At 49.1% G+C, this 137,050-nt stretch overlaps 8 protein-coding genes across 43 annotated transcripts in view; 3 read left to right on the top strand and 5 right to left on the bottom strand.

The window, feature by feature from the left end:
• Positions 1-505: 505 nt before the first annotated feature.
• Akt1s1 (AKT1 substrate 1) lies at positions 506-6,850 on the bottom strand. 8 transcript variants are annotated; one of them, NM_001106259.3, is made up of 5 exons: positions 6,729-6,839; positions 3,170-3,558; positions 2,269-2,346; positions 2,018-2,187; positions 506-1,339 (listed from the first exon to the last, which is right to left on the bottom strand). In NM_001106259.3, exons 2-5 carry the CDS (start codon positions 3,549-3,551, stop codon positions 1,196-1,198), a joined length of 774 nt encoding a protein of 257 aa, NP_001099729.2. In that variant the 5' UTR covers positions 3,552-3,558; positions 6,729-6,839; the 3' UTR covers positions 506-1,195. The 8 variants fall into 8 exon arrangements, with proteins under 8 accessions (NP_001099729.2, XP_087510875.1, XP_087510880.1 ...); XM_087654749.1 differs by lacking the exon at positions 6,729-6,839 and adding an exon at positions 6,097-6,160 and having other exon boundaries at positions 513-1,339; XM_087654754.1 differs by lacking the exon at positions 6,729-6,839 and adding an exon at positions 5,804-6,113 and having other exon boundaries at positions 513-1,339.
• Positions 6,851-7,184: 334 nt separating this feature from the next.
• Tbc1d17 (TBC1 domain family, member 17) lies at positions 7,185-15,409 on the top strand. Of its 3 annotated transcripts, none has more exons than XM_087654726.1 (17): positions 7,185-7,226; positions 7,539-7,637; positions 7,732-7,806; positions 9,378-9,505; positions 10,228-10,429; positions 10,932-11,043; positions 11,133-11,294; positions 11,982-12,110; positions 12,196-12,299; positions 12,876-12,970; positions 13,306-13,422; positions 13,505-13,605; positions 13,702-13,801; positions 14,156-14,253; positions 14,344-14,460; positions 14,806-14,892; positions 15,022-15,409. In XM_087654726.1, exons 3-17 carry the CDS (start codon positions 7,739-7,741, stop codon positions 15,211-15,213), a joined length of 1,812 nt encoding a protein of 603 aa, XP_087510852.1. In that variant the 5' UTR covers positions 7,185-7,226; positions 7,539-7,637; positions 7,732-7,738; the 3' UTR covers positions 15,214-15,409. The 3 variants fall into 3 exon arrangements, with proteins under 3 accessions (XP_087510852.1, XP_087510841.1, NP_001099728.1); NM_001106258.2 differs by having other exon boundaries at positions 7,186-7,226; positions 9,378-9,501; positions 10,222-10,429; XM_087654715.1 differs by lacking the exon at positions 14,344-14,460 and having other exon boundaries at positions 9,378-9,501; positions 10,222-10,429.
• Positions 15,410-15,620: 211 nt separating this feature from the next.
• On the bottom strand, positions 15,621-41,149 carry Il4i1 (interleukin 4 induced 1). Of its 8 annotated transcripts, NM_001432707.1 has the most exons (10): positions 40,589-40,676; positions 23,965-24,033; positions 22,302-22,452; positions 20,066-20,099; positions 19,739-19,974; positions 18,983-19,095; positions 18,272-18,473; positions 17,238-17,306; positions 17,010-17,146; positions 15,621-16,877 (listed from the first exon to the last, which is right to left on the bottom strand). In NM_001432707.1, exons 4-10 carry the CDS (start codon positions 20,076-20,078, stop codon positions 15,725-15,727), a joined length of 1,923 nt encoding a protein of 640 aa, NP_001419636.1. In that variant the 5' UTR covers positions 20,079-20,099; positions 22,302-22,452; positions 23,965-24,033; positions 40,589-40,676; the 3' UTR covers positions 15,621-15,724. The 8 variants fall into 8 exon arrangements, with proteins under 8 accessions (NP_001419636.1, NP_001419633.1, XP_087480025.1 ...); NM_001432704.1 differs by lacking the exons at positions 20,066-20,099; positions 40,589-40,676 and adding an exon at positions 41,004-41,149; XM_087623899.1 differs by lacking the exons at positions 22,302-22,452; positions 23,965-24,033; positions 40,589-40,676 and adding an exon at positions 20,319-20,395 and having other exon boundaries at positions 15,626-16,877.
• On the bottom strand, positions 25,285-40,647 carry Nup62 (nucleoporin 62). Of its 2 annotated transcripts, none has more exons than NM_023098.2 (2): positions 40,589-40,647; positions 25,285-27,595 (listed from the first exon to the last, which is right to left on the bottom strand). In NM_023098.2, exon 2 carries the CDS (start codon positions 27,517-27,519, stop codon positions 25,942-25,944), a length of 1,578 nt encoding a protein of 525 aa, NP_075586.1. In that variant the 5' UTR covers positions 27,520-27,595; positions 40,589-40,647; the 3' UTR covers positions 25,285-25,941. The 2 variants fall into 2 exon arrangements, with proteins under 2 accessions (NP_075586.1, XP_087443797.1); XM_087587671.1 differs by lacking the exon at positions 40,589-40,647 and adding an exon at positions 37,485-37,645.
• Positions 40,112-44,581, top strand: Atf5 (activating transcription factor 5). Of its 2 annotated transcripts, NM_001438245.1 has the most exons (4): positions 40,112-40,331; positions 40,496-40,670; positions 41,781-42,074; positions 43,327-44,581. In NM_001438245.1, exons 3-4 carry the CDS (start codon positions 41,897-41,899, stop codon positions 43,992-43,994), a joined length of 846 nt encoding a protein of 281 aa, NP_001425174.1. In that variant the 5' UTR covers positions 40,112-40,331; positions 40,496-40,670; positions 41,781-41,896; the 3' UTR covers positions 43,995-44,581. The 2 variants fall into 2 exon arrangements, with proteins under 2 accessions (NP_001425174.1, NP_758839.3); NM_172336.5 differs by lacking the exon at positions 40,112-40,331 and having other exon boundaries at positions 40,476-40,670.
• Positions 44,582-69,397: 24,816 nt separating this feature from the next.
• Vrk3 (VRK serine/threonine kinase 3) lies at positions 69,398-96,729 on the bottom strand. Of its 7 annotated transcripts, none has more exons than XR_015630113.1 (16): positions 96,259-96,724; positions 94,067-94,128; positions 90,293-90,432; positions 86,641-86,790; positions 84,634-84,828; positions 83,585-83,649; positions 81,731-81,797; positions 80,561-80,645; positions 79,886-79,991; positions 77,760-77,852; positions 76,504-76,636; positions 75,425-75,545; positions 71,893-71,951; positions 71,665-71,741; positions 70,995-71,560; positions 69,398-69,663 (listed from the first exon to the last, which is right to left on the bottom strand). XR_015630113.1 is itself a non-coding variant. In NM_001005561.2 (15 exons), exons 2-14 carry the CDS (start codon positions 94,090-94,092, stop codon positions 71,006-71,008), a joined length of 1,389 nt encoding a protein of 462 aa, NP_001005561.2. In that variant the 5' UTR covers positions 94,093-94,128; positions 96,698-96,729; the 3' UTR covers positions 69,398-69,663; positions 70,995-71,005. The 7 variants fall into 7 exon arrangements, 4 of the variants coding, with proteins under 4 accessions (NP_001005561.2, XP_087425328.1, XP_087425333.1 ...); XR_015630114.1 differs by having other exon boundaries at positions 96,557-96,724; XR_015630112.1 differs by having other exon boundaries at positions 96,698-96,724.
• Positions 96,590-117,766, top strand: Zfp473 (zinc finger protein 473). 5 transcript variants are annotated; one of them, XM_087654685.1, is made up of 5 exons: positions 96,590-96,983; positions 106,378-106,554; positions 108,803-108,935; positions 110,978-111,070; positions 113,346-117,766. In XM_087654685.1, the coding sequence occupies exons 2-5, from the start codon at positions 106,495-106,497 to the stop codon at positions 115,961-115,963; spliced, it is 2,904 nt and encodes a 967-aa protein (XP_087510811.1). In that variant the 5' UTR covers positions 96,590-96,983; positions 106,378-106,494; the 3' UTR covers positions 115,964-117,766. The 5 variants fall into 5 exon arrangements, with proteins under 5 accessions (XP_087510811.1, XP_087510813.1, XP_087510821.1 ...); NM_001427711.1 differs by lacking the exon at positions 96,590-96,983 and adding an exon at positions 97,031-97,412 and having other exon boundaries at positions 113,346-116,530; XM_087654687.1 differs by lacking the exons at positions 96,590-96,983; positions 106,378-106,554 and adding an exon at positions 96,995-97,412.
• A 13,218-nt stretch (positions 117,767-130,984) lies between these two features.
• The window catches only part of Izumo2 (IZUMO family member 2), a 12,738-nt gene continuing 6,672 nt past the window's right edge, over positions 130,985-137,050 (bottom strand). For all 8 annotated transcript variants that reach the window (NR_197284.1, NR_197289.1, NR_197286.1 and 5 more), the window contains 2 exons: positions 135,434-135,557; positions 130,985-131,194 (listed from right to left, as the gene is read on the bottom strand). Coding sequence is in view for 4 of the 8 variants with exons in the window: in NM_001432420.1 (NP_001419349.1) it covers positions 131,152-131,194; positions 135,434-135,557 (167 nt within the window). In the remaining 4 variants the exon portion in view is untranslated. The remainder of the gene's footprint in view (positions 131,195-135,433; positions 135,558-137,050) is intronic.

Genomic DNA, 137,050 nt, shown 5'->3' with positions numbered 1-137,050 from the left:
TATCTTGAACAAGTCTCTAAAACCCGAAAGAAAGGAGTCTAGATTAATTGACATTAGCTCCTGTGCCTCCTACACCCACCTCCCTGCTGATGGAATGGCAAATGTGTGCTTTCATCGCCATTCCTCTGCAGCAGCGCAAAGAAACCAGCATTTGTCCTTAGTATTCGAAGTGCATGGCACCACTATGATGCCAGTCACAGCAATAAAGTGGAGGAAATCGCCCCTATACCTGGCACAAATACGCTAAAGCTGGGTATGACGGGGCAGAGGGGAAATTCCAGCACTAAGACCGAAGAGACAGCCCAAAAGGCAAAATAACAAAAGGGAGGCGATCTATATTACTAGTTTGAAGATGACAGTCCTCTGTGCCCCTTCCTCAGCTTTGGATGTTGAAAGATGGAGATTGCCTGATCCAGCTTTCTACCTCTCCCTAAGACTGGGTCTCGTACCCTTAACTTCATTTCCGTGATGGCTTCATAGCATCACACCTACACACAACACGCACTCACCAGTCAGAGGTAAAACTTTAATCTCAGAGCGCCCTTCCCGATCCCCATCCCACTCTCCCGCACCCAAGTCCAGGGCCAGAAAATGAGGCCCCCTGGCCCCCCCACCTTGGGTGGGAGAGGGCCTTTTAAGGCACCTGTTAGGGTCGGGGGACAGGAAGCTGGTACTGTCCTGGGTACAGGACAAGTTTTGATGGACAGGCTGTCGTGCGGTGAAACCTATAGGGGCGTTAGACGCAGAGGAGGACTGGACTGTCCCCTAGGGGACCGGATGTCAGGACTCAGGCAAAGGAAAAAAGAAAAAAACAAAAACAAAAACAAAAAAAAGATTCATTAACAGCCCTAGTAGTGTAAGAAATATAAGGCCTCCGGCCAATTCTGGGTTAGGGAGGGCTTGGCCACACTCCCAGGAGGCCGGGACCAATCGGACAAGGGAACTCTGGAACGGAAGCTGGCAACTCTTCGGACACTGGCTGAGCAGAGCCAGCTCCCGCAGCTGGGCTCCGCCCTGGGGCCGCGAGTCAAGGCTGTGCGGGCAAAGCTTCTGTTGCTAGGCAAGAAACGGAGTTGACCCTCTGAGAGTTTAGAACTAGCCCCGCCCAATCGGAGCGAGCCAATCCCGTAAAGAATTGTTCTGTTGCTGGGCAGAGCAGACAGTGGCCTCGCGTGTGCCGAGGCATTCTGCACGCTTAATATTTTCGCTTCAGCTTCTGAAAGTCGCTGGTATTGAGCCGCGGCCGCGGAAGGTCCCCGAAGACCTGATTGTCCTCAGCCTCCCGCAGCACTAGCGCGCGCATGCTAGCCGCTATTCGGTCTAGGTCGGGCGAGGAGGGCTGTGGAAGAAGGAAACCGTCAGTGTGCAGGGGCCGCCTCCTAGAAGCCCTCCGTTCAGGACCATCCTGCAGGTTGTGAACCTACGGGTTCCGCACCCCACCTCCTTCTTTCTTCAAGACTCTAGCACTGCTAAAAAGCAGGGGCCCAGTGCAAGGTCCCTGGTCCGGCCACGCTCTTGCCAAGACAGCAGGCATCCCACCTGAATCTAGCAGGGCGCCAATGGAGAGTGACTATGAAAGGCGCTGGCCGGGTTGGGGATTTAGCTCAGTGGTAGAGCGCTTGCCTAGGAAGCGCAAGGCCCTGGGTTCAGTCCCCAGCTCCGGGGTGGGGGGGGGGAGAGGGGGGAGAGGGGGGAGAGGGGGGAGAGGGGGGAGAGGGGGGAGGCGCTGGCGCGGGGTGTGCATGTCACGTGATCACCCAATGCCTCGTTTTCCCCCTCTGCATCAGGGAGTTTTCTGTGAAGGGGAACCTGGTCTGGCCAGTAAGGCCCAAGAACACCATACATGGGATAGTATTGGAGAAATGAATCCTGGGAGATAATTTGACCCAGAGGTTCAGTTTCCCTGACTCCCTCCCAAACGATTTTAGACAGATGAGGGGCCTTTCTCTTAAACTGCAGTGGGACTCCCCACAGCAGACCACTCTGGGCCATCACACTTGTCTTGTTCCCTTCTCACCGGGCCATTCTCCTCATCTGACGATCGGGCTTCTGTCCTCTTCTCCTTGAAGGCCCACACTGGCACCGACACGGGCAGAGACTTGGCATACTGCTGGGTAGGCAGGGCTGTAGCCGGGAGTTTGGGGTAGGCTGGGGGACCGGCGGGTGTCTCCTCACTCAGGCTGCCGTCTATGATACAGGGAAGCTTCAGCTTCTGTCCCCCTACCCTCTGCCTGGCCTCCTAGAGCTTGGATAACCCAGCATCCTCACCATCTGTGCTTTCCGGGTCTGACTCGCAGAAGGGGGGAAGGTCCTGGAGGGTGGCATCCTCATCCATCATGAAGAGACCTGTGGGTGGGACAGGCCCTGCAATTGGTCCCTGTACCTCGACACTCTCTCATCTGCCTCTCTGGTCGCTTAGGCTCCCTCTACTACGAGGTACTACTAGATTCAACATGGTGCTTGGGACATGGCCCAAAAATAGCTCCAAAATAAAGATGGTCTGGTGGGGACAAATGAAAGACCCTAATACCATGTCACTTGCCCGAAGTTTTGAAGATCTGATACCAGCACACCTGGCTCCTGAGCCCATACCCTTCATGACGGGCAGGCTTCTTTGGGAAGGACGAGGTTGCCAGCCATAGGCAATGATGGCAAATGAGTAATTTCTATTCGTCCCTAAAAGTCCTGTGGTTACGAACTGTAACTGTAACTTTTCTCTGAGAAGCAGCCAACTTCCTTACTCTCTCCAAACAGCAGTCTCTAGATCCAGGTGCCCAAAGAAGGAGTGCATGGGACATGGAAAATGCTGTCTCTAGCCTCACATGCTATGTAAGGTGTACTTGTAACCACCTCTGGCTCTGGCCTCCTTAGCTGTAGCAATGTCCCACTCTTGGGAAACTTCTCCACCTCCCTTGGATGGGGTGACAGCCCCTAGCCCTAGCCAGAAACACTAGCACGTCTCACCAGTTCCTTGGCCAGACAAGAAGCCCTCAAGGAAATCTCTGAACTCTAGTGTGCTATGTTTGCTCAACATACTGTGTTATTACTCCCACCAAGTGGTTGGACCTTGAGGCTGGGCAGGAACGCTCTCCTAACGATCCACAGAACACCCTGGATAAGCGTCCAGTTAACCAGCAACCCCACTCCAGTGCCAGCCCTATTAGCTCACCTCCATTATCGCTACCGCCCAGCCGCTCTCCAGATGTCTCTGTTTCAGTGGGCTCGTCTTCATCTTCCTCATCTTCCTCCCTGGCCAAGGCTGGCCGAGGTGGTGAGCTAGGAGCGGGGCTGGGTGGCTGTGGTGCTGGTGGGGGACCAGGAGGTCGGGTGGCAGTGGCAGCCCTGTGTGCCTGGGCGATGTCGTGGAGGCAGCGGCGGGCGGCCTCTGCCAGGGCTCCTCGGCCATGGGCAGCATAGGCACAGGGCCCTGGGCGGGGCGGCGGCGGCGGTGCTGCTGTCAGTAACACCAACTCCGTGCCAGTGCGGGCCCGAAAGCGCTCGGCGGCACCCACAACGGCTTCCCACAGTTCCTCTGGCCGCCCAGACGCCATCCGAGCCCTGTGGGCCAGAGCAGGACAGAGGGGCTGAGGATACTGCTACCAACTCTGAAGGTCAACTACTGCAATGCGACTTCCCGCCATGGCATGCAACTGTCCCAGCTGAGCTTCCCCCAATTCCCAAACCTGTTTTTCCGGGGAAGGCCCAGCCCTAGCTTTCTTCTTGGCCCCATCCCGTTCCACAGGGGAGCTACCCCAAAGTCTTGGAGTCACCATCTCTTTTGGCCATGAACATTGGAGTCAAGTTGGTTGGTAGTTATTTAGTTTGGGTTCTTTATACTTTTGGAGACAGGATCAAGTACTCAAGTTGGCCCCAAACTTGTGTATAAAGGTAACTCCGGAGTCCTGATTCTCATGCATCCAATTCCTGAGGGCTCGGGTTACATATGCACACTACCACGCCTAGTTTATGTAGTGCTGGGGACCAAACCCAAGACTTGGTGAGTACCTGCAAGCACCAACTGGGCTGTGTAGGTTAAGACAGGGGTGATATAGCCTTAGCAACCAACCTTCCTCCACTACCCCAGTACCTGGAATTGGAGACGTGAAGCACCACACACCCCATGTAACGTAAGTCTTACACAGAAGACTTACATGAGTTTCATGTGCACCCCTCCCATGGTGTGCAGGATGTTAATACACATGAAACCAGGTATGGTGGCACACACCTGAAATCATGGTACTTAACAGACTAAAGCAAGAGTGTTATGGCTTTGAAGTCAGCCTGGGATACAAAGACCCAGACGTGCATGGCTTCTGTATCAGCAGCCTGGCCAGTGCTATCCCTTCCTCTTTCACTTGGTCCAGCAGGTCCTCTCCCACTGCAGTGAACTCTGCCCTTAGAGTGACCAAGACCAGGTGGAGTCCACACACCCAGCTCACTGGTTCTCAGGTCACTGCTAACTTTCCAGGTAACAGGAGAGGGGGATGCCACCTCCGCTGGGTCTCCCTGGGGCCAATCCTTTAGGAGAGAGATTAGCTCTGGATCGAAGGTGGGCACAGGAGGAGCCACAGCATGAGCTTCTACACCACCTCAGCAGGGCTCTGTGGTGCTTACAGAGTTGGTGACAGCTATTCTGTTGTCTGTCTCCCCATCAGACAGAACTGCAGCACAAGGCTCTGGGTCCCCATGACTGACCCAGCCTTTAGTGTGACCTTGGACTACTCACTGGCTCTCTACCTGTCTTCCCCATTAATCGGTGTGGGGACCACAGCTTCTAGGCAGCTGAGGGCTCTGAGAGGTAGTGAGCACCTCATCACCGGAGGGACTCAAGCCCACTGGGACCGTAGTGAAGAGAAACCGCAGTTTGCAAGCTCTTGTCACTCACGCCTGGAAGAGTCCGTCTGCTCACGGATTCCACACTGGTCCCCTTCACTGCCTCACCGAAGTGGAAACTACTTACATGCTGGACCAGAAGATGATCGCTGTTCCTAAGCAACCCCTCACTTCCTACATAAATCAGCTTCATCTCTGAACCCAGGAAGATGGGATCATGACTGTGACACTGGCAGAATTGACCACGGAGAAAGGCAGTCTTTGTCTAGAGCCTTCTGCCAATCCTGAGCTCCACCCTGCCTACTCAATAGACTATCCTGCCCATCCCATCTTTTCACTGTGGGGGAGAGAGCTGCGGTGGTTTGATACTGTCTGCTAGGCCTCAAAGTCCTACCCACAGCTTTAAAAGGCGCCCAGTGACTCCTACACACACCTTCCACCTTTCCTAGCTAATGGAGGAGGAGGCTGGAAATTTAGGGTTATGGCTAAGGGCAAGAAGGTGACTTGTCCAAGATGACACAGCTTCAGTTCTCACTTCCCTGAGAATATGTGAGGGCAAAGAATGGCAAGACCTAGCTCCTTGCATTAGCTCTCCTGGGTAGCCACAACAGCAGTGTGTTACCGGGTGAGTGGCTTGTGAAGTAGGCTAAAAGGAGGGCAACTTACTCAAACCTCTTAGGCCTGTGGCCTCCTACGAGGTGAGACTCAGGGGCAAACCAGAAAAGGGGAGCTGTCCAGCGGGGAGGTGCAGGCCTCCCAGGACAGGTGTGGAGGGAGATGGAAAAGAAAACGGCTGCAGTACGGGACACGGAGCGGGATGTCCAAGAAAGATCCTACCACCGAAGTAAGGCCGCCGACCGGGGCTACACCACGCCCGCAGCCCAGAGAGGCCCCTTCTCTAGGAAGAAAACAGGAAATCCCGCCCCCAGTGGGGATCAGGACCGGAAGTCCCGCCCGGGGCGCCCCTCACCCATCCGCGACCCCCAACACACACAGCCATATGGACATGGTTCACCGCCAGTGTGAGGGTTCCAGCCCGTCTGCACCCCCGGAGTGAAGCTCGTCTATGATTCGTCGCGAGTCAGACACATGGGGTTGAGCGTTAGCCATTTCAGCAGTCAGCCAAGGGTCGCAGGACGGTCACTGCCCCCTGACTTATGCAGATTGTACCCTTCCCATGGCGGCTCGCCCTCCCACTGCCCCTCAACCTTAGGAAGGCCAGACCCTTCCCAAACCCCAGCTCACAACGCCGCCTCCACTCACGTGCCCGTAGCCAGCATGGCCGGACAGGCGCCGTCGCCGCCCTCAAAAGGCATGGCGGCTTCTTGCGTCACTTCCGTGTGGTTGCCCCTCCTCCATTGTGTACACTCCGCCTCCCTTATGCTGGGCCTCAAATCAAAATAGCAACCAGAAGCTACGTCGGCAGGCGGTGAGCAATAGCAACAGCAAGAGTGCCCATGGATGGAAAATATGCTACTATTTCGAATTGCCTGCAACAAATATGACTGCATGCCTATGCTCACACAAGCAAAGGCAAGCGGTTTGACGTCCCTCGCCCGTAATAAACTTCTAACACAGAAGTGGAGGAAAAACTGCTCCCGTCGCGACGTGGCAGTCAGTATGGCTTCATATGCCTATAAAGCATATGGACTCTTCCTTCTGTCCAAACTATACCTCCTGCTCCAGGCCCTCGCTCGACCCCTTTAGCACAAAGCTGGCAAAGATGCAATATGGCAACATTTCTTGCTTCGGTTTGCCCAATTTCAAAATGGTGGTGTAGCCTTCTTTCCATGGTGACTCAGGAATTTGGGACGGGTTCGTTTCCAGGAACACTGACGGCTTCACCCTTTATCCCGACCCCCTTAGCGCCTCTGGTGCTATACACCTTCTCTCACCTTTTCCTTTCTCCGTTTCGCTTTTCCAACACCTCGCCGTCGTGCCCCGCAAAGAGATGATAGTGCCCCGCATTAACATGGCTCCCAACAAGCCTCTATGGTTTGTCCTCGAGGAAAACGGCATAGTATTGGCTTCGGTGCCAGTATAAAATATGGAGAGGGCCAAGGAGGCGTTCCCGAGGGATCACGAGTTGGGTTGAGAACATGGGTCCGCCTACTTGTTTACTTCGTGTCGAGAGTGGCGTACTGCGCCTGCGCTGTCCCGCTGACCCTTGCCAACTTTGTGGTCTACACCACGTGACCTAAATCTTAGGGTTTCAATTACCCTTTCCAAACAAATGGTTTCACCCACTGCAGCTTTACAACTTTAGGGACGCTACCACTATCTGGCCTGAAAGGGAGTGTTGTTTTCCGGATGTGACACCAAGTTGACCCGGAAAAGGAGGAGATCGGGGCAGTGAAACATCCTCGGCGGCAATGGAAGGATCCAGCTACAGGGTAAGACTTTGGAAATCATTCCCTCGCTTGTCTATAGGAGACGCCCCCCCACTGGTGGTCGGCTTCCACCTTCCGCTGTGCAGGGACTAGGCAGAGTCAACTTATCAAGCACCATTTTCTGGTAAAGATGCTGTCACTCTCTACAGTCCTTAGGGAGATTCTACCTTAGCTCCGCCCCTCGAGAAAACGCACGCCCATCCAGAGCGGGAGGCGGGGCTGTAAGCTTGCCACGCCCCATTTTAGCTTGTCAGTCTAGGCCTCTAGACCCCGCCCCTGGGGGAAACACCTCTCTAGACCATTGGCTTTCACCAGGTGGTGTTTGAAAAGGGAGGCGTGTACCTGCACACCAGCGCTCGGAAGCACCAGGATCCGGACTCACTTATCGCGGGCGTCTTACGAGTGGTGGAGAAGGTGGGCCGGGATGGAGGTGGCATGTATGGGAACTTCGAACTGAGGGTTGAGGGGCTTTCGCGTGACTCTACTAAGTCCTCTCCATGTCCCTCAGGACAACGATGTCCTCCTGCACTGGGCTCCGGTGGAGGAGGCTGGCGACCCAACGCAGATCTTCTTCTCTAAGAAGGTAGGCACCTCTCTCCTCTTCCTCACTCTAGTGGAAGGCAGGGAGTACTCCGGGACCTGTGAGCCTGTTTGCTTTGTGAAATTATCTAGTGCTAATTGGGCCCTGCTGGATGAAAGACTGGGTTCCCATTTCTTAAGGGGTGTGGCCTAGTTCTGGTCTGAGGTATCAACTGTTTGCTCTATGTTTATTTATTACACTTATTTACTATGTGTGTGCGTTCACATGCCGTGGTGTGGGTGTGTGGAGATCAGAGGATAACCTGCAGGTTCTCCTTCCACCGAGTGGGCCCTAGGGATTGAACTCGGGTTGTCGGTTTTGGCAGCAAGTGCTGAGCCATCTCTCTAAGCCCAGAGTTTGAGTTTGTATGGGGGTAGATGGAGGTGGTGTGAGTATGAGTGTGTGTGCGCACTACCCGTGAGAGCCTGCAGAAGACAGCAGACACATGCTGGAGCTTAGGATGTCACGTGGGATCTGAACTCTGGTCTCTGCAATTGTCCAGCAAGCCTTGTTCACCAGTAAACTCTTTCCGGCCTTATTTGTTCAGTTTTTTTTTTCTTTTTCTTTTTCTTTTTTTTTTTTTTGGATCTTTTTTTCGGAGCTGGGGACCGAACCCAATGCCTTGTGCTTCCTAGGCAAGCGCTCTACCACTGAACTAAATCCCCAACCCCCTTTTTTTTTTTTTTTCGGAGCTGGGGACCGAACCCAGGGCCTGGCGCTTGCTAGGCAAGCGATCTACCACTGACCTAAATCCCCAACCCCCTTATTTGAATTATTTGCTTATTCATGTGTGACTCGTGACACTTGGAGTTATCATTCATTTTTCCTTGTGGGTTCTGTGGCCTGAACTCAGGTCATCCGTCTTACACTGTCTGTCTGGCCCTGCTCAACAGTATCTCCTTTCTGTCCATCATCAGCGCCCCCTGCAGACTCAAAGCTAGTCACAATGACAATGGCCACCACTTTAAGCTCTTCACTCATGGTGAAAAGTCACAAAAGACACAAAGGAACTTTGACATGAACACAAAAAGGGCTGAGAGCAGGGGTGTAAGCATGTCCCTTTTCACTGAAGTCAGCACTGACCATTTATTGGTTTTGTGACCGCAGGTGGTCTCTGAGCAGTTAACTGTGTAGCAGTTGCCTCCTGAACCCTTGAGTGTAGGGTTCTGGCTCTCTGTCAGCCACCATGGCTGATGCTGCGCAAACCTCCTGCCCCTCCTGCCTCTTTCCCTCCTTCTGTTGTTGTTGTTGTTGTTGTTGTTCTTTTTCTTCTTCTTCTTCTTCTTTTAATTTTTTAAGATTTACTTTATTATTTTATGTATGTGAGTTCACAGTCACTGTCTTCAGACACACCGGAAGAGGGCATCAGATCCCATTACACATGGTTGTGAGCCACCATGTGGCTGCTGGGAATTGAACTCAGGACCTCTGGAAGAGCAGTTGGTGCTCTTAGCCGCTGAGCTGACTCTTCAGCCCTCCTTGTTCTGAAGCCTGCTTTCTCACTGGGGCTTGCAGGCTGCAAACTGAAAACTCCAGGGAGCACAGCTCTTCATTTCACTATTTCTTCTCCCAAGGACCCAAGTGGAGGTGAGCCCAGCACCTCAGAGGAGGAACCCACCTTTGACCCAGGCTATGAACCTGACTGGGCTGTCATTAGCACAGTGCGGCCACGGCCCCACCTGGCAGAGCCCAGGAGAGGTAGGTGGAATTGTTCCATGGTGGTCTAGGGGACCACATTTTGCCCTTCATGTTCATGGTTCCAATGGCTCTCTTGCCCATAGTCAAGGTGGCTTCCAGATGCTTCCTTTCTGACCTAGGAAAGAATGACTTGCCTCTGGGTGTTTCTAATGAGTTATCTTCCTAAAGGTTTCCAGGTTTGTGGGTTGTAGAAGGGCTGACAAGCAGCTAACCACAGGGAAATTTCCTTCTTTTTTCTTTTTTAAAAGCCATGGTCTCACTCTGTAGTCTCACTTAGTAGCCTTAGCTGGCCTTGAATTCAGAAACCTGCCTGCCTCTTCCTGCCAAGTACTGGGCTTAAAGGGTGTGGGTCACCATGCTCAGCTTCTAAAACCTTTTATTGTGGTTCAAGTAGGGACTTGGAGCAAAGAGGGCACTAGAGGTGAGACAGCCAGAGGACTAGGGGCAAATTTACCTTTGAATGCCAAGCAGAGGATTATAGTCTTCAAACAGAAGGTTCTGTAACATTCTGGAAAGGACACATGGCCCACCTGGCTTCTTTCCAATCTTAGGCAGTTTTACTTCTAAGGTAATTCTAAGTAGCCAAGAATCCTCAGAGGCCTGGAGGAGGGTAGCTTCCTGCAAGGCTTCAGAAGACAGGGCTGTTGAGAAAGCACACTGAGTTGACCTGCACACCCTTCCCCTCTCTCATTGAACCAACAGCTCTTTGCTTTTCCCCAGGTGCAGAGCCCAGTTCCCCCCGGAGCTCCTGGGCCTTCTCTGTGAGCCTAGGGGAGCTCAAGTCCATCCGCAGATCCAAGCCAGGCCTCAGCTGGGCCTACCTGGTTCTGGTGACCCAGGCTGGAGGCTCCCTGCCTGCCTTGCACTTCCACAGAGGGGGTACCCGAGCCCTGCTCCGAGTCCTTAGCCGCTACCTGCTGTTGGCCAGGTAAGCTTCTGCCTGAGCTGGACCTGTGAGCCAGCATGCTCTTCCACAACTGGGCTGGAGTCTCCGGACAACGGTGAAAGCACAGTTCTAGTCAGAAGTTGCTAAGCAGATCCAGGCGCAGCCCTTTGCAGTCCAGTGCTTGGAGGGCTGTGACGGGAGGGTTTTCAAGGTCAGTGTGGGCCACATGAGACTGAAAGTGAGGGCAGACGGGGAGGACCTGGCCCATCTTTATAGGACTTGAGTAGTAGGCTCCTGGTACACAGGAGTGTCTTTTCATCCTCACAAAGCCACTCATTGGTACCTCCCTGAGTCAGTCAACCTGGCCCAGAAGTGTAAAGGCCTCATTGGCCTCCAAGGTCCAGCTCTGATCTGGGGCCTTTTCATGCAGTAACATTTCTGTGATCAGGGAAGGGACTGCAGCACCTGGAGTAAGCATGGCCAGGCTAGCCTAGTACAACGGGGCCCTTCACCTGTAGCCACCTGTGTGCCACCTTCCCCCCAGCTCTCCACAGGACTCCCGCCTCTACTTGGTCTTCCCCCAGGACCCCTCTGCCCTCTCTGACTCCTTCCACCATCTTCAACTCTTTGACCAGGACAGCTCCAACGTGGTGTCTGTGAGTGTTCCTGGACCAGATGAGGGCGTGTGTGGGTGTGATGGGTGAGCTGCAGAGGAACAACTCTGATACCTGTTGCCTGTCCCCAGCGCTTCCTTCAGGATCCCTACTCTACCACCTTCAGTAGCTTCTCTCGAGTGACCAACTTCTTCCGGGGAGCCCTGCAGCCGCACCCTGAGGGCGCCTCTTCCCCTGATCTACCCCCGCTGCCAGATGATGAGCCAGAGCCTGGCTTTGAGGTCATCTCTTGCGTGAGTGTCAAGTGACCCTGTTTGGAACTTTCTATTGTGTTACACAGGCTTCAAGGCCTCAGTTTTCTCCTTGGTAACATGGAAACATTATCTGGAGCTCCTTAAGAAGTGACTTCACACAGGGCCGAGGTGGTGCATCCTTTAATCCCAGCACTTGTGAGGCAGAGGCATGTGGATCTCTGTGAGTTCGAGGCCGGCCTGGTCTACAGAGTGAGTTCCAGGACAGCCAGGGCACCACAGAGAAACCCTGTTTCCAAAACCAAAAACTCCAAAACAGAAGTCACTTCTATGTGCTGGGCCAGCTGCCTGGTGTGCCTGGTGGATGTTTGTCCTCGATGAAGATGTCCGACCCAGAGGCTCTTGCATGCTCGACGGATGCTGTGCTGCTAAGCCATACCACATCCTCAACCCCTGCACTGGTAATCCAGAGCAGCACTCCCTACTGAACTCGTTTCCCAGCCAGTTCTGGTCTCCTGGTCTCCTGGACTGGATGTCTCAGTCCCCACCTGGCCTTATACTGTGTGATCCATATATATATGCTCTTGCCTCAGGCCTGGCTGTGGCTCTCGGGCACCTTTCCTGGAAGCTTCCTGCTGGCCAGGGAAGATGGTGGTTATCTATCCTTGGTCTTTAGCATTCCTCTGTCGCCCAGGGGGGCCGAGGACTCACCCGCCATGTGTCCTGCAGGTGGAACTGGGCCAGCGTCCCACAGTGGAACGTGCTCCTCCAGTCACAGAGGAAGAATGGAACCGCCACGTGGGTCCTGAGGGTCGCCTGCAAAATGTCCCTGAGTTGAAAAGTCGGATCTTCTCAGGGGTGAGTGTCGGTGGGTGTAGGCTAGCATGGGTTGACGGATAGCTAGGAGGAAGCCCTTTGACCTGTTGCTCCATTGCATCCCCAGGGTCTCAGCCCTGGCCTTCGGCGGGAGGCTTGGAAGTTCCTTCTGGGGTACCTTAGCTGGGAGAGTTCAGCTGAGGAACACAAAGCCCACGTGCGGAAGAAAACGTGAGTGAGAACGTGTGGCTCCCACATCCTTTGGACATCTCTGCCCTAAGACTTGACCTCTCCCAGTCTTCACGATGGAGTCCTGCAGCCAGTACCAGCCCCCTACTGTTTTGTAGGACTAGTGTGAGATGTATTGGGACTTTTTTTTTTCAAATGCTGGTTTGGAGATGCTATATGTAGGGAACAGCCTCATCCCCCGTGTGGCTGCCTCTTGATAAGGTGTCCCCCTCACTCCAGTGCTGGATTGTTGCAGTTCTTACAGCCTTGCAGTGACTGTCGGCTCCTTCCTGTGGGTGCCATGCATCTGCTGTGTCTGGCGCCTTGTGAGGACCTTGAAGTGCCTTATGCTCCTTTAGATGCTTTCCCAACAGAGAGAGGGGTGGTGACATTACCAGAAGCCCACAGGGTGTTCTGTGGAGAGAAACATCAAGGGAGTGAAGAAAGGGAGAGACAGAGCAGGTGGCCTATGTGGGCAGAACAGGGCACGGGGAGTGATGGTGTGGGCAGGTGTTTTCCAGGTATCCCCTGGGTGCTGTGGTAGCCAGGGCCATAGCTTCCGTGTCCCTTCCCACTCAGGGATGAGTACTTCCGAATGAAGCTGCAGTGGAAGTCTGTGAGCGCTGAGCAGGAGCGGAGGAATTCACTGCTTCATGGCTACCGAAGCCTCATTGGTGGGTGGGTCAGGAAGCTCGTGGTGGGAGTTGGGGTGGCAGGGGTGAGCTGCAGTGGGCAGGGCAGGGGAAGAGGTCCTGGGGCTTGGTCAGCTCTCACTGGGAGATTAGGTGGCTTTACCTCTCAGTGCCTCTATTTCCTTCATTGCAGAGGGCATAACTAGAGTCTCATGGTGGGGGTGGCAGTAATAGGTTCTAGGGAAGCCCCATCCTCACCCTAGCATGAGCCCTGCAGGTGAGGACGGCCAGCCCACAGGGAAATAGCATGCTACCTCCGACTAGCTAGGAAGGCCTACTGACCTTTCTCAAGTTCCTACTACGTTGGACTCCCACAGAGAGAGATGTAAGCCGCACTGACAGGACTAACAAGTTCTATGAAGGGCCTGAGAACCCAGGGCTGGGCCTGCTCAACGACATCCTTCTTACCTACTGCATGTACCACTTCGACTTGGGTAAGCACTGCACTGATGGGAAGCGGGGCGAGTGCTCTCGGTGCTCAAGGTGTTGCAGCTGACCCTGTGTTTGTTTCCTCAGGCTATGTTCAGGGCATGAGTGACCTCCTGTCCCCGATCCTCTTCGTTGTTCAGAATGAAGTAGATGCCTTCTGGTGTTTCTGTGGCTTCATGGAACTTGTGGTGAGGTGCAGGCTGGGAGTGAGGGAGTGGGCGGGGACAGCCACTAAGGTGTCCGGCCTGCACTCCGCCCTCACATTTACCTCCTGCTTTCTGCAGCATGGGAACTTTGAAGAGAGTCAGGAGACTATGAAGCGGCAGCTTGGGCAGCTCCTGCTGCTTCTGCGGGTGCTGGATCAGCCACTCTGTGATTTCCTGGGTAGGTCCTGTGTGAGACCATCTGAATGAGAATAACATCCTGAGAAACTTGGCATTCAAAGCCTAGGGGATGGGGGAGCCTGTCCGCCCACTGTGGGCCAGGTGAGGTTTCTCTAAACCCTCAGCTAGGGCCACTGCATTCTCACTGGGTTCCTTGTTGCTTGTGTAATAGAAATGCTGAAGGGACTGCAGCTCAGTTGGTAGGGAGTGAATGGTGGAACTGCACACAGCAGCAGGGGAATTCATGTGTGTTGTCATGCCTGTCAGCTGCCTATCCCACTGCTCAGCACACTGTGATGGCTGTAGCTCGATCACTAGCTGTGGGCAAGGCTGACTGCCTGCGGTTCTCTTCTAGATTCTCAGGACTCGGGCTCGCTGTGCTTCTGCTTCCGGTGGCTGCTCATCTGGTTCAAGAGGGAATTCCCCTTTCCTGACGTCCTTCGGCTGTGGGAGGTAGGCAGCCAGTAGGGTGAGAGGGCTGCTGGAAGGGCTGGGAGGTTGAAGGTGGATGGGCAGGTCAGGATGGGGCTTTCGACACCCCAGGTGCTGTGGACTGGGCTTCCTGGCCCCAATCTGCACCTGCTGGTGGCCTGTGCCATCTTGGACATGGAACGGGACACCCTGATGCTGTCTGGCTTTGGCTCCAACGAGATCCTTAAGGTAAGGGTACTTCCCACCTTCTCCTCAGGGTTAGACGTGGAATCCACCTGCAACGTGTGGTGCTAGCCATGGGATTGATTGATCATTTTGTTTGCATGGGGTTGGAACTCTGTCTTCTTCCCCTCCAGGTTACTAGACCTGTACCTACAGAGCAGTGAGGTAGAGGAGCCTACCCCTCCCCAGGGAGGGCTCTTCCTGTTGTGCTAGCGGGGAATGCTATGGAAGATTGTGGCAGGCCAAGGAATCCTGAGGGCCTCCCCTAGCTGGGCCCTATACCCCCAGCACCAGTCTGCTTCTGTCCATCAGCACAGTGCAGGCATGGACCTGACCTTCCCCTTCCCACAGCACATCAATGAACTGACCATGAAGCTGAGCGTGGAGGATGTGCTGACACGGGCAGAGGCTCTGTACAGGCAGCTGACGGCCTGCCCAGTGAGTCTTTAGTTTTTGCCTGATTAAACCCCATGGCTCTGCAGCCAGGCTTTCCTCCTCCTCCTCTCACACCTATTGACTCTACCTTCACCCGTGTACCAGCCTCTTGGACCACCCCTTCCCCCACAGGAGCTGCCACACAACGTGCAGGAGATCCTGGGGCTGGCACAGCCAGAAGAGCCTAGTAGCCCATCTCCTCCGGTATCCCCAATGCCCTTGTCACCCACTCGAGCCCCGATGCCCCCGCCGCCGCCTGAGGAAGTGGCCCCGCAGCCTGACAGCAGTCTGGAGATTCTGCCTGAGGATGAAGATGGTGCTTGACTGCTAGCCCAGTTCCTCAGACCGGGTTCCTGAAGATTGACAGGTTCTGAGCTCCATGTCCGAAGCCTAGAGCGGAGGGAGACCCTGAGCCGGCCAATGAAATGGAGGAAGGTCCTCCTAGAGGTACGGGATTCCTCAGTGCCCGCCCACCAGCTGCTGCCAATTTGAGGCAATAAACCGTTCTCGTTTGACTGCACTGGCATCAGGACGCTTTGCTTTTTGATCTTGCCCATAGCTTAGGCTGGCCTTGAGGCTGCTGGTTGTTTTTAGTCAGGATCTGTCAGCACCCCAACCTCCAATGGCTTCTGATCTCCTCTTGACCATAGTGTAGTGTTCCTTCACCCAAGTGTCCCCCATTCAGGGCAGCTATATTCAGGAAACCAGAGCAGTGAGGAGGGAAGTGAGCCTCTGGTTTAACAAAAATAACTTTATTGTGGGCTATTACTGTAGGCGGTCTGTCTACCCTGAAAAGGGCTGGGTTAGGAGCTGGGTGCCCACTTCCCCTTTGCAATTACGAGTGGTCCACCTCTCCGTGCATATGCTGCAGAGTGCCAGATCCCACATGCCCGTGTTTCCTGTGTACATGCCCAGGCCCTTCGGGGATGACTTCCCCATGCACATGTCCGTGCTCTGAGGGATATATAATCTGGTGCTTGTGCCCCTTCTCCTGGGGGTTAGTCTTCATGAACACGTGTTCCAGCGGCTCAGGTATGTTCTCCACAAACACGTGTTGCTGCCCGTCTGGGCCGGTTTCCACCAACAAGTGCTTCTGCGAGAGATCCTGCCGGTCGGGGTTGACTTCTTCCTGTGCCTGCTGCTCCTCTGGCTGGTCCCCTTCCAGATACTGCTCCGCAAAGCTGGCCTCTGCGAGTGCATGCTCCAGCGTCTCGAGGTCGACCATCCCATACCCATAGTTACTATTGATCCTCAGCGCGGCCCGCAACCCAGACTTGACAGCAGTCTCTACCCAGCCATGCGGGAGAGCTGTATGCTCGCCTGCGAAGTAAATGCGGCCATAGGGGACTGACCAGTCATAGTCCTCGGTCCCTTGCCCAAACAATGGCGGCTGCACCACGAAGCCTCCCTGGCTATATGGGTCCTCCGCCCAGCGCTTGACCACACCCCTGCCGTCCCACAGCCGGTACACCACAGGCCCGTGGAGGGCCGCCAGGTCCTTGAGCACCAAATGCAGGGTCTGTTCAGTGCTCAGTCCAGCGAAGGGGGCTGCAGCGTCCGACCACGTATAGGAGGCCAGAAGCAGTGAGCCCTCGCCCGGTGCGGGATAGAATATGAGGCGCGATGGGCGGTCAGTGTTGGAGTGGCCGCCCATGATGTGCTCCTCGTGCCAGAAAGGCCGATGGAAACTCAGAAAAACCTTGCTGGCTGCCACGTAGTGAAGTGCGCGCAGTGCCTCCTGCCTCTTGCGAGTCAGAGGCGGCGAGAAGGAGATGCGCTGCAGAGCAGGCCCACTGGCAGTCAGCAGCACCACGTCTGCGGTCATCACCTCCAAGCTGTGAGACTGTAGTGAGGTGGTGAAGTGCACATGCACCTCGTGCCTCCCCTGAGAGATCGACACCACTGGCGCATTCAGCAGCACCGTCCCTGACAGCGAGCTCAGGAGCGCTCGCGGAAGCAGGTCCCAGCCACCCACGATGCGGCTGTACCTACAGAACGGGCAAAGAAGGGCGGGCACACTGACCACAGTCGAAACACAGCTCTTAAGGCCCTGCCCCCTCTGGCCCTGCCTCTCCCAGGATGCCCCGCCTTGTGGCTTGCCCTATCCGTTGTGCCCTCACCGGAGTCGGTCACTCAGGCAGGCGTGCGCGCGAAATGCTTCTGCAAGGCTGAGGTAGAAAAAGCCTTCCTTGGACATCACATCTCCCAGGAGCTGCACGGCCGGCTGGGACAGGTTGCCCTCCTTGAGGAGGTATTCCTATGCAGTGGGTAGGGGCACTCATCAGACCCTTCCTTCCTGCATCACAACTATCTCTTGTGACAGGAGAGGGAAACCTTGCCTCACTCACCAGGAGTGTATGCTCGCTGAACATATTCATGGCTTTCTTGCAGCCCAAGACCTTGACGTCTTTGATGGCCTGTGGGGACAATCAGAGAACCCTGGTTGCAGCAGGGACAGCAATTCACCTCATTCCAAGTCCCAGCCATTGGCTCATGATGCATGCTCCTCCTCTGAAGCTGGGAGTCTTCCAAATACTGGACTTCTGTTTGCCCACCCAGTCAATGTGTTTTTGTGCGGGCCAGTAGAGATGGAGTAATTGTGTCTAGACTGTTGTAGGCATAGGTAGGTGAGGGCCTCAACACCCCAAGAGGGTGTGTCTACTAGCAAAGCCTACTCTGCAGTGTCCCCCTTTCACCCACAGCTTTCCTTAGCTCCCCAGCCCCAGGAGGAAGCACTAGAGCACCACACCTACCCTCTGGCCCACAAGGACCAGTGGCCTCCATCAGCCTTTCTTGCACAAGGCAGTTGGTAGTTCTAAAGTGTGGAGAGCAGGGCCCCCTCTCCCACTGCATGCAGGCTCTCCTCCCTGGCATTTAGTGATCTTTGAGCTCCTTCCAAACATGGCCTCCAGCCTCTTTACCCTGGCCTCCTTGTCATGGGTAGGTAGAGACATGGAGGATACAGACTTAGGGGTGATGGATGAGGAAGGTTGGGTTCCAGAACAGAGGGTATGTATGCCTGGATCACCAAGTGGACTAAAGGGAGGGCAAGCTATTTGGTAGGTCTGGCCCATGAGCCTGAGAGGCACTGGGAAGCTACATGGAGTCATGGGCAGGGTCACCTGGGTGGAAAGATCCTTTTGGGACAGGAAAAAAGGGTGCTGTTTGACAGCATTGTCTGAGGCAACCAGATGGGGACACAGAGTAGCACTGTTGCTGGAGGGTCCTAGGAGTGCCAGGAGCTATAGTAGTGGGTGAGCTGGAAGAATGCAGAAAACACTAGCAGCCATCAGCAGACATGTGAAATAGATCTTAACAGGATAGTATTCGAGACAAGACTTTCAGGGGCAGGACTGAGCTCAGCAGGAAAGCTAGTGGCCACCTTGTTGAGTGCCATCTGGTAGATGTCCTCCGGGGAGTGGCCCCTTTCTCTGTGGTTCAGGTCGTAGCCCAGCTTCTCTGGCATCTTCTCCACCACATAGTTTCGCAGCTTCACGCCTTTCACCTCTGTCCATGCGTTCTCATCATACTGTGTGAACTGAGTCAGGTTGAGGCCCAGGCTCCTGCAGAGCTGGTGCAAGATCCTGGAAGTAGGAGGCTGCCTGAGAGAGGCCTGGCTTGGCACCATGGGAGGGGCCACTGGAGATGAGCATGAAAACTACTTACTGGGGACCCGAGAGCTGGCTCAGGAGCTGGGGTGGAGTAGGAGCAGAGCTCAGGCAGCCTGCAGGCTAGGGCACTGATCAGGAGGCCAGTGATCACCTCTGAAGGCCATACTGAGGGATGTGAGTGGGCAGTGAGGTCTAGACCCAACTTTTCACTGGGTGGGAGTATGGGTGACACTGGAGATGAGTTGGAGGTGTAGCTTGAAGCTCAAGGTTCCATAAGCAGCACCTCAAAACAAAGATACTGGTGCCTGGACTAGGGATAGAGCTGGCTTCTGGTTGAGTTCAGACCAAGAAAGAGGCTGGGATTGGCTGAGTCTGAATCTGGGATGGGAGTTGGTGGAATATGGGGGTGGGTATGGAACTGGGCTCTGGCTAAACCTTGGTGCAGAGGTGGGGCTCTGCTGCCTGGGTGGGTGGGACCTCACCTGTGGGAGCTGGGCATTCGCATGGCCCCAAGCTCCCCTATCCAGCCTGTCTTCTCATCCCGGAAAGTGAAGATACGGCCCCCAATCCTGTTACCTGCCTCCAGGATGGTGACCTAGAGATGAGGGGCAAACAGAGAACTCAGCTCCCTCACTACATTCACACTAGCCCCTGCCCGTCTTGCCCCCTATAGTAAATCACACCTAGATTCGGAGGGCCTTTCTTCGGGGTAGAGGGGCTTCTAGGATAACAGAAAGTAAGGTTTCAAGACTGTAGCAGGAAGACTACCAGACGGACTGTAAAGGGACTTCCCAACTTAAGGTAGGAGTAGAGAGATTTCCTAGTTTGTACAGAAGACTTGGGGCTGGCCCATTCTCATTCCTGAGGTTTGGTGGGAAGATACTTCCCCTTGAGGATTTCCCAGCCCCCTCACCCCAAATCCCCATCTCGATTCTTGACAATTACATCATTAAGAAGAGGAAGTAAGGGGTTGGGGATTTAGCTCAGCGGTAGAGCACTTGCCTAGCGAGCGCAAGGCCCTGAGTTCGGTCCCCAGCTCCGAAAAAAAGAAAAAAAAAAAAAAAAAAAAAAGAAGAAGAGGAAGTAGGCCTTCCCTCCAGGATGGGTAAGTGGAGTGCAGTGGATCAATGAAATGAGGGCTCTGAGAAAGAGTAGCTTCTCTACCTCCTACTACCCAGCACTCCCTCCCCACCGACAGCAGGAAAGGGTCCCTGTAGACTGCAGGCAGCACTTCTCACCTTGTGTCCTGCATCACTGAGCACCTTGGCCGCTACCAGCCCAGCCACGCCCGCACCAACCACTACCACCTTCTGGGGTTTCGAAGTTCGATTGAGGCCCAAGGTCACCACCTTCAGTAGCTGCTCATAATCATGGTCCACCATACACTTCTCGATAAGGTTCAGGTTGGAGGCTGCCCTCCACTGCAGAGAGACTGCCAGACCAAGGAGGGTGGCCACCAGGACAAGATGCAGGGCTGGCAAAAGGACAGGGTCAGCGCACAGGCACCAGGAGTACAGGAGTCAGCTTTAATCCCAGCAACACCCCCCTCTTGATTTCTCACTTACCCAGCCCAGCCATGGCTCAAGTGGCAGCTGCAGTCTGAGTGAAGAAGTGGGGGGTCAATGTGGTGGGGTCAGGGATCCCCAGTCTGTATCCCTCCTTCCTCTCTGGGCACGCATTTCCCCAGACCTAATCTTGATCCTTCAGGGTGCCTGGGACCATTCTTCCAACATTTGGCCTAACTCCCTCCCCTCCTGCTTTTGAGCCCTCGGTTCTGGGGTCCAGTCACTGCCACCACCCTCCATGTAGTAGCACTACCTCCAGCTCTCTTGGACAGGACAGCAGAGCAGAGCCTCTGCAATTCTCCCTTTAAAAGAAGCCAGCCCCGCCCACTCACCTCCCTGGGGAATTAAAAGTGCTTTCCTGAGCTAGGGTCAGATGCTGGGGGAGGTGATGGGAAGAGGATCACAGGAGGAAGTAACTTAGTCTATTTTTTCTTCCTCCTGCTCCAAATAGCTTTGGGGAAGCTGGGGGTGGGGACTACCCATCCAGGTGGCATTGTTGATGGTAAAACTTGTGCTCTAGGCTTTTTGGACTTGGATCTGCCCATCCCTGGGCTAGACCTCCTCTCCCCATCTCTCCAGGCCTGTCTCCTGTATGAAATGGGCACACACAAGCCTGGGACCTTCCACATTCAAAGCCCATATAGGCCTGCTAATGTCACATGGTCCAGCACAAAATGGCAGGAATGGAGCCAGCTCAGGGACTGCATGTAGCACCTGGCCAGGTCCAGAATCTGTTGCTGCAGCTGCAGGAACATGGGGTGGGTGTGGGGAGGGGGACTGGTTGGTGATAGCTAAGTGGCCCCCTGTCCTTCCTGCTTTTGTCTTAAGAACTGCTGGGCAGCAGACTCTGGACTGACACCTCAAAGAAATGACCCTAGAAGCTTCTGCCTCTGGCCTGCAGGAGGCCATGAGCAGATGAAATCAGGGTCGCCCAAAACTAATGAGGTGAGGCAACAGGATGCAGGGGGATTTTCATTAGGGTTGGGGAGAATATGGGTTAGGGGAACAGCCAGGGTGGGAAATCACAGAGAGCAGACTGGGGAACTCCAGAGCCCATTAAGTGCATGGTGGTTGGTGGATGTGTGTGCTCTGTGGCTTTGGCCAAACAGTTGGCTAGAAGTGCAAAGCCATGCAGGCTGGAGGCCCTAGGTCAAGCAGAACTCTGGCACAGTACTTGGTCTCAACCTTACAGAGGAATTGACAGTCCTGGGAGGGGAACACGGGCAACAGCTGCCTCCCAGCCTGGAGTTTCTTTTGGCTGAGACACAGTTTCTCTGTGTAGCCCTGGCTGTCCTGGGACTCAGAGGTCTGCCTGCCTCTCAGAGAACGCCACTGTGTTTCAGTTGTCTACCAGGCTGGCCTCAAACTCCCTATGGTCCTCCTGCCTTGGTGTCCTGAACGTAAGAATGACAGCACCTGGTGCTAGTGCTCTTCCTCAGCTTTTGGATTCCATCCAGCACCAATAAGAGAGCCTGAAGTTGCCATGGTAAGAGTAAAGGTAGGGTCTGGCACACAGGGACCATAGCTTTGAATTTGTATGCGAGTACACTGTTGCTGTCTTCAGACACACCAGAAGAGGGCATCAGATCCCATTATAGATGGTTGTGAACCACCATGTGGTTGCTGGGGATTGAACTCAGGACCTCTGGAAGGGCAGTCAGTGCTCTTAACCACTGACCCTATCTCAAAAGTATAAATACTTAGACCTCCCGATTCCCATGTTAGTGCCGACTGTATCATTGAACCTAAGTGAGGAATGCCGAGGGTTGGAGTACCTCTGGGATAGACTGTCCTTTCCTGGCTATGCTGAGGTCTTGGGGCATGCAGGGTGAAATCAGAAGTACCAAACGCAGGACTCCAGACACTAGTGTGTACATTTGGTGTAATAGCCACACACCTGTCAGCTGCTGCTGGCTTTGGGAAACCCAGCTTCATTATGGGCCTTTTAGGTGGAAATGGTCTTTGGAGATCCCTTGCCCACTGTGGCTTGCTTCCAATCCACAGGAAGAGTGCCATGAGGGCTGGGCCATATCCCAGCAGGCAGTGCCTCCCAGGGATCCTAGAGACAGGGATGGTGGGAGGGGCTCTGGGACCTAACTACACAGCTTTCAGTCTGAAGTCTAGTGGCTTGAATTCACTGTCACCAAAGGACGGGGTAGGGTGACCCAGGCCTGGACAGGAACAGAGCAGCTGTGGCCTCCACCCTGCCTTCCCACCCCAAAATGGGGACACTCACTGCATGCTGGTCTTTGGGGGGCTCTCCTGGCGCCCATGGCCTTCTGGTCAGCCTGGAACTGAAGTCATCCTCTAGCGCAGGCAGAACCAGGATGAATAGAGATAACTTTCTCCTACTTCCTACTGCCTTGTTAGGCCAGAGAAGCCAGGTCCTGATAGGAAGAGCAGTTGGAGGCTGTGGCAGAATGCTTATATATATAAAAATTGAGACACTCACTCTGTAGCCTAGGCTGTCCTCAAAATTGAGGCCATCCTTCTGCCCTTGCCTCTTAAAACTATGGCTAACAGGTATGCCACCATGCCCCTTGCTCACCCTGTCATCTCTAGTCATGGGACTATTTTGAATCTCATCCCAGACTCACTATTTTTGTAGGATGTTTTTCTGGATGGTCCCTTAATGACAGGAATTGTCACTTTCCCTGTGAATACTTGAGGATTCATAGCCCAGCCAGCAGTCTGTTTTACAATGTATGAGGATATGGCTGTGCTCAAAAAGTTTTACTGACAAACAGAAGGTAGGCCACAGGCAGCCAACTTCCACCCTCTCAGAAAGGTACTTCCCAGCACTTGGAGGCAGTGGCAAGCAGACCTCTGAGTTCAAGGCTAGCCCGGTTTACATAGAGTTTCCAGACCAGTGAGGGTCTCAAAAAATATGGAGAGAGGGGAGGCAAGCATCACATAGATGACTTCAAGGCTAGGGATATAGTTCAGTTGGCAGTGTTTGTCTAGCATACACAAAACTTGGGTTCCATTCCCAGCATCATATAAACCAGATGTGGTGGTGCAGTACTATGATGCCAGCACTCGGCTGGAAGCCTCATTTCAAAATAAAAAGGACTTACAACTAAATCTTACTGATGACTATTTGAAACCTTCCCTTCTGTGGGATCACATTTTTGGGAGTGCCTCTCCTTTGGAAGCTAACTTTTGCCAGACCCTTAAATCAGATCAGTAACTGCCCAGAGACCTTTTAAAACTGTCCTCAGCCTCTTCAAATCTAACTGGTCCTTAAAGATAACAAAGTAACCAATCTTTCTATATAGACTTGCTCTCCCCACCCAATCAGTTGTTAAGCAAATTTAGCTACATGTTGTTCTCTATAAGGCATGTCTGGGTTTGATTCTGACTCAAAACCTTAAAACATCCCATAAACACTAGAAACAACTTGTGCATAGATTGGTCACATCTGTGTGCAGTTTTCAAGTGCTGTTCTGTGACATTCCTTAGAAAACTTTTAGAGACCTCTGTAAAAAAATACAAAGTACCAGTGGCCGAGTGGTGGCGGTACTAGCCTTTAATCCCAGCACTCAGGAGGCTGAAGTAGGTGGGTCTCTGTTCTACATAGACCAAATCTCAAAAAACAAAATATATCCTTCATCTCTACCCCTTACCATGTTTTCTGTGCTACTCAATATAGAGCAAAGCTCTTTGCTAGGCAGAAAACTGGGAAAGACAGAGAAGTGGAATTTGAACTTGAGCTCCCTCTTAAGTCTTTTCCATTCCTTAAAGTGACATGGACACAACTTCCTACTTATTTGACATTTTACGCCACTTTTTCCTCTTCTTGACTTTCACACTAGGCCAGGCTAGTTCCACCATGCTGGGTCAGTCTAGCCCTTGGCTATCTAAGGGAGAGGTGTGGAATAGGCTCCCCGAGCAGTCACCTGTGCTGTCTTCATGGTGATTTAATGATGAGACCGGTCAGCAAGGCAGGACATCTGCCTGTGTTCTTCCTGGAGAAGGAAACTGCAATTGTAGTGTAACTGGACAACAGTGCCAGCACAGTGCCACTAGCATTGCCATCCTGGGTACCCCTCCCCAATACCCCAGCAGAGATGTAGTCTTGCTTTCTTCAAACTGGGGCAGATATCAGGGCATAATTTCAATGTTTCACACTACAAGGCTGCTAGGATGTAGTAGTGCAGTTAACAGTGTACACTTGACATGCATGCAGCCCCTCCCCGAAAATGGAAAAACTTAGCTTTACATCCAATGTACAATGCCCAGTGAGTACACATTAACACGCAAACCGTCTTTATTGTTTGAGCCCACCAATGACAGACACATGTGTAAGACACATCTTAAGAGAAACTGAGGCCTAAGCATCGTAGCCAACTGGGAACCAGGCCATGAAGTGCAGGGTCGGGTTGCAGTGGTCTTGCCCATCATGTGAATGCTTGGCTAAGGCAGGAAATTCACACCAATTCAAGGACTTGGGCTACGGTGGTGGTGGTGGTGGGGGGCGGACTCTGTTTTAAACTAACAAAATGTTACACATCACAGAAAGGCCACTGGGGTCCTCAGGACTTGTGTCCCCCAGTTCACTGGCCCTGCCTCTATGTGGCTGTATAGCAATGTAGCTGAAGATGACCTGGAACTCAAGTGCTGGGGTTACAAGTGCTCACAACGCCAGGCACTTTTTACTGAGATTTTACGACTGCTTACATGTGTATCTCTGCACTATGTGCAGACAGTGCCTAAGAAGCCCAGAAGGGGACACCAGATAACCTGGGACTGGGATTATAGGGTGGTTGTAAGCTACCACGTGGGTGCTGTGAATCAAACCAGGGTCCTTGAAAGAGCAGCTAACCAGTGCTCTTACCCGCCGAGCTACTTACCTCTCTATACCCTCACCCCACCCCCAGCTTTCTCTTGTGCTTCAAAGCCCAACAAGACCCAAGAAAATAATTAGTGGCTCTACTGCTGGTCCAGTGGAAATCCCTTCTCAGTGTTCCCCATTTCCTACTGCTGATGACATCACAATGACACCTGTATCTATTAGGGTAATGGATGACTTACCACTTATGCACACTGGTAGACAGGACTTTCTTCTTGTACCTGCAGCCTGCCCACCCCATGAAGGTAGAGACTAGACTCTGTGGCTCACTCAGCCAGCGCTTCCAACCTGGTGGCACAGGAAGAGTATCACACCAGCAGTGTCCTGCCAAATCTTGGACCCACTACACACACATTCACAGCAAGTCTGATTTCACAATGTTTTCTTTATTTAGAAAAGCAATGTTTTGATCAGGGACCATAGAGGCTACAGTAGAGTGTGGAGAAATAAAATAGACCAGACATAACTGCCAGCCTTCAACACTATGAATCTAAGGTTTGACACTGGGACATTCAGAAGCAAATCCGCAGCCACTCTGTTCTCAAAGAACTATCAGCAGTCAGTCCCTGCCACAGAAGCTCACAAGAGAGGGGTGAGAGGGGTAGCCAGTGCAAACCGGTGTTAAGCTCAGTCTCCCTTGGTGACTCTGCTTTGTGCAGCACAGGCTCTGGAGGACATGGGTTAGATGGGAGTTAGAGAAGCAGGGAAGCACAGAAGCCATGTCTCCATTCCAGGTGAGTTTCTTGGCCAACATCTCTGGAGCATGCCATCCCACTGTCACAGTTGTATTGGAGTGGCTAAAGGATGAGTTTGCCCTTGTTCTTTAAATGCTGGCCTAGAGTTCAGTGACCTTCACACCTGTCTCCAGAGCACACAGGTTATTACATCCATGACATCATGCCTTCGCAAACCACTTCTGATAACAGGGAACCAAACCAAAGAGCATTTTTCTCAACAATACAACCACCCCAAAGCCAGCAGCCCTACAACAAAAGAGGTACCCCCACCCCCAACTCATGTATGGCTAGTCAAAGGCAATGCGCAGGCTGCGTTCCTGTTCCTTGCGCCGGCTCTCACACACACGGCTGGCCTCCTCCACCCTCCTCTGCAGCAGGGCAGAGCTCTGGTCCACCCACTGAAGGGAGTCCATGTGTGCATTGAGGATCTTGCAGATCTGCTGCAGTGGGTCACTGGTGTCTGCAGGGCCACCAGCCATGTTCAGGTGCTCAATAATGTCCTTGAGGTCCTGGGCCATGCGCTTGAGCTGAGCATCGATGTTCTCAGCCAGCTTGTAGGTCTTCTCACGCTCCTCATCAGCATGCTGAAGGTAGATGGTGCCACTTTGCTCCTTCACTGACTCCTCTAACGGGCTCAGAAGGTCTTCCAGCTCCTTCTGCTGTGACAGGATAAAGTCCAGCTCCTGGTCCAGACGCTTCTGATCCAGCTTCACCTTTTCCACCTCTCGGTGCAGGCTGGTGATCTTCTCCCCATTCTCAATCAGTGTGCGGTCCCAGGCATTGACCTGCGTGGCCTGCTGCAGGAAGTGCCGCTCCTGGTCCTCCAGCTCCAGACTCCACTTGTTGATCAGGCTTTCCAGCTGCGCGTAGGTCATTGCTGGACCCGTCGTAGTCCCAACTGCTGTGCTGGAGGCAGGCAGAGCAGTAGCTGCCACGCTGCTGGGGCCAGCTGGCACCAGGGGTTTCAGGCTTAAGGCAAAGCCAGTGGTCGTGGTGGAGGAGGAGGTGGAGGCAGTAGTAGTGGTGGTGGTAGTAGTAGTGGTGGTGCTGGTGGTGGAGGCACCAGGAGCTGCTCCAGGGGCCTTGAGGCTGAAGCCCAAAGTCCCAGCAGTAGGAGTGGCTGCAGTTGTCGCTGGAGCTGAGAGGGAAAGCACTGTAGTACTGGATGAGGCAGGAGCAGCAGCTATTGAAGCAAACAGTGTAGACCCTGCACTGGTGGTGGCAGCAGTGGGTGTAGCAGCAGCTGGCTGTGTTGCTCCTGCCGTAGTTGTCGCCAGAGTGGCTGGAGTGAAGGGAGAGCCAGACAGTGCTGTGGGCTGGGCCAAACTACCCACAGAGCCAATGTTGAAGCCGGAGGCTCCAGGCTGGGATGCACTGCCACTGGTGAATGAGAATCCCGTGGTGCCGGTGGACGGAGCAGAGGTGGTAGAAGAGCCAAAGACAAAGCCAGTGGGGGCTGTCCCCTGGCTGGAGGTGCTGGCACCTGAGATGGCATTGGTAAGAGTACTGCTGCCAAGCCCAAAGCTGCCAGTGTTGGCTGTGGCTGGTGTGGCGGCTGTGCTACTTAGGCTGAGCTTTGGGGTGCTGATCCCCAGGGAGAAGCCTGTTCCCCCAGAAGCAGGTGTTGTTCCAAAGTTGAATCCTGGGGTCTGTGTGGTTGAGGTCTGTGTGGCAAGTGAGAAGAGGCTGGTGGAAGGGGTGGTCGCAGCTGGCTGGGAGGGAGTCCCAAAATTAAACCCTCCGGTGCCGGTGCCAGAAGCAGAGAAGGAAAAGCCAGTGGCGGGTGTGGTGGTCGCAGTCTTTGCGGTCCCAAATGTAAAGCCGCCAGCAGGAGCCCCGGTGCCTCCAAAGTTAAACCCACTCATGGCTGTGGAATTTCCAGGTGGCAGTTACTTCGACTCTGGGGCAAATCCGTCAGCGTCTGCAACCTTGGGAAGATGTCTAGAGCAGAGGAAGTGACATGGTCAGATGGCAGTTTGGGACAGGCAAGCTCAGTGGTGTGGAGGGTAGTGGGCTGGATGCAGAGCTGGCAGCACCCCTGCTCTTTCCTTTGCTAACATGACCAACTCCAGTAAACCAATGGGAGTTGAGTGCTCCTGGGCAGGCGCAGCTCCCACTACCAAGGAGGAAGTCTGAGGCAGTTCACAAGAAGGCACTCTAGTGAGTTGGAACCAGGACACAAGGGTGGGTATGAGAGCCCAGTGCTTAGGGATAAGTGGAGACCCAGGTCAGCTAATCAGATGTTACTTGGGGTTTTCCTCTAGGTGGAAACCAGTAGTGGTTGGGAGGGACAAGGGGAAAAGAGACCAAGCACTCCATAAGCCAAGAGCAGCCACAGTCCATCCCATGCAAAAGCACTAGACTCTCAAAGTTTTGACTTACGCCGCTCCAGGCAGAGTCATCCAGGTACATCCATATACAAAGCTTATATGGCGATGATGATGACAGGGAACATTGCATCATCTTCCCAGGGCAATTCCCCCCACACTGGTGTGGGACAATGAGACCAAGATGCAAAGTTGGATAGCCCACATAGTACCATAGACACATATTCCATGTTGAATGGGAATATATCAGAATGTACCCTTCAGAGCAGTATGACTTCTACTTGGACCTCTCAAAGTGATGGGGGAGGCTACACTGCCAAAAGGCTTATTCCACAGTGAAGAAGCAATGCTGGTGAGTTTCCTCATTGTTTATACCCTTGTGTGTGAGCAGGTAGCCCTCGTGTCCTTTTTAGTTATTATCTACATCATCTTTTGAGATGGAGTCATTTACTGGGACCTGTAACTCACCTATTAGGCTGGACAGGCTGGCTGACCAGAAAGCCCCAGGAACCCACCTATTCCGCCTCTCCTGCATCAAGATTATGGTGTTGGCTACTATGTTCAGCTTTTTCATGTGGCTGCTAGGAACTCCATGCTTGTGTGGTAAGCACTTTATTGACTAAGCTATCTCCCTAGCCACTGACATTGAACCTTGTAATCTTTTTTGTACAAATCTTTCAAATGTAGATATCACAGGCACAGTTGTCACACTCTCTTATGTTTGCTGCTCTAAGGCCCCAAGTCTGTGACAACTAGAAGAATAAAATACAGAGGTGGAGTGCAGCAGATGTGAGTGACCCTGCTCTTCAATATTAACAAGAACATTTAGCCTCTTTGAGCCCTGCCCCTGCCCCAGCAGAGGGTGCTTGCTGACGCGAGGACATGATTGTCCTTTGACATTTTCAGGGTAAGAATGTGGCTTGCAGGGTAACTAACACCAATACCAGCTGTGAATTTCCCAAGAAGACCAGGATGTGGCTAACCTCTGGTTTACTACGAATTTATTAGTTGCCCGCCCCCATGAGTCATTGGGCTGTGACAAGAACCACATCAGTAGTCAAGAGGCTTCTGGGCAGCAGATCCTGTCCCACTGGCACCAAAGATATCCTGGGAAAGACGAGTCTGTGTGGACAATACAAAGAGGGCTGACGGGTCTTACTTAGAAGGAGCAAAGTCAGATTCCATTTTCCTTTGCTGAAGGCAGTCAAAGCTGGCTCTGACCTCTGGCCTTGCCTTTCTTACTTGTGTGGTCTAGAGGCTCACAGCACCTGCTTCCCAATGTCCTCTATAAAGAATCCACAAGGTCCCAACCAAGAAGCCAAGTGTCTGGTGTCCACCCTCTTCCCAAACTGTGCCTGCCTCTTCAGACCTGTTTTCTCTGGCCACCTCCTTTCTGTGATCTAGAAATGTCAACCTTACGAGGAACTTTCTCGGAAAGTTATTTCACTCTCAGAAGGTCACAGAAGATCCACTGAGGTCCTGGTCCGCACTCAGACAACTCAGGCATGACAGAGACTTCTACAAAGGTGCGCATGTACCTGAACTGGGTGAGGTATAGCTGCTTAATAATCTAATCAGCTATATTCACACCTCAATTCTTAGTACTCAGTGGAGAACTTCTGCTATTAATAAATTACAGCTGCGAATTCTAAAAATTACTTAAAAAAAAAAAAAAAAAGTCAAGTACCAAGAGATGTTGTGATACCCATTGTTGAAAGTCACCAGCTCAGACTACAGTGCCAGGACCTGTGGCAGTGCAGCTATAGTGCAGCCAGCCAAGATGGAGAGGGAAGGAGAGTCTGGAAATAATAATTTAGTTCTGCCCAACACTGAGAAAACTATGGTCTTAGTTACTGGCAACAGTCACACCATGCCAACAACTCAGACTTAAAAAAAAAAAAAAAGTTCCCATCATGTAGCCTAGAACCCACTATGGACACGAGCTCAGAAGCCTACCTGCCTATACCTCTGCTTATCCAGTGTACACTCTGGGGGCTCTGGCTCAGACTCTGCTGAAGCAGCTACAGGGGACTGACAAGTAGGGAGCTAAATGCAGAGAAAGCTGGAAGAAAGGGGCTGGGAGGAAGGCTGGGTGATGAACCAGGGCAGAAGTTTTAACTGAACTCTGGGACAGAGATAAGCACAAGGTCGGGTCTGACCCAGTAAATGAGTGATGATTCCCTAAGCCCAGGAGCTCTTCAGCTGCAGGCGACCTTAGCTATAGCCTTCCCATCTTTACCACAGGAGGCTCCCAGAAGAGCTCAGGGGTCAGAAAACAGTAACCGGTTTGCAACATGGCCCGTGGGCTAGACAGCCACACTAAGGCCACAGGAGTCCCCCAGGCTGCTGTGTTCTCCTTAGCCTTCTTCCCAGTTCCACAATGTCCTTCCATCCATCTCTTGGTTAGTTTTCTGAGCCAGGCTGCCCATCTTGCTCCTGACTCCTGAGTGCTGAGATTTCTGATGTGAGAGTCTTGATGGCAGTAGGTCCTTCCCAATCATCCATGTGTCCTGATCACAGCCAGCCTGCCAATACCTCAGCACTCTGCCACCACTGGCCTGCCCAAGTCCACAGATTATTTTTTCACACTGAACACCACGCTGAGCTAAAGATGGCTACCAGGCAGAGAATTAGCAAGTGGCAGAGTGCAAACTCCACCTATACATCCACCCACATAAAAGCTGAGCACTTGCTGTGGTAGCACTGCTGTGCTCAGTAAAGCAACAGATATAACGAGCATATTTTAGGAGAGTGGGAAAAAACAAGGAAAGGTGTGCCTTATGAGGCTAAAGGGCTTGACAGATGTAAAATGAGCTCAAGATGGAGATGGCTGTGGATGATCCACCTGAGCCCAAGGCCATTACATAGGTCCCTCAGTAGAGTGAGGATGCAGAAGAGAGCACAAGCCAGAAAGCTGAATTACAATGGTGTCAACCTATCTGTGCTAGTTGAAAACCCCCCATATGTGCTGGTCAGTGAGCAATTAAGAGAAATATGGGCAGAGGCCATGTATAGAACAGAGCTCATTTAACAAGGAAGGCCAATGTGTAGACTGGTAACTATCATATTACAAGATAGCACCAGAGTACCACTACTTAGACAGCATCAAAGAGGGGATGTAACCCCTTCAAGGCAACACAGCAAAGAACTCCCCAAGCCTGGTGGAGAAGAAGCCAAAGGCATTCTTACTCCAGGTCCCTATCACCCCCCCCCCTTTTTTTTTACAGTGCTCAATCTATCCCTGAGGCCCAAAAGGAGAACACAAAAATGTTCCTGTCTGTTGCCTGGCACAGAACCAGCATGGCACAAGGACAAGAAACAGACCCCATTGCCCATCTCAAACCCAGCTCTCCTAGCCCTGGTATCTGTGAGTCTTACCTCAGATTCTTCCTCTAGCTAGGAAAACAACCTTGTCCCTGGTATGCAGCCAATGGCCACCAGGTGGTGCTGTGACAATGCAGAATCAGGGAAGGACTGGGTATCAGCCAGCTCTGAGGGAACTTTCTGGTGTGAGGTAGTTAATAGTTTTTAAGAACCCCAACAAGATGAACATGGTGGCACATGCTTGCAATTGTAGCACTTACAGGGTGGACCAGGAGTTTCAAGGACTGTCAGCTACACAATGAACTTGAGACCAGCCTGGCTATATGATCTGTCTTTAATTAGGGCACTTGCTCTTCTGCTTTTGTGAGTAGGCTTAAAACCAAAAGTTTTGACTTGTTGAGACAAAATGAAAATCTGTAGAAAAAAGACCACTGGAGAGGCAAGAGGAAGAGAAGGCAGAGGGAGGAAGAGGGAGAACCTGACTCCTAGGGAGCTCAGCCACATCCCCACAATGTGCCACAGCAGCTTCTCTGATGTAGCCCCCGGGGAAGAATCCAGCTCCACACTTTCTCCAGTGCAAAGCAAACAGGGCTGGTTTGAATTCTGGAAATGAAGGAGGAGAGTCAGCACTCCCTTTGTTCTGTCACTCCCTAGCAACAGGCACATAGTTGTCACCATATTTCTTTCCCCCATGTGTCAAAGGAAAGAAAAAAGCCAAGAGAATCCAAAGGTCAATTGTGTATTAAATAATTAAATTCAGGCTGCATGTTCCTCCCTACCTGCCCCAATGTTCTGGGTTCCCGAATGAAAGACATACATAGCCTTTATATTTTGATATATATGCCTTAATCAGCTCAATGGCTAGGCCACTTCCTAACCCTCACATAGCTAATCGACCCTCCCACCCCCACCCCCACCAGTAACCCAGGCAACGATTTGTCTCAAGTAATAATAATAAGAGGAAGACACTGTTTGAAGCGGGCACAGTCTCTCCCTGGGTAGAGGAAGGGCCTGAGGCTTTCAAAGGCACTGACTAAATCCTGTCCCCATGTGTCTGATGACTATATCTGCAGGTTCTCAGCTTTCTCCCTCCTTCCTTCAGTGGCAAACATTCTTTACCTCAGAAATCAGTCTACAGTTAATTAGCACTTACACCCTTTCTTAGCCCCCAAGGCCTCCACCAGCTCAGGTGACAAACAGACACCACCTGCGGAAACCTAACTAGCTCATCTTCAACCAAGAGCCCACAGCAGAGAAGGGTAAAGAAAGGGTTTTTGGGCTAGAGTCCTGCAGCGAGCTAGGACGATGAACTTGGTACAACATCCATCTAGCTCTCCAGTAGGGTTCTAAGATGTACCTTTTTGTTTGAGACCGAATATCGCTACATGACACATAGTGGCTCAAGGTAAAGTCACAGGCTTTGTCTAGTGGCTGCTACTAGTTTGAAATAAATTTCTCTCTTGCAGTGAAAAATTCTTTCTTCTATGCCCAACCCCATTTTTTGTCTTGAGATAGAGAAAACTATCTCAAAAAGGAAAGGACCACAGGGCAGACGCAAGAGTTAAGAGTGTCAGAGGGCTTGGGGTTTGGTTCTTGGCACCCACAACAGATGGTCCACAACTTCCTTTAACTACAGTTCCAGAGTTGCCCCCTGTCCTCCTGGGGCACAGCAACACATGGTGCACATAACCTCACAAATGTTCACACACACAGAAACAAAGGAAGAACAAGTCCCATAGTGCTCTAAGTAGCTTTTTGTAGTAATGCACACTGCCGGCACACACTTCCCCTAAGGACACACTGCAATTCTTCCTTCTGTGTGTATCACATTGTTCCTGTATGGCCCTTCTAGCTTGTTTCTCACTCCAGATGCTGTTATAGCCCACAGTTGAAATACATTTTATCCATTCATGATGTCTACATTCAGGAAATACATTATATCCCCTCCACCAGGTTTGGGAAGCCAGTTGTTTCCAGATGCATTTGGAGGAGGCTACTGACTGGTTAGATAGCACAGGCTAGCCCCTAAAGGCCAGCAACTGCTCTCTTCTGCTTTATCTGGGTCTCAGATATACACTAGAGGAGGTGCCAGAACTTCCACATCCACTATATTAAAAACTTAATAAAAACGAGCTGCCGTTCTGCACCCACCTCAGGAAGCAGAGCATTCCCATGTGGCCAACAAAAATAGCAAGGCACAGGCTTAGCCTACAATACCCAATGTTAAACATGATAAACATAGACTTGATCCACCAAGTCTATGTCTCTTGTAACCCAAGTACTTCAGACCTCAGATGCCACCCAGTTGGCAAGGTTTTTCCCAGCAAAATAAACCAACTCCTCAGCTAATCATCTTTTGGTGCCAACAGAGGCAGACACAAGTGAGCTACACAGGAAAATACACCAGACAATGTCAAGCTCTGCTTATGATAGTACCAGAGTCCCAGGAGGTAGTGTCAGGCTTCCCCAAGAGATTGTTAGGGAAGGGTCCAGGGGAGCTACTAGAGGGTCCCACTGTTAAGGACATATGGAGAAGCTACCTACTCAGAGTGGAAAGGGGTGGTGGTCTTAGGTCACAATATCATTTTAGGAAAGGACTGCTCCTTGGGGAGGCTCATCGCCACCAGTCTCTTGAAAATCCAAGTTGGACCACAAAGAGACTCCATTGCACAACCATTAGGGTGGCCAGAGGAGAGATGAATTGGTGCTGTAGGGTGTGGCAGCCACTTTGCAAACCTGGAAGTGCCTTGAAGTAAGTTTCTTTCAGTGAAGTACCCAGGCCTCAGTACAACACAAACTTGCCTCACACGTGTACCCCAGCCCAGAACAGTAACACTGGCCCAAACAGGGTAAAAACAGCCTAACCAAAGACCATCAGTTCATCAAAACCAATGAAGGGACAAACAAACTTGACACATCTATTCATGGAATGTTAAGTCACCCTAAGGAAGAGTAAGGAAGTCTGTCTTAGTGATATACACATGTAATTCTAGCACTTAGAGGAGGCTGACGCAAGAGGATTGATAAAAGTCTGAGGCCAGCTTACGTTATACAGCAAGACCCTGTTTCAAAATCAGTGAGCAAAGCAGGATAGATAGATCAGAAGTTAAAGAGCACTGGCTGCTCTTCCAGAAGTCCTGAGTTCAAGTCTCACCAACCACATGGTGGCTTGTAACCATTTATAATATGATCTGGTGTCCTCTTCTGGCCTTTAGGCCTATATGCAGGGAGAATACTGTATACACAAGAAACCAATCTTAAAAAAAAAAAATTTAAAGAGGGGTGTTATCCCCTTGGAGACGGGGGGCGGGGGGGAGGAATAGGATAAAAAACTGTGGGAGGGTGAAAAACCAAAAACAAACAAACAAACAAAAAACACAAAAACAAAAACAGAAGCAGCACATCACCATACAGCTCTGTACAAGTACCAAGAACAAAAACCAGTGAGACCATTGCTGGGCAGACCAGGCCGGGTTTGAAATGCTCTGCTCTTCTGATTGAATACCAGGAGGCACCACAATGTCCAGAGATTCTTGCCTCTGTACTTTCTGGACCCTTCTCTCAGCTTCAAGGGAGGGCAAGGCTCACCCAGACTGTATGGAATAGTTTCTCTAGGGAACAGAGGTGAAAACAGGCTGTCGCCCCTCTTCCTTCCCACAGTTCTGGAAGAACCAAGTGCCTTTCATACCAAGAGGACCCTATCACTGAATTAAGTCACACCCTCAGCCTCTTTAAAATTTTTATTTTTGACCCAGAGTTTCAAAGTTGTCAGAGTCTCAAAATTAAGTCACTCCAGCTGGCAGTGAATTTCTAATCCTTGTCTCCATCTCCAAGCACCAGGATTACAATTACAAGCTTGTGCCACCAGGTTAGGTACCTTTATCCCCCTGCTTGCTTATCTCCCAGCAAATGAGGTGGAACCTTGCAATCATCATCCCATTGAAGCCAGGAGAGCTCCAGTAGCTGCCTGCTGAACCTCTCCCTACAAGGCATTCTCTCCCCCTTTCTACCCCATCCACCAGATGAAGACACCTCTACTCTCCCAATCCTAGTCTCAGATGACATCCCTAATCATTTCCATGTCCTGCTTAGGTGTCACAATCAAATACAACTTAGCAAGGAACAGAGAGCATCTCCTGTGACCAACTGCTGTGGATGTACCCCTGCTGAGCTGCAGCCAGAGAGAATACAGACTCCAAACCACCCACATTAAAGCTCCAAGGGGCCAGACACAAAGTGTTGGGTGTATGAGAATTATGGCTTCCTTAAAACCAAACAAACAAACAACCCTACAGAAACACCATAAAAATGTTTTCATTTTAATTCCAGGTGTTAGGATATGGGAGACTGTCCATAGCAGCTATGATTTGGCCTCATGCTCTAGCAGGGGCTTGATTTTGACAGCTGCAGATAGTTTCTGTGACTGCATGTTTAAAATTTTAGGGACTTTTCAGAGGGTACATAAATGCTAGGGCTCCTAGAGGTGTGTTGTTGGTCTCAGTTTGTTAAGTAGTTGTACACAAAGAAGAAACAAGAAGTAGTTCAAACTTGAAACTTCAGACAAAATCTAGACTTCGCCTTCCCAGTCAACTCACAGCTGTCCAGCTCAATCTGCAATCCCTTTTAGGTGTGGGTGTGGGGTGCTCGGCAAGACCCCCGGCCCTCTGTAACAGCTCAATCCTCACGCCTGGGCCCTTTCACCACTAACCCTCCCCTACTTTCCCTGTATCCAGGCTAACAGCACATATCTCCTAGAGGACACGGAATTAGAGAAAAGATGTGGCAGGTTGGGTAATGGCTACCCAGATTCATCTATCAGTGCCTAGGGCCTGTGAACATTATCCCATGGCAAAGCATTCAATGTAGACAAGTTACACGAGGGCTCCTTCAAGACTCAATTACCCTGGATTATCTGTAAGAGCCCAATGCCCAAGCACAGGGCTTCTATAAGAAAAGCAGGAAGCTCAAAGAAAGAAGCCTCAAGCTGGACAGAGGTAGAGACACCTGAAGGGACACAAGGGGCCTCAAAAAGAAGCAGCCTCTAGATACTGGTATGGCTAGAAACCCAGTGCCTTGGGAACTTCAGAATTCTAATAAGGTGGCAAGTGTGTGCTGTCTGAACCTCTTAACCTGTCATAACAGCAAGAGGGAATGAACCAGTACAGGTGACACCCAAAATGTGGGAGCTGTTACAGAAGCATGAGGCCAACTCCGCTGTGATTAAGTTACAACGGTGACTTCTAAAGGTGAGGTTTTGTAAGGGAAGGACAGGGGCTCTAGAGAACTCTGAGCACCTGGCCACGTGGCACTGCCCTTTCCCCAGCTGAACTGGCCTTGGCCCTCCTGTCCTTGTTTGCCAGGACACCCACACCTCCAACCCCCCCCCCCGCCTTAATGACCCAATTTTACTTGTTCCCAAGCACAGTGTGGCAATTATGGTATCAAGTTTTCTGTCCTCACACAAGCAACCGATTCAGAAGTGCTGCTGCCCATGGGGGTGCGGTAGGGCTAGCACAGTGGTGGGGGCTGTATGATTCTGGGAAAGAACAAAGTCCCGACCTTGTCCTCTATGTACTGGAGAAGATAGTCAAGGGCACAGATATCCATCTGTTAGGTAGATCAGAATGCACAAGTATGATAGGACAGAAGAGAACCCATAGCAGATTCTGAGCTCCTAGAAGAGCTTTCCCTCCACACCTTTAGCTTATACCTGCAGCCAAGCATCACACTATGCTGATGACGACTCATCCCTCCCTGTACCAGGTGGGTCCTTTTACTTAGGAAAATGAGAGACACACAATGCCATGTGCACTCACATTGGGAAGACAACTAGCAAGTTGGTGCCCACCCCACCAGGATGTAAGCATGCAAACTCTCGCCTATAAATAGAACCTATAAAGCCCAATCCTTTTCCATCACATCCGGTTGTTTCCGCGATTGAGAAACCAGGGCTTGCTCCATCCAACAGTACAGGTGATAAGAAGTAATTGGGTGGATAAGAACAGAGATATATTGAAGTGTCACAATGAAACCTCTTTGCATACTAACCAAAACAATAACAGCTACAACAAAACCTAGTTAATAGTCCAGGTTAGAGGCCTCACAGAACCCTGGAAGTTAGGCAGGGTGGGAGTTCTGTTCTATTAAAGACACCTGTGGCCATGCATAATTCTTCTTACCCTTTCTAGGCCTCAGTCTTGTCTTCACAAGCAAGCTATGGGCCTTTGGAATGGTAGGCCCCTTCTAAGGACAAAGCCCCAGATTCGCTGTGTTCTGCCCAGGGGGCTCCTATCCAGGTCTTTGCTACCTAGGAGCTGTTGCCAGGTGCTCTGTGGTCCCCAGAGAATTCCCTTACCCCTTCCTACCCATCAGAGCCACGGCTGATGCAACTGCCTGCAACCAGCCGCCTCACTCCCTAGCTCAGGTCCCTCCGCACTGGAAAAGAGTTCCAAGCAGCTCCACCCTTGCTTCTGGCTCCCCAAAGAATTTGTTTGTTTTTTGAGAGTAAAGAAACTAGGCTGCCATTTGAGACTGGGTAAGGGTTATAGACAAAGAATAACACACATGTTGGACACATAGCATGGGCTGGGTACTGGCCAAAGCTCAGGGTGGCAGGCCTCCAAGGATGACCACCAAGCACAACTGAAATTAAGATGGGTTTAGGGGTGGGGGAAGCATCTGGGTGGGACCCCAGGACAGAAAAAGGTTGTGCAGCCTTGGCTGTGACGGAAGCACCACAGGGAAGAGACTATGAGCTGGTACCCACTCTGCACTGTCTTTGAAACCTATCTCATTCCAAAAGTTTACTTTAAAATACTAAATTCAAGGAAAGGAGGACCATAGGCATTGCAACATGGCATACTGTTTCAAAAATAAAAAAGGGCACCTGTGGGGCCCAGGGATGCAGCTCAGGTGGTAGAATGCCTGTCTAGCATGCAATGCATGAAGCCATGGGTCCATTCCACTTCTGTATTAGTGGCAGCCTTTATGCATCAGTATCTAGTCTAAACAGACTCCACACAGAATTAATGCAGCCCATAGCTGGTAAGCTAGGGCTGGAGTCTGAACACATCACATCTCATGGTTACCTGTACTGGCAGCAGATACGAGTGCCCACTCCAGGCTGGAGAGATGTCTCAGCGCTTAAGAACACTGACCCGGGTTGGGGATTTGGCTCAGTGGTAAAGCACTTGCCTAGCAAGCGCAAGGCCCTGGGTTTGGTCCCCAGCTCCGAAAAAAAGAAAAAAGGGGTGGTGGTGGTGGTTGGGGATTTAGCCCAGTGGTAGAGTGCTTGCCTAGCAAGCGTAAGGCCCTGGGTTCGGTCCCCAGCTCTGGGAAAAAAAAAAAAAAAAAAAAAAAACACTGACCCATCCAAAGGTCCTGAGTTCAATTCCCAGCAACCACATGGTGGCTCACAACCATCTGTAATGGGATCTGATACCCTCTTCTGGTGTGTCTGAAGACAGCTACAGTGTACTCATACATAAATCTTTTAAGAGAGCCCACTCCAAGAGTAAAATTGCCAAGGACTTCCTGCTTGTAACTTTCAAAATCAGTTTTCCTCACCTGCTCCAATCTTTTTTCTTTTACAGTACCAGGAATAGAAACCAGGTCCTGGAAAGCAGCACTCTAGCCAATACTCTGCCACCAATCCCCCACCCCCAGCCCAGTATAATTGTTTTTTTAAATCAGGGTCTTTGTAAGTTCCCTAGAAGGCTAAGAACTCACTTTCTAGTCCAGGCAAGCCATGAACTTTTTTTTTTTAAATCACACTCCTAGTCAGCATTCAGACCTGTCACCACACGTGGTGATGGTGAAGGCCAGAGGACAACCGTCTGTCTATAGAGTTGCTTTTGGGTTCTGGGGATGGAACTCAAGAGGGTTGGGTTTAGAGATTACCACCTGAACTATCTCAAAGCAGCTCAGGCCCTGACCTTGACTTCCAATACTCCCGCCTTGGCCTCTTAAGTAGGTAAGATACCAGGCCTGGCCTTTGAGCTTTTTCTTTTTAAAAACACACTGAGGCCAGCCAGTATGACCTTGAATTCATGATTCCTTCTGCTTCCATCTTCCAAATGCTGGGAATATAGACAACTACCAAGCACCGTCCATGTGGTGCTGGGTGCTAAGGTTCTTGTGTGCAACAGGCAAGCACTCTTGAGTTCCATCTCCACCCATTCAGTCTCTCAGCTGCTACAAATATGATAGGCTGACTGGCTTCCACATGGAATGACGGCTATACTCGAACACGGGGCGGAAAACCGCCCCATCATCCTGGGGGACAGACAGGATCAAGAAACAATTTATCTAGTGGGGTCAGCAAGAGAGCAAGGACTGCAAGGAAGTCAGAGCAAGGGGCAAAACCTAAGAGGGTGGCATGATGAGCACAGCATGTAGCAAGTAGGGATGGCTGGAAACAGAAACCTTGGAGGTGGGACACACAGAATGATCATATGGATATGTTGGCTGGCTAAGAATCGGGGGTAGGGAGATAAAAAGGGGTGAAATCAGGCCCCCTCCCAGGGGTGGGGGCTTAATCTAAAAGAAAATAAAACGATTTTAGTAGTAGATGAAATGACTCAGTGGAGAAAGGCTGCCAAACAATCTGACCTGAGTTCCATCCCTGGGACCCTACTATATAGTAGGAGAACCAACTCCTGCTAGCTCTTCTTTGACCACCACATACATACACAATAAACGTTAAAACAAACAAGAAGGTTTAAGAGTCCTGATTAGGACTCCGTGGCCTACTTTCCATAGCTGGTATATTTGTGCGTATATCTATAAACAGCGACATCTCGCTGTTGCTCCCTTGAACTCGTCTATGAAGCCTAAGCTAGCTTGAACTCGCCATTCCGCGATGAGCTTAACCCACGAGGTCTCTCGGAGCGACATCGGTTTTAGGGACTGGTGGCAAATTTGTGAAGCAGGGATAGATAACGGGATGAGCTGGTTACGGGTGTAAGAGAGATCGAATAGGATCCAACCGATACAGGAAACAGAGTCCGGGCCCCCAGCCTGAAGCAGTGAGTGAAGGGTCAGGGCGACATGGCGGGCCCGGGGTCGCCACCGCCCCGTCGGGGCCCCGCGAGGGCGGAGCGCGGAGGGATCCAGGCATCCCGCGCTGCGCCGCCCCCGGTATATTTGTTCCCAGGCCCCGGGGCCGCCTCATTTTCAACCCTCTCAGCAGTCTCCCTTAACGCTCCTGCCACGCCGCCTCCGCCCGTGCAATGGCTCTGTAGCCGCGATCTCGTCGTGTCCCCCGCCCCGTTTCCGCGCTCACCGCGACTTCACTCTCTGCTCACACCGACTCTTCAACTGAGGCCGCCGCCGCCGTTGCCTCCTCTCCTTTTCGCAGCCATGGAGTGAGTAACCGCTCGCCCCTCCCTCTCCAACCGCCTTTCCCGCCCTTTCACAGAGCTCGCGGGGCTTCACGGGTCAGCCTCGTGGGGAGGGGGTGGGGAAGACGATATGAGGAACCACGGTCGCGCAGGCGCAGAAGAGGGAAGTCGGTGGCCGGCGCATCCGCTGAGCAAGCGCACTAGGCTCCAGGCGTGGGGGAGGGTGTGCTTCCGCAGAGTCTGGGGGCTTTTAAGGTCGGTTCGCGCGCCATTGCGCCTGCGCACTAATTCACAGACCCTCTTCCTCCTTTCCCCTCAGAGGATACGAACCCACACTCTATTGCGCATGCGCATTACCTTATTCCCGGCCTGAACTACGGAGGGCGGCCGGTAATTGGCTAAACACACGCACTGGTCCCCCCAGGAGGGTAGTGGCGTAACAATGAATCCGGTCCAGGGTCTGAGCTTTCGTCTTGCGGCTTAGCGAGCAATCAGCGAGGAAGGGTGGAGTTCCTCGAGGCTCTGACACTGGTCCAACTTCCCTCCAATCAGGCACCTGCTGGGGCGGGGACTGGCTTAGATTGACAGGGAAGGCTAAAGAACACCTTTAAGAAAGACTTGGAGCTAGAACCAAGGGGCGGGGCCTCTAGGGACTTGCTAGTTGGGGGCGGGAACTGACTTGACAGACAGGAGTGTGGGCGGGGCTTCCCGTAGAATCTGTAGAAGTCACCTAAAACTTTTAAGGGAAGAGTGGGATTTGTGTGTGTAACACTGATGAAGGGCCCAAGGCATGGCAGAATTATTCTGGGAACCCCTGTGAACTCTAAAGGGCGTATAGTCTAAAGAAAATATTGATGCGGAAGGGGCACGGCTAGAAGAAAATAAAATTACCTTGGGATTGAATTTTTTTACGAAGAGCAATAAGATGAGGTAGGTAGGAGGGGCTGGAAGTAATTCCCCTGGGAGAACACTAGGTTTCTGTGTTGAGGGAGGAGATGGGGCTGGGGAGTTTCCAAAAGTTGCCTTGGGAATGTATGGAGCTCTGGAATTTGCAGAAAGAAGAAAAGTGTGGGTAGCTTGTGGGTCAAGCAGCTTTGACTCAACCCCACCCACGCCACCTTGTCTTCCTCACAGGCCCTCCACCTTCGCCTTGGTGCCTGTCTTCACCCAGCTGAACAATCTTCCACGCTGCCTCCCAGTTGTTGGTGCAGCCTCCATTGCCATCGCAGCCCTGCACCTGTGCCTCAGCCATGTCACTCCTGGCGACCCTGGGACTGGAGCTGGACAGGGCCCTGCTCCCAGCTAGCGGGCTGGGCTGGCTCGTAGACTATGGGAAACTCCCCCTGGCCCCTGCCCCCCTGGGCCCCTATGAGGTCCTTGGGGGTGCCCTGGAGGGCGGGCTTCCAGGGGGGGGAGAGCCCCTGGCAGGTAAGAAACAGGTGAAAAAGAGAGGTGGGTTAAGGTGGCGGGGTGTGGAAGGACAGAAAAGGAAGGATTTATTCATTCACAAGATCAGTACAGAGGGCCTGCAGTGTGCCCAGCCCTGTTCTTCATGTGCAAGGTGCAGAGCAAGGGATACCAAAGCTCGTGGAAGCATCAGGAGACAGAGGTGGGAAGCCAAAGCTTAGCTGAAAGGAAGACATGGTTGAGAAGTCAGCCTTCTCTAAGTAGACAACCTCTGGATTGAGGGCTAAGGGATGGGCAAAGGGAGCCATGATAAGTCCTGAGGGGAGCGCTATCTCAGAGATTCTGAGGCAGGCAGTCAACAGATGGTTGTCCTAGACTGTGCCTGGTGGCTTATGTCCATAACTTCCCCTGTTAGAGGCTTCTCATCCTCTTGAGCCCAGGCCAACCTAGGCAGCCTGGTAAGAACATAGTTGTCAAACATCTGAGAAACACAAAAGGAGAGCAAATAAAGATGGAGAGAGTCACGCCCACACACGCAAACACACAGAGGGGGGAGGGAGGAGAGAAAGTGTGTGAGTATAATCCCAGCACTCTGGGAGAGAGTCAGAAGTTTAAGGGTTGTCCTCAGCTACAGACTACAGAACAGGTCCAAGGCTATCCTAGTCTACACAAGACTCTGTCGACAATAGATAAGTAAACAAGTGAGGGAAAGAGAGGAGACACTAGTGTGGGGTGCAGTCGACCAACCTGGTCAAGGAGAAGGATTATAGAGATGGGAGCTGACCTTCGTCGGGTGGGCCATTAGTTGGGCGAGTGCTTCACTGAGTGGCTGACTGATTATTTCATCGGTTAGTTGGTCAATTAATCGGTTGGTTGACTGATTTGAATCATTGGTTGGCTTGTTCATTGATTGGCTAATGAGTTGATTAGTTTATTAGCAGGTGGCCTGGTGAACTGATTGGATGATTGGCTGGCTGTCTTGTTCATTGATTAATGATTTGTTGGGTGGTTGGCTGATGAACTAGGTATGATTGGCTGGCTGGCTGGCTGGTTGGTTAGTTCATTAGTTAGTGGCTTGATGGGTAAACTAGCTAGCTGGTTGGTTGATTGGTTGATTAGTTTCTTCCCTAACTCACTGGTTGCTGACAGGTCTATAGATTGGATGGTTGGCTGGCTGGTCACTTGTCACATTGAGTGAATGGGGCATGAATGAACACCAAGTGGATAAAGCACAGACCTTAGAGATTTTTATGTCCTCCCCCCACATCCTCAGGTGACGGCTTCTCTGATTGGATGACCGAGCGGGTGGACTTCACAGCCCTCCTTCCTCTGGAGGCCCCTCTGCCCCCAGGCACTCTCCCCCCACCCTCCCCTGCCCCCCCTGACCTGGAAGCCATGGCATCCCTACTCAAGAAGGAGCTAGAACAGATGGAAGACTTCTTCCTTGATGCCCCACTCCTTCCACCGCCCTCCCCACCTCCACCCCCACCCCCAGCACCCTCTCTGCCCCTGCCCTTACCCTTGCCCACCTTTGATCTCCCGCAGCCTCCTACCCTGGATACCCTGGACTTGCTAGCTGTTTACTGCCGCAGTGAGGCTGGGCCAGGGGATTCAGGCTTGACAACCCTGCCTGTCCCCCAGCAGCCTCCTCCTCTGGCCCCTCTGCCTTCACCCTCCCGACCAGCCCCCTATCCTAGTCCTGCCAGCACCCGAGGGGACCGCAAGCAAAAGAAGAGAGACCAGAATAAGTCAGCTGCTCTCAGGTACCGCCAGAGGAAGCGGGCAGAGGGCGAGGCCCTGGAGGGCGAGTGCCAAGGGCTAGAGGCGCGGAATCGGGAGCTGAGGGAGAGGGCAGAGTCAGTGGAACGGGAGATCCAGTATGTGAAGGATCTGCTAATTGAGGTGTATAAGGCACGAAGCCAGAGGACCCGCAGTGCCTAGGGTACAGGAGGAGGCAGTTCTGGTGTACCTGTGCCTCCAGCTTCACCCTGTCCCTCCATTTCACTTCCCTGTGCATCCGTGTCTAGGTCTCCCCTCTGCCTATCCCCATTATGGGTTATTTGGCATAGTCAGTTTCTGTACCCCTTCAGTGCAACTGAGAAACCAAGGCCCTCAGGGAATCAGAGGAGCCAGCCTGATCCCTGGTCTCTGGAGTCTTAAAACAAGTGTGTTTTTGCAGGTAGTCCTAGTTGGGTGTCGGGGGGAGGCTGCCAGGCCTGGCATGGACATTAGGCAGGAAGCCACTCTGGATGATTGTGCACATGAGAACCTAGTCAGGGAGGGAGGGTTTTAAGGAGAGGACTTAGAATACAAGTGAGAAGCCAGCCGAGGAAAGGGAACCAAGTCCTCAGAATAGAAGGCTATACTGGCCTAGGGACAGGAAGGGGTGGCTGTAGTTGGTAACTAGGGTGTCATTTTAGCTCTGTGAGAGAATCAGTGTTTTGTGAAGGTGTGGGGGAAGGGTTGCATCTGGTGGGGGCTGATCCTCCAGGGGTTGTGGGCTCAAATAAAATGCAGACTTTCCTGTGGCCTGTGTGTCTGTCTTTGAGAGGGGACTGGGGAGACTGAGTCTGGGGGTAGTCATAAAGACAACGGAGAATAAACCAAAGGGCTGGGGCTGAAGCCCTACAGTACCCGTGTGCCTAGCACAAGAGAAAGAAGTTGGGTGTGGTGGCTCATGACTGCAGGCTCAGCATTTGAGGGGCTGAGGAGGAAGGATTGCTCTAAGTGTGAGGCCAGCCTGGGCTACAGAGTGAGGCCATCTCAAACAAAACAATGAAGCCAAACAAAAGGTAACTAGTAACATTTGTTCATTGTCAAGTACACCCACTTGGCAAGAATATGCCATGTGACCAGCCTATCAGTAAAGACAGGGCCATGATGACACCGAGGCTAGTTACAGTTACATTGGCAGCAGAGGACAAACCAAGGGTAATATGGCATATATAGGCAAAGGAGAGTACCATCAAACACAGCTGGATCATTCCAGTCATGGGCAGAGAGGCCTGCAGAGACAGCTCCATTGGCAAAATGCTTGCCCAGCAAGCATAGGACCTGACTTCAATCAAGGATAGGTCCTGCATAAAAGCTATCAGCTGAGTGCACACTGCTTTCACAGAAGACCTGAGTTTGATCTTCAGTAGCCATGCTGGGTAGTTTATGGCCTTGGACCAACCAGTCTGGAGGGACAAAGACTGCTAGTCAGTGAAGTCACAATCTAAGCACATTTTGAGAAGACTCAGAAGAAAGACGTGTCCTAACCAGGACTGCCCTGAGGAAGTTGATTGATATTAGATTCTGCACAGAATACTATTAGTCCAAGAAACAAAAGTTCCTGAGAGTGGGTGCCCCAAAGCAAGCTCTGACCTTAGCTCCTAACTGTGGGAAGGAGCCTGTCTTTAGGGTAAGCACCTGTTTGCTTGAGGGATCACTGTTGCCATAGTAACTGGCCAGCCAAGAGGTACATTTGAGTGTGTTTTATAGTGATCATGTTGAGCCGCGTAACATCTCTTGATGTTAAGGAAATGCAGACTGAGTTACGGGGTTACCCACAGGAACACTTGAATCTGTGAAGCAGGTCTCCAGTAATCCCCTGAAGATAGGGCTATGGATCGTGGCTGCCAGTGGTTCGCCTATGGAGTCAGCATGGCTATAGGAGACTCCAGCACTCTCACTGGAGTGACCAGGTCCCCTGCACCCTGACCTTGCACCCTACTCTGGTTCTGCCCTGAGCTTTCCCATCGTGACAAGTGAGATCCACTAGAACAACTGAGTGAACCCCCAGCACGGCCTGGTAAAGTCCTGTGTGGCAGGTGTCCAAGAGAGTCTGGGTCCAGCCTTCAGCAGATGGCCATGATTTACAGGATGCTCGGTACTGTGCATAGAGGAGCAGGAGGAATGGTCAGGGATCCCGGAAGTGTGAGGAACACCAGCAGGCCAGCGTGGAGCAAATCCCTGGTAAGGCTCATGGCTTGGGTGACCTTAGCCCAGGAATGTGGAGAGTGAGCTTGGCCTGGGGATAATTCTGGCAACCAGGTTTAGGATTGTATCCATGTGCTCCCAAAGCAGCCTCAGGAGGGCTGGCCATGTGGCTCAGTGGTGGAAGGCCCAAGCAGGCACATGGCCCTGGGTTCTGCCCCTAGCCCTGCACACAGGCCTGATAGCATCTGTCATCCCAGCACTCAGGACGTGGATGCAGGAGGATCAGAGGCCAAAGTTTATCTTCAGTTGTAAATTAAATTTGAGGCCATCTTGGACAGCATATGACCTTTCAAAAAAACCAAAGACTCTTAGATCATCACAGGTCTCTGATTCGTCCTCAGTGAGTGACTTGCGTGGCTGTGGTAGGTAGTGGGCTCCTTACCCAGTGTGTCAGCTCTAGGAGGACATAAGAAGAGGCCACCCCCAGAGGGGGTCCTTGTATGAACCTCTGAAACAGACTCCACCACCTTGGCCTGCTCAAGTACCAAGGAGCAGAGGCCCCTCCTTGTCCTCTGATAGCTGCTTATGGTGAGCACAGAATGCTGGTTAACTCTATTGCATAGCTTCCCTCTCAGAGGTCAGATAATACTGTCTGATGTCCTTCTCTGGCTGGCTGAGATACCCAGGGAGCAGTTGTTAGCCTTGAGGTCCCTGAGGAAGCAGGAATGGAGTTTTGTTTGTTTGTTAAAGCTACAAACACCATGACCATGTGAAAGTTGGGGAAGGAAAGGTTTATTTGTCTTACACTTCTACATCACTGTCCATCAGTGAAAAAAATCAGGGCAGGAACTCAAACATGGCAGGTACGTGGAGGCAGGAGCTGATGGAGAGGCCATGGAGGGGTGCTGCTTATTGGTTTGCTCCTCATTGTTTGTTCAGCCTGCTCTCTTATAGAACCCAAGACCACCAGCCAGGGATGGCTCCACCCACAATGAGCCGGGCCCTCCCACATCAATCACTAAGAAAATGCCCTACAGGCATTTGTGTCAAATTGCGTTTGTGTCTAGGTGACATGAAATTGGCCAGCCCAACCGAACACTTGTCAGCTTGACACACAAACACATCACTATCAAGCCACAACCTTTCCTTTTTTATTCATCCCTGAGATCTTGCATTAGTAGGAACATCACAATATAAACTATTTCAACTTAGGCCAGATATGGTGTCACATGCTTTCAATGCAAGCACTCAGGAGGCGGAGGCAGGCAGATCTTAGAGTTCCAGGACACCTTGGTCTTCAGAGTGAGTTCCAGGACAGCCAGGGCTACACAAGTTTGAACTTTAAAGTTTAAAGTCTCTCAATTATGAGCTTTCATTAAGAAACAACAGCAACAACAAACAACAAAAGCCTTCCTTCCTTCAAAAGGGAAGAATCATGGCACAGTCACAATCAGATCAAAATCAAACACCAACTGTGTGAACAACATAATGTCCAATGTGTGAGATCCATTCACGGTCTGGGATCCTTCAAAGGGCTTGGGTCACTTTCCCAGCTCCACCCTCTGTTGCACACACAGCTACTCTAAGCTGATAGGCTCCATTCCACCAATGCTGCTGTGCTGGGTGGCCGCTCCACAGAACTGGCATCTCCGAAATTCTGGGGTCTTCTGCGAATAGGCCTTACTTTCACCAGTAGCTCTCCTGAGCTCTCTTCATGGTGCAAAGCCTCAACTTTTCTCCACGATCCCTTCAGTCTTGGGGTTTCCACTGCTACTCTGGCTGCACCTTCACCAACAGCCGCTCCTGGCCTATCACACTGCCAAACCTCAGCTGCTCTCCATGCTCCCCTTCGTGTCTTCAAAAAAGGTACCACCTGGGTGACTCTTTAAGGCTACCCAGTCCAGCTGCCAGCAAAAAGTGCAACCTGGCTATCTCTGGAACACAACTTCTGTGTGCTGACTCTCAGAAAACACTTCCCAGAAAACTTAATGATGCTGGCCTCTTCTTAATCACAGCTATTTTCTCAGCTCCACCTAGCCACCATTAGTTGTCCCAGTAACACGAAGATTTCATTTCAATGGGTCTGGTCTCTTGTTAATCATGGCTGACTCTTCAGCCCCAGCTGACCAGACACATCAAAGATTCTTCACAAAAGGCCTAATAGAGTCTTTGCTCCTTTCTGAAACAAGCCAGAAGTTCTGTTTTCTTTTCTTTTCTTTTCTTTTTCTTTTTTTTTTTTTTTTTTTTTTGGAGCTGGGGACCGAACCCAGGGCCTTGTGCTTGCTAGGCAAGTGCTCTACCACTGAGCTAAATTCCCAACCCCTAAAGTTCTGTTTTCTATGCACACCCTTGCTGTGAATAGTGACATGGAGACCTTTATATTCCATTCAAAGCTTCAGGTACAATAGCTGGACAGATTCTGAGCTATTCCAACCTGACAAGGCAGGCCTGGCCTACTTCCCAGCCACATGGTCTGTCACCTGTCATCTTCATCTCACCTTGGCACCTCTGTTATCCATGTCCTGATGGTGACTCCCCAGGTCCCACCTGAAACCCTCTCCATCTCTCTGGGCTTGGAAGCCCTACCTCTTCCTCTCCTGCCCAGTTATTGACTGTTCAACTATTTACTAACCAATCAGAAGGTGATGGAGAACAACATTTTACAAAACATCAAGTCAGGAGATGACAATGACAATAACGAAGTCTGGACTGCAACCAGATCTCTGGGTACAGAAATCAGCATTTGGATACAAAGTGCACAAAAACATCCCCTAACACTCCATCATATGCATTGCCCCCCACATTCTTCCAAGCTCCCACAGAACATCCTGCTGATATATCAATACTCGATGACTTTTACAGTCCAAAGTTCCAAAAATCCTCCCCCAACCTTCCCCAAAACACATTGACAGGTCTCTCACAGCTATGTTGTACTAACATCTGGATAACAACTTGTTTTAGTGTGGGTTACTGTTACAAAGGGGTTTATTTGGCTTATAATTACATTGCAGTCCATCAGTTAAAACAAAAAAAAAAAAAAAAAAAAAGGCAGGACAGGAACTCAACCAGGGCAGGAACCTGGAGGCAGGAGCTGATGCAGAGGCCATGGTGGGGTGCTGCGTACTGGCTTGCTCTCCATGACTTGCTCAGACTGTTTTCTTACAGAACTCAAGACCACCAGACCCAGGATGACCCCACCCACAATGGGTGGGGTTCTCCCACGTCAATCACTACGGAAGAAAATGCACTGCAGCCTAATTTTATGGAGGCATTGCTGCAGGATATTTGATACACTCTGACGCTCCAGATTGTGTTACTTACTGGAAAAAACCAAAAAACAAAAAAAACAAAAAACAAAAAACAAAAACTGTTTCTAGTTGTGGTGTGGCTCAGCCCTTAGTGCACATTTTTAGTCCCAAACAATGAAGGTAAAGTTAGTTTGTAGAAAGAAGCACCCTTGGGGTTGGGGATTTAGCTCAGTGGTAGAGCGCTTGCCTAGGAAGGGCAAGGCCCTGGGTTCGGTCCCCAGCTCCGAAAAAAAGAACCAAAAAAAAAAAAAAAAGAAAAGAAAAGAAAGAAGCACCCATGTTTAAAAGTGATGTCTAGTTGAGTGGCAGACAAAGTGATAAATCAGAGAAAAGTGTGACAGAATAGGATATCCCCAACTCTGATGAGAAAAGAGAGAAGAAAGGGAAGCCGTTTACGAGAGCAGGGCAGAGAGAGAAAGGAAAGAAGGAGGCCGTTTGACTGGGACAGTTGTGCAGAGAGGGAACAAGCTAGACCCAGGTGAAGACAGAATGAACAGACACTGAGAGGAACCAGAGATTAGAACATTGACAGAGTTAGTGTGAAACCCAGCAGAGCAATTCAGGAGAGGCTGCGAGAGAAGCCATACCGAATCAGTGAGCTGGGAGAGGAGTTTGAGCTGGAACAGCTGACTTGAAGCAGCCAGCCAGAGTACAGAAAGAGCTAGAAAAGGTCAGAGCTTATTCAGCAGCAGTAAGTCTCTGAGGCAGAAAACATTCTAGGCTTAGGAAAGAATGTATGGAGGCTAAAAGTTTCCAAAACCAGACCTTGGTTAGCAGACTGAGGCAGTAAACCTCCAACATGATAATTACAGGTGAATAAAAGATTCTTTAAAAAAAGATTTACTTTATGTACATATGAGTACACTGTAGACACTCAGTGTGCAGACATTCAGGCACACCAGAAAAAGGCATCAGATCCCATTACAGACAGTTGTGAGCCACCATGTGATTTTTGGGAATTGAACTCAGGACCTCTGGAGGAACAGTCAGTGCTCTTAACCACTGAGCCATCTTTCCAGCCCTAAACAAAAGATACTTTAACAAGACATTTTCTCACTTGAGGCTTCCTCCTCTCTAGTGGCTCTATTTTGTTTCAAGTTGACATAAAACTAGCCACCACAGCCCCCCAGTTTGATTCTCCTTTCAAAAGTGAGCAGGAGAGGCAGAGACACCACGAGGGACTTTGTGTCACTACAGAGAACTCTTCCTGGGCTGGTCTTTGGGCAGCCCCATCCTCCATTGAGAGGGGCTAGAAAGGGACTTAGTTAGGTGAGCACTCCCACAAGGCACTGAGTCACCCTCATCGATCCCTCCACTGGCTATCAATCAGTTGGCCAGTGTCATTTAGTTACCAAATACCCCTGAGAGCCAGGGCCTGTTGCACCAGACTCCAGGAGCCAGAGGCCCACAGCTTTCTTGGCTGTGAGGACAGAGGCTTATCATTCAAGACTTCCAGCACCTACAGATCCCAACACTCAGCAATATCTATAATCCTGTGCTCCGGGCAGCCCTGTGGAGTAGTAGACAGCTGCAGGCAGCAGCAGATAATGGGACATTCTTTCAAACCTTGGGTACCAGGACCAACCGTCTCTGACAATGTTACATCTATATGGCAAAGGCTGTCTGGGACCCTTTGTAGTGAGAATTCTGGAATTTTGGTTTCTTAAAAACACATTATGGGAATGTGTTAGGAGAGGGATGTTTCAGATTGTCCTCAGCAGCTCTGCCAGGGGGGTAACTGTGCCTGCTACAGGTAGTTTCTGCGATTGTGTGATGCTTGGAAGGCTGGGGACTTTTCAGAGGGTCTATAAATATTAGGGCCCTGAGAAGTGGTTTGTTGGTCATGGCTTGTTAAGCAGTCATGTGCAAGGAGAAATTAGATATCCTGATGGTGAAGATCGAAATTGCCCCAAGGAACTTGATGTTCCTGGTTGTCAGGGAGCAGTCTAACGATAACAGTGCCATACCATAGCCCTTTCCAATCCCTGACGTTTTTATTCAGAGCTCTCTATCCTTTTCTCTCTCTTATCTAGTGTTGGGGGTTGAAAGGGCAGAAGAAAAGGGGTGGAGAGAAGTGGAAAAAAGAAGAACCCACAAAGTAGCCAAAGACCAGCTACAACCCTTGTTCCTTAAAGTCTATCAGTGGCCTGGAATTCCCTAGTGTCAGAGATAATAATCCTCACTTCAGACCAAGAGTATTGGAAGCTAGGCAGTTGTTGCACATGGCTTTAATCCTAGCACTCAGGCCGCAGAAGCAGGAGCTTCTCTGAGTTCTAGGACAGCCTGGTTCATAGACTGAGGTCCAGGACAGCCAGGGCTACTAGGAGAGCACAACCATACCATCTAAGCCTTATCTTCCCCTTACATTGGGTGCAGATGCAATGTTGGTCTCTGGCCTTTGCCAAAAGTTTTCTTTCTTTTTTTTTTTTTCCTGGAGCTGGGGACTGAACCCAGGGCCTTGTGCTTTCTAGGCAAGCGCACTACCACTGAGCTAAATCCCCAACCCCAAAAGTTTTCTTTTAGGTCTATTAGACACATGGCACTGTAGATAAGCTTCTCCATGAATAATTTTCCACTCTCATTTTCTGTTTCGGGTGTGTGCTGGGGTGGAGGCAGCTTGACAGAGTCTGGGGGTGGGGTTATCTAGAATAACGGGTATAGGCGGGGTCTAGCGTTTTCTGTTCCTTTGTGGCTGGACTCAAGGTGGCTCAAGGTGATTTGGAAAGGAACCCCACTGACTAGCTAGGGCCCATAAATCTCACCTCTGTTTTTGTGAGGTTTTGGTGTGTGTGCATGTATAATGTGTGTGTGTGTGTGTGTGTGTGTGTGTGTGTGTGTGTGTGTGTGTATAGACATATCTGCAAGTGGGAGGATGCACTTCAGTGTGTGTGTTCGTGCCTGGAATTGAGGCCGGGCATCTTCCTCGGTCACTCTCTGCTTCACTTGTTCAGTGAGGCGTAGCCTCTCACTACATCAGGACCTCCCCAGTCCTGGCTAACCTTAGGGATCCCATTTCTGCTTCCCAAGTGTTGGGGTTATGTGGGTTTGGGGATTCAAACTCAGCCCTCAAACTTTCAAAGCTAGAGCTTTATTGATGCTGGAGTGGTGACACATACCTTTGATTCCAGTGCCAGGAGGTAGAGACAGACAGAGCTCTGCAAGTTCTATTCCAGCCAGGGCTACATAGAGGTAGTGTCTTAGTTAGGGTTTCACTGCTGTGAAGAGACACCATGACCAAGGCAAAGCTTATAAAGGACGACATTTCATTGGGGCTGGCTTACAGGCTTTGAGATTCTGTCCATTATCATCAGGGTGGGTGCATGGTAGTGTCCAGGCAGAAATGGCGTGGGAGGAACTGAGAGGCCTACATCTTGATCTGAAGGCCACTAGGAGAAGACTGACATTGTCAGGAGGCTAGGAGTTACCTAGTGGTGCGTGTGTGTGTGTGTGTGTGTGTGTGTGTGTGTGTGTGTGTGTGTGAGAGAGAGAGAGAGAGAGAGAGAGAGAGAGTCTCATGTAGCCCAGGCTGGAGAGAAAGAGAGAGAGAGAGAGAGAGAGAGAGAGAGAGAGAGAGAGAGAGAGTCTCATGTAGCCCAGGCTGGAGAGAGAGAGAGAGAGAGAGAGAGAGAGAGAGAGAGAGAGTCTCATGTAGCCCAGGCTGGCTTCAGATCTGCTATGTAGCTGAGGATGATCTGAGCTTCCTATCCTCTTGACTCCACCTCTGGTTTTATGTGATGTTAGGTATGTGTCTGTTTAATAGCCTTACCAAACCCAACATCAGTAAGAAAGGGCCCTTTCCTTTTTATGGGTCACACAGACCATCATCTAGAGAAGCCAGGGCAGGAACTCAAAACATCAATGTGGGGGGAGGGAGAATCACTGATTCCTGGCTTGCTCTCCATGGTTTCATGTGCAATGGAGGACCACCTACCTAAGGGTGATGCTGCTCATAGTGGGCTGCCAAGCCCCCAGCATCAATCATTAATTAAGGAAGTGACCCTGCACCCACTCCAAGACATGTCCACTCGCCAATATGATGGAGGCGATTCCTCATTTGAGGCATTTCCTCCCAGGTGACTCTAGTTTGTATGAAGTTGTCAAAAACTAACCAGCACACCAGCTTTCTTTTTTTTTTTTTTAAGATTTATTTATTTTATGTATATGAGTACACTGTAGCTGTCCTCAGACACATCAGAAGAGGGCATCAGATTCCCATTACAGATGGTTGAGAGCCACCATGTGGTTGCTGGGATTTGAACTCAGGACCTCTAGAAGAGCAGTCAGTGCTCTTAACCGCTGAGCCATCTCTCCAGCCCAGCTTTTTTCATTCTTATACAGTTCCTGCCCCAGCCTAGAGAATGTTGCTGCCCACTGTGGGATTGGACTTCCCATAGCAATGAAAACTCAAAACACCCCCACCCCATGCCCCTCCACAAAGACAGTCCCACAGGCTAACCTGATCTATATAGTTCCTCATTTAGACACTTTTCTCAGGTGATTACAGGTTGTATCAAGTTGACAGTTAAAACTCATCATCACAAATGAAATCTAGGGCCCTGACAGTGCATACACAGGATCTGAATTTGAATCCCCAGAACCCACATAAAACTCCAAGTATGGCTTCTACCACTGAGCCATCCTTCCTTCCTTCTTTCATTTTTCTTTTCAGCATATAGACCAATCTTTCCCAAAATTCACAGAGCTATCCACCTGTTTCTGCCTTCCCAGTGTTGGGATTAAAGGTGTGCACCGGGCCTGGCTGCAGGCTGGGTGCTGGGGCTAGAACTCAGGTCCTCCTGTTTTCAAGACTGGCTCTTAACAGGGGAGCATAAGAAGCAGGCTTCTGCAGGAGGCTGTCACCGGGGTCCAGCTCAAAGACTTGAGGGCCTCACAGAGAGCCAGCCCAGCCTGTGCCTCTATGAAGAGCTGAGGGGAAAAAGCAAAAGAAGTTGGGGCACCCAAGCCTAGCACTCTAGGACCTACCATGTCCAGAATACTTCGGAGTGAGATGCCCTGAATGGACTGCAGGGGTCCAGGTGCTCAAGAGCTGGTCACAGCCAGGGTGCGCTAAGCAACAAACGGATGGGTTGGAGAGACTGCTCGGAGCTTAAGATTTCTGGCTGTTCTTTCAGAGGACCCAGGTTGGATTCCTAGTGTACATAGGAGGCTCACAACCATCAGTAACTCCAGTCCCAGAGGACATGACACCCTGTTCTGACAGTCTCAGGCGTTCACACACACATACTCAGTTTTTGTTTTTGTTTGTTTGTTGTTTTTTGTTTTGTTTCATTTTGTTTTGTTTTTGAGACGGCTTATTTCTGTAGCCCTGGCTGTCCTGGAATTTGCTCTGAAGACCAGGCTGGCCTTGAACTCACAGAGATCTGCCTGCCTCTGCCTCCTGAGTACGGAGATTAGAGGTGTCCTGTGCCACACCCAGCAATAACTCTTAAAAGGTTTGCAGGGGTTGGGGATTTGGCTCAGTGGCAGAGCGCTTGCCTAGGAAGCACAAGGCCCTGGGTTTGGTCCCCAGCTCCGAAAAAAAGAACCAAAAAAAAAAAAAGATTTGCATACAAATTTCAGAAGGTGGACGAGTCACCTCTGATGGGAGAAACAAACATTCGTCGCACTGCTGGCAGGAAGTGGTGCGGATGTTGGGGCTCTCAGCTTTGATGTCCTCTTAGGGGACATCATCAGTCTGGACCAGAATTTTCACGCAGCCAGAGGCACACAGGGTGAGCACAGCTGGCTGAGTCCTGCTACCCACTGCCAGTCAGTCTCTAGTTTCTCAGTCTCTCTTAGTCTCTCTCTCTCTCTCTCTCTCTCTCTCTCTCTCTCTCTCTCTCTCTCTCACACACACACACACACACACACACACACACACACACACACACTCCTCTCCATCTCCTCCACTGAGGGCATTTTCTTTATTTGTTCTTCTAAATACACAAGCTTACTGTGTTTGTCTGGTTGGGACCCAACAACAGAGTTATGGCCCTTACCTCAAGCTTCCCATCACCCTGCCTTTCAAGTGAGGGCCTCTCCTGCAGCTTCTGTCTCCTCCAAATGGCAGGTCTCACTCTGGAAGAATCTCCCCAGAGCTGGTTAAGGAATTCTTGGAAGGAAAGAGTGGTTCTGGCTCATTTCAGGCCTGTAATCCTGGCACTTGGCAGGTAGAAGCAGGAGGATCAGAGTTCAAGGTCACTATCTCTGGTGACATAGTGAGCTCCAGGTTAGCCTGGAATACAAGACCTAAGACCCTTCCTGAAAAAACAAAGCAGTCTTTCTTTGGCTTTTCTTGGGCTTTCTCTGGACATTGGCAGGGATTTTGCAGTCACTCCATCCCCCAGGGCTAAAGGAAAGAAACACAGGAAACAGCCATGTGTATGTGTGGTTGGTCAGTGCCCTCGTGTGGATGTGTACGCCATGACTCGGCATCGGTTTAAAGCATCTCTTCAGAATGAAGGAGACCAAGACCAAGGCAGGAGCTCAAGCAGGACGGGAGTCTGAGACAGGCACTGAAGCAGAAACCGTGGACGAGCACTGCTTACTGGTCTGCTCCTCAGGCTCATATTCAGCTAACTACCCTTTTTTTATATAGCTCCTGGGACAACCTGTCTGAGGGAAGGACCGCCCACAGCGAGCCAGGTCCTCCCCTACCAATCATTACTCAAGAAAATGCCCCCAGACCTCCCAGCAGACCAATCTACTAGAAACGTTTAAATAAGAGTCTCTCGTCTTAGACACAGGGCTATTGAGGCTGGAGAAGACATGGTCCTCCTCTGCACAGCTTCCGGTTGTGTCTCGATGGCTCCTGGAGTCGTGGCAGGGAACACGGGCCTTCTGGACATTCAGCCTTCATAGTGTGTCTGTGAGCAGCTGCTCCTCTGACCGTTGCTTACCACAGTGTCCCTGGAGCAGGTGACACAGGTAGGCAGGCAGGATGTGGCTCTTTTGGGGCAGGAAGCAGAGATAGCAAGAAGATGCTCTAGAGACACTGGGGGAAGTGTCCTCTTCTAGGATGTCACACACCTGACCCTTCCCTCAGGAAAAACAGAACATGGAGGCCCTGGCTCTCAGTCTTCATGTGTTATGATGTGTATGTGCATCTGTATGTATGGAGCCATGCATGGGTACTGAAGTCAACATCAGGGTTGTATCTAGGACCTCTCTCTGCTTTATTTTTTGATACACGGTCTCTCAAGGGCCTGGGGCTCAGCCATTAGGTCATGTTGGCCAGTCAGTGAGCCATGGGTATCCTCCTGCCTCCGCCTTCCCAGTGCAGGGATTACAGGTGTGTATAGCACACATTGTCTCCCGCAGCTTCTCAAAATGTGACTCAGATCCTCGTGCTGCAAGACAAACCAACTGAGCTATCTCCGGCTACTTGTTCTTTTTTTTTTTTTTTTTTTTTCTTTTTTTTCAGAGCTGGGGACTGAACCCAGGGCCATGCGCTCGCTAGGCAAACGCTCTACCGCTGAGCCAAATCCCCAACCCCGGCTACTTGTTCTTTAAGACGGGGTCTCAGATACCCTCATCCCTGCCCAGACCCATGGAGAACCCCGTGCCCTCAGCCTGCAGTCCTCAGTGATATCCAGCCCTGGCAAGTGTTCTGTCTCTGTAGACGGACTTTCCCCTCACATTCCGACTTCCTACATCTGGCTCCTTTCAGTGGCCTCCTGGAGGCAGGGTCAGCCCTGTAATACTGCAGCTCAGGCCTCCATTCCTCTTGGCAGAGTACTGTTCCATCCCGTTCTAGAGATCTAGACCGAGGTTCTCATGCTTGTGAGACCAGCACTTCACTGACAGAGCCCCCTCTTGAGCCCCGAGACTCTGTGTGTATGTGTGTGCCAGTGTGTGGGATCAGAGGGCCTTGGTGGGCCTGCCTCTCCTTCCACTTTCTGACAGCCTCTTGCTTACCAATGTACATAGGCGAGCTGACCTAGAAGCTTCTGGGATTCTTCTGCCTGCATCTCCTGTCTCACCACAGGAGAGCTGGGCCTCCTCGTCAGGCTTTATGCTGGTGTGAGAACCTGAGCCTAAGGTCTGCGATGTTTGTGTAGCAAATGTGTTACTCAATGAGTTGTCTCCCTGACCCATGCCTCAGCATCTTGACATCATTGTCACTTGTGGTCATCATTCTCTCTCTCTGTCTCTCTATTTCTCTGTCTCTGTCTCTCTGTCTCTCTCTGTCTCTGTCTCTCTCTCCAGCACCGGGGTATTCTTTGTGTCAGTTCCCCACCCTAGTTTCCAGGTTACTTTTGGGGAACACACGTGGTAGCTCAGACAATGCCTGCAGTTGACCTGTACCATGTTTACCGTGTTTTTATTTTTTTGGGCCCGGTTTCCCTATGTATATATCCCAGCACTCAGTAAGTGTAGAGAGGAAGATCAGGAGTTCAAGGTCACCCTTAGCAAGCACAGTGAATTTGAGCCAGCCTGGACTAAAAGAAACCCTGTCTCAAAGCAAACACCTGTGTAGCAATGCCTTAGTCAGAGTTTGTATTCCCGCACAAAACATCATGACCAAGAAGCAAGTTGGGGAGGAAAGGTTTAATTCAGCTTACACTTCTGTATTGCTGTTCATCACCAAAGGAAGTCAGGACTGGAACTCACACAGGTCGGGAACCAGGAGCTGATGCAGAGGCCATGGAGAGATGTTACTTACTGCCTTGCTTCCCCTGCCTTGCTCAGCTTCAGGCTCATCTGCAAGGCCCAGAATGGCCACGCCACCCAAGGCTTGTGCACCCATGCCTAGACTACACTTCCCATCTGACTCCCCTTCCCCTCCTTACTCCCTTCTGGACCTTTTCTCTTCATCATGCCTTGGCAATATTTGGAGCCAAGAGCTCCCCAATGTCTCCGAATAATTCCTGTCTGCTGCCAACCCTTTGGCTACCATCTGATCTGAGGTCCCCCAGCCACATTTCAGCCCCTTCAGACCCAAACTCATGGAGACTTGTTACCATCCTCACAGAGTCAGAGGGACCCTGGACATCCACCTTGGCCTCATGGGTCTAGAGACATGTACTTTGCAGATAGGTCATTCCAAGCTTCAGTTTCTCTATCTCTGAGTGAGGATGCTAGTGTTTCCTGGTATACTTTTGTGAAATTTCAAGAAACTGTCCTTCAGTAACAGAGAACCCAACATTACTACCATGAAATCCACATGAATGAGTGCAAGAATGAACGAGGGCCCAGATAGTGTGTGGAATAAATACATGAAAGATGAAATGTCCAATGTCGATGTTTGCTTAGGATTCTCTTTGCTCTCTGAAAACTTCCAAGTATTAAAATTGCATAGTTCTTTCTTGAATTCCTTTATCCTTGGTGACTTGTTCTTTGTTGGGGTCTGGGAATCGCTACATAAAACACTCAGACACAGATCTCAAACAGTGGTTTATTGAATGCACACCCCAATCAATCAGGAATACTTATCCTGTTCTCATTGGTTGGGTATTCAACTGTGGCAGAGGACTTGCCTTGCCTAACATGTCTTAACTTGTCAACTAGGATGTCAGCTGCCCATGTCTCTTTCTGTCAAGTAGGATGTCAGTTCCTAGGGAGGTCTTAGGAACTTAAACTTTATTCAACCCCTACTCAAAATGGAAATTTTACTCCAAATAGCTTCATATATTGGTGCAGGTATCTCTCTTATGTTGGGGTCCATCCCAGGGGCAGCTTATAGAAGCAAACATCATAAAAAGCTCATATGGAAGTGCGAGAAGTGATGCTGGGCCGTGGGTTCCAGTTCTAGCTTATTGTGGCTTACTATACAAAGCAGTTCTAACTGACCTCCATTGTGATTGGTCTCTAAGAACACCAACACACACAACGTAACAGAATCTGCAGTCACCAAAGCATAGAGCACAACAGAATCTGCAGTCGACCAGGGCAGGAGAAAGTTTCCTAGTAACAGCAGTTACGGTACATGAGATAGTTTCCCGGTAACATTAGTAACAGCTCAAAATGGCTGGCCAGACAGGTAAGTTTCCCAGGCCTTGATGTTCTTTTTTTTTTTTTTTTTTTGGTTCTTTTTTTCGGAGCTGGGGACCGAACCCAGGGCCTTGCGCTTCCTAGGCAAGCGTTCTACCACTGAGCTAAATCCCCAACCCCGGCCTTGATGTTCTTAAACAGCATCTTGTCCACGACTTACTTCAAAAATTCTTCAGTTTCAGTCACAGCACTCATCTCTGACAGTGCTCACATCCAACCTTGTGCTCTCTTTTTGTCAATGAAATATTCACTAGTGAAGAGACAACATCGGTATTCTAAGTGTCAACTCGCTTGTTTTTTAGAGACAGGCTGTCACTATGTAGCCCCGGCTGTCCTGAAACTTGACATTGATATGGTCTGACATGACTGTAGCCATTTTGTATGTAGCTTCCATGTTACTCATAAGGCAAAATTAAGTTCATCTACGTTTTAGGAGTCATTACTTTAACTGACACTAAAGAATGTTACTAATAAGCCAAAAAGTTATGGTTATATTACTTATGCTCTGTTATCTCAATGTCCTGAAATCCCCCAGTTCACTACCTGCCTACCACACTCCTTGCTTCACTTAGGACCAGTCACCGTAAGGGTTAGCTGTAGGAATGGTTCTGGTGCTAAGGTCCTGTTCTCCAATTGGTTCTTTTTTTTTTCTTTTTCTTTTTTTTTTTCTTTTTTTCAGAGCTGGGGACTGAACCCAGGGCCTTGCGCTTGCTAGGCAAGCGCTCTACCACTGAGCTAAATCCCCAACCCCTCTGCAATTGTTTCTTGATCTATCAGTAAAGAAACTATGGGCCAATTGCTGGGTGGAAGGAAAAGGTGGGACTTCTGGGTCCCTGGAGGAAAGCAGAAAGATGCAAGGAGAGAAGAGACAGAGTTCGCCATGCTTCAGAGAGAGAAAAGCCAAACAGCCATGTGGCTGCTCCTATAGGCAGGTGGTCAGGGATGTCTAGCAGGAACTAGCAACTAAAGTTTAGGGCAAGTGGAGAGGTGTGGAGACAAGAATATTGACAAGGACACGCTTTTCCAGGTGGGAGATAGTAGCAATTGTGTCAGAAGGCAGATTGAAAATGAGTAATCTGTGTGTCTTTTATCGGTGGGTTCATGGGAAACTGGGTGGAGTTTGGTATTGTGGACTGTTCCTGGAGCTTAGGTGGGGTAACAAAGCTACACGCAACAGTTAAGATGATAATAATTTGTCTAGTTAGCCAAAGATGATGTACTACTTCCCTTTTAAACTTCTGAGCCTGTTTTTTTTTTCCCCTATAAAAACTTGGGAACAGACTAATACCACAAAAATTAGGCTTCCAAGTCCTTCTTGTGGTCCCGATCCATCACTCTGAATCAGTGTTCGATACATTGTCATCATATCCGAGATGGTGTCTGAGTGGTCAATGGGTGGCTAATCTCAGACCCCAACATTTGGTGCCCTGTCCAGGAAAGCCACCTACCCTCAAGACTGCCTCTTGGATATTATTGAAAGCTAGAAAGATCGCCATCTCCCTCCCTCTCCCTCCCTCTGTGAGGAGGGTAAGTGTCCTGTACCTGCTCAGATCTGTTTCTGGTCTTCTGGTCCATAAGAGAGGCTGGACAGTTTTTGCTCTTTGAATCTAGGAGACACTGAGGATGCTCCAAGTCCTTCTAAGAGAAGAGTTACCATCTAATCCTTTGGGTTTTTGTTTTTATGTATTTATTATATATGAGCACACTGTTGCTGCCTTCAGACACACCAGAAGAGGGATCAGATCCCATTACAGATGTTTGTGAGCCACCATGTGGTTGCTGGGAATTGAACTCAGGACCTCTTAACCACTGAGCCATCTCTCCAGCCCCCCATCTAATCCTTTGAATTTTGGGCCCTCACCTGATCCTAACGCACAGTGCTGTGCCTATCTTCTGTTTTTGGAAAATCTGTTCTGCGAGTGTCTGTCATTTGCTTTCGGGTTGTTTGCTGGCACTGTCATTCTTTACCTATTTTCATTTCTATCATGGGGCAATCCTTGTCTACTCTTGACACCTCTCTTGTGGCGATTTTGCACTATCTCCAGTATTTTCAGAAATCAGCCAACCTGTCCTTTGGGCACAGGCTGGCCCCTTGAGGGGTCCTCTGAGATCCTTGATATTCTTCCATTCAGGAGATTGTCCTTCTTCGTCTGGTTCACTCCATCAGATTCTCTATGTCATTGCCTGGGGCTATCTGTTAGCAGACCCTCCCCGTTGCCACAACCAATGGCAGAGGAAGTGCCTATTATCTCGACCACTCTCGCTCTTTTTTACCTATGGCTTCCACGCCCTCCACTCATTACCCACCTCCTGTTCTCTTTCAACCCTCGGCTCCTACCTCACCCGTCCTCCTCTTTTCCCTCCTTCTCAAGTACCTCATCTGTCGTAACTAGCCTGCCCATACCTGACCAGGAGTCCAGCTCCTCGACAGAGGCTTTTCCTTTACACGCCACTGCTCCCCCAACTCCGGAGGGAGAGATGCCTTGTCTGGTCTATAAGCCTTTCTCCATTAGCAATATCTACAACTGGAAGGCTCAGAATCCACCTTTCTCTGACAAACCTCAAGCCCTAATGAAGTGAAAACTTAAGGGTTCTTTGGAAAGTCGGTTGGATGGTGTTTTGGTGGAGCAAACGTGAAGGAATGGTTCGTTAAGGTGGACACAGGTGTCAGGCAGACTCGTGAAGAAATGTTTCACTGAAGCAGACGCAGGAGAGAGGATGTTCTGCTAAAACAAGCACATGAAAGGTCATGCGATGAAGGATTCTGTGCTAACCACACACATGTATTGGTCCACCTTGCACTGCACAGTTGAGCTGCATTTGTGAGGATGCCATAGAGAAATACAAACCAGAAACCGTCTGGTGGGGTGGTGCAGTTTGTTGAGGCTTCCAAGGACTCCTGGCTGATTAGATGCATGTGATAAGGCAAGGCCCGTGCTTCGGCAAGGCACAGAGAGGACACATGATGTCTAGAGGTTATCAATAGGACTCCATGGAGAGACGGAGACAGAGCTCGGCTTGCTGGCACCGATAGCTCTGCAACACTTGTGGTTTGTCTCTTTGCTGATCTTTGCTTCTCTGAGAGTCTCAGCCGAGAATTTCTCCTGGTGTTCCTGTTGGCCCCTCCTGCTAACTCGAGCACAGGCCGAGGCCTGGCTGTCTCTGCTCGGTCATGTCACTGCTGTTGCTAACCTGACTCTAGTGAACTAGACTGCTGGTATGTCCGTGAGGTGTTTAAAGTAGATGGAGCTGCTGCAACCTGTTAACTTATAAACTGAACTGTCAATTTCCAGACAACACAGATGCGAGTCGCTCCAAAGAACTTGTCTAAACAGGTCCACTTCCCCATATCCTTCCTTTTCCACTACTTCTGGTGGGTGGTGGATTACAAGAAAGGCTAAGATGTTTAAGAGCCATCATTAAAAAGAAGATTTAAAAAATTAAAATCACACTCTCTCTCGGAGACTATTTTTCATAACCACCAGGCCACCTGTGTTGTGGTTGGGTCTAATTGCTTGTATTATGTTAATTGGGTCCCCCAAATTGCACAAGAATCTGCATGTTTGCACATAAGATACTAAAATATAAGGCTGTGTTTACGGGTTTTTCGTTTGGGAACCCAGAACATCAGGCAGGTAGCGGGTAATGCACTGCTACAGACGGGGCCAATTTAAGTAACAGTTTTTGGGTTCAGCAACACCTGGGTCAATATTCAACAACCCCTCCAGACCCTCTTCATCACAGAGGAATGGGACCACACTGGGTGGGAAACTTGTTCCCAGGGACAAGGGCAGATTTACAGAGGATCCTGCAGTCATCAACTCCTTTCCCCAAGTCAGCCCCAACTGGAATCCTGATACGAATGAAGGTAAGGAGGCACTTAAAGAGTTATTGCCAGGGGTTGGGAATTTAGCTCAGTGGTAGAGCACTTGCCTACCAAGCACAGGCCCTGGGTTCGGTCCCCAGCTCCGAAAAAAAAAAAAAAAAAAAAAAAAAGAAGAGTTATTGCCAGATTCTTATGGGGGTGTCTCCAGGCGGCTGCTAGACACCCCACAAATTCATCTAAGGTGAGTCAGATAGTACAGGGTCCCATAGGATTCCTGGCTGCCTTCCTGGAAAGACTCCTGGATGCCAACCGCACCTACATCTCAATTGATCCAAGGCACGGGAGAACCAGCGAGCTAGCAATGTGGCCTGTGGGCCAATCAGCCCCTGACATTTGGAAGAAGATTCAGAAAATTAGAAATTTCAAAGGTAAGAATTTGTCTGAATTAATGAAGATCATCCAAAAAAAAAAAAACTTTTAGTAATAGGGAAAGCCAAGAAGATAACAAATGAAGAAACCGGTGAAAATGCTTACTGCAACTCAGAAACCCTGAGGAGGTTATTCAAGGGGTCATGGTTCCAGAAGACTCCTAAATAATGACAAGGTGACACATTTGAACAGTCTTAACCCAACAAGCTTCAGGAAAATCAATGTGCCTTCTGTAAGGGAATGGACATAGGAAGAATGAATGCTCCCAGAGAAAAGATAGAAGAAACAGGAGCCTGAGGCTGTCACAGCTGCCAGTCCCCTTCTCAGCTTCAGATAACTTTAACAGTGGGAGGCGGGGGCATCAGTAAACTTTCTTGTTGACACTGAGGCACAATCACTTGGTCCTCCAGAGTCCCTGAGACCTATGACAAATCAAACTACTTTGGTCCAAGGTACCATAGGCACTAAACCTTACCTGTGGCCCCCTAAGTGATGAGTGGACTTGGATAAAAACAGTCACTTACACTTTCTTGGTGATTCCTCAATGTCCTTATCCCTTACTGGGGAGGGGCCTCCTGACAAAAATGGTGCTGATGTTTATTTTCTCCAGAAGGCCGCCTATCTGTCCAGGGAGATTCAGTCCTGGTCTGCGTCTCCTCACTAGAAGATGAATACTACCTAAGACTAAAGGATCAAGGAGCAAATCCCCCATCACCCTTCCTCCAGGTTTGGCCTCTCAGCTGCCTCCTGTGGTAGGTCTGAGAGCTACTGCTAGTCTTATCAGGCTGAGGCAGTATCCCTTGTCACCTAAGGCCCTCCAGGGTGTCAGGCCCCGTACAGATCACCTCATGGGATCCTGGTTCCCTGTCATTTTCTCTGAAACACACCTCCGTGGTTAGAAAGCCTGGAGGACAAGATTATAGAATGGTGCAAGATCCAGGAGAGGTAAACAGAAGAGTGGAGGACATTCACCCAACACTTCCAAACCCATATATGCTCTTGAGCTCCCCACCATCAGACAGACACATTCAGTCTTTATTTGAAAGATGTGTTCTTTAGAATTCCCCTAGATAAGAACAGCCAGCCACTTTTTGGCTTTGAATGGCAAGACCCAGAGAATGGATTCAGCAGACAGCTGACCTGGACAAGACCGCTACAAGATTAAAAACTCATTTTTGATGAGTTTCTCCACCAGGACCTCCGTGAGTACAGGCAGACTATGCCACATGTTTCTTTGCTTCGGTGCATGGGTGGTTGGCTTTTGGCTGGCACTGATGGTGACTTGCATGGAAGCCACCAGGTCTTTTCTAGAGACGGCAAGGACTGGGATGTAGGGTCTGGGCCAAGCAGGTTCAGAGCAGTGGTCCTGAAGTGAACTCATGTGGGCTTCCAGCTCAAAGTGGGTCAAAGAGTCTCTCTCTCAAGCCCACAAGGAGACCATGAGGCATCTGGATGCCTAAGACCAGGTGCTAATATGGAAATTCCTGGGTCAGATGGATTTTTTTCTCTTTTTTTCTTTTTTTCGGGGCTGGGGATCGAACCCAGGACCTTGCGCTTCCTAGGCAAGCGCTCTACCACTGAGCCAAATCACCAACCCCTGGTCAGATGGATTTTATAGGCTCCAGATACTAGGTTTTGTTGAAATAGCTAAACCACTTTATGAGGCTGCTAGGGAGCAGGAGGACACTTTAGAAATTGGCACTGCTCTCTGCCCCAGCCCTGGCTCTGCCTGATGTGAGTAAGCCCTTCTATTTGTTTGTGGATGTCAGCCAAAGCATTGCCAAATGGGTGCCAACACAAACCTTGGGCCCTGGTGATGACCAATAGCCTATCTACCTAGAAATTGGATCCAATGATGGCTGGATGACCAAACTGCTTGAGGATTATAGTGGCTACTGCCCTGTTCACTAAAGATGCAGACAAATTAACTTTGGGACAGCCTCTGATTGTAACTACCCCTCATGCCATAGAGGGACTTCTCAAGACCTTCCCCTGCCCCCCAACCAAGACTGTTGATCTCAAATGCCTGGCTAACTTATTATCAGTCTCCGTTGCTTGACCACTGGAGTGTCCCTTATCCCTAGCACCTCACTGAACCCTGCCACCCTGCTACCTGATCCACTTGGAAAACCCACTGATACATGACTCCTTAGGAACCCTGCAACACATACATGGGACCCATCCAGCCCTGACCCCCGGCCCTGCCCTGGCTCAGTGCAATCTCACCATGTACACAGACAGAAATAGCTGTATGGAAGACGGCACCAAGTAGGAAGGGCCAGCCGTGGTGGATCTGGACAAGACAGTATGGGCATCTCCCAAGCAGGACGTCGGCCCAAAGGGCACAATTAATAGCCCTCACTGAGCTGGACAAGACGGTTAATATCTACACTGAGAGTCAATGTAGTCGCCCCTGCACACATTCAAAGGGATATACAGTGAAAGGGGACTATTGATACAGAAGGAAAGACAACTGAAACCAACCAGAAGATCCATAGACCTCCCTGCTCTATGGCTCCCAAAGAAATTGGCTATCGAACACTGTCCTGGGCATCAACAGGGACTGACCCCAGATCAGTAATGGGAAAGTAGACCTGATGGCTAGGAAGGCCGCCAAACAGCCTCTCCTACATTTGCTGGTGACCCTCCCAGACCTGATCCTACCTGAACATCTAACTTACTCCAAAGAAGACAACCAGGCCTGCCAAGTCCTGCCTAATCCTACACAAAGGATGGACACCCACACCCAACAGATGGAGGGAAGAGTCCACCAGAAACCTGGGGGCTCCATGCCAGCATACGTCGGGGAATAGATAAGATGGAGGAATTAATATCTGTAGTATGTTATTCCAGGGCTATGGAATTGCAGAACACTGTTACTAATGTCATTCTTGTCAAATGACAAGCCCAGCTCCCAAAACAACAGATGCTAAAAGAGAAAGAGGAACCTTACCAGGACTCTACTTAGAAACAGACTTCACTGAGGTAAAACAAGGAAAATCTGGTTAAAATATCTTTTAGTGTTTATAAATGCCCTCTCAGATGGACTGAGGCGTTCCCATCCAAGAAGGAAACTGCTCAAACTGTAAGAAAGAAACCCATTGAGGAGATAAGGCCTCGATTTGGAACTCCTACGGCTTTGGGATCTGACAGTGGAACAGCTTTCACCTCTCAGGTTAGTCAAACTTAGCAAAAACATCGGGGATAAACTGGAAACTTCTGTGTGCGTATCACCCTCAAAGTTCAGGCCAGGAGGAGAGGAGGATGACCTTAACTAAATCAACCTTAGAAACTGGTGATGCCTGGTGTCGCTCCTTCCCTTTATCCTCCTCATGGCTGAGAACATTCCTTATGTAGACGGAATAACCCCTTATGTGAAGTCTGGGAGGCCCCCTCCCACCCTTCCACTGGACAAGGCAGACTTGCTAGCTGAGACTTCTGATTATGACATCCTTAATTCAATCCAGAGGATCCAGACTAGTCTACATGTCTATTTAACACCTACATGAACTAGGCTCACTGATCACCCTCATTGGTTCCAGCCTAGAGATTTAGTGCTGGTTAAGACACCATACCCTGGCCCCTCGCTGGCACCTATACTGCCCAGTCTCATCCACAGGACCCACTGACACTAAGGATAGTAGCCGAAAGGAATGTCAGCATGCAGGAGAACGATGAACGGCACAGCCACCCTGAGGGCCCTCTCAAGGTAAGACTTGTAGATTGACTGTTAGTTTATTAGTCTTTGTTTTTTACTTACAGCATTCCCCTGCTCACCCTACGACTGGTGAGACCTAATAATGATTGACCTAATAACTGAAGACCTGGCTATGGTGGCTGTCCGACACTAAAAGGGCCAGAGTCATAAATATCTATTCAAGATTATTCTCAGCCCCCCAAAGTTGTTTCAGACCTTTGTAACTCCTGGCTAGAACTTGGCAACAACCTCAAAATGCTCACATTTATGAGCCTTTGCCTTACACTCCTATGGCTGGCCCATACGTGCCTGGAAATAAAGGGCCTCTCTTTTTCTTTCCTTCCTTTTTTAAAGACAGGGTCTGTGTAGCCCTGGCTGTTATCAGACTCAAGAGATCCTCGTCTCTACCTCCCAAGTGCTGGGGTTAAAAGTGTACCACCTCCCTGCTAAGGAGAGCTTTTACTTAGACACTGGCACCCGCACTGATTTACACCTGTATTTCGGTAACGTTTTTATTTTCCATCGTTAATTCTGTACCAAACTCAGAAATCCCTTGTCTTTGCCTCCCAACTGCTGGGATTAAAGGCATGCACCACTCCTATCGCCTGGCTACTTCCCAAGTCTTAAGGACTCTCTGAGCAATTCTTGAGTCTTAAGATTTGGAGCAAGGGGCTACACAACAGACAGACAGACTAACCCTAATGCTGGTGCCACCACACAAAGGTAGGGGCCAGGATGAAATAAAATGGGTATCTATAGACAGATGGATACTAGGCCATCATACTCCCCTCTGTTTCTCAGCCTGCATTGACCTCTGCATGATAGACTGAGCCCTCTGAAGTCAGCTGAAACAAATCCTCCTTCCTTTTGGTTGTTTGCGTCAGTTTTTTGGCCAAAGTAATGTTAATCTAATTGATACCTCACGTGGCTTTCTCTCCACATGCTCCTGCCATTGTGATGTGTCACCCAATGAGGGGCTCAGTGGTAGAGCTCTGCCTAGAATCCTTCACTGAGGAGATGTGTTGAGGACTGAAGAGAAGGCTCAGAAGTGCTCACTGATCTGGAGGACCCAAGTTTGGTTCCTAGCAACCACACTGTGCTCCTCACAACCACCTGTAATGGCAGCTCCAGGGCATCTGACCTCCACTCCGCTGGTATCCAGACTCACGTGCTTACAGGCTTATGGAAGGATGGATAAAGGAAGGACTAGGTGTTTGGTTTTGGAGTCTGAGGTGCATATTTTACATACCAAAGTAGACCTGGCCTCCATGTTCTCCCAGCATCCCTCAGTCCCTGCCTGGCATACCCTGTCCCCAACCTTCAACTTTCCAGCCCCAGGGGCTTAGCTGCTTTTCCCCCAGAGGTCTTTGGTCTCTCCCTCTCTCCTTTCACTCTGTGCTTGTCCCTTTCTCTCTCCTTCCCTTCCCACTCCCCTTCCTCATGGTGACTTCCTTGGCTTTGGTCCTTGGGGGGCCAGTAAACTCTCATACCTGAGAGCAGCTTTGCAATAAAGCTGCCTTTAATCTAATTGAATCTGTCTTAAATGGGCTCATTTCACTGGTGTTGGAGAAATAACCTATCACTATTCAGATGAAGGATGGAAGCATGGATGGATGGATGGATGGACGGACAGACGGGTGGGTGGACGAATGGGTGGATGGATGGATGGATGGATGGTAGATGGATGGATGGATGGACGGCTGGGTGGGTGGGTGGATGGATGGATGGTAGATGGATGGATGGATGGACGGCTGGGTGGGTGGGTGGATGGATGGATGGATGGACGGATGGGTGGACTGACGGGTGGGTGGATGGATGGACGGATGCGTGGGTGTATAGATGGATAGATGGATGAATGGATGGAAAAACAGACAGATGGATGGACAGAAGGTTGAAGGACGTGAAGGTGGCTAGATGGAGAAGTGTAATACTGGCTGGGTAGGTGACTCCATGAAAGCAGGAATAAATAAGTTGGAAGCTTTTGTTTGATTGACATCTTCCTGGGGTGCTAAGGCTGGAATCAGCCCCTTGGGCTGAGTGTTCCTCCTGCCTTGGTGTCCCCAGCAGTGAGGGCTGCATGTGCGCACCACCACTCTGGCCACCTAGAATTACGCAGGGTAAGCAGGAGGAAGATTCCGGCAGAACTTCTGTGAACGCTGGACTCTCCAGGTTTTGATTAAAACAGTTTATTATGACATCACAGGAAGGTCCTATGGAGCCTCCACTCACCTCCATTCACAACTGCAGGGCTGAGGGATAGAGAGGAGTTTCACATCACGGGGCACCACTCAGGTTCCCCAACACCAGTGCTGATTTGTAAGTCTTAAGGGAGTGGCAAGAATATACATTCAAGGGATTCTTTGAGGAGCTATGACTTCAAACAAGGCCCCGAGTCACACTACTTCATGTTCTACTTCAAGCTGCACATCAGAATCTCTGTAAAACAATAGGCATGGCTGTAAGGAATGGGCTCCTTCCCACCACATGTCTGGGAGGGACTAGGGATCCACCAACATGGGGACAAGCAGCCTTGAGTCCTGAGACAAAGGCCACTCAGAGCCAGTCATCCTGTTGATGGGAGGCAGGGCCAGGCAGGGAATGGGGACAAGAGGTGAATGATGTGACTGGTGTGCCAGGACGGTGAGGGAGGCTCTGGCAATTCCAGCACTCTGGACTGGGTAGGGGTCAGAACCAAGGTCAGCCTCAGCTAGAGTTTGAGCATTGCTGGAGTTTCGTGAGACCCGGTCTCACACTCACAGACAGCAAAGGAGGCGGGGGTTGGGGGTTATCCCAGGTCCTGAGACTAGCAGAAGCAAAGGTCTAGGAACATTTGGAGGTCACCCAGGTGTGATGATGTGAAGAGATGTGTCGGGTGCCTGGAGGACTCTGGGAAGGGAAGATGCTGTACAAGGGGACAGCTGTACCGGAAAGTGCTGCTCAGGACACTCACAGACACTAGTGGCACCTGGGAGATGAGGCTGCCAGGGGAGAGGTGGGGCTGGCTGTACCCTGCACAGTGTTCAGCTTCCTCACCTCTGCTGCTCATGGCCTCGGGACATTCCTGTCAGCCAAAATGTCTCCGAACGCATAGTTTCCCATTCCTACATGTTCATGTGTGCATGCGTGCGTGTGCGCGTGAGTGCGTGCGTGTGCACGTGTTTGCACAGGCATGCTACACGAGCCATGAGCTTTGACTGCAGTCAGCCACAATGAGAGGAATGAATGCTCTGGGAACTTCCACTGGGGGACACGACCTTACTACGGGACATTTATGGAACTCCTGACAGACTGAGACAGGGTGTCACGTAGCCTAGTGTGACCTAGCTTCTGAGCTGTACCCCTACCTCCTGTGAGCTAGGACTGCATCTGTGTGCCACCATGTCCAGTTTATGGGGTGCAAGGGGTGAAGCCCAGGACTCCAGCATGCCAGGTCAGCACTCTCCACTGAGCCCCAACTTCAACCCCATGGATTTCTTTTGTTTGTTTCGGCTTTTAAAAAACACTGTCTTATATAGCTAAGGTCAGCATTGAACTTCTGATCCTCCTGCCTTCACCTCAGAGTTGGGATAACAGGATGCATCATCACACCTGGGTGACCTCCAAATTTTCTAGTTCCCACAGATCACCCAGCTGAACTCCAGCTGTCTGGATTCCTCTTGAATTGATGTCAGGAGCCCACGAGAAAACCAAGGGTATACCAGGGGCTGGGGCACCCAGTCCCTCACAGGCTTGGGTGGGTTTCGGGCCTAAGTCAACAACCCCCTCACCTGGATTCCACCTAAGGCACCATCTGGAGGTCCAGGGGGTCATAGGGTGACACCCGCATATTCTGCAGCAGAACTTCTAGATTGTTCCTCAGCGTGGCATAGGGCGGCTTCTCCTCGTAATCAAGGGCCATCACCACCTTCAGGTACTCCCGCAAGGTCTCTGTGGTCAAGACACCCAGAAGCAAAGGTGAGGCCCAAGGGGTGGTGCTTGCAGCCTGTGCCCAGCACCACGTGACGTCCTTGCATCCGCCGCTGTATGTGGGAAGCATCAGTGGAGTGGCGGCGAATGGTAAACACCAGAGTGCTCACCAGCCAGCCAATGACCAACCCTCATCCTCTTCTCACCCTGTACTGCTTCCCAACAGACTCCTGCAAGGAAAACCTACAAGGAGATCCCCACTGAAGTTGTCTTCTTACCTCCATACTCATGCTGGGACACACACATACACATACAAAATAAAAATAAATAAAAGCTAAAAAAAAAAAGTATGTGTATGTAGGCATGGTGCTTGCCTGTGATCCCAGCACAGCAAGTGTGAAGCCAGTCTAGGTTGGTGTAGGAGACTCTGTATCAAATCAAATAAATACAATATATAAAGTTCAATTAAAGTAAATGAAAAATAAACTTATGCCTAAAGGCAGGGGAAATGGCTCAGTGGTGAGCACTTGCCTGGCACGCACCAGCCCTGGAATCCATTCCCAGCTCCAAACAACTCAAGAATTGTGTATGTGGTTGTAACCCTGTTACTATCGGGAGAATTGAATATTTTTACATGTTTGCTTGTGTCCTACAGGAAGCATACGCAATACACATGCAACTGGGCAAACTAGATGAAAAACACGGTAAGGAAAGGCCTCCAAGCACAGGCTTGCTGGCACCTCCCCCTTTAGGACATACCTGAGGTCTTGTTCCAGCGGCCACACAGTCCCACCAGGGGCTCAGGGTTGTCCTGATACCTTCAGGGGAGAAGCAGATGGGAAAGGAGAGTGATGTGTGTCCTCTAAACACCCACATACACACACAGCCACACACCCCACTTAGGAAAGACAGACACTACCTCCCCCAAGGCTGCTCCCCCCCCCTGGTTCTCTGGTCCAGACAGTCAGGCTGGCTCATCCATTCGTTCTCTCCTGCAATCAGCCAAACTTTCGGAAGCCCCACCCTCCTTAGTCCCTACTATGCTCCTGTCCTGGATCTACTTCAGGCTCCCTGCTTCTGTGATTCCAAAAGGGCCGATGGTGCTCTCTGACCAGGCCCAGCCCTGTCCCTCCAAGCTCACACCTGCTTGTGGGTCCTCTGTGGCCTGGTCTCCAACACGTCCTCCCTGTTCCATGCTCCTCAACCCACAGGCCTCACGGGCTCCCACACTTCCCCTTCTACTGTGATGCCTGGTGTACTGTCTGCTTGTGTGTGACACTTGACACAAGCTAGAGTCATCAGAGAGGAAGGAGCCTCAGCTGAGGAAATGCCTCCATGAGACTCTGCTTTAAGGCATTTTTTTCAATTAGGGATCAATGCAGGGGGACCCAGCCCATTGTGGGTGGTGCCATCCCTGGACCATCCCAGGGTGGTCCTGGGTTCTTTAAGAAAGCAAGCTGAGGGTTGGGGATTTGGCTCAGTGGTAGAGTGCTTGCCTAGCAAGCGAAAGGCCCTGGGTTCGGTCCCCAGCTCCAAAAAAAAAAAAAAAAAAAAAAAAAAGCAAGCAAGCTGAGCACGCTAAGTGATGCAAGCCAGTAAGCTGCACCCTCACAAGCTCCTGCCCCCAGGTTCCTGTCCTGTTTGAGTTCCTGTCCTGACTTCCTCCAATGACGGACAGTGATATGGAAGTGTGAGCCAAATCAACCCTAAGACACACTTGGTTTGCCGGGTAGTGGTGATACATCCTTTAATCCCAGGTACACGCAGGCAGACCTCTGTGAGTTCGAGGCCAGCTTGATCTACAGAGCGAGCTCTAAGACAGCCAAGATTATACAGAGAAACCCTGCCTAGCAAAACAAACAAACAAACAAAGAAACAAGATACCTGGTTCTGGCTTGGCCTTTCCCACCCTGATCCCAGTACCTGGCAGGAAGCTTCCCTGGACTGCCCTGAGCAGAAAATGCCAGTGCCTTTTGGGTGCTTGCATATTCTGTGAAGAGAGGTCTGATGCTCTGGCAATGCTAGTGTGCAGGAAAAGCCAGGTTAGACTTCAGCCCCAGGACGACTGAGAAGTCAGGAATAAGACGTAGTCCACAAGTCCCTCTCTCTCTCCCTCCTTCCTTCTCTCCTCTCATCATTTTTCTCCATTTATTTCTCTCTCCCTTCTTTCCTTTCTTCCTACCAGAAGTGAAGCCAAGCACAGTGCTCACACTTGTAATTTCAGCAGCTGAGGCAGGAGGATTGATGCAAGGTTCAGGGCATCCTGGTGGATGGCACCTGTGAAATGACAGCTAAGGTTGTTCTCTGGCTTCTGCGGTCATGCAGGCATGTGTACACATACAACGTCTAGAGATAAGCTGAGAACTAGGAAATGGGAATGCTTTTAGATGGCCCTTGACAGCCCTCTGGGTTACTGTACCAAGTCTTTCGACATGGTGGACTTCAATCCAAGTCACCTCTGCCTCAGAATGCCAGCATGTTCTTTCTGCTCTGCCCTGTCTGTAAAGCTTGGTCTGTTCATCTAAGTCTCAGGGAAGGAAAGCTACATGGGATGGGGGTTCTCTCATGGCACTGTATGATGTTCTCTAAGGAGTTACAGGGAGTTGGGTGTGGAAGGATTGAACCCAGGGGAATGTCGGTATGGAGACTGAGGCAGCTTTACCTGATTCACAGCCAGGTCTGAGTCACACACAGACAGGCCTATGGGTGTCCTCAGGAAACCCAAACTCACCAGCTGACTAGGTGGATGAATTAATGAATGCAGAGACATCAAACACCTGTCTCTGTCTGCTTAGAATAGCTGTCTCCCCCAGGCCTACCTGCAGACTCATGGGGCCACCTCCCCACGACAAAAGGCTTTCTGCAACTGGGAAGAGGGTGTCTGTCTCTGTTCGCTCATTGCCCCAGGTGACCACCCTCACCTGCTCTGGCTGCTCTGTTACACAACCTCTGTGTCCACACTCAAGGCCAGGTTGGACACACAGCATCCTTACTGCTCATGGCACCACTATAACTTTGATACACATAGTGTGTAATGTAGTCTCTGATTCCAGGATATTTGGGAACATAATGTGGACAAAGGAAATTAAATGTGTGCTAGAGGCTTGAGGCTCTGCCCCTGTGACATAAACCAGCATATCTGTTGAAGCCCGGTGTTTGTGGGCTCCCTGCTTTGTTCCTAATCTAAGAAACAGGAGTATCTCACTAACCTGTTACTCCCGATCTCTTTGCTTTTGAGCCATCTGCTCACTCCACTGAACTTCATTTCAAAAGGAAACTATTCTACTGCTGTGCAAACAACACCACATGTTGTGGCTGAAACAGGAGAGTATGTAGCAGATACAACCAAGCAGGCCAAGGAATCCCAAGAGCAAGAAGTGTAGCAGCCTGGTGGGTGTTCCCTCAACTGCTCACTCTTTTCTCAAGAGATCTCATCTTCCCAGGGTCCAGACAGCAACCCTGGAGACAGCCAGGAAGTATGACCTCTGTTAGGACCTCAATCTCCTGTGAAGACCATCATGAACCATCAGGGATTCCCCAGGATTGGTGTCTGCTGTCCCTGGTGCTGAGGCACTTAACCTAGGGACCCAGCAGATGCCACATTTCCTCACAATAGGGCAGGCCCTAAGACCAACTTCTAACCGATTTTGGTGCCCCTTTTCAAGGCTATTAGTTTAGTTGCCGAAGCAGACTTCCTGCCGCTATCCACGGTGCTGAATGGCAGTACAGAGACACCAACACTAACCCGTAGCTGTCCTCGGTGCTGAACGCCGGCACACTGCTTCCTTCTAGCCTTACCAGCTGCCCAAAGTACAATTGTCAAGATCTGAAGACTCACATGCTGAGGCCAAGGCACTAATCCTGGAGGTCTGGAGGCAGGGCGACTGCCTAGGGTGTAGGCCCTCAGACTACTGCTTGAGAGTAAGTTGTGGTGCCTGGCATGCACTGAGCATGAAACCCTATACAGAGAGTATGTTTACTCCCTAAGTGTTCACAGCTTGTGACTCAGGGGCTACTTATAAAGCACTTTACAGTGGAAGAACACCAGGTCTAACAGGGCTCACAGAGGTCAAGGTACTCACCCAGTACCCAGAATATGGGGTAATGGGCCAGATGCTAACCCTGGGCGCATGGCCCAGAGCCCAAAACTCTCCTGCTGGAATGCCTGGCAGAGAATGAATTCATTTGAGGCTGCAGAAGGCTATGGCTCTGTGGATGGCTGCCACCCATCCCTTCTGCTCCTCACTGGGGTCTGTCTAGCAGGACGGGTGCTGCAGACCCTTACACTCACTTCTGCTTCTGCTTAGTTATCTCTTCAGTGTTGGGAAGGCAGTTTGTCCATGGCAGGGACCCATAAAGCCACTTGAGCATACAGTAGCCCAAGGTCTGGAGATCGCTGCGGCGGGAGGGCCCTGGGGAGGAAAGGGGAGAGGTGGTGACTTAGTCTAGCTGTCCACCTCTTTATGTGTCTGTCTCCAGCTCTTCTCCACTCCAGTCATGAGGACCGTCTTAGCCACCACTGCTCAGTCCCCGGCCTCCCTTAGAATCCCAGAGACTCACGTCCTCTGCTGCTGTCACTCTCCAGCGCCCCATTGCCCGTCTAGTCATCTTAGGTTAGTACAGCTGTCCAGGAAGCCTGGGTGCTGTGTGCCAGGCCTGGCCTCTCATCTCCCAGTTCATTTCCCACATAGTTAAATGGGGAAAGACTGCAGTGTTGAGCCGCCTCGTCATAGAGAGAGGACAGGGCTCTTCCTCTTGCTTCCTCACTCATGCTTCAGACAGCAGTGCACTAAGTTCTTTACCTCCTGCCCCTGGTGCAGCACAGGCACCTCCCCTCTCAGGGACCCACGTCTGAGGGAAGCAGGTGTGCAGGCAGATGGATGGAGATTCAAGAAAGAGGGACTGGGGAACCTGTGGGGGGCTCTCACCCCTCTTCGCACATTTTCCCTGGATAACCTGATCCTCTCGTTCGATGCTTAACTCCCACACCACCACAAAGATCTCATGCTCCAGTAGTGGATGGCCCCCATTTCTACAACTGCCCTTTCTGGATGACCCTAAACCAGCACCCATCATTTCCTAAGCCTGCCAGATTGGAAATCTGAACCTCTGGAAATATGAGACTCCTGTCCAGCTGCTCACTGCCCTGGGTTCTGGATCCCATATCCCCACTATTCAAAGGCCACCATGCAGTTCTCCTTGGTTCTGAAGAAGGGAACAAATCCCTCACATGGTCAGGACATTCTATACTCCCTGTCCCCACCATGGCACCTTTATGCTCCTCTACTGCGGGTGTCATTACCCATGACCAAGAACATGGAGGCCATGGGTGACCGTAACATGTAGGAGGCATGGTTGAGCCCTTCTCACCGCATCCCTTGTGCACGTCCATGCTAATGAACTCCAGGTCCCCATCGTGTAGACTCCTGCTGCCTTCTTTATAGGCCACGTGCTTGCCACCTGGGCAGTATCGGTAGGTGAAGCCATAGCCCACCAGGGTCACCTATGGACGAGGAGGAGGCACACAGAGCCGAGGTTAGGGCTGCAGACTGCAATGTGGGCCCAGATGCCTGTGTCAATGGCTGCCTATCTAATCCTGACAGCTGTAAAGGGGAAGATTGGGGCTGGTATTGATTGCAGAAGACTAGGCATAAATTCAGGCACATCCCTACTTTGGGTCTCAGGTGAGACTCAACATTAGGGTGGACCAAGTGTGGAGTGGGAGCTGCTCGCATTACAGAGGCCGGGGGGGGGGAGCAATGGAGGGAAAACAGGGACAAGACAAGATACATCCTTGACGGGATGGAGATGGCCGAGCAGTTAAAAGCACTGGCTGCTCTTCAGAGAATTAGAGTTCAATTCCCAGCAACCACATGGCAGCTCACAATTATCTCTAACTCAAATTCTAGGGAATCCTACACCCTCACAACTACACACATGCAAGTGAAACACCAGTGCTCATGAAATAAAAACAGAACTGTAAAAGAAGACACACCCCTGAAAGGCATGCTCTTGGGTCCCAGTCCTGATTTCCGCCACCTTGTAAAGACCACCAAATGCTGGCTCCAACAACAGAGAAGTCTAGTGTGGAGTCAGAGCCCTTGGGTCAGGGCACACAAACCCCAACTCTGAACACTGAGCTGTCAACACACAAGGTGCTTTGTTCTCCTGCCTCAGGTTCTAACGTACCACCAGATATTTGCCTTTGGAGAGATTCATATCCAAATGTTAACACTATTTTTGGAGACTCAAAAAGCCCAGGCTAACCTGAAACTCCTTATGTAGTTGAGGATGACTGAACATTTTTGTTTTGTTTTGAGACAGGGTCTTTACATAGTCCTGGATATACTGGAACTCACTATGTAGACCAGGCTGGTCTTGAACTCAGAGATAACCTGGCCCTACCCTCAAGTGCTGGGATTAAAGGCATGCAACGTGCCCAGTTTATGTACTGCCAGAGATGGAACCCAGGGTTTTATACATGCTAGGCAATGAAGCTACACTCCAGCACCACAAAAACGTGTGTGTGTGTGTGTGTGTGTGTGTGTGTGTGTGTGTGTCTGTGTGTGTGTGTCTGTGTCTGTGTCTGTATGTGTGCGCGCGCGATGGAGGGGTCTGGCTCTCACCTGGCTCAGGTCCTCTGGATTCACAAAGACATTCTCAGTGGTCAGGTTCCCGTGAACATACTCGTGTTCATGGAGATACTCCAGAGCATCCAGCTGGAGGAAGAAGGCGTCGAGGCAGTATGACAGCGAAGACAAATGGGACAGGGGCAATGCTGTCAAGCTGGGGATCACCACTGGGAGTGGAGTGTCCTGCCAGGTTCTGGGGTAGCATTCCCTGGCAGTGGAGTGTCCTGCCAGGTTCTGGGGTAGCATTCCCTGTGGTGGCATGCCTGTGAAGAACTCAATGGTTGGCTGGTTTTCCTCTACCTCCTGTGCTGACTTAATGCCCCTGCAGCAATAACCAGCACCCTGCAGTCAGAACTCTGCTAATTTTTCTGAGAGAGAAGGCAATGTTAAACTCTCGCTGGGGGTTCTAGGCAGGAGCTCCGCTGCTAAGCTACATCCCTCCCTTCTGCTGTCTGTCTGGCTCCAACTTTTACAGGAAGCTCTGGGGTGCTGTGAGGATTCACCTGGCGTCAGTCACATCCTGCTTCCACCTGCAGACACGTCCCTGACTCTGGGGCTGAGCTGTCCATCAAGTACCACTGGTTCTTCTGTCTCTCCCTCCCTGGCCAGGATGTTCTGCAAGTCTCATCTTCTTCCAGTTGAGCCTTCATCTTGTCTCTAATATCCTTACTCCAGCTCAACTCCACATGGCCTGAGGATCTTTCTGCCTCCCCTGCCCAACTTTCTCATGGTTCCCAGTATCCCTGGCAACTTACCTGGTATTTGCAACCCTGTGTGATAGTCACTTGCTGATCTCTGCATACACAGTATGCACTGAGCTAGGACATTTACCTCACTCAACAAGCACATCACCCCCTTGGGTACTTCTATCTGACTCCTTCATTAGGCACAGGCCATTTTTTTTTAAAGATTTATTTTATTTATTCCACGTATGTAAGTACACTGTTGCTGTCTTCAGACACACCTGAAGGGGACATCGGATCCCATTACAGATGGTTGTGAGCCACCATGTGGTTGCTGGGATTTGAACTCAGGACCTCTGGAAGAGCAGTCAGCACTCTTTTTTTTTGGAGCTGGGGACCGAACCCAGGGCCTTGCGCTTCCTAGGCAAGTGTTCTCCACTGAGCTAAATCCCCAACCCCAGCAGTCAGCACTCTTTACCGCTGAGCCATCTCTCCAGCCTGGCACGGGCCATTTTTTTTTTTTTTTTTGGTTCTTTTTTTCGGAGCTGGGGACCGAACCCAGGGTCTTGCGCTTCCTAGGTAAGCGCTCTACCACTGAGCTAAATCCCCAGCCCCGGCACGGGCCATTTTTAAGGCCAACTGTTTGCAGAGCCCTGTCCACCCAACTGTGAGAATGAAGTCATGAAGACAGGATTGGCTGCTGTCTGCTCCACGCCAGCCAGAGAAAACTCGGCATGTGGTGACTATTGAGAGCATGAGTGAGTGAGTGAGTGAATGGACATGGGAATGAATGAGTGAGTATCATCTTTGTATAAGCTGTGGTGGTTTGAATGAGATGTCCCCCAGATAGTCTTGGGTATTTGAATACTCGGTCGCTAGTTGGTGCAACTGTTTGAGCAGCATTAGGAGATGTGGCCTTGTTGGAGGGGGTGTTACTGGGGTTGGGCCCAAGGTTTCAAAAGCCTCCTGCCATTCCCGTGCACACTCTGTCTGTGCTTTGCGGCTGTAAGATATGAGTGCTTGGCTGCTTAGCTGCCTGATGACTGTTACTGTCACTCTGCCAACATGGACTCACCTCTCTGGGACTGGAAACCCAAAGACCACTTTCTTAAGTGATCCTTGGTCTTATCACAGTAAGAGAAGAGTAAGACAGCCTTGGCCCAAGCAGTCTTCAGGACCAAGAAACCTCTCTCCTATACCACCACCATTCCTCCCAGCACCTTGCTAGTTCCCACGCATCCTGAGAGCCCACGCTCACAAACCACGGCTTGCACCCTCTGTCCAGGCTGGGCCTCCCGCCTGACCTTATGGGGCAGCATCAACCACCAGGCTAGATCACTGGCGTTCTGCCCTCTGTGCATCCATGAGGATCACTTTCTCAGCCTCACAGGGAAGCTGGGGTTTAAAGAGGATGTGGGATGGTTTTGAGGTACGTACCAGCCTGCAGGCCACCTGCAGCATACATCTCTCGGATACCACATGCTTCGGGTTGTCGTCCAGGGCTGACTGAAGGCTCCTCCCCAGGCTGGGGAACACTAGGAACCTGGAAGACAGAGGACCTGGGGAGCTGGAGATGTGGGGTCCCAAGCCCTGAAAGATATTCTGTAGGGATGGGACAGGGCAAGTTAGGACTCTTGTCTCCACCAGTGCTAATCTACATCTGTGTCTCCCTTTCCAGTGAGTTCTCACACTGCAGTTAAGGGGACTGAAGGTCCTCACCCCTCAGTTCTCACCCAAACCAGCAACATATCCACTTACTTGTACCAATTCCCACATCCTGGTTATCAGCAAGCAAGGAAGGAGCCTTTAGGTGTCTCTTAGCCCCCACCCTCTGCTGCTTCTTCACTTTGCTCTTTTCCCTTCCCCTCTGCTGCCCACATTGAAAAACTGAATAAAAATTTAAAAAGCACAATTACAGGGCAGTGGGACTTTGGTCACCTGCTGCTCCGCACGTCAAGCTGAATGAAACTCCTCATTTGGCTGGACCGGCCCTAATCTCCAGACACAGTCCCATCCTGAGGGAAGGCAATCAATCCCTCTTTGTCTCCCTGGGGAATGCCCATGCATGCAGCAGAGGGACCAGGGGTGGGGGCAGTGAGTGAGGAGGCTCACCTGTACTTGTCCTGGTGAACGCCAAAGCCGATGCAGGTGGGGATGGCCAGGAGCGGGGTCAAGCACCGCTTCTTCCACTTGTTCACTGCAGGAGGCAGAGACTCGGGGTCAGATCCATGGTCAATGCCAGTCCCAAAGGAACAGCCTCTGCTTAGGCCAGAAGCAGAGAGAACCCAAACCAGACTCTGGGTCTCTTCATTGGTCCTCCCTGGTATGACAGCCTTGAGTGTGACAGTGAGAAGAGGTGGGGACAGATGGACGTATCTGTGATCCATGTCTACAGGTGACTTCTGAGCAAGTATGCACAAAGCTGGCATGAGGGGAAGAAGTTAATCACAGCAGGGCAGAGCTTCGATGGGCTCAGTTGGTAGAGTGCCTGCCTAGCATGTACAACAATGTCCTCTTCTCAGCACTGCGTAAAGCTACTGTGGTGGAGCACACTGGTAATCCTGTTACTCAGGAGGTGGACACAGGAAGACGGGGAGTCCTAGGTCAACCTTGGCTACATTTCTAGTTCAAGGAAACCAAGAGACCCTGTCTAAAAACAGAAAAGGGAGGGAAGGACAGGGTGATCTCTGAGTATACATGCACAGCTGACAAGATTGACAGAAGTCTAGCCAGCCACAGCATCCCTGGGCCCCTTACTAGTGCAAAGGACTGTGTGTGTGGAGATCTGGCCAGGGTGGGCAGGGGAAGCCACAAGGACTAGCATTCCAGCTGCTACCTATGAGGTCAATCCTTCTCACCAGGCCAGTTTCAAGGCAGTGATACAACAGGACTGAATGCTGGAGATAGGGGCAGGGCATGCAGAGTGACATTTTCTCAGATTTATACAACCCAGGTTGCATGGCTCAAAGGACATAGGAAAAAATGTTAGGTCACCAAGCATTATGAGTAATTTTGCTTTGAATGTAACCAATTTGGTTAAAAGTTTTCCTAACAAGTTATGACGTCACAGCCAGCACATAGTGTTCGCGACAGTCACCACTTGTCTCTTAGGTGCTACAGGCCAACCCCACCTGTCCTCTGAGGTTGGAGGGCTGAGGGTGATGGGGGCCAGCTTGTTTATGCAGGTGGGATGCACACTCAGGTCTTTGGTCACATCGTGAAATACCTCGAGGACGACCCTGTCACCCAGCCCAACTCCCCTGCCCAGCCCCTGTGGAATACCTTGCAGAGGCTTGGCTGCTCTCTGAAAGAAGTTCTGCTCATTGAAAAGGCGCCCGTCTTTGGAGTCCTGGGGGTGACAGGAGAACAGAGACTGTCACACTGAACTCCCCTAGACAAGGGCCACAGATTCCTGGAAGACCTCACTGCCACATCAACAAATTCAGTCTCTTCCTGCCCTACACCAGGCCCAGTTCCCAGAGTGCCATGACTCAACAGGCTTGGCTTCCCAGTGCCCAGCTTCCTTATGGCAAAATCCACATATTTGCCCCCAGATATGTGGCCCTCGGCTAAAACCTTATTTTTCTAGCCTTCTTTTCAATGAGGCATGGCTTCATGCCAAGTTCTGGCCAATGAGGACAAGAAAAAAAAACTTCCAGGGAGGTCCAGATCAAGCTAGTCTACCTACTGAAAACCTGTCAAAAACAGACAAACCAACAATCAAACAAACAAAAGTACATATCGGAGCGGAAGAGACAGCTCAGTGGTTACGAGCACGGTTGCTCTTGCAGAGAGCCCAGGTCTGGTTCTCAGAACCTGCTATCAGGCAGCTCACAGCCACTTGCAACCCTAGTTCTAGGGGAGCTGGCGCTCACTCTGGCCTGTGGGTATCACACGTGCAAGTGGTACAGATATACAGGCCGTCAAAATACTCAGAACACACAGAACAAAATGTATATTCTTAAAGATTGCGTCTTTTCAAACACACGCGCACGCGTGCGCACATACACACACACACACACACACACACCCCTATTCATCCATCTATAAACACATACATACCTATCTATGAATCAGTCAAGCCTAATTTTTTAGTTAGACATAGAACTCTACACCTTGGTTCTTATGACCAAAGTGTTAAACACAGGTTTCTGTCTAACATTTCTCTCTTTTCTGTCTTCTCCTGGTCTCCCTTCCCTTCCCTTCTCTTCCTTTCACCTCTACATCCCCTTAATTCTTTAGGACATGGCCTCGTGTATCCAAGGCTGGCCTCAAACTGTTGATGTAGCTGAAGACTGTGAATATTTGATCCTCCTGCCTCCACATTCTAAGTGGCTTGTGTGGTGCTGGGGGATGGAACCTAGGCTGGGCAAGTACTACACTGAGCTGCAGCTCCAGCCTGACTCCTTTCTTTCCCATCTCTTTCTCCCCATCTTTCTCCCCACCTTTCTTCACATCTGTTAGGTTTGGACTACAGTAGCTACCTCAAAGGTTTGCTGATAGAATCCAGGGACAGTGCATGGGACTCACTTAGTTGGGGCCTGTCACCCAGGAGCTCTGCAGCAGATGGCACTAGGCCTCAGGGTTCCTGCACAGACATATTCTACCCCACGTCCTCTTGCTTTTGCTCTCACTCTCTCCACTTCCTGGCGGTCACAACAGGAGCTGCTCTTGGCCACACCCTTCCCGCACGATTGACAAGTGAGCTGCATTGCTTGGCAACACCTTCCCCATATGAAAAACACGATCCAAATAAATCCTTTCTCCCTTGTTGTGTTTTACATTTTATCACAGTGACAAAAGGTGACAAATACAGTTCATGACAATCACACTCAATGGTATGAAGTGGGCAGTAGAGGCAGATAGGTGCAGAAAGCTGGCTATACCGATGCAGAAACTTAAAGCTGACAGGGGACAGGTCCCATGGCCAGGAAACATCAGAGGCAGGGACAAGCCTCACCTCTCTGCTCCCTAGAATGAGGAAGAAATATGCCCAGCCAGAGTCCCAAGGGTATTCAGACTCCAAGCACCCTGTTTTCAGGGTGGGCTCCCCAGGCTGCACGGGGCTCAGAGGTCAAGTATTAATTTAAACCCCCACACCTGCCTCTCTGGGCTGCTTGCTTCTGGACCACTCACCAGTTTGAGGGAGAATCTCCACTTCTGGGTCCTTGATTCACTGGAGATGGCAGAAGTAGGCTCAGCTGTGGGATGGCAAGAGAGAAACATCAGAAGCTGAGGGAGTGAGGGGAGTGCCAGGGCCATGACCCCAGGCTGCTCAAAGCCAAGAGCTTTTCTCTGGTTCCCACCGGCAAGTGCACACTTGGTGCTCAGCACCTGCTCCTTCATGTTTGCTGCCTCGCTAGCTTCCTTCCTCTCGTCAGAGTTCCAAGGATTGGATGTAGACATTAGCCAAGTGTGATAGATTTGTCAACTTGACGCAACCCAGAATTAACTGGGAAGAAAGTCTCAATGGGGACTGTCTACACTGGTTTGGCCCGAAAGGGAGTGTCTTAATTGATGAGGGACAACTCAGCTTTTGTGGGTGGCACCATTCCCTAGGCAGAGTGGAGACCAGCTGATCACAAGTAAGCAAAATGCATCCAATTTTTTTCTTTGCTCTTTATGGCTGTGACCAGTCCCGTCTAGTTCCTGCCTAAATTTTTGGGTTATTATGAACTGGAACCGTGGGCTAAATGCACCCCTGTCTCCCCTAAGTGGCTTTCTGGCAGTGTTTTAACTCTCCACCACTTTCATCACACCCCCAGCCCTGATGCCTCATCGTGACCATCAACTTGATGGGCCTGAGGAGTGGCAAGACTGGGCAAGGACAGTCCGGGGTGACTCTCTGATGACTTCCTCAGGGCTCTGACCTTAACAGTGCATTAACGGTTAACCCTTTGAAGTGAAGGATTCAAATATAATGGCATCACTGGGAGGTGCGGCTAGGCTGGAGGAAGGAGGTAACTGGGGCATGTCCCTGAAGGCTATCCCTTGCCCTGGTCGTTCCCCATACTTTCCTCTGGTTCCTGGCTATCTGGTCTCAGCTGCTCTGCTCTATGTGTCCTCCCTCCTGAGCCCTAGCCCGTCTTTCCTCCTTGAGGTTGTTGCCCTTGGGTATTACACTGCCCTTGTCCTTGTGGTGCTGCATTGTCGGGAGCATCCCCGTGCACGGGGACAGTGTGTACCTGCATAGAGAATGCCTTGGTCATCCCGGGTCTGCAGGGTCCCCAGTGTCCAGTGCTTCCCATTCTGGTCTGTCAGCTCTGTCCCTGTGGGCAGAGCCTGGAGTGAGGTGGTCACCCGGCTCCGCTTCAGTGTCCGAGGGCTCAGCCTGTTGGCAAGTGGGCTGCCTTTAGGGGTCTGGGATCTGCTCCGGGTGCCTGCAGGGAGATGACCCGATAAAGAGAAAGTAGAATGGAGAGAAGTAGTGCCCAAGATGCTGTTCCTGCTTCTGCTCAGGAATTTTTCCTGACCTCCCACAGAGCAGAATCTGTGTTCCACCATATTGGAGACCCTCATGAATCAGGTCTGGACACCTCCCAGTGTGGTGAGGACTCTGATTGAGACATAACCATTCAGAATCGAATCTTAGATGAAGCAGTCAAAGCAGATAGTGGGGCCAGAAAAGAGATAGATGGCTGGAAGAAGCGAGGCTTACTGGGGGGCAGTACATTAGAGAAGGGTTTTACCAGTTACAGACATTTACCCCAAAGTATCCTGAAGTGGGTTCTGGCTATGTGCTGAGCTATGCAAAATGCCCAATAACATGTTCAGACTCAGGCTTATCTTGAAGGGCCTCTGGACAAGCTCTCTTGCCCCACTGTCTGGGAAGATACAGATGAATAATCCTCTATGGTCCTTTCCAAGAACATGCAGGCCAGGAAAAGAGGCTGCAAGGGGCATGGAACCATAATGATCAATATCAGTGATGAGTGGATCAATGAGGGTGTGTCTTCCAGAGGGAGGCAGCACAGGCCTCAGATAAGCCCACACGCTCAGGAAGTGCTCCAAGAGATCAGGCCTCTAAATGGTCGGGGTGGGTGAGTATGGCAAGTCAGCCAGAGATGAAGGCAAATTGGTTTGAGGGAATAGATTAACAGAGCTTAGAGGTAGACAGTCCCTCAAGTGGCTTTTCTATTTACTGGAACACAGAGTCAGAAACACAGTATGTGTTGCGGCCTTGTTGGAGTAGGTGTAGCCTTGTTGGAGGAACTGTGTCACTGTGGGGTTGGGTTTTGAGACCCTTCTAGCTGCTTGGAAGCCAGTCTTCTAGCAGCCTCCAAATGAAGATACAAAACTCTCAGCTTCTCCTGACCAGGCCTGCCTACATGCTGTCATGACCCTGCCTTGATGATAATGGACTGAATCTCTGAACCTGTAAGCCAGCCCCAATTAAATGTTGTCCTTAAAAGGGTTGCCTTGGTCATGGTGTCTGTTCATAGCAGTAAAACCCTAACTAAGACAATGTGGTTTAAATGTCAGACTAGACATGGATGGAGAAAGAATTCATGAACTGGAAGACAAAGATGAAGAAATGACTCAAAAACTGAGTGTGATGGCCTATCCCCATAATTCCAGTACTGGGAAGGCTGAAGCAGGAGGATTGCCATGAATTCCAGGCCAGCTTAGGCTATACAGTGAGAACCTGTCTCAAACAAACAAACAAACAAAACCATACAAAAGAAACTGACTAGAAAACAAACAATGACAAATGATACCAGATGGAATAGGTGCTGTTCATGGTGATGAGAGTCAGGCAGAGACTATGGACTGTGGGCCATAGGTCCACTTGAGGGTGTGAAAGGTTTCTGTGGGGATGGACAAGAATGGGACACTGGGAAGATGCTGGGAAGAGGTCCAAGGCAGGCATGACTGGCTGATGTTTCAGTTGGAGTAGCAGTAGTCTTTCCTTAAACATTGTTTTAATTTTTAGATTTTGTTTTTGATTATGTATATATGTATTTGTGTGGGGGCTGGGCATCTTCACAGGAATATAGTGGCTGCAGAGGATAGGACACTGAGCTCCAAGAGCTGGAGTTCCAGGTGGTTGTGAGTTGTCAGACATGGATACTGGAAACTGAACTTGAGGGAATGCACTCTTAAGTACTGAACCATCTCTCCAGCCTTGTCCCCCACCCTGCCAAATGACCTATCCGTGTCTCATCCAGACAAGGACCAGTCCGGGTTCTCACCTGTGGCTCTGTCAGGAGAACTCAAGGTGTCATCAGATCCAGAACTGTCATAGTCAGAGTGGAGGGAGAGCGGGAGAGAAGTGACAGTGCGTGACCATTTCACTTTCTTGGGGGAGGTTTCAGAACTGGAGTTCAGGTCTCTCTTGGAGCCTAAAGGTGAACCAAATGCAGATGAGAGTTCTGAAGGAAGGGCCTTCCCTGCCTGGCGAAAGCAGAACTCTGTGCTCGGGGTCAGCCATGCTTTCCTCTGATTTTCACAGGAAAGCCCTGCTATCTCTGCTGCCCACTGACCAAAAGTGGCAGCATGTGTTCCCTGTGTCTCTCCTCCACCAGCCTAGCCTTTCCCTGACCAAAAGTATGTGTTCCCTCCACTAGCCTAGCCTCTTTTCCTTTTACATCTTCCAGCATTTGTCATTCTGTTGTCTTATGAGCAGTTTTTGAAAATTTTAATTTAATTATTCGCATTCTAATACAATGTAAGACACAGCACTGTGACTTCCAGTGATTGAACTCAGTTCCTCAGGCTTGTGCAGCAAGCACTTCATGCTCAGATCTATCTTGCTGTTTCAGCAGTTTGTATTTGCTCAAGAGAGTTTCAGCTGGGCAGTGATGGTGCACACCTTTAATCCCCACACTTGGGAGGCAGAGGCAGGCAGATCTAGGAGTTTGAGGCCAGCTTAGTCTACATAGCAAGTTCCAGGGCTTCCAGGGCTAAACAGAGAAACCCTGCCACAAAACCCAAAAACCAACCAGCCAACCAACCAACCAAAGAGAGAGAGAGCTAAGGCCTTCTTATATGATGAGTCTTAAACTCAAGAAGATTCCAGTGGTCCTTCCCAGGCCTCCTAAGTGCTAGGATTACACACAGCACAGCTGTGTTGTGCTTCTGAGTAAATTCTCCAGCTCTATATTCCCCTTAAAGTGGAAACTTCTAGTTTCTTAGCAAAGTTAGTTACTTGAAATGATGTTTTGCTGGGGCATAGAGGTGAAAGGATGTCTTCATATAGTAAACACATGAAAGGACGCTTGATGAAGGGGGACCCCACAGTAGGAGATGGGCACTGAGCTTTGGTTTGCTCTGTCTCCTTACTCTTCTTTAACACTCACGTATTGGTTTGCCTTACATAGCTTCGTTGAGCTCAACTTGTTGTAACTCCACCATTGAAAGAAACTCGCCCAAGAACTGCTCGTGAGAGTCCTGGGGAAGCTTGCCATTTTAGCAGCCTTGCCTTAGGTTGGTTGGCGAGCCTGGCAGTCAGGATTGAAGTACAGCTGCCTGGTGTCTGCCTGCTGAAAGGACTGGACTGTAGCTGCTGGTTCGTGCCTGGTGTCTGCCTGCCTAGAGTACTGGTCTGCAGCTGCTGAACTGTCTTTGCCCTCACCCCAACAAGAAGATCGAGCTCACCCACAAAGAACTATTGCTGAGCAGGTCCACTTCCCCTACCTCTGCTGGGTGCTGGGCTAGAGGAGAGGTTGTAGCCTTACTAAAGTAGGTTATAAAACATTTTTGCCTGTATCTACTTCATGAATTCTCTCCCCAGCTGTGTCTAGTCTGCCATTTAAAGCACACACTCTTTCTTATTCCATAATTATGTATATTGGTATCTTTTAATTTTTTTTGTTTTATTCTTTTAAGTGGTCTTAACAACTAAGCCATCTTTCCAGCCCCATTTTTGTTTTACACTTGAGACAGAATCTCACTCTGTAGCCCAGGATTCAGACTCATGGTGATTCTCCTGCCTCAGCTTCCCAAGTGTTTGGATTAAAGGCACAGGCTACCATACCTGGCTGCAGCTGTTAATTCTGAGTGATTCAGTGATTCCAGACACCTTTAATTTCATTATAATCCATGTGTATGCTGAGAATAGACATGCATTTTTCTGGAAGCTGCCTGGAGAAAGGGCATGTGATGTTTTGCTAGAGGATGCTTAAGAAACATGTGATATATGGAAAGGATGTAAGTGTAACCCAGCAGTGGATGACAACTGTGGTTGTCACTCTGCTGGTTGTCGTTGTTAATGCTAGTCTTCGTGACGCTGCAGTGGCTTGGCCTTGCCTTCTTCCCTGATCATCGTCAGTCATGGTGAAGAGAAAGGCACCAAAGAACTTCTGGTGGTGCTCTAGAGGCTTCTTGCTGCTTCCACAGACTCAGGAACTGGCAGAGCCTTGAGGTTTCTTCTGAATCGAACTGCTGTTGCTGATTCCTGACTGGTGTTTGGGAACCAGTGGCTATGGCTGCTGATTTGTGTGAACTGAACCGCTGATATCCTAACAATGGAGACTGGAATCGCCCTAAGGAACTATTTCTAAACAGGTTCACATCCTCCTTTGCCCTATTAGCCTTTCTTTCCCTCTGGTGGGTGGTGGGCTAGAAGAGGTTAAAGCATTTAAGAACCGTTATAAAAGTAGGTTGGGAAATGTAAGCCTACTCCTGGCAAGATGGCTGGAGTAAAGGTACTTGCTACTGAGCCTAATGATGAGAGTTCAATCCTCAGGTCCCACATGGGAGAGAGAACGCAAATTCCTGTAAGCTGCCTTCTATACGCCACATGTGCCCTTGCAGAAATGTACACTAAAAACTTTTTTAATATGCACCGAACATAGTCCAACTTCAGCCTTGTACTATAACTGTGTCAGTCTGCTGAGGTGCTAGGACTGTGTGGAGATGAGAGGGTTACATTATACTGAGTTCAGCTTGGCGTGCTCCTGCTCACTTCAGCTGCATCTCCTTCCTCTCAGACACAACTGACACCACTGTCCACTGCTAAAAATAGTGTCATCACCTGACCCCACAAAAGAAAAAGCGTCCCCATGTCTAGCTCTTACAGGCATAAGTGTTTTGCTACTCACTTTAATAAATGTTCAACTTCTCTTGCCCACCACCCACCATAGGTAGTGGAAGAGAAAAGTTATTAGAATACAGGGGACGTGAACCTGTTTAGCAATAGTTCTTTGGGGGTGACATCAATCTTCTTAGGCAGCAGCTTAGTCCTGTGGCAAACACCAAATACAACTCAGCAGCTGCAGACCAGTCCTCTCGGCAGGCAGATGTCACACATAAACCAGCAGCTTCAGTCCAGTTCTCAAGGGCCACTGAGGCAGCAAGTTGCCACAGGAACCTCATAAGCAGTTCTTTGATGAGTTTATTTTAACGTCCATGTTACCACAGTGTAGCTCAACAATGCTCCACTATAGAAGGTGAACCAATCCATGCCCGTAGTTAGCGAAGAATCACCAAACAGAGCAAACCAAATCAGTGCTCAGTACTAGTCTCTCACTGTACCTGTCTCCTTCATCAAGTGTCCTCTCATGTGTGTGCTATATCTGAACATCCTCTCATCCCTGTCTGCTTCCGGAAAGCATCCTTCCCGTGTCTGCTTTAGCAAGACACCGTCTCACCTGTGTGCCCCAGAAAACCATCATTTTAATGTAACTGATTTTCCAAAGAAACTAGAAGTTTCCACTTCAACCTCTGCTCCTGCAACCACGCTTAACTGTGACAGAAACCAGAAACTTAACTGGTCCCTTCTTGCGGTCATGACACTCAGAGAGCACCCTCAGACAGTCACATAGTCAGGGATTTCCACACTGTGACCAAACTACAGAAGCTGTAAGGAACTGCAGGACCTGGCGGGACTTTCCTGGCTCCTACCTCGAAAGGGTGACACAAGAGGCGTAATGCCAGTCTGGGTGCCTCCATCCTCCTCTACAGGCAGGGCCTCGCCACAGTAAGGGCAGAACTTGAATGATACTTTGACACTTTTGCCACAGAGTGGACAGAAGGAGATCATGCTGTAACACAGAAGGGGAGGGAACAGGAATCAGAATGACACCATCAACAGAATATGAGCTGTAACTGCAAAGGGACTGAGTGTGCAAGCATCTGGAGGCCAGCTGTCACCTCGGGTCCTGCTCCCTAGGCAGCACCTACCTTGTTTCTTGAGACAGTTCCTCTCAGTGGCCTGTAGCTTGTCAAGTAGCGAAGTCTGTCTGGCCAGTTCAAGCTAGGGATCCCCGTGTCTCTGAGTCCCCAGGCTAGGATTATAGGTGTGCACTATCATACCCAGATTTCTCTGTGAGTCCTAAGGTCTTTCTGCTGTCCTAGCTTTAATTATCAGCTCGACAGCTGGACTCGGTTAAGAGGAAAGCTTCCATGGAGGAATTGTTTCCATCAGATCTGCATGTGGGGGGATTGTCTTGACTGATATAGAAGGACCGGCTCACTGCAGGCAGCACCACTGCCTATTAGATTGTCCTAGGCTATGTAAGAAAGCCAGATATGCATGCCCCAGCTGGCAGTGACCCTCCACAGCTTGAGTCAAGTTCATGCTCTGACTCCTTCAATGGTGGGAGTGTGCCTGGAAATGTGAGGTAAAGAAATCCCTCCCTCTCCTAAGCTTCATTTGGTTAGTGTTTTATGACAGCAGCAGAATGGAACCTGAGCACATGGCGGGTGGGTAATCTCCCAACTGAGCCACCTGCCCAGATCCCTTTTACTACTATTCTCCTTTCCATATTGGAATCTCAGAATGTTTTGGGCCTATTCCTTCTCACTGATGACGTAGAGAATTCCAGAACTTGCCTTTGAAAGCCACAGCCATCCAGACAAGTAGTTCCAGATGCCTCTGGCAGAGAGGAGAAAGCAGTTTCTTTCTCCAGGGCAGTGGCAAAGTCTTGCTATGCCTCAAGGTCACTTGAGCCAAGGTCAACCATGGAGCTGTGTAATGTGCTGTACTGCAAACCCTGTTGCTGACACCCCTGCTACCTTCCCAGAGCTGGGTTAGCAGGCCCAGCTGGCAGTGCCGGGGACAACATTTCCTCAGACACTTACTGTGCTGAGTGTTTTCTGATGCTGTTACGGAACACCCTGCATGAACAACTCAAACAAGGCAGGCTTATTCTGGCTCCCAAGGGCTGGCAGTGATTTTCAACCTTTCTATCACCTCGGCCCTTTAATATAGTTCTCCATGTTGTGGTGTCTTGCAACCATAAAACCGTTTCCAATGCTACCTCCTGACTGTAATTTTGCCATTAGGAATCGTAATGTAAATATCTGACACGCATGATAGCTGATATACAACCCCAAAGGGCTTGTGACCCACAGGTTGAGAACCTCTGGCTCAATGGGTTAAAGTACTTGCTGCGGGGCTGGCAATCTGAGTTTTATCCCTGGGAGCCACACAATGGGCTGTCCTTGTCTCTACATGCACTCCATGTCACCCACACCCATACACTTACATGTTCTCATAGCTTGCTTTCTATTGCTGTGATAAACACACCATGACCAGAAGCAAGTTGAGAGGAAGGGGCTTATTTAATCTTAAAGTTTATAGTCCATCATGGAGGGAAGTTAGGGCAGAAACTCAAGCAGGAACAGAAGCAGCAGCCATGGAGGAATGCTGCTTACTGGCTTGGTCCCCATGACTTGTTCAAACTGCTTTCTTAAAGAACCAAAGACCAATTGTCTTATCTGGCTTCACCCACAGTAAGACTGGCCTTCTATGTGTGGCAGTACCCACAGTGGACCAGGCCCTCTATGTGTGGCCCTTACCCACAGTGGGCTGGGCCCTCCCACATCAAGGATTAATTAAGAAAATGTGAGATCTCAAACTCAGGATAAATGGCTACCCAGGGTACCTATTTAACATATCAAAGTGGACGTCAGCTACCAGACTCTCTCAGCATCTCTTGGTACTTGTTACAGAGTCATCCTAGCTGGCATATGTCAACCCTTACTATGACCATCTCTAGCCCCTGTTTCCATGCCCTTCCCCCAGCTGCTCTTCCCTCTATGCCTATGCAACCTCCTGGGTCTCTTGTTCTCTAGAGGGTCCCAAGTACCCTCTTTGTTCCCTCTTTGTTCCCTCTTTGTTCCCTCTCTTGCTCTGCACCCCTACTGTCTCTCATGTCCATGTTCAGCCCTTCTAGATGCCTCTGGCTCTTTTCTTCCTCATATCTACAATAAATCTTTTCATAACCCATACCTAGGCGCAGTCATATCATTTTTTTTTTCATTCAGAAAGTACCCCATAAACTTGACTATGGCCCAGTCTGATAGGGGCATTTACTTAATCGAGGACCCCTCTTCCCAGCTGACTCTAGCTTGTGTCAACTTGACAAAAAACGAAAACACAAGCAAACAACAACAAAAACCCAAACAAATCTGTATGTGCACATAAATAAATATATAAATGAAAACAAACAAATCGATATAAAAATTATTCTGGCTCCTCGTTCAGGTCATGAAGGCAGGGAATGCATGGTGGAAGCTTGCAGCTCATGGCTGTGGCACTGGGAACATGTGACTTTAACTGTTCACATGACTTGGGACCAGGAAGCAAAGAGCTGCAGCCAGAAGCTCCATGTGTGTGGCCTTATGCCAGCGAGGTATGCTGCTGCATGCCCAAACAGCTCACAGCCCCCACAATAGCGCCGCCAGCTGGAGAAGTGTTCAATTACATGGGCCTGCTTGGGACGTGTCACATCTGAACTAACACATCGGTTTTGCCAAAGGCATAAATACTGGGGAAGTTTTTACTTTATTTATTATTTTGTTAGTGGCTCTTTTTCTTTCTCCCTTCAGGTAGTGACAAAGTTGAAGCTTAGATGGTGACTCTGGAACCACCAAATCAAAACTGTATATGGCCAGTTGTCCAAAGTTGGCACCAGGGAGAGAGACTTGGGGCTGTTCCCACTGTGGCATTGTATAGAGGACTGGATAATAAGAGAGTCCACTTGGCTCCTTATATAAAAAGTGGTTTGGAAATCCCTGGAGGTTTTATGTCTGTAAACTGTATCTTTTGTTTGAGACACGGTGTTCTAATCACTCTTTGCTGTGATAAAATAGCTGGACAAAAGCAAGTTAAGGCTCACAGTTCAAGGGGACAGGTCACCACGGTGGAAGCCATGGCAGCAGGAGCGTGAGGTGGCTGTCCCACTGCCCAGTCAGGAAGCAGAGATGTGAATGCTGGTGCTTTCTGCATACAGTCCAGGACCCTGACCCACAGAACGCTGCCACCCACATTCTGAGTGGATCTTCCCAACTCAAAGAACATAATCTAAATAATCCCTGCCACGCATGCTCAGAGGCTTGTCTCCAAGGTGACCCTATCAGTCAAGTTGTTAACATTAACCATTGCATGGGGTTTTCCCTATAGTCCAGGCTAACAGCCCATCTGCTGATTGCTGGGAAAACAGGTGTCACCACCACACCTAGATTTGTTGGTGGACTTTGGTGATCCCAGGTTAAGCCCATTTTCCTCAGCAGTCGCTGGGGAAAAGATGGTCTCTTGGAAGGAACAATTGCCTGATTGGTGAACCTTGCCACACCCTGGATCACAGGGTAGGAAAGTCCACCTGCAGCCATAAGGGAGGAGACCGTAGGGGTGGGTTGATGGTGAAGAATAGGCTGCAGAGGCAATGGTACCTTTGTGGACTCAGGGCCTGGTCCATGGATTACTGGGTTAGGCACTCCATCTTGACAACAACCTGGAAATGAACAAAGGGGGAGATCCTGACTAGGATCGTTTCACAAGTAAAAAGTACAGGCTGACACACGGGGCATTGAGCAAACAGCTAGCAAGTGCTACTTGTATGCTTAGTTATTCCTTCATCCTCTCATTTAAAACTCACTTTAGTTTTGAGATAGGGTCTCGCGTAGCCTAGGCTAGCCTTGTACTTCTGATCCTCCTGTTCCCACTCCCCAAATACTGAGATTACAGGTGTGCACCATTACCAGCACAACCTGGTGCTGATTTCAACAGGAAGAAACACGCGGGTTCTTAGCTTCAGGACAGAATATTCTCACAGGCTCCCATGTGGAAGCGGACGCTCGGCGGGCACCCGAACCAGGCAGCATCAGGCTTTTATCCAGGTAGCCTGTATCTCACCAGCCTATCACTAGCCTCCACTGCCATCTCTCCTCTTCTACTGCAGTCACATCCTAACCATAATGACCGTCAGCCTCTACACCTTGTCACTGGGGTTTGTTAACAAAACAGTGGCCATAATGATCCACTTTTTTGAGGGTAGGCTGGATGTCTCAGGGATTTAGAATGCACTATTCTTCCAGAGGACCCAAATTCAGTCTCCACAATCCCTGTAATTTTAGCTCTAGGGGACCTGACACCCTCTTCTGGCACAAACTAATACATGGCATAGCCACAAAGAGTGGCAGCCCATAACTAGTGCAGCACCATCTCTGATGATGATAAACGGCTGCAGTCCTGGTGGTGAGCTGTCCGCAAGTGAGTTCGGGCAGGTAAGCATCTGCTGAGTTGCAATGTGAAGTGCAAGCAAAGAAAGCCTCCCATTTCCTAAGACATTCTGGATGCAAACATGTAGGTAAGGCGCCATAGAAACGTATTATACAATTGACTTCATTTTCTGTCTGGCACCTCAGCCAACGTTAGAATGTAAACTGCTTGTGCAGAACTTAAAAATATCCATCTTTACGACCTGTAATTTTGTGTGTGTGTATGTGAGTGTGCATGTGGGTATGTGTAGCAGGTCTTTGTACTTTGTGAGTTCTTTTTCCCACCCTTTATCCCCCCACTCCCCATTTCACCCCCTATCACTAGATAGGAAAGAAAGACGGACAGAGGAAGAGTGACAGAGAACTGCCAACACCACCCCCAACCAACACTCACTGCCCCCTGTGGAGGCCCTAGCATTGATATAGCCTCTGACAAGTTCCCAGAATTCCAAACAGCACACAAACTATCTGCAGCTGGCAAAATCATGCTCTGCTAGAGCGCAAGGCAAAACATGGTTTGCTGCTGAAGCAGCCCCACACCTAGGATTAAAACAAAAACATATTCTTTTTTATTTATTTTATGTATGAGTACACTGTAGCTGTCTCCAGACAGAAAAAGGCATCAGGTCTCATTACAGATGGTTGTGAGCCACCATCATAATTGAATTGTGAGTTCAATTACTGGGAATTGAACTCAGGACCTCTGGAAGAGCAGTCAGTGAGCCATCTCTCCAGCCCCAAAACATATTCTTATATTTGTGTTTTTTAAAGAAGTGAAAATTCCGGGATTTTCACTACAGATATGTGCATATGAATCTATGTGAAGGCCAGTGTCCTGATTCCCTAGAACTGGGTTTACAGGCAGTCATGAACTGGGAACCAACTTGAGCCCTCCGGAAGACAGTAAGCACTCAAATATTGAACCAATTCTCCAGTCCTTAGACAAGACTTAATTTTTTTTAAAGACAGTGTCTCGTGTAGCCTAGGCTGACCTTGAACTTTTGAACCTCCAGCATTTGAAGCTCCCAAATGCTAAGTTTACCCAAGTATACCACTACATCCAACTTTATTTAAACTGAGGTGTCTGTCATTTTGTAGTCCATGCTGGGCTGTCCTGGAATTCACTATTCCCAGAAATCCTCCTGACTCGGCCTCCCAAGTGCTAGGACATCACTGAGAGTTTAGAGCTACTACTAGAGGAGGGCTATAAAACGTTAAGTGTCTGTTGCCTCAGTTCCTTACATACAGTAAGTGCCCGAAACTAAGGGATCTGAGTGCTGAGGTCTCCTGTCCAAGGTTGCACAGCCAGTTCAGGCTATAATACTTAAGTCTGCTTTTATTATAACTCCATTTACTTTACTTACCCTATTTATGAACATCAGCTTAGTACCATCGATTATGCTCGTGTTCCAAGAACGCAACACAGCAGAAAGGCTAAACTCCTTCACAAGTGCGGACCGATATTCCCCAGGTAACAGAGACTGGACTTGGGCCCCACGATCAAAAAAGAAACTAGCAATACCCGCGGAGGCAGAGCGTCTGCCACTCCTCACAGGCTCCACCCAACGTAGCTGCAGCCCCGCCTCCCGGAAAAAACAGCGCAAGTGGGTGCTTCCCACCCCCCCCCCCCGCCCGCACCCCCGAACCCCTGCCACGGTCGACCTCCGCCTTCCTCAGGCGGTGACGTCACAGGCTGTTCGGTCGAGCCGCTCCTCATCACTGTACTTGAGGAAAAGCCGTGGGGGCCGGAGTTTCTCACAGCGCGGACTCTCGTTCCGATCCGGAGCAGAAACTTGGACTCACCTTTTCAGTTGCCCAGCGGAAACTTCCGGGGTGGGAGGGCTAAGGAGGGGCTGCGCGCGCATCTTCCGCCGGCCCTGTCAACAGCGTGCAGAAGCGGCCTACTTCCTCATCCGGACGCGCTGTGCCCTGTTAAAACTCCATTTCCCAGAAGCCTGAGCGACACGCCTGATTAGTCCATCCTCCTAATTGTTCACTGGCCTTCTCTGGAGCTGTTTCCTCCTACTGCGCATGTGGTAATCTGACTGACACCAGTCGTGATGAAATACGTTTTAGCCACCAATCAAAGGTCGTGTTGTCATTTCCAAACTCTCCTTGCTTCTGTGTGCTGTCTCGGTAATCTCAGTTTTGCCTTCGAACGGTTTCTATGGCAACCCGCTGTCACCTCCAAATGGAATTTTCAGAGTGGTAGTAGGTGAAAATAGTCCTATAACAGGGTAGTGGGCCACCCAACCTTGATGTCACTTAGTCCTGAGGCTGTTTCCTCGGTACTTCCTAGAGTGTTCGGCCGGCGGAGACCATAGGTAGTGGGTCCTGGAATTTGGCGCAGAGATACCTGGGTGGGATAAGTTTGAGGAGAAATTCTTGGAACCGGAAATTCCTCTGAGGAATTTTTCCCGGTACTTGAAGTTGCTCTGAGGGAGCCGTCCTCGTGAGGAGTTGGGTTTCCTCGGGACGCCGGAAAGCATCTGTCCACTTGGCCGCCAGCTTTGCTGAGGTACAGAAACTAAGCACAGTCGCTCGTGGCTTAATCCTCCGTAGCAGGGGCGGGAGGCCCTGATGTAAACCTGAACCCTTGCTTGCTCACAGCCTGGCGTAGGCCATGCTCTTAAGCGGGGGTTTCCTCTCGCGACCAGCCATGAGGGGAGTTTTGTTTTTTAAGGTTTTATATGTATACAAGTTTGTCAGAAAGTCTGTATACAACCTGTGTACAGGAACTGTGGAGGTTAGAAGAGGGCTTCGGATCCCCTTGGAACTGGACATAGGTGTGAGCTGCCACGTGGGCGCTGGGAGTCAAATCCCGGTCCTCCTGAAGATCAGCAATGGCTCTTAACCCAGAATCCTTGAAAACAAACAAAAATACCCAGTATTGTTTAAAGCAAATAAAAAGGGGGTAAAGAATATTTGCAGCTGCTCTTGCAGAGAACCCAGGTTCAATTCCCAACAACCACATGATAGGGCAGAAACAAATGTGGCTCCAGTTTCAGGGTAGCAGACCCCCCCTTTGGCCTCTGAAGGCACTAGGTGTGCACACATAGTACTTTGAAGTAGTTGTAAACAAACATAAAAGAAAGAATATTTGTATCTATTCTTTGAGTATCTCAAACATGTATGTATACTGTTGCATTTTATAAAAATGACAGGGAAGCCAGAGATATGTTTGGTAGGGCGAGGTATGGCACAGGGGAAGGGGATGCCTCTGTGGGCCTATGCTGAGGCATCCCTTCTCCCTGAGCTACCAGCTACACCCAGCATAGTATAGAATAGAGTTTATTTAGGGCATGGGGAGGGGAGTTGAGGGGGTAGTAGAAACAGAGAAAGGTAGGGAGAGAGAGTAGAGGAGTAGAGGCCAGCTATGAAAACATGTAGAGAGAGGGGGGAGAGGAAGGGACAGAGAAGAAAGAGAGTGAAGAGGGGGCAAGCAGCCCCTTTTATAGTGAGTCAGGCATACCTGTCTGTTGCCAGTTAACTGTGGGGTGGAGCCTAGAAGAAATGCTAACATTCCTCCATTTCTGTTTAATTTAAAAAGGGGAAAATTAGAAAGAGGTGATGGTGAAGCAGGAATAGGGTCGTCATGATCTTTAGCTACTTCCTGCCGCCTTTGGGGCCACAGGTCTCTGGGAAACCTAAGAAGATGGGCATGTTGGTCCAATCTTAGGACAGTTGGCTGTTTCCTTGCTGTCCAGGGTCTGTGGAACCATCTGTGGATAGATAGGAAGGAGCAGGTCCAGTTGAAGCGTCTGTGTCTGTGAGAAAAATCGGAGCATCTGTGAGTGGCTTTTCTGGAGCTGTCTTGTGTGTAGCTTTGGAGATAAAAATCTTCTTAGGTGTACATTTGAAACCCTTGATTCTTGGTGGTTGGGGGTGAGGGGAGTCCCAAGCCCAGGAACAGGAGAGGAGAGGAATCCCACCCTCTGAAACAGGTAGCAAGTGGGAACTTTACGCTATTGATTGGCAGGTGTGCTTATCTGAATGCAGTCTATTTGGTCCATGAGAGGTAGATCTGAGTGAGTTTCCTGCAGCTTATAAGTTTACAAAAGAGATAAATTTGTTAACAGCATGAGCAGTCTTTAAGATGAGCTTAGGGAAGACAAAAAACTTTTCATGGAGCAGAAGGAGCAAGAAGAGTTTTCCCCTCTGTCTAGGAGACTGAATATACATAAGTTTAGTAAAATGAGAAAGAATCTTAAGTCCAATCTTGTTGTTAAAAGATAACCAAGGACACTTATATTTGAACTTGTGGTAGTGAAAGACCATCAGATAGTGGGATCTTTATTAGGGTTAGGCTAATTTATAAGAACTCTCCTGGGTAATATTAGGACAGTGCATAGCAAGGAGAGGAAATGTGAAGCATTTCGTCACTGGAAACTGAGTTTAGAAAAGGAAGTAACAGAAAGTTACATCTGTGAAAGCATACATATGAACCTGTGTATCGTTTATGGTGAAGTCTGTGAGCAAAGTAAACCTGTCTGTCTTTTTGAGATGAGATCTGGCAGGCTTAGCCAGCTGACAAGTTGACTAATGAGCTAATACAGTGGATTACCTTGGGGTAAGGAGCTAGGTCTGTTTTCTAGCTGTTGAGCTTAGTCAATGTAGTCAGAAATCTGGGAAGAATAAATTATAATATGCCATCGTGTATTAATTAAAACGACAGAGGTTGGTCTATAGTCCAATACCTAAACAGTTCCCAGGTCCTTGCGGTCTCCATGGCAACTTGTGCAGTGTCAGTCTGGCCTTCGGGTCCAGAAGACAAAAAGCTTTTTCCTGTGGAGTAGGTACTTGGGAAGGAAATGACGCCCCTTGACTTAGGCAATATGAGACATTTACCTGTCTAGGTGTCCTCTGTTGGTCCACAGTGTCCGCCAAGCCCTGGCAGCAGGCAAGGCAATGGAGCAGTGTGTCTGAGTGGTTATCAAACCACAATCCAGGGAGAATCTTTTTGCTGTGCTCATATCTTCTTAGAGACCTTGAGGGGGTCGCTGTTAAGCTTTGGGAGTCCCTGTCTGTTGTAAGCTTAAACATGCAATGTTACATTTAGCAGATTTCTGACAAGATTGGGAGCTGCTGTTAAGCATATTTGAGTTTGTTTAGTTACTTGTTCAGGAACGTATCTAGCAAATAAAGAGAGCACACTGTGACTTAAATAACAGTAGCAAAAAAACAAGGCTCAGCATATATGTTTAAGGCAGTGATCTTTAAACTTTTACTGTTTAGAAATCTCAGCCTTAGTTCCATCTTCCTTGAAACTCTTGTGCCTTGAGTGGCAGAAGTGAGTAATGCACAGGCTGAAATGCAAGAGAAGAAAGATGAGGCAGAGGTCCAAGTATCTTAGAACGAAACAGCAGAGACAAACATTCAGATGAATCTAAGCAGTGTAGTGTGAGGTGCTCAGCTCGGCTCAGCCATGAGGGTGTGGCTGAGCAAAGTCCCTGCAAGGGGGTGGGATGGATGGCTGTGGGAGCGGCTGTGCAAGGGCGGTCGAGAGTTAGTGCCTAAAGCATGTTCTAGTCTAGCAACTTTGCTCAGGAGGTGCGAAAGTGCTCGCACACGTGCCACGAAGCACCAGACAGTGGCATTGAACAGGCAGGGGATGAGAGAGAATGGAGAGCTGAGGATAAAAAACTGGGCAGCTTGGCTGAGCAGAGTTCTGGGCAGAGAGAGAACGGGGTGGTCGGTGGGGCAGATGGACACTTTTTCCTAGGGCAGGAACTGGTCTAAGGGAGGAGGGGAATGGCCTATCGAGAGTTGTTTTTACAGCGCCAGTTAAGTGGCCATGTAGAGAGATTGCTCTGTGGATATAGAGGCCAAGTTTGGTCTGTGAATTAGACAGGGAGGCGTCCAGGGATTGGGCGCTAACGCAAGCTGCCAAATCTAGCTTTACCAGGTTGTCATGCAGAAGCTAGTGGTTGAGTGGGCCCCGGGCCCACAGGAGAACAGTTTACCTACGTTTAGGATTTTTCTTCAGCAGCAACAGAAAACTGCTTCCGAGAGGGAGAGGGGGTCACCCAAATGTTAGAGGAACTAGAACAAGTGTCAGTGAGAAGACCAGTCATAAAGACTGAATGTCTTCATCCTCAAGGACACTATAGGATGGCTGCAAGCTAGGGAACATTTACACTGACTGGTAGGGGAGGGAGCTTACCAGTTCTCCAAAGTTTACATAGATTGGTCTAGTGAGCAATCTGGTGGCTGTCCATGTGGCAGCAAGAGATGTGAACCAGTGAGTTTCTAAATCTGAGTCTCGGCACCATTGTTGTGATTTAAAAAAAGAAAATGACACCAGGGATATGTTTGGTAGGGTGAGGTATGGTGCGGAGGAAGGGGGTACAGTGCCTCTGTGGGCCTATGCTGAGGCATCCCTTCCCTCACAGATGCCAGCCATTTGACAGGTATAAAATAGAATAGAGTTTATTTAGGGCCTGGGGAGGGGAGTTGAGGGGAGAGAGAGGGAGAGGGAGTGGGAGAAGGAGAGGGAGAGGGAGAGGGAGAGGGAGAAGGAGAGGGAGAGAAGAGGTCCACTTGTAGAGAGAGGGAGAGGGGGGAATGAGGGGAGAAGGGAACAGAGAGGGAAGAGAGGAAGAGAACGAGAAGGGGACAAACAGCCCCATTTATACTGAGTCAGGCACACCTGGCTGTTGCCAGGTAACCGTGTGGCAAATTCTAGAAGTGCTAACATACACAACGTATTTTGTTCATATCCACCTCTCACTTTCCACAACCAAATGGTATGGCCCAGGATGGCCCCAAACTGGCTATTCAGCCTTTACCTATTCAGTATAACTAGTGTAGTTCATGTATGTGACCCAGGCAGGTTCTCTGGTATGCAAATTTAACTTAACACCTAGTTTGCAATACTCAATACAGTGTACATGCTATGTAAATAACTGTTATACTAAAAAATAGTAGCACCTGTATATGTTAGAAACATACAGAATTTATTTTTTCTTTTATGTACGTTGGAGATTTGACTACATGTATGTCCGTGTGAGGGTGTCAGAGTCCCTGGAATGGGAGTTATAGACAGTTATAAGCTGCTGTGTGGGTGCTGGGAGTTGAACCTGGGTCCTCTGGAATAGCAGCCAGTGTTCTTAACTGTTGATCCATCTCTGGAGCTGCAAAAGATACAGAATTTTTAAAAACAATTTTTTTAAGGGGGCTGGGGATTTAGCTCAGTGGTAGAGCGCTTACCTAGGAAGCGCAAGGCCCTGGGTTCGGTCCCCAGCTCCGAAAAAAAAAAGAACCAAAAAAAAAAAAACAATTTTTTTAAATGAGTCTGACTGGGTCTATGAATGGAGAACCCATAAACATATGCTGTTTTGTTTCTATGGGTCATGGCTTAAGGAAAATATAGGTAGTATAGAAACAGCAGTTGTTTAGGGAGAGTGGGGAGATTAATTCACCTACCCCAAATTCTACAGAATATAATCAGAAGTCCCTGGAATATTGTTTGAACCCATTCAGCTAGATACTGCTTCTGCCAATAAGTTTTTACTTTTTTTGTTTTGGGTTTTTTTTGAAATTGATTTTTGTGTTTTGTCTACATGTATGAATGTGTACCACGTGTATGCCTAATACCCACAGAGGTCAGAAGAGGGCATTTAACTTCCTGGATGGTTGTGAGCCACCCCATGGGTGCTGGAAACCAAATCCCAATACTCTGAAAGAGCCACAGTGTTCTTAACTAATGAGCTGTCTTTTCAGTCTGGTCTTTGATAGACTTGGTGACAAAGATATAGGCCAGATTAGACCAGATTAAAAGTAGGTAAAGGCAGGTTTATTAGGAGGAAGTGTAAGATTCAAAGTGAGCCTTAGCTACTAGGAGACCGCCAAATGAGTTCGAGAAGGGAGTTCGATGCAAAAGCAAGAGGTCTATTATTCCAACACGCTGGGGTCATACTGACCAGAGGAGAGGCAGCCCCTTCTCTCTCTTTCATAAGAGAAGGGTCATTTCACAATGGGCTGGGTCCTTCCTCCTTGATCACTAGTTGAGAAAATGCCTTCTTTTTATACAATTTTTGAGGGCAGATTATAGGAACAACAACTAGGCACATGGTGATTGTTGGTCCTGGTGACCTTTACATTAATTGACTGGGCAAGTAGGGGGACTCAGGAATCCTCCCGAAGGCCTGGTGGGAAGTTCTAAGTCAGGGTTCTCTATCGTTACCCCTTTTTCTTGCGAGTGCTTCAATCTTGAAGCAATTAACCATGTTCTGTTAACTCATAGGTAGAATCATTGAGAGGTATATCTTCATACTGTTGTCTAAGTATCATTGGCTGTACTGTGTTAATGTGTTCTCTAATAAAAGTAACTAAGTGATTTCAAATGCAAGGTCCAAAGCTTAGCAGCAAAAGCAGAATAATCAAGGGTCCAGCTAGGGTCAACACTAAGGTAGTGTCTTAGTCAGGGTGTCCATTCCTGCACAAACATCACGATCAAGAAGCAAGTCGGGGAGGAAAGGGTTTATTCAGCTTACTTCCACATTGATGTTCATCACCAAAGGAAGTCAGGACTGGAACTCACACAGGGCAGGAAGCAGGAGCTGATGCAGAAGCCATGGAGGGATGTTATTTACTGGCTTGCATCCCCTGCTTTACTCAGCTTGCTTTCTTATAGAACCCAAGACCACCAGCTCAGGGACAGCACCACCCACAATGGGCTGGGTCCTTCCTCCTTGATCACTAGTTGAGAAAATGCCTTACAGCTGGGTCTCATGGAGGCATTTCCTCAAGGGAGGCTCCTTTTGCTGTGATAACTCCAGCTTGTGTCAAGTTGACACACAAAACCAGTCAGTAAAGGTAGTTAGCCATGGGGAAGAATTAAACCAGGATTTACACCACCCCGACTCTGTCTTTCTCTCCATTTCTTCAGGTCAGCCCCTCTCATACGTTAGCCATTGAGTCTTTAAGTACACCTGAGTGGTCTATGTAGAAACAGCACTCCTCATTGAGTGCAGCCCATAAACCTCCCTATTGAAGGAACAATAAGTCTAATCCTCTACAGTCCTAGAGCACCACTTCTGAGAGGGAAGTGAGTGACTCCTGGAGATGAGAGGTGGAAGTTTCAATCCTCTCGATATCTAAGTTTGCCTGTAAACTGTTATAGTTTTCTTTTTTTTTTTTTAATGTTAGCACAGTTATCCCAGTGCCGACCAGGGCTGACTCTACCCCTAGAATTAATGTTAAAGTCAAAGAGATAGGTTCTCTCCTTTGTCTCATAAGGTCTTTCTCAATTTGTCTTACAAAGGCTCTTAATACTATTTTCTCTGAATAATAGATTATGTGGGGCACTAATTGAACCAAAATATAGAACCCATCTGAGGTAGAAGGATTGAGAATCATCCCATTCATGCAAAGGGGTCAGTCTTGTCGAACAGTCCCACCATGTCTGTTCTGGGGGAATAATCTATTTGGAATAAACTATGGGAACGGTCCCATTGCAGACTGGGTCAACTTTTAACTTGAGGGGGTTGGTGTCCCTTTGAACCCTCCTTTTTGGTACAGCTGGAGCCAGGTAGTCTTTAGTGGAGAAGCAGGTCTGGTGTGAGTGTAGTGCACTCAGGTGGTGATTTCATTTGATGGCAGTTGGTGTGGTCAACAGGATGTCCTTTTCACCTGGGTTTAAGCACACCTTGGTGAAATCTCTTCACATAGACCCAGTCTCATCGCCTTTTAGTTCTGTGATAGCTGCCAACGGTAGGCTGGGCACAATGGGGGCTGGAATATCGTATATAATTTCAAAGTGGGTTAGTCTCATCTGGCAAGGAGAATTTTTTTTTACCTGATATAGGACAAAGGGAAGGAGCATCACCTAGTCCCCACCACCCTCTAAGGCTAATTTAGTTAAGATCCTCTTTTATTGTCTTATTATTCTTTCCATCTGCGCTGAAATTTGGGGCCGGTATACACAATGCAATTTCCAATCTGCCCCAATGAATTTTGCTGCATCCTGATTTATCTTGGACACAAATATCAGTCCACTGTCTGACCCTATCATCTGAGGAAATCTATACCTGGATAAGATATCCTCTAGTGATTTCTTGGCCACTATCTTTGCTGTTTCAGCTTTGGTTAGGAACGCCTCTGTCTCTCTGGAGAAAATGTCCACAAATACCAGCAGATACTTAGAGCCATATCTTCTCTACTTGATCTCTGTAAAATCAATTTTCCCAGTAGGCCCCCAGTCTCTTACCTCACAGTCAGGAATTTGGGTGTTTGGGGTTCCTGGGAGTGTTGGTGAGTGACTCTGTGGATCTTTCTGAGAACAGTCCTTGTTAACGAGGCGAGTAATATTAGCTTACCTTCAGCCACCACCAGCCAATTTAATTTCTTCTTCTGCATATCTCAGTTGCTCTGGGTGGTTCAGGCAGGAGAGTGGCCAATCTAGAGATGGCCGCTTCCTTTAAGGCTACCTCCTCAGCAGCTTTATCAGCCAGGCTGTTACCTCTAGCCATTGATTCTTTTTTGGTACCCTGTAGAATTTTATCTTTATTTTTGACAGTTCTTCCTTCTGCTGTTAGGAGCCCTCATTCCTGATAAATGGCCCCGTGCATACGAACAGTTGTAAATGCATATCTGGCTGTCCCTGCAGATTCTAACAGCCAGTCCTTTCCCCATGATAATGGCCTGTGTTAATGACTTTCATATCTCCAGTGGCTAGATAATTGGCTGGGCTGGTAGGGGGACTCAGGGACCCTTCCTAAGGCCTGCTGGGGAGTTCTAAGTCGGTTCACATATCTCAGGGATGGAGACCAGTGAAGTCACACATCCAGGTTAAAGCAATGGGGGTTTATAGAGCTTAGACAGGACTGATGACAGGCCAGCTCTGCTGGGATTGTGTCCATATATGGTTTAAATGGGCGGGCACTTCTGGGTGAGTTAGTAGAAACTGGGGGGACGAGGGGTGATGACATGTTAGCCCAGAGTTTTCTCCGAAGGATGGGGGAGTTTTCCCTTGTGGGTAGGGTTCAGGGAAGAAAGGCAGATGGGGTTTCTCAGCTTGTTCAGGGAATGGGCAGGGGTTCCAGCCTGTCTTGAACTTAGATCGGCCTGCCTTTACTTCTCAAGTGCTGGGATTAGGGTGTGTGCCGCTATATCCAACCCACCTTTTTGTTTTTAAACGTAGTCTTGTTGAGTATCCCTGGGTGGACTGACACAGGAAATCTTTGTGCCTCCGCCTCCCTAGAGCTGGGTGGGCATGCACTATGGTGCCCAGCTTTCAACAAATATTTGAAAAGAGTGCCCTGTCCACCAGCACTGTGCTGCTGCTTGCTGGGCAGTGAGCAGGACTGAAGAGTCTGAGAACTTCCTTGCCAGATCCCCAGGGTGTGTGTGTGTGTGTGTATGTGTGTGTGTGTGTGTGTGTGTGTATAACGGTTGTGAAGTTGTTCTGCAGGTCTGAAGCACGATGGAATTTCAGGGATGGGATAGTTTCAGTAAATACAATTGTCATTTGACCCCTATAGCAAGCTCATGTTGGGACTTGTCCTGCTATTTGGGATATTTTGGAGACACATTCATCATGAACAGGAAGTCAGCCATAGAAGGATGGGAGACTTTCTGCAGCTCTGCTAGCAGGGACCATGGAGAGGAAGGAGGAGGAGCTTAAACGAAGTCACTGGAATCAGGCAGCTATGGCTGAGGTACGTTGAAGTCTCTCTGAACTGAATCACTCCTACAGGAAAAGCAGCATCCCTCTGGTTTGTTCTCCCTGTGACTCACGAGCAGTCTTTTGGGGGTGGGGGGATGGCTTAAGATAGGATCTCAACTTTGCAGCTCAAGATGGCCTTGAATTCAGACTTTATACTTCAGTCTCTTAATTTACAGGTAATACCTGGGTCAGAGGGACAGCCAGACGGCACCAAAGTAAGCAAGTGTCACTTCCAGAATATAGGGCCCTTAGTCAGCGTGTTCCTCTGAATGAGAATGGCTCCCATGGTCTCATGTTCGAATACATGGTCTCAGGTTAGTGGAACTATTGAGAAAGGATTAGGAGGTGTGGCCCTATTGAAGAAGGTGTATTGGGGCAGGCTTTGAGATTTTAAAAACTTTCCACCATCCCCAGTGTGCTCTCTGCCTCTTTCTTGAGGTTTGAGGTGTGAGCTCTTGGCTGTTGCTGCCAACATGCCTTCACTCCACCATCATAGATGCTAACCTTTGGAACAGTGAACCCAATTACATTTTCTTTTGTAGGTTGTCTTGGTAACAGAATTTTATCACAGCAATAGAAAAGGAACTTAGAGAGCATGGAAGAATGGAGTGCAGTCAGACTAGATGCCTGTTTGGCATATAATCCAGATGCAGGGCACAGATCTTCCAAAATTTGTTTTTATAAACACCATCTAGTACCTCTAGGTCAGTGGTTCTCAGCCTTCCTAAAGCTGCAACCCATTAATACATTAATGTGGTAGCCCCAGCCATAAAATGATTTTAAAGATGTAGTTTTATTTTCTCTGTATACTTTGCCTGTATGTATGTATGTATGTATGTATGTATGTATGTGTAACATGTGTGTGTGGTTCCTTCACAGATCAGAAGGGCTCTACCTCTGACATTTGTGAGTCAGTCTGTGGTGCGGGGATCCAAACATGGCTCCTGTGTAAGAGCAGCGATGTTCTTAGTCCCTGGGCTACAAATCCCACTCCAGATCTGCATAGTTTTAACTTTAGGTTGTTTTTGAGACAGGGTCTCACTGTGCACCTCTGACTAGCTTGGAACTTACTGTGTAGACCAGGCAGGCCTTGAGGTCCTGGACTCCTTCTGCCTCTGCCTGAAGTGCTGGACTTAAAGGTGTGTGCCACTGTCCCAGCTTGTATGTAGACTTCAATATGGAACAGGTATTCCGAGGCTCTTTTTAAAATGTTATTATAAGGGTTGGGGATTTAGCTCAGTGGTAGAGCACTTGCCTAGCAAGCGCAAGGCCCTGGGTTCGGTCCCCAGCTCCAAAAAAAAAAAAAAAAGAAAGAAAAGAAAAGAAAAGAAAAACAAAACAAAACAAAACAAAAAAAAAACAGTAAAATGTTATAAGTGACTACACAGCTGGGCAAGAGATACAGAGCAGACACAGTCACAGGAACTCACATAGCACAGTGTAGACAGATCCAGCAAGTGATTCCAGCCCCACCCTCTTGGATTATAATAGTGTGGCTGCCTCCTTCCTCACATCTATGCACTGGGGTTGTGCTGTCTGAGGAGGCGTTATGTTACCGTGGAAGTGTGCATGGGTGAGGGGGTGTCGCCTGACTGCTGGGTCCGTGTGTTTGTATTTCTACTTGTTTCCATGATTGAAAACTTCTATAAAGAACACAGAGCTGAGTGTGGTGGCTTATACTTGTAATCCCAGCACCAGGAGGTCCAGCCTGAGGTACAGTGTGGGACCCTGTCTCTAAACAACAAGAACAAGAACAGCAAAGTCTTCCAAAGTCTTATTTTTGGCCAGGCATGGTGGTGCACACCTTTAATCCCAGCACTCTGGATCTCTGTGAGTTCTGGGACAACCAGGACTGTCTGGAAACGCCAATCTTGAAAAACAAAACAAAACAAAAAAAATTTTTTCACTTTTTTTGAGACAGGGTCTCTCTACATAGCCCTGGTTGTTGGGGAACTTTCTGGGTAGAGCAGGCTGGCCTTGAGCTCACAGAGATTGCTGTAGCTCTGCCTTCCGAGTGCTGAGATTAGAGGCTCCACACTTGGCTCCTTAAAATCTAAACTGACAAGGAGATGGACGTTAGGGTTGGCCGGCCTGGGGCTCCTGCTCCCGGTGTGGCCTAACATCCTGTCACTTTACAAGGCCCTGCCTGGGTCTTCACCTAGGGGTGGAGGGTTTGCTCTAGTCAGGCCTGCTGGGGCTCACGGCTGCCCCTGAGTGACTGACAGTGTGTTTCATTTCAGGAGTTTGTGACCCTCAAGGATGTAGCCATGGATTTCACCTTGGAAGACTGGGAAGACCTGGAGTCAGAGCTGGGCCAGAGAGACCTGTTCTGGGATGCAACATTGAACAACTACCAGGACCTTTTCTCCTTTAGTAAGTGTCATCCTGTCGGGGGTCCTACTCACTGCCCTGCTCTGTGCCAAGTCCCCACGGGATGCTGTCCTGGCACTTGGGCTGGCAGTGCTGTCATCTGGTGCACAGTGCACAGGAGGCCTGCTCTGGTCCCTGCCTGGCTTCCTGCATCTTCCTGCCCTTTCCTGCTTGTACTCGTAGAGCCTCTCCTTCAGCATCCTGTGCGTCCTTCGCCCACACAGCTCAGCCCCGTCAGAACACAGTCCTCACTAAGCCAGGATTCTCCTGTGGCTCCCAACATAGTCTAACTCCCTGCTGTGTCATCTGGAATGGGAGCTCCCTGGGGTGAGGAGTGGTGATCTGTTCTCTTCACTGGGTATAACAGTCCTCACGTCGTTGCTGGGGATCCTGACAAGTACTGTTCAGCTGTGGAAGTCACTATGCCTGAGCCCCACCCTGTGCTTAGTGAGTCTACAGCAGTCTTCTGCTCAGCTCCCCAGTCAGTCCCCTCTTGGCCAAGTATTCCGAAACAGCTAAAGAAAGGAGTAGTCTTCCCGGCTGTGCTCCCTAGCTTAGCGATTGACTAGGGGTATCGGAGAGCCCAGCCTGTGGTCAGACGCATCAGCTATGACTCACTGCAGTGGAAGGACACGGGTTGCAAGAATGTAAGCTTACAGAGCCTACATTGCAGCCACATGGATGCTCTGAGTCTTCAGCAGTGGGAGCATTGCTGGCTAGGATCATGTCAACCTGTCACAAGCTGGGGTCATTGGGAAGAGGGAACCCCAGTTAAGAAATTCTCCTACCAGGCAAAAGTGTGGTGCATTTTTAAATTATTGGTATGGGAGGGCCCTGCTCACCATGGGTGGTGTCCCTCCTGGGGTGGTGATCTTGGGTGCTATAAGACAGCAGGATGAGAGCAAGCCAGTAAGTACCACAGGTACTTGCATTAGTTCCTGTCTCTAGGTTCCTGCCTTTTCTCAGCGATGAAAGTTGATCTGAGTTATTAGCTAAAATAAACCCTTTTCTTCACAAGTTGCTTTTGGTCATGGTGTTTTATCAAGAGCAGTAGAAACCCTACTAAGTCAGGAGGTGACCTGACGCTTGTTCCTGGGTCCCTTTTTCCTAAATCGCAGAAAGAAAGCAGGACTTGAGTGTGAACCATGCTGGGATAGGAGCATTCCCCAAATTCAGCTGTGCTAGCATGGCTCTCTAGTGGGGCAGCCAAGGCTGCCAAATCCACTTTCTAGATTCACAGTAAGAAGGCAGAGGCCCTCTACTCCAGATAATGGTAATCAAGTTATGCTGGATGATCAGAGAGGAGGGTCCTCCAGGATGACATAAGGTCTTGCAGGCAACAGGGAGGTCCAGCCTCTGATGGATTGAATCCCAAACAGCTGTGCAGAGGCATAATTCTTGACTGTTACACAAAACTTAGTTTTAGGGTAAATTTCAGGCCTTATTGTGTACCGTTTGCAGTACAAGATGTTCCAGGTTTGCCAGAAGCATCTTGTGACTAAAGTTATGCAGAAAACAACTCTATAAATCACAGAGAGCAATCCCTGTTCTCTACAGTGATTTCTTTGAGTACTTCCAGAAAACAACTACTTCATTCTGATGTTTACCCCAGATTCAGTGACTGCTAGCTTTCCCACTCCTCCCTGCGTGCATCTGCAGGTTCCACACAGCAGAGCTCCTGTCACTACCGCCTGCCTCATGCTCAGGGCCTCTCCTCTGATGCCTCCAGGTTTCATTTTCCAGAAAGCAACAGTGCTTTAGCCCAAAGAATAAGCAGAGAAGAAGGCAGTGTGCTGTGGACCCCTCTCCATGGGGTTTTATCATACTCGGGCAGCTCTCCTTACCTGCCACCCGGTGTGCAGTGACAGAAGCAGCTCTGGGGGTCTTCCGTCAGTGTCTCCCAGGTCTTAAGCTGTAGCCCACAGTGAAAAGTGCGTTGACCCTGACTCCTACACAGATCTGAATGGTGTATAGGCCAGAAAGTTCCTGCTGCGCATCTAGCTGCCTTCCGCATGTTCACTGACAACAAGATTGTTCTTTCTCAGCACACCCTCCGCAACCCAGCCTGATTTTCCAGCCAGATGTCAGGGAAGAGCTGGAAGCTATAGTCAGAGGAGGCCCAGAAGCCACCAGTGATGGTGAGTGGGAGGAGGGGCCCTGCACTCTCCACTGTGACCTCCAACTGAGACTGGCCCAGCCCCTAGCATGTCTGTCTACTGTCACACATCTTGATGCCCAGCCTCCACCCTTTCCCCGTTGTCTTCTGATGCTGTAGAGGTGCCCTTGCTTGCTAGGCCTTCAGAACAGGCATCTTGGTGCCTCTAGAGCCTTTTTACTCCAGGGCTCAGTAAGGGGATGCCCTCTACTCCCAAGTCAACGTATGCACCCCCATGCCTTGTGGCCTCAAGCATGTGGACTTCTGGTTTACATCTTCTGCCTTTGTCCTGGCTCAGGCACAGCTACATTTGGGAGTAAGTCAGGCCATAGCCAAATGCTGTCCGGCATAGCTACTCTGTCATTTCCAGTGCCAGGCAGCACACACTATGTGATGGCCCTGATGGAACTGTTTGCTACACCGGGGCATGGGAGGCTTCCTACAGTATTCCTCTGTCACCATAAGGAAGACTCAGAACCAGAGACCGCAGGTCTAGCTTCACCCATCTGGACAATCCTCGACCTGTTCCTTGCTTACTGCCACCAGGGAGATCATTAATGGGAGCTCTGTGCTCCTTCCTGCTTGTGTTACTGTTCCTCAGTGGTGAACGACCTAGGCCCATGCTCCCCAGATCTCAGTTCTGTTTCTGCCACCTCGTCATACAGACTATTGCCAAGCAGAGACAGCCAAACATGCATGTACACACATGTGCATACATTTATTTGCAGGTCTCCAATAGTAACATGCTGAGCTATCCCCCATGTCTTTCTCTGCTGCAACATACGGAACTATAATGAAAAGTTCTTAGCTCACTGACCTTTGTAGTCCCAGGACCCCTTCTCATTCATAGCACAAGAGGGGCCTGGTACTTGTTGGTTGATATGTTCTATGCAGGGGGTGAATATGAGCAAAGGTCTGGGGAAGAGGAAACTGGAGACCAGTGTAGGCTGAGAGCAGCAGCCTGGTGACAGTGTAGGGCAAGAGACAGATTGAAGTCCAAGAGACACTGAACAGTCTCTGAGATGCTCAGTGGCTAGGGAGCCACACCATAGAAGGCACTGATTTGGAAGATGATGACGATGGTACAGGATGTTAGGAGAGGGGGCAACAACAGTGTAGGGAGAGCAATGGAAGATGCAAGGAGCATGTGCTGTGGTGCGCAGGGATATGGGTTAGATAAGGGCAGAGCTGCTGTGCCACTTCCTTAACTGTGGGAAATAAGTTGCCCACTTTGGACTCCAGAGGGGCTCACGTGCTCCTGCCTTCAAGGAAGCATACCACAAATGTAAACTATTGCTATCCTGTGAGCATCTTCTCTCTCTCTCTCTCTCTCTCTCTCTCTCTCTCTGTGTGTGTGTGTGTGTGTGTGTGTGTGTGTGTGTGTGTGTGTTCCAGCTGACACTGAGGACAGTGAAGGATCCATAGTAGACCTGAGTTATTCAGTGCTCAGCCTCTGAGAGCATGGGCCAGTGAGGTGTGGGTAGTCAGGGAAGTCTTAGCCTGGGGAAGTGATACACTAGGTATTAAAGGACACCCAGAGGTATCAGGTTCGAGGGTATCTGAGCCCACAGAACTAGTCATAGCATTGAGAAAAGGAATGACTCCCTTGGGGCTGTCGTGAGATAATGCTGGGCTGGTATGCTGCTTGTATTTCTCTTTTCCAAGAACCATGCTTTGGAAGGGATAATCAGAGCAGTGTCCGCTCGCTTTACTGGACAGTTCCAGGGCTAATGTGGAAGAATGAACAAAGGTGGGGGCTGACAAGAAACCAGGGACCAGATTCTTAGTTGATAATGATAGAGACAGGAAAGGAAAAGGGTTGAGACAGCTCCAGGGTGGTCTGAAAGAAATAAAAGAAATTAGTGCCTGAGTCAAGGTAGGATGTTGGCCCTGGGTTCTAGGATGAAGGACTGGGTACATGTGAAAGATGTCCCTGTCATCAGGGACCCAGGATGTCTTGGGTAGGATTTTGATACTGTGTGGTATAGAGGGAGGAGGGGAAGGAGGCATGCCTGCCGGGTTTTTTAGTGACCTTGGTTTCATGGTTATGAGGATCATGGCCAAGGCTCTTAGCTCCCTGTGTGTCCACACGAGCTTCCCCTTTCTTACTTCCTGCCATTTCCATCCGGAACATCACTGACAGACACAGAGCCGGCACACCTTTTCTCATGTCTGTTTTCAGGCAGCAGCATGGTTGTCCCACTGGCCCAGAGAACAGAAGGCATTTGTATACCACCCCGTCTCTCTTTCTCTTCCAGAAGCGACTGAGGCCAAGAACCCTCCTTTGCAGAGTGGTTTCTTGGAAGAAGACCTCTCTCAGATTATGGAGATATTTTCCACGGAGGAACTCAACTTTGAATCCTGTATAGGTGAGAACTGGTTCGATAGTTTTCTAGGAGACCCAGAAAGTCTTCCAAGACCTGACATCAGCAACAAGGAAAGCCCAACAGATCGTAGGTGTCATGAGTCCGAGAGTGGCCTCAGTCCTGGACCTCCCCATTGCACAAGAGAGGGTGCTGTGATGTCTGATAGTCCTGAAAAGAACCTCGATCCAGTGATACTGAAGGAGTCCAGGAGTGACCTGAGCCAGCAGGACTCTGTCCAGGGACAAGAGAAGCTATATAAGTGTAGTGAGTGTGGGAAAAGCTTCAGCCAGAGTTACCACCTCATCCAGCACTGGGTCATCCACGCCAGGGGGGAACTTCCTGCATGGCAGGAGCAACCAGGAGCTCTCAGTAAGGGCGCTCTCCTTCTCATGCAGCCAGGAACTCAGACGAGCTCCGAGTCCTATGTGTGTCAGGAGTGTGGCAAAAGCTTTAGTCAGAATATGTACCTCCAGTGGCATCAGAAAATCCACACTGGAGAAAAACTTTGTAAAACTCAAAGTGACAACCTAGAAAAACCCTCTAAGGGTCCGAGTGATGAGCCCGGAAAGCAGCTGGTGAGTGAAGCTGCTGACTCAGCAAAACTGTGTGACAGCCGAGGTTGGGACCAAGAAAAACCACCTACTAATAAAAGACATGACCGAGAAGACCTGCATAAGGGTCAGTATGGTGACAGTCCATCCGTTCTGCATCCAAAGCCTATCAAGCATCAGAAAACTGCTACACGTGCTAAGTGCTTCAGATGTAGGAGGTGTGGCAAGACTTTCAGTTGGGCCTTTCATCTAGCTGACCACCAGAAAGTCCACACCCAGAGACTCTATGGATGTACTTCATGCCCTGCAGTCTTCAACTTGAGGAAACATTTCTTCCAACATCGCAAAACACATTTTGCCAAAACTGTCTTTGAGTGTCAAGAGTGCAGAAAGCTCTTTAATCGGAGGTCATCACTCATTAAGCACCAGGCTGTTCATACAGGAGAGAAACCATACAAGTGTAATGAATGTGGTAAAGCTTTCAACCACTTCTCCACCCTGAAGATCCACCAGAGGATTCACAGCGGAGAGAAGCCCTACACCTGCAGTGAGTGTGGGAAAACCTTCTCCCGTAGAACAGCCCTTACTGAGCACCATCGAGTCCACTCAGGCTTCAGGCCCCACCAGTGTCCGGTGTGTCCCAGGAGGTTTAGCCGTCCCTCACACTTGACTCGACACCAGCTGAGTCATGCTGCAGAAAGGCTCTTTGGCTGTGCTAAATGCAAGGAGACCTTCGGCCATAAAGAGCAGCTGGAGCGGCACTATAAAAGCCACACCATCGAGTGCTCGTACGAATGTAAGCAGTGTGGAGAACACTTCATTTGCAGCTCAACTCTGAATTGCCACCTGAGCATACATATCAGAGAAAATACAAGTGAGAAAGTTTCGGGTCAGCACTCACAGCACACTGAAAAATGCTTTAAGAATACCAAGTGTGGAAAAGCCTTTAACCACAGCAAATACCCAGAGCAGCATGAGAAGATTCATGCCAAGGTGGCATCCTGTGAGCAGAGCCCGTGCAGGAACACCTGCGACCAGAGTATGCAGCCCATTCACTGTCAGAGCAGTTGTGCTGCTGTAAAACCAAACAAATGCACTGAGCCTGAGAAATGCATTCGTAACACCTCTGTCAGCCAGCACCAACCTTCCCAAAGCGAGCCACCCTTTAAGTGTAACACATGCAACAGGACCTTCAAGCAGAGTGCCCACCTCTCAAACCATCAGTTGATTCACACCACAGAGAAACCCTTTAAATGCAAGGAATGTGACCGGGCCTTCAAGCACAGTAACTACCTCATTCAGCACCAGAAAATTCATTCTGTAAAGGACTTTGAGTGTAGTGAGTGTGGGAAAAAGTTTCATCAGAAATCATGCCTTTCTAAGCATCAGAAAATCCACTCAGGACAGAAGCCCTTTAAATGTGCTGACTGTGGGAAAGCCTTCATTTTCAGTGCCCAGCTCATCCGACACCAGAGAATTCACACTGGAGAAAAGCCTTACGTTTGTCAGGAGTGTGGGAAAGCCTTCAGCCAGAGCTCATGCCTTACTCTTCACCTGAGGACTCACACAGGTGAGAAGCCATACACATGTAGCACATGTGGGAAAGCCTTTTCTCAGAAGGCAAATCAAAGGAAGCACGAGAGGACTCACAGTGGTGAGAAGCCTTGTGCCTGTGACGTGTGTGGGAAAAGCTTTGGCTTCAGCACCCATCTCAGGCAACACCAGAGAATTCACACCAAGGAGAAGCCACGGTGTCAAGACTGTCATAAAGCCTTTCACAGCTTCTCTGCTCTGAGCGAACATCAGAAACTTCACACTTGTACAGCAGCAAGTACCACTGCCCAGAGCCACCTGCTCACAGCAGAGGCCCGTGCCTCTGAAGGCCCTCATTTGGAGCCAGCCATTGAAACTAGCACACTGCAAACCTCCCCTCCCCACAGTCCTAATAAAAATCAATGAGGCAGATTGGACAGACGCATCCCATCCAGACCAGCGGTTCTCAACTTCCCTGATGCTCCAACCTTTTAAGACAGTTCCTCATTCTGTGGTGACTTCCAGACATAAAATCATTTTGTTGCTACTTCATGTCTCTAATTTTGTTACTGTTAGGAATTGTAATGTAAAGTTTTCCAGTGGTCTCAGGAGACCCCTGTGAAAGGGTCTTTCCACCCACAAAGGAGTCGAGACCCATGGGTTGAGAACTACTGATTTAAGAAGCTGTGCAGTGCCAGGATTCGCTGGGAGACCTTAGAGCCAGTCCACCTGAATTGAATTCCAGCTCCGTCTTCCTAATTAGCCTTGTGAAAACCATAGAAGTTTATTAGTACTTCAGTTTCCTCATCTATAAATGGGCATAACATCTGTATTCCTCAGGGCTGTGGTGAGGATAAAATTCTGAGCACCTGAGACCTGACACACAGAAAGTGGCCACTATTGATGAACCATGGATGAGCGTCTAACGATAGCACAAAAACATTTTTTATGATAAAGATGAAAACTAGTAAAGTGTTCCCTATGGCTAATGTTCACTGGCTTTTTTTAAGAATTATTTAATTTATGTATGTGAGTACACTGTAGCTGTCTCAGACACACCAGAAGAGGGCATCAGATCCCGTTACACATGGTTGCGAGCCACAGCATGTGTGAGATTAGGAACAAGGACTGGACTGATGAGGTTAGGATGTCTCTGCCTGTGGTTACAGCAAAATAAAGCTGCACCTGTTCCAAAGATACAGAAAAAGTACATACTGCGAAAGCCTGCAACCTGGCGGAGTAAGATGGAGGGTCTCCACATGGAGGTGAGGAAGGGGCGTCCATACTTTACGATTATACTTTATGGCAAACGGGCATACAGAATACAAACCAAGAGGCAGGAAGAAGCACACTCAAGAGAAACTGAGTTTCTGAGCTATTCAGATAAAAGGAATTGGTACTTTCATATTTCTAGGCATGTTTCAAATTATCCTTTATAATGAGCATAAGTTACTTGACCAAAAATTTCATGCATGCATAAAGGTGCCTAGTGTCACTGACAAAAACCCTCAGGAAGCTACTTTCCCCCTTTTGGATGAAAATGCCAAAGCCTGCCCAGTCGGCAGGGAAGCCTGGCTTCCACTGTTCCAGCATGGCAAGGAAGGGCGAGCTAGCCCATTCTCCTCAATCGTGGACCCCATCTCCACTTACATAGCTACTGGTTTGTGGGTTTTCCTGTCTGCTCAACACCCTGGGTGCTTTGGCAAAGGGAGCCAACTAGAGTCTTCTTTGGGACTTACAAACATGGTTGCTAGGTAGAGCATCTTTGAGCAGGTGGTAACCATGTAAGCTGCCACTTGGGGAGGCCTGGAGAGTGAAGCTAGAGATGGAAAGAACATGCGTAGGGTGAGAAGAAAACCAGAAAAGCCAGGCAATGCCATTTAAACCTTACATTCATCTGTGCCCCATTACTGAAGCACTTCCCAGTAATATAAGTTCTTAAAAAAAAAAAGACTTAAGTTCTCAAGGCTGGAGGGATGGCTTAGTGGTTCGGAGCATATACTTACTGTTATTGTAGAGGACGTGAGCACAGTTCCCAGCACTCATGTCTGCTGGCTCACAACCATCTGTAACAATATCTCCAGGGGACCCAGTGCCCTATTTTGGCTTTCTTGGGTATCTGCACCCAAGGGTACATACCCATACATACATATACACATATAATAAAAAAATAAAATCCTTAAAAAAAAAAAAAAAACTTGGCATCGGGCAGTGGTGGTGCACCTTTAATACCAGCTCAAGAGGCAGAGGCAGACAGATATCTTGTAAATTAGAGGACAGCCTGGTCTACAAAGTGAGTTCCAGGACAGCTAGGACTACACAGTGAAGCCCTGTATCGAAAATAAAAAAATAAAAACAAAAATAAATTTTAAAAAACTTTGCTTTGATTCTGTCTATGAAAAGACTCCAGGTTTTTTAGCTGGAGCCTGAACCTCGCTGATCCCTGCCCACAGCTCTCTGCTCCCAAACTCCGTGGGAGAGAGAGCTTACCACCCAGGCAGGTGGGCACTCCTGAGACTGCAGAGTGGGAGAGACCACCAATACTGCCCACCCTTGCCCACATCCCTGGCTCAAGAGGAAACTGTATAGGGCCTCTGGGAACAGGAAGATAGGGGCACTCAAGCAGCAGGTCCCCTTCTGTCCAGACACCGCCCAGATCTGAAGGGACCCGGTCAACAGCTCCCTGCACCCAAATCCTGTGGGAGGGAGAGCTAAACCTTCAGAGGGGCAGATACACCTGGGAAGCCAGAAGAGACTACACTCTGCCCACCTATCTGACTCCAGAGGAAAACACATAACACCATCTGGGACCCCTGTGCACAGGGGCCCAGGAAAAGGCGGGGCAGGCCCTTCTGGTTGCCACCCACACGGAGAGCTGAAACACAGCGCCCCAGGAGCAACTTCAGGCCTGGGACCAGAGGTAAGACCAACTTTTCTGCTCCAAGTGACCTGCCTGGTGGACTCAGAACACATGCCCACAGGAACAACTGAAGACCAGTAGACAGGAAAGACTACACGCCTGAAAGCAGAACACTCTGTTCCCATAACTGGCTGAAAGAAAACAGGAAAACAGGTCTACAGCACTCCTGACACACAGGCCTATAGGACGGTCTAGCCACTGTCAGAAATAGCAGAACAAGGTAACAGCAGAGACAACCTGATGGCAAGAGGCAAGCACAGGAACCCAAGCAACAGAAACCAAGACTACATGGCATCATTGGAGCCCAATTCTCCCACCAAAGCACCAGAATGAATATCCAAACACACCAGAAAAGCAAGATCTTGATTTTAAATCACATTTGATCATGATGATGGAGGACTTCAAGAAAGACATAAAGAACTCCCTTAGAGAAACGCAGGAAAACATAAATAAACAAGTAGAAGCCTATAGAGAGGAATCACAAAAATCCCTGAAAGAATTACAGGAAAACACAAACAGGTGAAGGAATTAAAAATGGAAATAGAAGTAATAAAGAAAGCACAAAGGGAGAAAACCCTGGATATAGAAAACCAAAGGAAGAGACAAGGAGCCATAGATACAAGCATCACCAACAGAATACAAGAGATAGAAGAGAGAATCTCAGGAGCAGAAGATTCCATAGAAATCATCGAAACAACTGTCAAAGATAATGTAAAATGGAAAAAGCTACTGGTCCAAAACATACAGGAAATCCAGGACTCAATGACAAGGTCAAACCTAAGGATAATAGGTCTAGAGGAGAGTGAAGACTCCCAGCTCAAATGACCAGTAAATATCTTCAACAAAATCATAGAAGAAAACTTCCCTAACCTAAAGAAAGAGATGCCCATGAACATACAAGAAGCCTACAGAACTCCAAATAGATTGGACCAGAAAAGAAACTCCTCCCATCACATAATAGTCAAAACACCAAATGCACAAAACAAAGAAAGTATTAAAAGCAGTAAGGGAAAAAGGTCAAGTAACATATAAAGGCAGACCTATCAGAATCACACCAGACTTCTCACCAGAGACTATGAAAGCCAGAAGATCCTGAACAGATGTCATACAGACCTTAAGAGAACACAAAAGCCAGCCCTGGTTACTGTATCCAGCAAAACTCTCAATTAACATAGATAGAGAAATCAAGATATTCCATGACAAAACCAAATTTACACAATATCTTTCTACAAATCCAGCCCTACAAAGGATAATAAATGGTAAAGCCCAACATAAGGAGGCAAGCTGCACCCTAGAAAAAGCAAGAAACTAATTGTCTTGGCAACAAAACAAAGAGAAGAAAAGCACACAAACATACTCTCACATCCAAATACGAATATAACAGGAAGCACCAATCACTATTCCTTAGTATCGCTCAACATCAATGGACTCAATTCCCCAATAAAAAGACATAGATTAACAAACTGGATATGCAATGAGGACCCTGCATTCTGCTGCCTACAGGAAACACACCTCAGAGACAAAGACAGACACTACCTCAGATTGAAAGGCTGGAAAACAATTTTCCAAGCAAATGGTCAGAAGAAGCAAGTTGGAGCAGCCATTCTAATATGGAATAAAATCGATTTTCAACTAAAAGTCATCAAAAAAGATAAGGAAGGACACGTCATATTCATCAAAGGAAAAATTCACCAAGATGAACTCTCAATCCTAAATATGCTCCAAGTTCAAGGGCACCTACATACATAAAAGAAACCTTACTAAAGCTCAAAGCACACATTGCACCTCACACAATAATAGTAGGAGATTTCAACACCCCACTCTCATCAATGGACAGATCATGGAAACAGAAATTAAACAGAGACATAGACAGACTAAGAGAAGTCATGAATTAAATAGACTTAACAGATATTTATAGAACATTCTATCCTAAAACAAAAGTATATACCTTCTTCTCACCATCTCATGGTACTTTCTCCAAAATTAACCATATAATTGGTCATAAAACAGGCCTCAACAGATACAGAAAGATAGAAAAAATCCCATGCGTCCTATCAGACCACCACAGGCTAAAGCTGGTCTTCAATAACAATAAGGGAAGAACGCCCACATATACATGGAAGTTGAACAATGTTCTACTCAATGATAACCTGGTCAAGGAAGAAATAAAGAAAGAAATTAAAGACTTCTTAGAATTTAATGAAAATGAAGGTACAACATACCCAAATTTATGGGACACAATGAAAACTGTGCTAAGAGGAAAACTCATAGCTCTGAGTGCCTGCAGAAAGAGACAGGAGAGAGCATATATCAACAGCTTGACAGCACACCTAAAAGCTCTAGAACAAAAAGAAGCAAACATGGGGTTGGGGATTTGGCTCAGTGGTAGAGCGCTTGCCTAGGAAGCACAAGGTCCTGGGTTCGGTCCCCAGCCCCGGAAAAAAAGAAAAAAAAAAAGAAGCAAACACACCCAGGAGGAGTAGAAGGCAGGAAATAATCAAACTCAGAGCTGAAATCAACCAAGTAGAAACAAAAAGGACTATACAAAGAATCAACAGAACCAAAAGCTGGTTCTTTGAGAAAATCAACAAAATAGATAAACCCTTAGCCAGACTAACAGGAGGACACAGAGTATGTCCAAATTAACAAAATCAGAAATGAAAAGGGAGACATAACTACAGAATTAGAGGAAATTAAAAAAATCATCAGATCCTACTACAAAAGCCTATATTCAACAAAACTTGAAAATCTGCAGGAAATGGACAATTTCCTAGACAGATACCAGGTACCGAAGTTAAATCAGGAACAGGTAAACCATTTAAACAACCCCATAACTCCTAAAGAAATAGAAGCAATCATTAAAGGTCTCCCAACCAAAAAGAGCCCATGTCTAGATGGGTTCAGTGCAGAGTTCTATCAGACCTTCATAGAAGACCTCATACCAATAGCATCCAAACTACTCCACAAAATTGAAACAGATAGAGTGCTACCGAATTTCTTCTATGAAGCCACAATTACTCTTATACCTAAACCACACAAAGACCCAACAAAGAGAATTTCAGACCAATTCCCTTATGAATATCGATGCAAGAATACTCAATAAAATTCTTGCAAACTGAATCCAAGAGCACATCAAAATAATCATCCATCATAATCAAGTAGGCTTCATCCCAGGTATGCAGGGATGGTTTAATATATGGAAAACCATCAACGTAATTCACTATATAAGCAAACTGAAAGATAAAAACCACATGATCATTTCATTAGATGCTGAGAAAGCATTTGACAAAATTCAGCACCCCTTCATGATAAAAGTCCTGGAAAGAATAGGAATTCAAGGGACACAATGAAAAACATAGTAAAAAGCCATATACAGCAAACCAGTGGCTAATATTAAACTAAATGGAGAGAAACTTGAAGCAATCCCACTAAAATCAGGGACTAGACAAGGCTGCCCACTCTCTCCCTACTTATTCAATATAGTTCTTGAAGTTCTAGCCAGAGCAATCAGACAACAAAAGGAGATCAAAGAGATACAGATTGGAAAAGAAGAAGTCAAAATATCACTATTTGCATATGATATGATAGTATATTTAAGTGATCCCAAAAATTCCACCAGAGAACTACTAAACCTGATAAACACCTTCAGCAAAGTGGCTGGGTATAAAATTAACTCAAATAAATCAGTAGCCTTCCTCTACACAAAAGAGAAACAAGCCGAGAAAGAAGTTAGGGAAATGACACCCTTCATAATAGTCCCAAATAATGTAAAATACCTCAGTGTGACTTTAACAAAGCAAGTGAAAGATCTGTATGATAAGAACTTCAAGCCTCTGAAGAAAGAAATTGAAGAAGATCTCAGAAGATGGAAAGATCTCCCATGCTCATGGATTGGCAGGATTAATATAGTAAAAATGGCCATTTTACCAAAAGTGATCTACAGATTCAATGCAATCCCCATCAAAATATCAATCCAATTCTTCAGAGAGTTAGAACAATTTGCAAATTCATCTGGAATAACAAAAAACTCAGGATAGCTAAAACTATCCTCAACAATTAAAGGACATCTGGGGGAATCACTATCCCTGAACTCAAGCAGTATTACAGAGCAATAGTGGTAAACTGCATGGTATTTGTACAGAGACAGACAGATAGACCAGTGGAATAGAATTGAAGACCCAGAAATGAACCCACACACCTATGGTCACTTGATTTTTGACAAAGGAGCCAAAACCATCCAATGGAAAAAAGATAGCATTTTCAGCAAATGGTTCTGGTTCAACTGGAGGTCAGCATGTAGAAGAATGCAGATCAATCCATGCTTATCACCCTGTACAAAGCTTAAGTCCAAGTGGATCAAGGACCTCCACATCAAACCAGATACACTCAAACTAATAGAAGAAAAAGTGGGGAAGAATCTCAAACACATGGGCACTGGAGAAAATTTCCTCAACAAAACACCAATGGCTTATGCTCTAAGATCAAGAATCGACTAATGGGAATCTCATAAAACTGCAAAGCTTCTGTAAGGCAAAGGACACTGTTGTTAGGACAAAATGGCAACCAACAGATTAGGAAAAGATCTTTACCAATCCTACAAGTGATAGAGAACTTATATCCAAAATATACAAAGAACTCAAGAAGTTAGACTGCAGGGAGACAAATAACCCTATTAAAAAATGGGGTTCAGAGCTAAACAAAGAATTCACAGCTGAGGAATGCCGAATGGCTGAGAAACACTTAAAGAAATGTTCAACATCTTTAGTCATAAGGGAAATGCAAATCAAAACAACCCTGAGATTTCACCTCACACCAATGAGAATGGCTAAGATCAAAAACTCAGGTGACAGCAGTTGGGGATTTAGCTCAGTGGTAGAGTGCTTGCCTAGCAAGCACAAGGCCCTGGTTTCGGTCCCCAGCTCCGAAAAAAAGAAAAAACTCAGGTGACAGCAGATGCTGGCGAGGATGTGGAGAAAGAGGAACACTCCTCCATTGTTGGTGGGATTGCAGACTGGTACAACCATTTTGGAAATCAGTCTGGACGTTCCTCAGAAAATTGGACATTGAACTACCTGAGGACCCAGCTATACCTCTCTTGGGCATATACCCAAAAGATGCTCCAACATATAACAAAGACACATGCTCCACTATATTCATAGCAGCCTTATTTATAATATCCAGAAACTGGAAAGAACCCAGATGCCCTTCAACAGAGGAATGGGTACAGAAAATGTTGTACATCTATACAATGGAATATTACTCAGCTATCAAAAACGATGACTTTATGAAATTCATAGGCAGATGGATAGAACTAGAAAAAATCATCCTGAGTGAGGTAACCCAATCACAGAAAAACATACATGGTATGCACTCATTGATAAGTGGATATTAGCCCAAATGCTCAAATTACCCTAGATGCAGAGAACACATGAAACTCAAGAAGGATGACCAAAATGCGAATGCTTCACTCCTTTTTTTTTTTTTTTTTTGGATCACTCCTTCTTTAAAAGGGGAACAAGAATACCCTTGGGAGGGAATAGGGAGGCAAAGTTTAGAACAGAGGCAGAAGGAACACCCATTCAGAACCTGCCCCACATGTGGCCCATACATATACAGCCACCACCCAACTAGATAAGATGGATGAAGCAAAGTAGTGCAGGCTGACAGGAACTGGATGTAGATTTCTCCTGAGAGACACAGCCAGAATACAGCAAATACATAGGCGAATGCAAGCAGCAAACCACTGAACTGAGAACGGGACCCCCATTGAAGGAATCAGAGGAAGGACTGAAAGAGCTTGAAGGGGCTTGAGACCCCATATGAACAACAATGCCAAGCAACCAGAGCTTCCAGGGACTAAGCCACTACCCAGAGACTATACATGGACTGACCCTGGGCTCCAACCTCATAGGTAGCAATGAATAGCCTAGTAAGAGCACCAGTGGAAGGGGAAGCCCTTGGTCCTGCCAAGACTGAACCCCCAGTGAACATGATTGTTGCGGGGAGGGCGGTAATGGGGGGAGGATGGGGAGGGGAACACCCATAGAGAAGGGGGGGCTAGGGGGATGTTGGCCTGGAAACTGGGAAAGGGAATAACAATCGAAATGTAAATAAGAGGGGCTGGAGAGATGGCTCAGTGGTTAAGAGCACTGACTGCTCTTCCTAAAGGTCCTGAGTTCAAATCCCAGCAACCACATGGTGGCTCACAACCATCTGTAATAAGATCTGATGCCCTCTTCTGGTGTGTCTGAAGACAGCTACAGTGTACTTATATATAATAAATAAATAAATCTTTAAAAAAAGAAATGTAAATAAGAAATATCCAAGTTAATAAAGATGAAAAAAGAAAGAAAGAAAGAAAGAAAAGACTCCAGGCAAATTCACTATAGAAACAAGAGTAATTGTTATTGCTGACCCAGTACCTACCATGTATTAAATATCACCACAAGCCACGTACTGTTCTCTGTTCCGGGTACTGAGTGACCTAACTACCAAATGATCACCTAGATTTTCAGGGAGCTGCTGGAACCGGAGACACTAGGCATGGAGGTCAGCAGGGTGGAAGGAGGCTTGAGATGTGGGTGGGCCCAGGGGGAGTTCTCTTCAGAGAGAAGGGATGTAGGCCTCAAGGACCAGCTGTTGAAAATGGTGAGAAGAGGGACGGTGAGATGGCTCACTGGGTAAAGACACTTGTCACCATGCCTAAATCCCTGGGACCCACATGATAGGAGAGAACACTCAGAGGTTGTCTTCTGACTGCCACACAAAACACGGCATATGCACACCCATAATAGGCACTCACACATGTACACATGCACAAACACAGATAAATGTAATTGAAAAAAATCTACAGTAAAATTCCAGTTGTTATTTTTTAAAGGGAGAGGAAGGCAGGCCAGGCAGGGAGCCAGCAAGCCTGTACAGAAAGCCCTGGGCTATGGACAACCACAGTAGGCAGGAAATGCACAGTTAGGAGTTCAGGAGAGGGGATCATGCTTATGATCCTGGCAATGGGACATTGAGACAAGGAAGTTCAAGGCTCGGAAGCCACCCAGAGCTACAGAGCAAGACACTGTCTCAGACACTGGTAAGAAAGTGGGTCAGCCTTCCCATGAAGACTGGGCAGGGCTCATCCAGTGCTAGAATATTCTGGAACTTTGATTCATGGTACAGCTCCTTCTGGCCAGCTCCATCCAGCCCCAACTCTTCCATGGTGAAGTCCATCCACCACATTGTTGAAGTCACCAAGTGTGCAATAGTGCCGCAGACCACCCAGGGGAGTGTGTCAGCAGAGGGACTGAGACAGATAGACAGACAGAAACTCGAGGTGTGTGCTGCTGCAAAAAGCTTTACTTCTCAGCATAGATTTAAGCAGTTAGAACAGGTACATCATAATTGGCAGTCATCCAGCTCTTATTCATCACCCCACCAAATATCCCTTGCAAAGAGGAAAGCTGAGCATACAGTCTAGAAAACAATTCTGAGCTGCAAACAATAGTTTAGAAAACTGCAGTTAGACCGCCAGACTTGTGGGCACCAGATATACATTCAACATTTACCTTTATTTTAATAAAGTTTAAACTCTATGTTTATGGCCCCTCAAAATAATATGGAAAATTTGTAACCATTCTATAATTTCTTTCATTTCCTGTTCAGTGTTAGTTTCTCTTTTCCTTCTAGTTAACTCTTGATAAGTTTGCTCAACTTGTTTGGACTTAGCCATGATCTTTCTAAAAGAGTCACTACTATTCTGAATCATGCTAAACAAAACTTATCCAAAAGGGGAGAAAGACTTTTCTGGAACAGTCACGTTCTTAGTAACTGCAATTAATTTCTCTCCTATTTGCTAAGAACTAATGGGTGCAGCAGTTGAAGTCATCACAGCCGTTGAGTTTATCAGGATCATGATGGTGTGAGACGTTTCCGTCTCTGAACTTTCAGTTCCTGAGACATCGAAAGGTACATGACCATCTTCCCACACTGCTATATTCTTAAAATCAGATATTGTTGACAGGCTTAAAGTTGCTAAGATCACCAAGGCTGGAACACAGAAGGCACCTCCACCACAAACACAGACCCCAGTCATCATCTTTCTGTAGGGAGACTGCCGGGACCTCCAGGAGGCCAAGCCATTCCAGGCACCAGGCCTCTGGTCTGGATAGAAACAAAGCACAAGAGCTTCAGGTCACACAGACTCCACTGGAGTGGGTGTGGCACAAAAGTGGACAAGATAGACCGGTATCTCACCAGCATCGGAGTAGAAGAGCCTTTCCGTGCTTCTTTCCTGCCCTCTGCTGCAAGGCCTATAGAATGCACGTTTTATTCTATTTCTTTTTCTTCTTTTCTTTTTGGAAACAGGGTCTCACAGTGTAGCCTTGGCTGGCTAAATTCAGTGATCTACTGGCCTCTGCCCTTGAGCACAGAATTAAAGGTGTGTACCACCATGCCCGTCTCCACTTCTTGGTACTCATTTACTGTCTGAAAATTATCAGTCAATACGGGAATGGGTAAGGTGCTAATCCCACCCTTGAGCTGAGCTTGTGGCGCATGTACACATTGGCAGCTCTATGACACACACATACACAGGTGCTGTCAAGCCACCGTGTCCAGGATACACGAGGAAGTCCAGCATTCTCCAGGACCCAATCTCTGCTGCCATCCCAAGATCCTGACCCAGGGACGAGGCTCAGGGACAAACATGAAATCCTACTCCACTTACTGCGTGACATGAAGTCTGCTAGACTGTTCTGAGGTCTCATCTCAGAGCACACTGCCCCTGCCCTCCCAATTCCCCACAGTTCCCAGCAGTAAAAGTTTCCCCTCACTATGGCCCTTCCCTAAGGAGTGGAGGGCAAAAGAATGTCACATCATACATGGAAGACAGTATTCACTGGGGGTTAGAGGGTCACCTAAGCCAGGGGAGCCCAAACTCACTTCTATTGGTTCTAAAACTGGCCTGGTGTGCAGGGTCTGGGGTCTGGTGTATTCCAGGCTAGTCACAACTCACCCTAACTTAAGAGTACTTTGAAATTCTGGTCCTCCTTTCCACCTTCTAAGTACAAAAATTACACGCTTGCACCACCACACCCTGGGTGCCCAGAGCTTCCTGCACGCTGTGTGTGTACTCTACCATCCAGCCTTTTTGTGGGTTACGGAAAGGGAACTCAGAACCTCAAGCTTCTAAGGCAAGAACTCTACTGACTCAGCCATTTCCCTAGCCTGACCTTGAACTGACCTTTCTTAGCCACCTCCCACGTCCTGGGGTTCCAGGCCTACAGCAGCTCTCTGAGTTTACTCCAGGCTGGGGATGGAACCAGGGCTTTGTGCATGGGAGTCAATCATTCTCTCAATGATACATTGTATTGGGATAAATGTGAGGGTGTTTGGGGTCTTCCTCTTTCCTTCTCTTTCTTTTCCTTTCCTTTCCTTTTCCTTTCTACAATCTTCCCACTGAAGTCTTCCATGTTCCTCACTTCGTGGGAATTCCCCGGGGACGTGAACAATGGATAATTAGATTGAGCTGAAATTATAATGTGATGAGGACTTCTAGGGAGCATAGCCTGGGCAGGGGAGACGGACGGCTATTAAAGAATTACAACGTGGCAATTATCACAGCTTTGGTGCTAGCATCCCAGGGGGATTCCTGTGGGAACCCAGGGAGGCAGCTGCCAACTCCCACTGGGCTGGGTGGGAGTGGGAAAAGGCTGACTTCGAGAGTGTCTAAGTGTTTTTACAGCCCGGCTCGGCAAGGTATTGCTTGCTGGCCATCTCAGCACGCAGGAGGCTCAGGCAGGGGCACTGCGGTGAGCGGGAGGCCAGTCTCAACTACACACTCTCAACTACACACTCTTCTGACCTTTGAGGGTACCTATGCACATGTTTCTAAATGTGAAAACAAAGACAGTGACAGTGTATTCATATACATAAAAGAAATAAATATTTTAAAAATGTTGAAAAGGATTTATTTGATAGGTTTAATGGCACAGTAGCTCTATTCTATTCTATTCTATTCTATTCTATTCTATTCTATTCTATTCTATTCTATCCATCTAAGCTAATCTGGCTACCTCCTCGCCAAAATATCTGAGATACTTGTATTTTAGTATTGGGCTGGCTCTTTCTGCTTCAGGTGTGTTCCCATGGTGGCTTGGTGAATTTCTCTCTCTCTCTCTCTCTCTCTCTCTCTCTCTCTCTCTCTCTCTCTGCATGTGTGTGTGTCTTCCTGTCTCTCTGTCTCTGTCTCTCTGTGTGTCTCTGTCTCTGTGTGTCTCTATCTGTGTCTGTCTGTCTCTGTGTGTGTGTCTGTGTCTCTTTCTCTCCCTCTCTCTGTCTCCCTATCTCTCTCTCTGTCTCTCTCTTTCTCTGTGTGTCTGTGTCTGTGTCTCTCCCTATCTCTCTGTCTCTCTTTTTGTCTCTCTGTGTCTCTGTCTCTCTCCTCCCCTGGTTAGGATCAAGTCTAGTCCTATTCTCTTTCGTTCAGCCATTGCCTGATCAGCTTTTATCCACAAGTCAGAGAATAAGCGTGGAGCAATGTTTGCACAACTTCCAGGCAGGAGATACTTAGAATAAATGTTACAGTGCCAGGTCCAGATTACAACCAGGTATGAGTGCAGAGAAATCAGCATGTGAGTAATACAAGGATAACCTTTACCCAGGGCACAATGACATTATGTGTGCAATGCTGCGCATATGGTCTGGCTCCAAAAGGCCAAGAAGGGAGGAAAAACTTTTAAAGGCTGCAAAGGAAGGTCCCCAGGGATCTATTATGGATCTTAAACACAGTACCCATCTCCCCCGAATTCACATAACGTTGTCCTTCTCCCTTGGTTGACTGAAGGCCAGATTGAATAAGGGCTGCCAGTCCTATGCAGCCATGTCTCCAAAGCTAATCTGCAGGATCTCCTCCTTTACAGTTTCCTATTGTGCCTTCCTTCTCTGCTTTCTCTCTGTTCTAAGGGCTTCTATAGTAAACCATTCAAATTCCAAAGTCATGAGAATGGTGAGGTTTTGTTGTTTTTTTACCCATGCATAATGAGTAAACAGGTCAAGGAGTATGGCCCAGCCTGCCCTGGGTGACACTAGGCTGAACAGAATAGATTTTTCCAACAGTGCCTGTCCCTAAATCGCTCCATTTTGTAAGGTAGTTGGTTTGGCTTGAGTTACTCCATTTTCAGCACAACTGGCACAACACATGCTCGAATCTAGAAGCAAATAACTTCTATTTGCCAGCACAGGAGGCACAAAGTGGTTGTTTATATTTGGCAATTAAAAAAATCAATTCGCACTGGGCTGTGCTGGCATGTGCCTGTAATTCCAGCACTCAGGAGGCAGAGTCAGGTGGATCTGTAAGTTCCAGTCAGCCTAATACAGAGTGAGTTCCAGGACAGCCAGAGCTACAAAGAGAAATTCTGTCTTAAAAAAACAAACAAAAAGCCTCCCAAACCAAACCAAAACCAAATCATATCTGTAGCTTTACCAGACAAGCACTGGTAAAGTGCTTGTCTAGCACACAGAAAGCCCTGGGTTCGAAGCCCAGCACTGCATAAACTGGATGTGGGGTGCATACGTGTCATCCCAGCACTTGGGAGGTGAGGAAGGAAGATCAGGTGTTCAGGGTTATCCTCCACTACATACTGAGTTCGAGGCTAGACTAGGCTACAGAAGACCCTTCTCATGAAAGAAAAAATTATAAACTCGGAGCCTAAGATGCTGCTAAGCTCCTAGAATAGCTCAAGTCTGTGGTGAGTAACAGCCAGTCCAGGTGGGGAGACAGTGGTTCCCAGTTTCCTGCAGCCTCCTTCCTGCTGTGAAGGAGACCCAGTGACCTGCTTGAAACTCCCACCTACTGCCACTGTCCTGCAGTGAAGTATGTATGAGCAGGCTGCAATCAGGACTTACAATTCCCAGAATTCATTGGATATTAGCCCATGGTCCCATCTAAGCTTTCGAATGGCAGTGCACAAGGACTCTGTAATGACAAGCCGGACTGAAGTTTTAGCAAATCGGAAGTTGGTGTTGATACAAACTTTTTCCAGCCTTTAAGAAAACTGCACCGCATGACAGACTCCAAGGTGACAGACACTCACGCAAGAGCCTTTGGGAAGCGCCAAGAAGCCCTGAACTGTGTGAGCTCTGTCCCTCCATCCCTCCCTCCCTCAATTTCTTTTGTGTGCTTTCTCCTCTCTCCCTCCATGTTTGCCTCTCTCCCGTCTTCCTCCTTATTTCCTCTGTCTGTCCTTTTTGTTTCTTTTACATGGTTTTATGTTTGCTGCTGCTGAGCTCTCTCCTCCACGTATACAGTCCAGGATCTCACCCAGGGGATGGTGCTACCCACAGCTGGTAATTCTTCACACCTCAATTTATGCGCTCAAGACGCCTGTCATATTAATGCCCGTCTTACACGAGGTTCAAGATTCTGTCAAGTTGACAACACTAACCATCATGTCCTGTCTTAAAAAAAAAAAAAAGATAGCCCTCCCCACCCCCCAAAAGGTAAAAGAACGGGGTATGGAGCTCAGAGGTAGAACTTGCTAGCATACTATGCAGTGTGTTTAATGTCTGAACTACACACAGAAAGAGAAAGCACTTACAAAAACCAAAGGGCCAAGTGTCCGCTGAGAATGGACAGACATTAAAGAATTCACACAGCTTTTATTAAATTTATATTCCTTTCACAAACACCAAAGTCACTGGCCTACTTCAGCAGGAGTTTTCGGTTTTGCCTGTATGTATAAGCCCTGGTCAGAAGGAAAAAGAAGAAGGAGGTTAGTGGGTCACGTGGGCATGCCTGTTGCTATAACAGTTGGGAGGTTGAGAAAGGAGGATTGTCCTGAGTTCCAGACTAGCCTTGGTTACAGAGACCATTATCTCAAAAAAATCCAAACACATGGGTTGTGAGATGAGTCATAAGGTAAAGGAAACTGCCAACGTGTCTGCCCATCTGGATCTGAGCCTCAGGACACACAGTTGACAGCGAGAACAGACTCTAGAGAGCTGTCCGCTGACCTTCACAGGCCTGTCTTGGTATCCGTGGGCTACACTTCATACACACACACACACACACACACACACACACACACACACACACACACAAGATAGATAGATAGGTAGATAAATAGGATAGATGATAGAGATGATATATAGATAAAAGATAGATAGATAGATAGATAGATAGATAGATAGATAGATAGATAGATAGATCGATCAATCGGTGGATGACAGCTAGCTAGGTGATGCATGGATATATTGATATATTGATAAAGGGTAGCTAACTAGATAGATGACAGATGGATGAGTTTACAGGTAGATGAATAGATAGATGCTGATAGATTGGATAGATTGATGGATTGCAGGATGGGGGAAAACAGGCTAGAACTGACCACTGACCCCACACATCAGAGGCTCGGCCAGAGATGTCATTGTTTCTGGTCAGGGCTGAGAGAACGTGGAATCAAGGGAACTAGGAGCAAGGATGGATGGACAGAGGGAGAAATACCAAAGGACAGAGACTGAGTACCATGACCAAACAGCACCCCCTCTCAAAGCTATGTCCCCCACTTTCCCACTCCCCAGCTTCTGCCCAAGTGGCCCTTTTGGAAAGTCTTTGCCGGTGTAATTAAGACAAGCTAACGTCACTGCGGGTTTAAGATCCAGCCTGTATCCAAACACTGGGGTCATTATATGAGAAAGACAAGGCCTCGGTGTGTCTCAGAGAGAAAACAAAACACTTACTAATGAACGGGAACCTAGATGTCCCTGGCTAGGACCCAAACTAACAGCAAAAGGCGTCTGTGGGACAAGTGCTCCCTAGCACACGGAAGCTTGGAGTCCACCCCCACCTCTCAGTGACAAAGGCATGGTGGATCACACCTGTAAACCTGCACTAGGGGGCTGGAGGCAGGAACATCAGGAGTTTCAGGTCAGTCTCAGCTACACCAGGAGACTGAGTTTGAGACTAGCCTGGGCTGCATGAGACCCTGCCCCTGAAAATCAAAGAGAAAAAAATCAAAAAGTCAGAGGAAAGCCTGGAATCTCTGCCTTCAGTTCTCATCTGTCCTCCTTGCTTACCTGTGCACAGGGATTATCTACCAGGGATCTGGACAGACCCAGCCTCTCTTTCCCACTCAAACTGAAGACAAATTGGTATACCTTATTGTCAGCTGTTTGCGCTGTCCTGTTCCAGACCAGCCTAAAAGTCTGGTCATTGTCCTAAGCCCTTGGTCTCCTTGGATAACAGAAACATAGCAGGGCTGGGAGGGCTGGAGAGATGGCTAAGTGGTTAAGAGCATTAGCTTCTCTTCCAGGGGACACAGATTTGATTCCCTTTACCTATATGGTGACTCAGAACCATGTGTAACTGCAGTCACAGAGAATCCAACGCCTTCTTCTGGCAGGCACGAGGTGCACAAACTTACATGTAGGCCAAAAACAAAACAAAAAACAAACAAAAACCTCATTCACATAAAAATAAATAGATCAGCCCAGGATGAGATCACATCACCAGCACTGACCTCCTGGGAACAGGCTTGTTCTCTCAGGCACTTAGGACTTCACACCAACCTGCAGAAGCAGGTCTGAGATTAATGGCTCAGTCAACCACACCTTGACCGGACCTGCTCGTGGCCCCTACCCATATGCCAGGCCCTCCCTTGTTTAAAATCGAATTTCTAGTCACCAAGCTGTGTCTGCAGTCCTTGAACTTCATCTTCCCAACATGGCCACTGTGATGAGAATGTCTTCCTTCCTACCCACCAAGGAGCTCTCTTTGCCTGCCTTGGGGGACCCAAGTCATTTGGAATCTGCCGGTCGAGGACGCCAGTTACAGGAAGTCAGGGGCAAAGCTCAGCTGTAAGATACAAGCTAAGGAATGTCCAGCGTTGCCAGCTGCCAAAGGCAGCTGAGAGACAGGTGTGGGATAAGCGATCCACCCTCGGGGTCTCCTTTGCCAATGTCTGGCCCACAAATCCAGACCTTCACATATTTTACATTTACTTTTATGTGTGTCTGTGTGTGGAGTGCCATGCGTGTGGATGTCGGCAGAGGTATGGGAGCCATTTTCTCCTTCCATCATGTGGGTCCTGGGGAGCCAACTCAGGTTCCCAGGCAGAAGAATTTATCCGCTGAGCCATCTGGACAGCCCTAGACAACAACTTCAAGAGAGAAGAACTGAACATAGTCTGCAGACATGCTCTACCTCTCAGCCATATAATGGCCGTCTCAGATGCTCTACGGCAGAGCCACGTCCCCCAGCCTCTCACTGGGGAATTCTAGGCAAGGGCTCTCCCTCTGAGCCATGCCCCCATTCCTCCCAAGAATAAGTTTCTGTGGCTCTAAGCAATCTTGTAGGTAGAGGTGTCCCTCCTGTGTGCCCTGGCTGTGTACTGTGAGCTGTACACATTTATCATTAGTGCCAGGCTAATAACTTGTCATCCCAGTACTAAGAAGTCTGAGGAAGAAAAGGAGTCCCAGATTAGCCTGAGGTCCATGAGAACATCGCAAAAAATTAACAGCTGGGCACGGTGGCATTTGCTTTTATTCCCAGCACCGGAGAGGCAGAGACACTTGGATCTCTGTGGTTTGGAGGCTAGCGAGGTCTACACAGTGAGCCAGATTAGCCAGGTGTACATAGTGTTCTGTCTCAAAAATGTTTAACAAATGAATATATGTTGAATATATGACAATGTTGAAGAATATATAAAAAATCTGGCTAGGTAAACCTTGGTATGATCTGTACATCCGTTCTTTTAGTTTCAGACAGAATCTTACCGAATAGCCCTGGCTATCCTGGAACTATGGACACCAAGCTAGCCTTGAATTCTCAGAGATCCAACTGCCTCTACCTACTAAAAGCATGAGCCACTTTTCTTCCTCCTCTCCCTTTCTTTTCCTCCTCTTCGTTTTCCTCCTTCATTCTCCTCCTGTTTTTAATGGAAGAAGAGACCCACAAAGATAGGGGGAAAAGCTGGGGACCTTTATAGCTTTGTGATTTGGGGGTGAGGGAGAGAGAAAATGAGAGACAGGGAGAGGAGAGAAGGAAAGGTAGAAGGTAAGGGAAGAGAGGAGCAGCCATGCTGGATCGATGGCTCAGGGGTTCAGAGAACTCACTGGTCTTACAGAGAAGCAAGCTTGGTTCCCAGTGCTCACATGGCGGCTCACAATTACTTCAACTCCATCTCACAGGAATCCTCCTGTGCCTTCTGGCCTCTATGAGCTCTGCACTCACATGCACACACTCCCCACAAACACACACACACACACATACACACACACACACACAAAATTAAAAATAATGTCTTACTGGCAGTGGTGACACACGCCATTGACCTCAGCACTCCAGAGGCAGAGGCAGTTGGATCTGGATCTGTTTGAAGCCAGCCTGCTCTACAGAGTGAGTCAGAGTATAGCCAGGGCTACACAGTGAAACTCTGCCTCAAAACGACAACAACAACAGTCTTTAAAGAGAGGTGAGAGAGCAGGAGAGATAAAGAACAAGAAGCGAGACAGGAACTGAAGGGCATAGTGATGGGGGACATCAAAGACCCCTTCATGCATCCATTTCCTCTTCTTTTCTTCTGTTCTCACTCTTCCAGCCCCAATTCTGTATTTTTTGAGATGGGGTCTCATGTAGCTCAGGCTGGCCTCAAACTCACTATTTACTCAATGATCACCATGACCTTGTGACTGTCTTCCTCCACCTCCTAAATGCTGTGATGGCAAATGTGTGACGCATACCTCGGTCATCTAAACCTGGGGATTGAACCCACGACTCTGAGCACACTAGGCAAATACTCCACCAATTGAGCCCCGTCCCCCGCTTTGTGAGATAGCATCTTTCTGTGTAGCTCAGACTGGCCTTGAACTTAGACCAATCCTCCTCTTCCGAGCCTAAGTGCTGGGACCATAGTAGTGGACCACCACACCTGGTTGGTATCCACGTCTGAGTGACTTGGGGACAAAGGGGTTTCGGAGTAACTCACGCGATCAGGATCACCAAGAAGGTTAGGATGGCCAATCCCACAGTCACCATGTCTCCCACCAACACCATATTCCTCAGTTTTCTGTCATCCTGGAACTTCAGAGTCATGCGGGACTGCCCATCCTCTGGACAGAGAGAAGTAAAACTCAGCTTCAAACCATTGTCCTCGGCCACCTCCTCCACCTCCCCTGTTCAGGGGCTTCCCACCCAGCACCATGGACCAGGCTCCTAAGTACCATTCACCTAGGGCAAACACTATAGCCTGTCCTGTCCCAGGGACAGCCCAAGCCAAGGGCTAAGTGAACCACACTTCTTGTTGCCTGTGAGGAGGAAAGAAGTTGGACCCAAACCCAAGAAAAAAGTTGGGTGTCGTGGCTCACAACTGTCATCAGAACACTTGGGACACTGAGGCAGGAGGACTACTCTAAGCTGAGGGTTACAGAATGAAACACTATCTCTTTAAATGGAGGATGGTGGGGAGGAAATGAGAGAAAGAGCAATGGAAATGGGAGAGAAGGAAGTGAAAAGGAGGGAGGGAGGAAAGGCATCAACCCAGCCCTGCAACCACAAACCTGTGCCTTGTGGCTGGAGACCCCACCTCCACCTCCTCCTAGAGCTTCGTGGCATCTTCCCCTTTCTTCTCTCCCCTGCAACTCTTTCTACAACCAAGACTCTTGGCTTGACCTCCAAACTGTAACTGTGTCCTACCCACCCTCCGGACACACTGAAAGAGTAAACTTTTTGATTAAAAATAAGTCAGGCAGGGTGGCACACACCATCAGGCAGATCTATGTGAGTCTGAGGCCAGCCTGGTCTACAAAGGGAAATCTTGTCTCAACAAATCAAAAAACAAAACAAAACAAAACAAAAAACAAACCTCGAAACTAAACAAACCAAAAGCCAAAAATGAGCAGGCGAGTCCTTTTGTGGGGTTCTAATTGGAATAAATAATCAGCCGTGGAAAAGATTCAGGTGTCAATTAGGGGGAATTAGTGGGCAGGTGTGAAATTGGTGTTGCCGAGGACATGGCCCAGTAGGTAATGCTGGCTACACAAGCATGGGGACCTGAGTTCGAATCTCAAACCTATGCAAAGAGCTGGGTAGAGTTATACACACACTGTTAACAGCAGGGCTGTGGGAGGCCGAGACAGATAGATTGCCTGAGACTTATGGATACCAGTCAGGCTCCAGATCCAGCAAGAGACCCTCTTTCGAAGGTTGGAGAGAGACAGAGGGGACGCTGGTGTCTTCCTCTGGCCTGTGCATGTTTCTCTCCACAGCTACATGTTCACACATGCTACACACATACACGCCACACACATACACAGGGAACTGGTCTGTTATCAAGAGACCATTGCGGCTATCGGAGACAGTGTCCTTAGAGCTACCCACATGTTCTGTATGGAGAAGGCAGATACCCGCGGTTCCTTCTTAAAGACTGTGATGGTCTGAGTGAGAATGGTCCCCAAAGGCTCATAAAATACTTGGTCACCATGGAGTGGCATCGTTTGAAAGGATTAGAAGGTGTGGTGTTGTCAGAGGAGGGTGTCATTGGAGGTGGGCTTTAGGGATGCAAAAAGTCCATTCAAAGCTCAGAGACTCTCTCCCTTCTTTAGTG

This window comes from Rattus norvegicus, chromosome 1, assembly GCF_021556685.1.
Source record: "Rattus norvegicus strain SHRSP/BbbUtx chromosome 1, alternate assembly SHRSP_T2T, whole genome shotgun sequence".
In the NCBI taxonomy this organism is placed as follows: domain Eukaryota; kingdom Metazoa; phylum Chordata; class Mammalia; order Rodentia; family Muridae; genus Rattus; species Rattus norvegicus.
The sequence above is the reverse complement of the archived record's forward strand: the minus strand, read 5'-3'. Positions and strand labels throughout refer to the sequence as shown.

Excerpts from the sequence above, each read along its gene's own strand:
- Akt1s1 (XM_087654749.1), bottom strand. The coding sequence starts at position 6,149 with ATGCCTTTTGAGGGCGGCGACGGCGCCTGTCCGGCCATGCTGGCTACG. Across the intron at positions 3,559-6,096 it reads GCCATGCTGGCTACGGGCAC|GGCTCGGATGGCGTCTGGGC; the intron begins GTGAGTGGAGGC and ends TCTGGCCCACAG. Across the intron at positions 2,188-2,268 it reads AGACCCGGAAAGCACAGATG|ACGGCAGCCTGAGTGAGGAG; the intron begins GTGAGGATGCTG and ends CCTGTATCATAG.
- Tbc1d17 (NM_001106258.2), top strand. The coding sequence starts at position 7,206 with ATGGAAGGATCCAGCTACAGG. Across the intron at positions 13,423-13,504 it reads CATGTACCACTTCGACTTGG|GCTATGTTCAGGGCATGAGT; the intron begins GTAAGCACTGCA and ends TTGTTTCCTCAG. Across the intron at positions 14,893-15,021 it reads GGCAGCTGACGGCCTGCCCA|GAGCTGCCACACAACGTGCA; the intron begins GTGAGTCTTTAG and ends CTTCCCCCACAG.
- Il4i1 (NM_001432704.1), bottom strand. The coding sequence starts at position 22,338 with ATGGGCGCCAGGAGAGCCCCCCAAAGACCAGCATGCA. Across the intron at positions 19,975-22,301 it reads CCCCCAAAGACCAGCATGCA|CCCTGCATCTTGTCCTGGTG; the intron begins GTGAGTGTCCCC and ends TCCTTTTGCCAG. Across the intron at positions 17,147-17,237 it reads TCAGCGAGCATACACTCCTG|GAATACCTCCTCAAGGAGGG; the intron begins GTGAGTGAGGCA and ends CCCACTGCATAG.
- Nup62 (NM_023098.2), bottom strand. The coding sequence starts at position 27,519 with ATGAGTGGGTTTAACTTTGGAGGCACCGGGGCTCCTGCTGGCGGCTTT.
- Atf5 (NM_001438245.1), top strand. The coding sequence starts at position 41,897 with ATGTCACTCCTGGCGACCCTGGGACTGGAGCTGGACAGGGCCCTGCTC. Across the intron at positions 42,075-43,326 it reads GGGGGGAGAGCCCCTGGCAG|GTGACGGCTTCTCTGATTGG; the intron begins GTAAGAAACAGG and ends CCACATCCTCAG.
- Vrk3 (NM_001005561.2), bottom strand. The coding sequence starts at position 94,092 with ATGGACCAGGCCCTGAGTCCACAAAG. Across the intron at positions 90,433-94,066 it reads CAGGCCCTGAGTCCACAAAG|CATGATCTCCTTCTGTCCAC; the intron begins GTACCATTGCCT and ends TCTGTGTTACAG. Across the intron at positions 79,992-80,560 it reads GTTCACCAGGACAAGTACAG|GTTCCTAGTGTTCCCCAGCC; the intron begins GTGAGCCTCCTC and ends TCTGTCTTCCAG.
- Zfp473 (XM_087654685.1), top strand. The coding sequence starts at position 106,495 with ATGGAGAGGAAGGAGGAGGAGCTTAAACGAAGTCACTGGAATCAGGCA. Across the intron at positions 106,555-108,802 it reads ATCAGGCAGCTATGGCTGAG|GAGTTTGTGACCCTCAAGGA; the intron begins GTACGTTGAAGT and ends GTTTCATTTCAG. Across the intron at positions 111,071-113,345 it reads CCCAGAAGCCACCAGTGATG|AAGCGACTGAGGCCAAGAAC; the intron begins GTGAGTGGGAGG and ends TTTCTCTTCCAG.